The 113,371-nt window shown below is 38.7% G+C and overlaps 4 protein-coding genes and 1 long non-coding RNA gene across 7 annotated transcripts; 2 read left to right on the top strand and 3 right to left on the bottom strand.

Annotated features, from left to right (window-relative positions):
* Positions 1–6,913: 6,913 nt before the first annotated feature.
* LOC136750605 (uncharacterized) lies at positions 6,914–20,164 on the bottom strand. 2 transcript variants are annotated; one of them, XR_010816911.1, is made up of 3 exons: positions 19,857–20,164; positions 11,940–12,081; positions 6,914–7,295 (listed from the first exon to the last, which is right to left on the bottom strand). It is a non-coding gene; the product is annotated as an uncharacterized LOC136750605 (long non-coding RNA). The 2 variants fall into 2 exon arrangements; XR_010816910.1 differs by lacking the exon at positions 6,914–7,295 and adding an exon at positions 7,331–10,970.
* A 28,684-nt stretch (positions 20,165–48,848) lies between these two features.
* tnnt2c (troponin T2c, cardiac) lies at positions 48,849–50,602 on the top strand. The gene has a single exon (XM_066705407.1). The coding sequence runs from the start codon at positions 49,048–49,050 to the stop codon at positions 49,942–49,944; it is 897 nt and encodes a 298-aa protein (XP_066561504.1). The 5' UTR covers positions 48,849–49,047; the 3' UTR covers positions 49,945–50,602.
* A 6,900-nt stretch (positions 50,603–57,502) lies between these two features.
* tmem263 (transmembrane protein 263) lies at positions 57,503–74,285 on the bottom strand. Its single transcript, XM_066705408.1, has 3 exons — positions 74,029–74,285; positions 69,218–69,288; positions 57,503–60,269 (listed from the first exon to the last, which is right to left on the bottom strand). Exons 2-3 carry the CDS (start codon positions 69,279–69,281, stop codon positions 59,974–59,976), a joined length of 360 nt encoding a protein of 119 aa, XP_066561505.1. The 5' UTR covers positions 69,282–69,288; positions 74,029–74,285; the 3' UTR covers positions 57,503–59,973.
* Positions 74,286–76,765: 2,480 nt separating this feature from the next.
* LOC136750380 (NAD-dependent protein deacetylase sirtuin-3) lies at positions 76,766–89,079 on the top strand. Its single transcript, XM_066705412.1, has 8 exons — positions 76,766–76,935; positions 83,161–83,428; positions 84,674–84,865; positions 85,651–85,883; positions 87,156–87,256; positions 87,691–87,852; positions 88,077–88,289; positions 88,605–89,079. Exons 1-8 carry the CDS (start codon positions 76,911–76,913, stop codon positions 88,848–88,850), a joined length of 1,440 nt encoding a protein of 479 aa, XP_066561509.1. The 5' UTR covers positions 76,766–76,910; the 3' UTR covers positions 88,851–89,079.
* A 1,666-nt stretch (positions 89,080–90,745) lies between these two features.
* Positions 90,746–111,654, bottom strand: ric8b (RIC8 guanine nucleotide exchange factor B). 2 transcript variants are annotated; one of them, XM_066705411.1, is made up of 10 exons: positions 111,454–111,654; positions 108,809–108,856; positions 107,748–108,350; positions 106,059–106,153; positions 103,304–103,454; positions 101,195–101,290; positions 100,825–100,969; positions 96,593–96,737; positions 96,361–96,480; positions 90,746–93,551 (listed from the first exon to the last, which is right to left on the bottom strand). In XM_066705411.1, the coding sequence occupies exons 1-10, from the start codon at positions 111,535–111,537 to the stop codon at positions 93,443–93,445; spliced, it is 1,596 nt and encodes a 531-aa protein (XP_066561508.1). In that variant the 5' UTR covers positions 111,538–111,654; the 3' UTR covers positions 90,746–93,442. The 2 variants fall into 2 exon arrangements, with proteins under 2 accessions (XP_066561508.1, XP_066561507.1); XM_066705410.1 differs by having other exon boundaries at positions 96,361–96,495.
* Positions 111,655–113,371: the final 1,717 nt, after the last annotated feature.

Consider the following 113,371-nt stretch of genomic DNA (forward strand, 5'->3'; position numbering starts at 1 on the left):
GGGCATTCTGGATAGGCTGTCTGCGTCCACATTTTCTTTGCCTGGCCCGTATTTGATGTTAAAATGAAAATCCGCAAGTTCTGCCACCCATCTACATCCCGTTGCATTTAGCTTTGCACTAGTCAAGACATAGGTGAGCGGATTATTATCACTATACACAGTGAACGTGGGGGCATAGTACAGATAATCCTTGAATTTTTCAGTGACACCCCACTTTAGGGCCAGGAACTCCAGTTTGCCTGAATGGAGGTGGTACTTCTGTTCCGCAGCTGTCAATGGTCAGGACCCATAAGCGATGACCCTAAGCTTTCCGCCTTGTCTTTGGTATAAAACAGCTCCAAGTCCCTGATCACAGCAGCTGTATCGGCTGGGTCCATCTTACTCCCTTCCACAGACACAATCCTCCCAAGGTACCGCAACTCACGCTGGAATAGTTCACATTTACTAGGCTTTAGCTTTATTCCATACTGCCTCAATCTTTGCAAGACTTTTCTCACATCCTCCACGTGATTTTCAAAGGTTTTGCTGAAAACTAATGTGTCATCGAAATAGGGAACACAGATATTGTCTCTTAGTTCGTCCAGACACTCCTCCATGCAGCGTTGAAAAGCTGAAGGAGCATTCATCAGGCCGAAGGGTATTCTGATCCACTCGTATAAGCCCCACAGTGTCACAAAGGCTGTTAATGGTCTGCTCTCCTTGGCCATGAAGCCCTGATGATATGCTTTTCCTTGGTCAAGAAGTGAAAACCAGGAGTTCCCTCCCAAACTATCCATTATTTCTTCTACACGGGGGATGGGCTGTCGATCAGGATGAGTTTTACGATTCAATTCCCTGTAATTGATACACAGACGTAAGCTCCCATCTTTTTTCCGAACGCATCCCATCCTTGCGCAATGAGATCATTCAGGTAGTTTTTCATTTCTTGGTAGAGGGGTTTAGGCACTGACCAGTAAGTGCGTGCAACAGGAGTAGCGTCTTTCAATTAAATGGCTAGTTGTAGTTTCTCTATGCAACATATGTCACTTTCAGATTCAGAAAATGAAGCTGCTTCCTCTTTTAACATCTGCTGGGCCATTTGCTTTTCAGACTCGCTGAGATGGCTCAAGTCGACTGGCGGAACCCATGCGATGTCGGAGGTATGGCTGGTTTCACTTTTTATTTGATTGATCCTTATAGAGATAGAGCTAGGTTCCTCAAAAGCAGCAGTTGGGTACACGGCCTGTAATGGTTGCACTATTCCTATGACCATCTTGCCCGCTAACATCAGGTCATGATCTGTAAGGTTCTGTACACTGACAATTATGTGTGGAGAAGTATGTTTCCGCAAGGTCACAATTGTCTCACAGAACTCCAACCCCTCTGTCCACTGTGGATTAACGTCAGGCTCAAAGATAAGCACCATCTCTTCCTTTGGTTGGTGCGACTGCACTCTGCATTCGATTTGTACTGATGTGTGTTTGGGCACAGTAACATTTTCCTTTGTTGTTTTGACTGTATATTCACATGGTGCCTCAGCATGGATTTGTTTGATGAAAGCTTGAACTGTTCCTGTTGCTGCACTAGGACAGGCTGTTCTTAGGAATCCACTTGTGATTGGCTGCGTTATTCCCTTGTTGTTCACCATTTGCTCGATAACATTATATCCAGTGATAGGATAACGAAGCTGGCTACCCCTCATCACCAACACAGGAATGACAAGTTCATCGGTTTCCACTTCATTTGATGCCAAACCAAAAGTCACTTCCAACCACCCTGTATAAGGTATATCCTGTCCGTTTGCTGCCACTAGATGGAGTCCATCAGGCGCATCAATTACCTCTGCAACATCTGTCAGTCTGATATTCGGTAAGTGCTCATTTTTCCACAGTTCATCTACTATACACACACTTGAGATCCTGTATCCCATAATGCATCAACAAGCTGGCCTTGGATGTAACACTGTACAAGACACTGTTTTCCTACAAAGGCGGCACGTGTAGACTTGTCGGTTTCCCATTTCTTTCTGTGCATTGCAGAATTTGTGTGTACTCTTGGTGTCTGGTTACATTGTTTCATATGGACTGTCCAGTGATTAGCTTGACATGCTTTGGAACAATACAATATTTGTTTACAGGCAGCGCATTGTCGCAGTCTAAGGTCAGAACCTGTGATACCACACTGTGCGCAGCTTTGTGGGGACATCGTTGCATAACTGGTCACTCCTTGACCCGCAGTCGTGACCCTGTCCCGTTTAACGACTGGTCTCTGTACATCGTTGGCCCTTGTGCTCTACAACCAGCCAGAAAATGATCACTACTGCCACACCTATAGCAGTGAGTACAGTACACATCCAACCCACTCTGCTGACATGCCAGACATTTCCTCACACAAGTTGAGGGAAGATGGTAGCATTGTGCAGGGAACCATTGTTGCCGTTGGAACAATTCCCCTCTCCTGCCATACGGCTGTACATAACCTTGAGGTGGGTATGCAGACTGGGGCGGTGGCCTGACAGTTTGATCTCTCACAAGGGTAGAGCACTGTGTGGGCATGACCTGTGGTTGTTGAATAGACTCTTTAATTTGAGAAACCTCTGTCCTTTAGCAACGCCATCTCTGATCGCATTTCCTTTAACTCACTAAAAATATCAGGCTCACGTTTCTCTGTACTTTTCTGACATGGCATCTTTTTCTTTTCGACAGCAACTTCACTGACCTGTACTGAATGCAGCTTGGGGTGCTGCTGTTGAGCTTGAAGCTTCTTTTTGCTTTGACGCTATTTCATTGGCACAAGCAATATTGAGATTATCAAAGAGAGTTTCATCACTCACATCAATTGTAGTCAAGTAGGGTTGCAGGTCACTTCTGATACTGTCATTTTGCAGGCCAGTAAGGACAGTGTGAAGAAACATGCTCTGAACTAAATTCAGGTCATATTTCAAACTGGATTCCACTTCCTGAGGTACAGGATCTTTTGTCTCAAATCAAGACACTGAACGAGGAAACTTTGTGGGGTCTCTTTATTACTTTGCGCTTCGGAGGTAAGCAGTTTGTACAATTCAGTCGCACCTCTTTCTTGAAAATGCGCTCTCAGAATACGTCTCAGCACAGGTAGGGTCAAATTTAGTTTTCCTTCCAGGTAACTGCACAGCTGCATGCCTGGTGCGATTGCTCTTATCACTGCATCCACTATTTCAAGCTCTGAAACTCCCCTGCTCAATCCATGTTCGATTTGATGGGCCAAACTTGAAAAGGTGAACTTATCTTTTTGTCCAGGTTCAACTATCTGTCCTGATATCTTGAATTCTTTGTTCCAGGTAGGCATGGCTTGTCGGGCTAACACTGGGTGCAGGTATGTGCTTGTGTATTGCTGCATGTTTGAACTTTGTGATGTGTAAGGGCTTTGTGGTATGTTTGTTTTGTTGTGTGCTAGTGTTTTGGTGCGTGTGATTTGCTGCACCTCCATTAACCTCTGCAGAGCTAATTGTAATGTGTTGATTTCTTTTTGCAGTTTTTCCTCCTCTGTGGTGTCTGCTACTGGATTTACATTCACTCTCTTAGTCGTCTGTGCTGTGTATTCTTCTGAATCGCTATTTCCATTAACCTACTGAATTTCACAGATTTTGTCTTTCAGACACAAAAGCTCTGCCATACCAACATCTTCTAGCTCCTCTAATACCTCTCTCTCAATGTGTCTTACAATCACAGAAACAAGAAATGACCGGCTTTTGCTACTGGCCTGTTCACACTCAATCCCTAGGAATTCACACAGTTCAATCAACTTTTCTTGTGAGAGAGCATGTACTGCTCCTATCATCTCAAGCTTCAGATCCCTGATGTGATCAATAAGTTACTCAGTGTTTAGATGTGTGTAAAGTGATAGAACAAATGTCCTTACCTGACTGGAATCCTGCAGCGCTCCTGGTATTGAAGATTAACCTCAGATTGCTTGCACTCTCCTTCCTGGCTTGACACGGACACCAAACGCCTTCACTCCACTGGTCACCTGGGCTGAGTAGTAGACTGAATGGCACTGGAAGCGGGCTCTCATCACTGGAAGCCAACTCGTACTGCATTCAGATCTTGCTGGGGCCTCCAAAATGTAGTACGCCTGATGAGGGGGAAATAATTATATTAAATAATCACAGGACACGAGAATGCTGCTGCTTCAGCAGAAAATAAAGGAAAAGCAATCGAGTTATCAGCTGCTCCAATAAACTAGGCCAGAAACATCGATCATCACACATTAACAAGTGTAATGTCTACTATAAAGTACATTCAAATACACTCAATTTTAGTCACATAAAGTTAATACTCTCTGGTCTGTTCACGCTTATTTCATATTAATTTAATATACTTTATTCACTCTTCTGTACCTACCACACTATCAGGTCCTGTCCTCCTGCTTGCTGTTCCTGCTCTCCTCAGTCCCCCTTCACAATGCAGACTGGCTACCTTTAAGCCAAGTTCATAGTCTGGAGCAGGGAGGTGATTGGTTGGAGAGTGTTCGGCTGGTTGCTCAGGAGGGGATCGTCCAATGAGGAGAGATGATGTTGGAATGTGTGCATGCCACAGCATGGAATGTGCATAGTGAATGCAAAACTTGCTTATTGAAAGTAAAATAATTTAAAATACAATAAATAAAGATACAATCCAGTGAAAACAAGTAATAAGTGAAAGAAAAACAAAATAATAATAAACCAAACCAATAAATTAAATTATCAATATAAAAGAAAACCTCCTGGACAACAGAGCCGTCTTATATAAAGTCAACACCCCTCCCACTAGATCTTCACAGTGAAAACCCTCATAAACACTATTACAGATAACAGGATCTTGTACAGGTACCTGTCAGTCTATTCCAAATTAAGTAATGGCAAGGAGTGAAAGGATATATATTTCACGTTTATTTTTTACGTTTCACTTATTACCGACTCCCCCTTTCAATACACATTGCTTCTCTTTCCGATGTAAATTACCATACTGTGCGCAAATGCACTCTTTTAAACAATACCTTTTATGACAGGAGTTAGCCAACAGTAATAGGATCAACACTCTGAAAGAGTTGTATACTATCACACAACTACTACATGTCTTTTCATCTGCATATAACAATACATCATATTTTCTTAAATGACGGTATGTGGTTACTGTGAAAAGTTTGTGTATAGTGCAATAGTCATTTAGTGTATCAGTTTTTGGTTGTTTAATGTGAAGGAGGGGTGCCGTTCAATGGCAAGACAAAACACTGCCGTCAGGCGATTTCAGCTCCTTCACAAGGATTTTATTATTATTTTTATTTCTTGACAACATAAGTGCAAACAAAGTGCTGTCAAGATGTAGGGTTACAGTCAAGGGCTACGGGAAAGGGAGCAAGGAGGAAAACAATCAAGAACGCAAGAAGCATAAAAACTGTGAAGTGCTATCTAGCAGGGATAAAAGGACTAATATTACAAGTGCTGTCGGAAGAGATGCGTCTTGAGTAAGCGCCGGAATGAGGTCAAGGACTCTGCTGTTTTGACTTCGGTGGGCAGGTCGTTCCACCATTTAGGGGCCATGGATGAGAAGGAGCGGCTCTGGAGGAAGAAGAGTGGAGAGGAGGCAGAGTTAGTCTTCTGGCACTGGAGGAGCGCAGTGGTCTGGAGGGGATGTACGGAGAGAAGAGTGTCTGAAGGTAGCTTGGTGCAGTGTGGTCGAGACAGCGGTAGGTGTCTCCCAATCATAGGAATCTAGACTTCTGGGGAAAAATTAAGTGAGATGTTAGATTCCACCAGACTTTAGAAGGAATAGATCTGACACCCTGGAATAGTTTAATTATCCAGTGCGTCTTCTGACGAGACAGCACACTTAGGTACATTAATTACAGTCCTCTGTGTTTTATAAAAGGCAGGGTTTAAAGCAAGCCATAAGAAAGCACAAATAGGCCTAACTAAAGTTCAATATCTCAGACACAACAGGACAAAAATCTATGACGCATAATGGCAAGAAGCCATTCTAAATATGCCAAAACCACATAGCATTAGGGCTATGCGGAAAGTTATGGGGCTCCTTAATTATTGTCACAATTTCATCCCTAATTTCACACAAGCCACTGTTCCAATACAGGTGCTAATCAAAGGGAACTCGGCTCCCTTGGACCCCATAAACTGGGGACATGAACAGAAATGGCCTACTGTGTAATAAAACAGGCTCTCAGCAATGCCCCTACCCTTGGGTTACCAGATCATTCTAAACCATTTCACCTCTACTGTTCCCAAGAAGGGATCTATTATACAGCAGCAGTTCTAACACAGGAACATGGGGATACATCCCGATGCCTATTACTCCACAAAGCAACCTGCAGTAGCAGCAGGAATGCATTGTTGTATGGGAGCAGTAGACTGCGCCTCCTGGGCAATACAGGCATGCGAGCCGATTGTAATGAACACAGTTGATTCTGCACACAGGACACACATTAGTGGAGTTATTACACATAGGCAAATTGCTCTCAGTCTTTATAGTAGATGAGCTAGATGGGAAGCTGAAGCTCCCCAGAGATAAATCCATACACATAAAAGACACATGAGTAAACCCAGCAGATGGGATGTTAGGGGAGGGAGAAGAGCATACAGTACATTGCAAAAGTTTTAGGCCGGTGTGAAAAATGCTGTAAAGTAAGAATGCTTTCAAAAATAGACATGTTAATAGATTATATTTATCAATTAATGAAATGCAAAGTGAGTGAACAGAAGAAAAATCTACATCAAATCCATATTTGGTGTGACCACCCTTTGCCTTCAAAACAGCATCAATTCTTCTAGGTACACTTGCACAAAGTCAGGGAGTTTGTAGGCATATAGTCAGGTGTATGATTAAACAATTATACCAAACAGGTGCTAATGATCATCAGTTCAATATGTAGGTTGAAACACAATCATTAAATGAAACAGAAACATCATGCTTACTTTCCTTCACAATCAGAAGATGTCCAGCAGTGCCATCAGCTCAGAATTGGAAGAAAACAGCAGGACCCTGGTTCTCCCATCTATTGTCCGGAGAAGTCTGGTCAGAAGTGGCCTTCATGGAAGACTTGCGGCCAAAAAGCCATACCTCTGATGTGGCAACAAGGCCAATCATCTCAACGATGCACGAAAACACAGGAACTGGGGTGCAGAAAAATGGCAGCAGGTGCTCTGGACTGATGAGTCAATTTGAAATTTGGCTGTAGCAGAAGGCAGTTTGTTCGCTGAAGGGCTGGAGAGCGGTACACGAATAAGTGTCTGCAGGCAACATTGAAGCATGGTGGAGGTTCCTTGCACGTTTGGGGCTGCATTTCTGCAAAATGGAATTGGGGATTTGGTCAGAATTAATGGTCTCCTCAATGTGTGATGATGCGGGTAGTGCACTCCTCACAAATGTGGTTTTAATTGTCTCCATTTACATAATAATAATCCGAGGAAGATTTATAGTGGCATAGCGAGGGGGAAAAAGGAAAAGTTTGATTTATCGGTTTACATCTGTAACAGTTTTCTATACATACACATTAAATTCCTACCTGTTGTCACTGGTCCACAGAGATGCTCCGCTCAGTCTTGAAGTTGAACGGAGAGGGAGAGTTGGGATCGCAGTTCGAGGGGGAGTGTAAACGTGTGGTGAAATGTTATTTAAGGTTCAGTGATTCCTTCGTTTGATTACAATGTTAATATTGTTGTGTATTTATCCAGTGCTAACTGGTGTAAAGTAAGTACATACATTTGCATATTGAAGTAAGTGTTATGCAGTGTCTTTGTGTGTGTGTCGGTGCCTGTGATGGCAGCTGTGTGATGACACCCTTTAGGACAGACGGCGGCACACTAAACACACTTATGAAGGTAATGGAAGGAACCATCACCTACACCTGATATGAGACTAAGGTTTTCTTTCCTGTGTATAAAGTATTAATAGAGATGTGGTGATTTCGTATGAATGTGTCATTCTGGAAAATAAATTTTGATAACTTTATTTAAAGTGTTTGTTTGTACGTTTATTTCTGGCCAGAAAATGTCTTTGTTTATTTTGAATCCCCCTGTTTTTGGGCTGAGTGAACCTAAAGTGGGGGGACCTGATTGCACCAACTTTATAAAGCTTGGTCTGTACTAAATGAGGGTAGTCTAGCTGGATGTGAGAGATTGAGATGGGGGCTGCTTTGAGCTTAACCTGAAGTGTTCTATTGCTGCTGAAATCTCTTTAAAAAGGTTTTAACCTGGGGATCAGGATGTGGAGGCTGATCTTCTTAAATCTCTCTAAATCAGAGGAACTGCATTTTTTTATGATTAGACTATTTATTATTTTGTTGTTTTCTACCACTTTCATCTTTGGGTGTGGAGTGCTACACTGTTTGTAATACAAAGACTCTATTTGCACATTGACAAAGATTTATTGGTCTGCTTTTATTCCAACCACCTTACCTTCAGATCTCTCTACCCTTTTCTCACACAATGCTGAGGAGTACAGGCAGATACTTATCCATCATACAATACCATAAAGGAGGCATCTGACTGGCCCCAAATTTATTCCCTGCGCACAGAAACCCAGGTAAACCGATCAAAGTCACTAAATTCCACCAGCCCCGGCCTATAGGCCTGTGAGAAAACATTCAAATTGACCTTACAGGACCCCTGACAAAATGCCATGGGAAGTCCTATTGCCTGGTAATTTCACAAAATGGGTCGAGGCTTTGCCCTGCAGGGACAGCTCTGCCACCACTGCCGCACAAGTCCTAGCGACTGAGGTTATTCCCCGCTGGGGTGTGCCCCATCAAATAGACACAGATCAAGGTACTCATGTCACTGGTAAGGTAATGGGAAAACTAAGGAAGAATGTTTTCTGCTAGGGGTAAAACAATTATTTCATATACCTTATCACCCTCAGAGTTCGGGCTTAGAGGAGCACACTAGCTGGACACTGAAGGAAAGTTTGGCAAAATCCCTGTTAACTACAGGCAAGGGCTGGACAGTAGCACTCCCCACTGTGCTGTATAAACTCAGAGCATCGCCTAATTGGAGTACTCAACTTTCTCCATGAGTTAATGACATGAGCTATGCAACTCCCTGTTGGCATCTGGTTTCCCACTGATCCCAGTGCTCCATTCAAAGACTCTTAAACAGAATGTGACACAAGCACGTGATCTCCAGTCCCTCAGGGACTTGGACCTTAAAGAGGAAATGTCAACAACACTCCCTGAGGTTGGTTTACAAGTTACGTGTAAAATAATCCAGAGCAGACCAGGGCTCAGGCCCACATGGACAGGACCACATAATGTCCTTCTTTCTACAGACACTGTCTATATTGATGGACAGAAGGGGGTTACTAGATGGAAACATTGGTCATAAATTAAAAATTATAATCCAGGAGAACTTTGTACTAAACCTCTATCTTTTCTCATTCATAGGAAAGCAACAGCCGCAGATTTCCTGTCTTTTGAGCAACATTCCCCTAACTGGTAAAGGTTTTGTTTCTCTACAGGTACTAAGAGAGAATCCAGCATGAAGACTACTGTGTGCACCACAGTTTTTGGCCTGATCTACCTGTCCAAATGACACACACCTATGCAAATGCCCTTAACAAGACATAATGTTGGGTTTGGTCCCACATTCTGCACGACACTAAGAAAGGGGTTCCAATGATCCCCATTCCCATATCTTCTAATTATTCACAACCCTGGGTAGCCTCTAATGTATGGTATGCATATGGTCAGGCCTTAGGCATCACAGAAGGGTGGTACCTTATACCAAAGATGGATCAGAGTAAAAGGGATTTTAAAATGCCATACATCGAATTGGCTCACAGTAACATAGGATCTGTGTACATCTCATTCTATATCCAAACCATGCAGTCTCAATCTGTAGGTATAAATGGTTTCAAATTTATGTATCAGACTTGTCGATTCTATGTGCCCTGGAATGGGACCTATTGGATATCTGGCACACAGAACTCCCTTGTAAGTTCACTGGTTCGTGTTACATTGAATTTGTGGTGCCAGCTATGCGCCACACTAAAGAAAAATACCTTCCAGATCAAGAACAATTTACTCACCTTAAACGTGAGATAGGGAAAGGAGACAGGTTTGCCTCTAGTCATGATTTCGTTATGCCTGTATGTTTCTTTTTTAGGTCTTAAATGCACTGTTCAAAGAGCATCTCAAGAATTATATAAACCACACAATGCGTCTCCTCCTGTGGTTACACCTGCACTCAAAACACACTCGTTGGGAGACTCAATTTCTACTAAACAACACCGTCTTTCACTCAGGAGGAGCATGACACACACCCATTGACGCACATCGAATCCTATCCCCTTGGTCCTGGAGGCTCCATGTGACTGAGGACAAACTGATTTAGTATCAAAGGTGATAAACTTTGACTCAATGAAAGCTGAGAATACATTGGAAAGATACTACTAGAAAGGTCACTCTCCTCTATATGATGCCCTCAGAACATTCTTCACATTTAGGGGCACACACCTAATCGCTCTCCCCGACAGAAGGGACATGCTTACACTCGCCATACACACCCCACGGGGAAGGGTTGGGATGAAGGAGCTGAACACACAGCGTCAAAGATTTCTAACCCCTAAGGGGATTTGCTTGTAATGGACAAGTTTTTGGCTTCTTTGCGCTTTGCTCTATTGCCAGCAGCATAGACTGAAGACCGTGTATTGGAAAGTTGAAGAAAGTGTTTTGTAATAACTATATAATGTTTTATATTAATACTAACATTAGAAATAGCATGTATACAGACTGAGCAAATTAGATCAAGCTATCAAGCTAGCAAAGTCAACAAGGTACATTTGTTAGAAATTCCTCATTATGATAAAAGGACCACACAGTCGAGAGACTTAACAGACTTAATAGTTTTCCCAGACAGGCAGGAGCTATGCATGATGATTGATTGACAGTTGCTAATGACCACGGGACCAGACTTCTCGGAGTACAAAGGAAGCCAATCTGGTTTGCAGATCCCACACCTCTCCCTGGGAAGACAGATTGCAAGCAGGCTCAGACTTGCACCTTTTGATTGGATGAACAGTCACAACATTCTACGTCATTCTATGTCAAGAGAGATTCAACAAACAGCTACAATAAGCTTGTTTTGCTTATTTCAGTAATTGGCTCAGCGCAGCCACTACTTTACACAGGTATCACAGATTAGAACAGAACTGAACCACAAGTTAGAGGTAAGGCCTATTTTATCCCCTTCCTGCAGCTCCTACCAAGATTGGGCCGGTCCGCTTTCCCAAAGTTTATAGATAAGGCTAAATAATGTTCTATACCCGTGCTTCATATGCATAAGCTTTTAGTAAAACAAAAACATTTCTACCAAACATGAAAACTAAACCAAAAAGAAGACTATTGTCATACACCTCAATATTAGTCGGTGCATTATGGACAAATAGTCTTTACACTCGGTGCCCCCTGCTTCTGCATGAAGGGCCCAGGTCACTGTCTGAAGGCAACCACTGGGTGTCACGCCCAGGCCTAGGAGCGAACACAGGAAAGCTCAAACCATTAAGCATAAGCTCAACTGCAGTCCTGTAGCATTACCTTTTCTAAACAGATAAGAAAAACAAAAAAAGGCATTGCAAAAAGACAGGGAGTAAAATACTTTCACAAAGTGCAAAGCACACATAAGCATATACAAAATAAGCCTTTTACCAAGATCAGTTGTCTGGTTTGTATTCCCACATGGCTTTACACGGAAGCTCTGCAGGTGCTGTTAGCACAAGGTAAGGGTCTTAATTTGTATATATTAAAGTTAATTGCAATTCTGCTGCCATGTCTTTAGCACTGAATGACAGTGTTGGTTTAATGCAACACAATCAGTGCATGCTTGTTGAATTTGAACACTAATGTTCGTGATGAGGTCAGGACAATCACATCACAGTCACCTCTTCTGTTTCCCTACAGCCTTCCATCTCCAAGGCCCACACTTCCTTTCGTACCTGGTTAAAGGTCAATCCTGGCTCCCCAAAAACTTGTCGTAAGAGCTCCTGTTTTAGAGGACCAGCGATCAATCCTGCAATGTATTGATCCCTCAGTGTTTCTTCTTCCTGGGCCGACCCACATGGGTCCTCTTGGCGCCACCTGGAAAACAATTCATGCACTCATAAAGTGAAAGCCTCCCAGAGTCTCCCCTTTATTCTGCCTGGTCTGAAAGAACTGGGCCCGTAAACTAGCCTTTGACCCGTGTGCATAATAGAGGTGGTCTAATGCCCCAAACATCTGCTGACTAGTGGCTCTTCGCCCTGCTTCCAATAAAGAAATGTCCCTTTTTGCAAGTCCTTCTAGTGCCCCATACAAAAAGTCTGCCTTTTGTTGTTAGCTCAATTCCTGAGCTCTCAACATTGCCTGAACCTGCTCCTTACAATCATTGTACTCCCCCCCCTACCTCTTCCCCTATAAACTTTGGGATCCACGGGACCCCCATAAACCATGGCATCATAATGGTGCCTACTACTGGGGGAACTACAGGGAGAACCAATACTGGAGCTTGGGGAACCTGCCCGTCCATGTGGAGTGTCTAGGATCCTGCCGACGCTATGCCAAAAGAGTGTCACCACCTAGTGGGTAAATAGGGGCGACACTACAAGACCACACCACCTCCTTTGATTTACGAGAGAGGAACTCATACTACCCACTCTCTCGCTCCCCGGGCAGGCTCAACAGGACCCCAAGACAATCTCCACATACACAGGTAAAAGTAATAACAGTTTATTCAATAATTCCAGTCAGTGCACTGTCCTGGATATCACAAGTTGTACAGAAGCAAATGTAAAAATTAATTATAAATAAAACCTAGCTAAAACCACCTTTAATCCCTGAGCACTTAAAACATTAAAAACCCTACCCAAAAATATAACAGAAAATAAGAAAAGGAAGATAGTAAAATATTATAAAACTACTGTTTCCATACAACTATAACACAAACACAATAATAACTCTTACCCTTTCTTTCACAGGTGTGATCTGTGCTAGACCCGCACAGGTAAGTGAGGTGGATCTCCCATGCCTTCTCTTCGCAGGAGCAGTGTTAATTTTGGCAGCTATTTTAGATTTAGTTTTAGTATTCCTCTTTTGACTAAAATGGTAGTTTTCTCTGAAATACTTCCTGTACCACAAGCATGGCCAGGGAGATTAGAAAGTTTAACACGTGGTTGAAAACTTGGTGTAGGGAAGAGGGTTTTAGGTTTATGGAGCATTGGTCTTTCTTCTGGGATAGGTGGGACATGTACAAACCGGGTGGTCTACATCTAAACAGAAGGGGGGCTAATGCATTGGGAGAGTGTATGTGCAGAGTAATTGAGAATCTTTAAAACTAAGGACCAAAATGGTTTAATAGAGGTATGCAAAAAAAATCAAGAGAAAGAAAATGTTGTATAGCGCATACAAAAAGGATAGAGACTAAACAAAATACAAAGAATAAGCTGAAATGCAAAAGAGGTCTTAAGAAAGGGATCAGGAAAGCAAAGAGGGGAATAGAAAGAAACATAGCTCTTGGAGCTAAAACTCCAAATGCAAAGAGCTTTTATCAATACTACAACAGCAAGAGGTCAACAAAGGAGGAAGTGAAACCAATAAAGGACAAAAATTGAAGTATCCTGGAAAACGGACAAGATATGGCAAATGTTCTAAATGAGTATTTCACATGGGTTTTTACAAAATAAAAAACGGATAACATGCCACAGGTTAACAACCAGTCCAGTCAAATTCTAAGAGAGATCAGGATAAATTAGGACTGCAACCCCACTGCATACACAATCAACAAAAACCTATAGACTTAGCAGCTTAAAGCCCATGCCATCAATGCTCTGCTGCCAAGTCCTTTGCATATGTGGTCACCGTCTCAGGGATCAGGATCTCCACTTGCACTATTTATAGTCAGTCAGTCAGTCAGTCAGTCTTCTTCAGCCCTGGCTTTCCCTTTCCTTGGTCATCCATACCACTTGTGAAGTAGTGGTGTCTCTTGATCACTCTGTGCCCTGAATGACTCTGTCTCTCCGCTTAAAAACTGAAACAAAGAGCCAGGGGTGCAGCTGAAGGTAATTTGGAGAGAACGTGCAGGTGAGTCCAGGTTAGAATGTGGGCTGGGGGCTTGCGCTTGGCAAGAAAAACAATCTAAACCCAATAAACCAATTATACAAAAAGAAGGTGATACAACAAAATAAGGGAGCAAAAAACATACTTCATAAGTAAAAAGACAACCGTTATCATAGAAAGAATAAGTGCACACATCTAAATTAATAAGTGAAAGAATAATATAATAATTAATCAAGTGATATATTGCCCGTCACACCCCACCCATGACATATATATTATTTTATATATTATATATTATATTTTATAATTCAGCTTTCATGGGTGAAAAGGGTATTTCACAAATAGCACCGTACATGGTTCCATTTTTAACCATTTGGTTCTATTCTGTGGAACCTCTAGGGTTCCTGCCAAAGAGCTTCAGAAAATGGATCTCTATGGAACCTTTTTGCGGGCCATATATGAAGCGAGCCCCGGATCCCTTTTTGGTTCTACACTCACCTAAAGGATTATTAGGAACACCATACTAATACTGTGTTTGACCCCCTTTTGCCTTCAGAACTGCCTTCATTCTACGTGGCATTGATTCAACAAGGTGCTGAAAGCATTCTTTAGAAATGTTGGCACATATTGATAGGATAGCATCTTGCAGTTGATGGAGATTTGTGGGATGCACATCCAGGGCACGAAGCTCCCGTTCCACCACATCCCAAAGATGCTCTATTGGGTTGAGATCTGGTGACTGTGGGGGCCAGTTTAGTACAGTGAACTCATTGTCATGTTCAAGAAACCAATTTGAAATGATTCGACCTTTGTGACATGGTGCATTATCCTGCTGGAAGTAGCCATCAGAGGATGGGTACATGGTGGTCATAAAGGGATGGACATGGTCAGAAACAATGCTCAGGTAGGCCGTGGCATTTAAACGATGCCCAATTGGCACTAAGGGGCCTAAAGTGTGCCAAGAAAACATCCCCCACACCATTACACCACCACCACCAGCCTGCACAGTGGTAACAAGGCATGATGGATCCATGTTCTCATTCTGTTTATGCCAAATTCTGACTCTACCATCTGAATGTCTCAACAGAAATCGAGACTCATCCAGTCTTCAATTGTCCAATTTTGGTGAGCTTGTGCAAATTGTAGCCTCTTTTTCCTATTTGTAGTGGAGATGAGTGGTACCCGGTGGGGTCTTCTGCTGTTGTAGCCCATCCGCCTCAAGGTTGTACGTGTTGTGGCTTCACAAATGCTTTGCTGCATACCTCGGTTGTAACGAGTGGTTATTTCAGTCAAAGTTGCTCTTCTATCAGCTTGAATCAGTCGGCCCATTCCCCTCTGAATTCTAGCATCAACAAGTCATTTTCGCCCACAGGACTGCCGCATACTGGATGTTTTTCCCTTTTCACACCATTCTTTGTAAACCCTATAAAATGGTTGTGCGTGAAAATCCCAGTAACTGAGCAGATTGTGAAATACTCAGACCGGCCCGTCTGGCACCAACAACCATGCCACGCTCAAAATTGCTTAAATCACCTTTCTTTCCCATTCAGACATTCAGTTTGGAGTTCAGGAGATTGTCTTGACCAGGACCACACCCCTAAATGCATTGAAGCAACTGCCATGTGATTGGTTGGTTAGATAATTGCAATAATGAGAAATTGAACAGGTGTTCCTAATAATCCTTTAGGTGAGTGTATATTGCTCAATTGTTTGTAAGAGTGTAAGCAATTGAGTATGCAGCTCCGTACTAACTCTGCAAGTTCATTGCAATTGACCCTTGGTGTTCATTTTAATTTAATTAATATGATTTCTTCTTATTGTTGTTGTGCTAAATTAATAATATTGTTATTATTATTATTATTATTATTATTATTATTATTATTAATAATAATAATAATAATAGTAATCATTTGAGTTAGACTTTATAATTCCTCTATTCCACCTGAACCCAAACAGCACAGCTCCGAGCTTCTGCTTCAACACTCCCCTGGTGGTGCTCTGCATCTGGCTACTCTTCAGTCTGACCAAAGTGGCACCTAGAAGAGTATTGGCTCAAATCTCAGCTCTGACAACAGGAAGGTTTTAGTAAAATATTATTATAACAATATCGTTGTTGTGTTATTAAATATAACAATATATAGGAGGTGCCAGTTACATATATAAATGTTATTTTAACAATAAAATGACATCTCATGCAGTCCTCACCTCTGTTGACCTATTATTTCTCTTTCCTGACTCATCTCTCACACCAGCCATCTACTTCCCTAGTGATAAAAGGCAACAGTTTGTACAATTCATTGTTCAGATTTTAGAGAACCCAGTTTTGAAAACCCAGTTGAAGCCCAGTTTTTGGGGAACTCCCCGAAAACGGCAATCCCCCAAAATCAGCTGACATGATAGAGAATGACTGCCACTGAAACTTCGCCTGGGACTCGATCTGGATTCTCATGGAGAGGCCAGGGGCCATAGTAACTAGGGACTCTAACTGCAAGTCCTTCGGGTTGGAAGCTAAGGTCAGCCCGCTGAGCCACCACGCCAGCAGAGAGAGCCGCGCCCATTTCCCCATGTCAAGCTCACCTCTAAATTGGCGCCCCGTCGGACAGCAGCACAGGCAGCTTTGAAGTAACGATTGGCTGAGCATTCATTGACACCCTTTCTGAAGATTCTGTGCAGAATTATGAGAGTCTGCCGCAATCCTTGTAAAGATGCCCACAGAGTGATGCATTCTGGGTATGGTCGTTTTCTGTAGGAAGTCTGCTTACAGACACTTAGCCAGAGTTTTAGATTAAAATTGGTGAAATTAAAGAGTCAAAAAACAGACTACTGCCTATGCTGTTTTGGAATCGTTTTAAGAAGTATTCGATCTCAAACCAATGAGACAGTAAGTGACCAGGTTTTATTTATGTAGCTACTGTATTGAATATGTATGTAATTTATGTAATTTGTAAGTGAATATGTACTTTATATGTTATTAATATATCTATCAGGGTTTTATTTGTGTAATTTGTTAGTGAATAGTGAATAATAGAATAGTGAATAATTTATGATTTATTTCAGCACAGATTATGATATATTGTCCCATTAATTGGGAAAAACTTGAAAACTTGAAAACTTTGTTTTGGTTATTGTCCATGATGAATTGTCACTGGTGATGAACTGTCGTAGACCCATTATATATGTTTTATATAATGACATTTCAGTCTTCTGCAATAGAGGAAATCTATGGTTTGAATAATTATTTTACATTTCAAGGGGCCTTCTGAAACCCAGTCTTAAAGAAAATGGTTGAGGTGGGGGGATCAAGCTCATATTTTTACTTTGCCCCACAAGGTTGGTGGCGCTGGACAAGCCTGAAGATTAGAAGTTTAAACCCCCTTTATACCTGGCTTAATCTGTTGATCAATTTATCTCATCCGCCTGTTTAATAACATTCTGCCACGGCATGGACTGATTTTTTTACAAAAAGCTTTTTTTTAATGGCTGAAGTGTCAGGCTACTCAAAATTGTTTTATTTATTTGAGAGTACATAGATATGCATTAAGTCGTTAAATGGGATAATTCCTAGTTCATTTTCCATAGGTTTGACCACCCCACCATGATATTTTATACAGACACACCAGTGAAACTTTTCCAGAGCCATCCCTGCTCATGATTAATCTATCTGGTTTGTCACTTGGAATGTGCTGTCAACAGCACTGCATTGCTTCTCGGTACAGAGTAGCTTCATACTGTGTGTGCGTGTGCGTGTGCGTTTTTGCTCTAAGGTAGCCAAGGTGTGGCAAAAAGTGTCAGTTTCCCCAGTCGCCCAATCATTATGCCCCATTGTATGAGGCAATCCCTGCACCCATCTGCCCATCTCGTCACTTCATCAGCACTACCATCCTTTTCCTGATCCCATTCGGCATTTCCTACATCATCAACCCAACCACCCCCTCTTAATTTTGTAATTTTGCTGCAGTGGCTTAAAATCTCTGGCTACACCAGTGCTTAAAGGAAAATTGCACAAGAAAAACAAAACAAAAACAGAATCGCATGTGTTTTGTTTGTTTATTTGTTTGTTTCTTGCATTGTACCTTTAGGGCTTTGGTACATAGAATGTTTCAGACTACACATTTTAACTGAAAATTTGAAAAATAAAATATTGCAGGACTTTTTCTTTAGTCTAAACTACTCTGAATATTAAGAAGAGCTCTATTTAGCAGAAGTAGTATGCCATAAACCTTAATAATTATCATAAAATGCAGTACAAGCATCCTTACATTCTCACTTTAACAAGGGTTAACCTTTTTCACTTTGAATGAAAAGCAATATAGTAAGCCATTACTTTTAATTACTTTAATTCCTCATTGTGACTGGAACTGAAGTGTCAGGCTACTCAATATTGTTTTATTTATTTGAGAGTACATAGATATGCATTAAGTCGCTATATGGGATCATTCCTAGTTCATTTTCCATAATAATATACCTCAGTAATTATCATACAAAGCAATACAAGCATCCTTACATTCTCACTTTAGCAAGGGTTAACCTTTCTCACTTTGAATGAAAAGCAATATAGTATGCCATTACTTGTAATTACTTTAATTCCCCCTTATGGCTGGAACTCTTCATGTTCATTATTGGGTGGCATGGTGGTTAGCGCTGCTGCCTCACAGCTCCTGAGTCCTGGGTTTGAGTCCCAGCTTGGGGGGCCTGTCTGTGTGGAGTTTGCATGTTCTCCCTGTGTCAGTGTGGGATTTCTCTGGGCACTCTGTTTTCCTCCCACTGTCCAAAGACATGTGGGGTAGGTTGATTGGTCTCTCTCAGTTGCCCAGCAATGGACTGGTGTCCTGTCCTGGGTGTATTCCTGCCTTGTGCCCTATGCCTGCTGGGATCAGCTCTGTCAACCCTTGCTAGGATAAGTGGTTTTGAAAATGGATGGATGTTCAGTATTGCTGAATCTCTGAAGGATTCTGATTCCTATTTCAACTGGTTCTTTCAAGATAATACATCTAATTATCTCCACTGACCGTAACAATATAGAAAAATCATGGCACTAAATTCCAAGTGTCTGTATAATGTGACTGAACGAGGAGAAATTCTAACCTTTACAGAAATATACATCTAAATGTACTGAAATGACCCTATACCTTGTCTATTTATATTTAGTGACTTGGCAGTATCTTCAGACAATGTTCAGGTGGAAACCAAAGTATTATATATACATATTTTTTTGGATAATCCTCTTTTTTGTTTTCTTCCAACTGCATTCAGGAACTTTGGCAAGACATCAGGAGATAAAACCACAACTGAGCATGCAGAATGAAGAAAAAGCCTAAGAACTAATTAAGGATTTCATTAACAAGCTGTGATTTGAAAATATAATTAATAATAATTAGTGATTCAGCACATTCTTTTACCCAAATTAACTTACAGAGACTGGAGAGTGGACTATGCATCAGCGACTGCTACTACTAATTCACTTACACTGTGACCTCTATTACATTCTCATCTCATACATTTGTTTTGTTATTAATATTGTTTGCACTGAATGTGTATTTGTTCTTTTTCATTTTGTGTTGGATCGAGACATAAAGGAATGTATTTCTCGTCATACTAACAGAGCATTGAGTACCAGGAAGAGTGCTCCCCTTCTCTCCTGATTGTGTGCAATCTAAATTATGAGAAAGGAAACAGACACATTATATTGATTATACAAGTTTATTGCATGGATATTTGTTGTCTGAGAAACCTGAATTGGGTGTAGAAAGTGGCTCCCGACTGAGGCACTTGAAAGAGAGAGAGTTAAGTAGACAAGGGCAATAAAACTAGATTATCCTTACCTGCAGCTCCTGAGGGGCTATCTTCCTGGCGGCGACAAGCCGAGACATGGACTCTTGATAACTCAGTGGTGGAAAGAAGATGCGTTATCCGGTCCTGTGTTGTAGCTGTGAGGATCTCTCCTCTCTCTTCTCCTTTGCGATCAAGGACTGACTTCAGGTTTTAAACACTATTGAGGACTATTGAGACTTCTTGCCCTGCAGCTTTCTTTATCTGGTGGCATTGTGTTCTAACAGACTAATAAATATCTTTGAATTGACCCATGCTGGGTATGCCAAGATCCAGAACCTGCATCATAAGGGTGTGTGAGGTTCCCTATCTTCAAACAAATTTGGGGTTGGCATATTCTGGTGATCTAGGAGGGAGGGACAAATATATCGGTCTCCTTTGAAGAATGGAACACAAGGTTCATTGACTTGCTCAGGGTTGCACAAAGGGAGTTAGTGTTATAGATTCAAGGCCTTTTCCATTACCAATGGACAAAATGACAGTTATTGTATACTGTTTTCTTCAAATACAGCAAGCTAAATCTGTGTTTTGGAGATTGTTAATGTTGGTATTATAATAGCATGTAAAATATTACCTTAACCTGCTTTTATTTTACAATAATACATCCTTGTCATGAGTGGATGACAAACTCCTTAAGGTAAAACTGTTTGCTTTTAAGTGGTTTAGTTCTCAGTGCTAAAGGTTGCCTTAGGAATCCTTGTGTACAATTTTTGGGGCTGCAATCAATAGATTCTTACAAACACAGTGATTGTGGGCCTGAAATGCTCCAATCTGTGCCCTTTGACAACACTCATTATTTCACAATTTAAAAAGCCGACAGCAGCATAATATCAGACTATGTGGACTCCAGCTCCCGTGAACCAAAAGTGTGGGAAGGCAATTAGGAGCTACCCACCATGAAATAAAGATAGCTTATTCCCCTTTGATCAAACTGATGAGAACTATAGATCTACAACAATTGCCAGAGTGAACATGGATGAAGACCTCTCTTTGATGATTCTGAACTGCAGCTATTGAACAACAGATAACAAATAACCGCAAACACCTCCTGTCCTGCTGTGACATCTTCTGCTTTGGAGACCATGTGTCTGCATAGTGCCTGTGCCTCGTGGCAAATTAACACTGTACATCTTTCTGCTCAAACCAAAACCACGGCTCTCTTTACCTCTACTGTCATTCATTATTTAAGGTGGTTATGGCTGCTGCCAGTTTTCATATGGTTTGGTTTGTTTACATATATAAAACACAACACCACAAAACAGAAATCTCCCATTGTTTAAATTGTACTATGCAAAACACTTGTATCCAGCTGTACCACAATAAAAGAAGTCATGACATGACCTCTACTGTCAAGACTGTTTACCAGCATGTAAACACAGCCCATGTCACTCAAATCATTTGAATGAACACAAAACTGCAACATCAGTGACAGTGACTCACTGTTACTTTTTAAGAACCACATGTACAATTCCAGGAAGTTGTGCATTGAAAGCACATCTTAGTGGCATTTTAAAAATAGAAATAATGCAAATGTCCAGTGCAACAGCACCATTCCTAAATGTATGGCTGCATTGAACTGCAGAAAATACATATTAACTATAATCTCAAAAAATCCGGGGCCTATTAAATCCTGAGGTATATACAGACAATTCTTTCGCTGGCAAAAGATTCCTGAAAATGGGAACTGAAAAACAACTAAATGTGCCATACAGCTAGGGAACTGTGCCACTCTTTCGTTTACTCGGTTTACTCGCTGTGAAATGAAAGGGACAGATCATTGATTTACTCAGGAAGTGAATCCAAAGGTCATGGCTGCAATACCTTGCAACATGGCTGTTCATTAAGGAGAAGATAAAACCATTACTAATGTGCAAATTGGGGTTACAGTGTCAGAGTTCGGACTACAGACAACACAGGGAACAAAATGTTATTACATTACACCGTGGCAAGGCTTAGATAATTGAACAACTGAAACCACTCAGCTCCGGCAGCTCAAAATAAATACTCCAGCTTTCTCCGTAAATCAGAATACTTCATATGTTTTTTTCCCACCTTTTAAAAAAAAAAAAAATCTTGTACCATATTGGAAAGGATAATAAAGGGGAATAGTAAACCTCTTTGAAAACTTCAGAGTAAAAAGTCTTGGTATTAGTGTCCATGAAAATGAAATCTTCAACCTGTGTACTCCATGTGATGCTAAATAGTCTATCTATTCCCTCCATTGCGTACATTGGACATGGAGGTATTTGGGTATTTGTGCGTTTATGAATCCCTGCAGAATGTTATGTTATTATTAATTTGAATGTTTTTAATGATACTTTATCGTAGGTTTGTTCTGCACACAATCAACTAGCATAGGGAAGCTCTCAGAGCAGAATTCAATGATATTTAGAATCTTTTGCACCAATCCTTTTTAAAGCACATTCTATATTTGTGTGCAGACCTGCTTGCTTTGAGGCTATGTTCTTAGAGCTGTATAGGTGCCTCTTAAAAGTCACACTGTGGTCTTAAATCATTGGGAAAAAGCATGGAAAGACACTGTGTTCCTTCACTATCTATATTAATGCCAATTTAATGGAAGGCAGTCAAACCTTCTGACTGGACAGCCTGTGCAGTCGACAAATTAGGTGCTGACCTTTTTGTTTTCAAGGTTCATCCCAAGTCTAACACTTTGGTTATTTTTTCTGTTCTCTTTTATCCTAGCTGAGGTCTAGCATGCTTTTTACAATCTATTGCAATTACATGCTCTGTGCGAATACATAAAGCCGGGCAAGGGGAGTCATAACATGGTTTTGAAAATGACAAAAAGGGAATTTGGTACTACAGTAATAGTTATTCCATCCTGATAAAATGTAATTAAAAAGAGGAGAACTCATTAAAACCTATTCATTTAAAGGGGAGAAAAATATTTAAAAAGAGGTTCCATTCCCAAAGCAGTAATGTGCATTTAATCATGTGATTCTTTTAGTTATTGTAATGTACAGCCGCACAGAGTGACATGAGGTTTTTCCTATTTAAAATGGTATGCCCATAATGTGTCAAGAGGTACCCAGCAGAGAACTAAAGATAATGAGTGCCATCATGCTTTTACTGCATTGTATGATATTTAGTCTTGCATGTTGACTCCTAGGGAATATATTGTTCACTGACAGATTGGAAAATGATGAGAAGTGAGAGAGAATTAGCATAACAATTGATATCACTTCACATATTATTTATTGTGGAGTGTCCTGTGCTAGATTACAATACACACCCTCCCAAGCAAATGTGAAAACTTACCAAGGTTTTGACATCTACACAATGGTGGTTTGATTTGCATGTACAACACTGATTTACTGACAGAAGGTATGTTCTGATGTATATCAAATTCTAGGAGATGTTTATATTGATATATTGGTTGTATGTGTGCAGCCGAGCTGTAATCTGTCAAAAATGAACACTATACAATAGGATGGCTCCACTCATAGACAAGTAGCCTTTGAACAAGTCCACAACAATTATAAAGATGGATGTGGAATTCATCGAGGGGTTTCCTCATTTCCAAGATTGCACTCTCTTCTCTCAAGAACAGTATACAAACAAGGAAGTATCAGAACCAGTTAAGATTTATTTTTCCAAGAGGTGCTATGTTTCTTTGGATAATCGTAAATGTCTACGTCTATTTTGATGTCTGAATTGTAGGAGTTCATTTAATTCCAACCAAGCAAATCAATACGTTCTACTAAGTACTTGAGTGCATGTCATTTGTAATTGTGATGCATCATAGTTTGAATTAGTTAAGAGCTTTATGATGCTAATTAAAGATTTGATTAAACATTCACAGTAATTAGTATTAAATATACACACAACCCATATATAAGGTACATCTTTTCCAGACATATGTTTTCCATATTTCATTTTTCAATAAACACGGAGAAGACAACATAGTCACCCCCTACCCTAAGAATAAAAAGATGATCACAAGTATCATTAGATACCCTAACACAGTGATTCTCAATCCTGGTCCTGGAGTACCACCTACACTGCTGTTTTTCTTTCCAACTGAGCTCTCAATTACTTAATTGAACACTTAATTTAACTATTAATTTCCTAAATCAGAGCCTTTTAATTATTTTTATCAGTTGGGGTTTTAAGTTAAGTATACAATTGTATAAGGAAATGATTTTTTTAAGGAACCAACTTTTTTTAAAGAGTCAAATGTAATCAAATTACTTAAATTAAGTGTTCAATTAAGTAACTGAGTGCTCCTGCCTGAGAACCACTGCCCTAACACAATTAAGTTTCAAAAACAAACTTTAACTGTCATTATCACTGTGGTGCTGAATGGTTAATACACATCAGTTACCATTAAAGTCGACTCAAATTAGCCAGGATTTAGAAGATAAGAAGACTGGTGTTCAAGCTCTCCCGGTGCCAACATATATACAGAGATGCATGTGGAAATATAATCAGCAGGTGTTAGTAAATGTGCTCACTTTGTATTTCCACTCATTACATTAATGCAGTGTGCCTTACACCAAGGGAAGCTATTGACATTTATAGGGTTAAAGGGCACCCAGCAACAAGCCTTCAGAGTTTTAGCTCTCACTTCAAACCAATATCGCAGCTAATCATAGAGACATTATGTAGTTTTACAACTAAGTGCATGTGAAGTGTCAGTATCTAGTGCCTGCAGTTTACCTGTTTGTGGTGGTGATATTAATATACAGATGTGTGTGTGTATTTCAGTGTTGAATGACACATTAGATAGCTTTCTGCACTTAACTAATGCCCATACATTTATATAAATTCATATACATCTATAAATGTGATAAGTGTATAAAGCTCTACTGCAGTGTACAATTAAAGGTGATGGCAATTTAGAGCAAAGAAACAAACAGACAAAAAAGGTTGAGTTCTAAATGATGCCTATATTTCCTGTGAACACCCGGCTTATCCCAATTATTAATGGCACCTGGGAGTCTGTCTCCCTATCCAACCTTCCAAGGAGAGTAGCAATTCATGACACTTTCACCTTCATGGATGAGAAAAAACAAACACTCATGACCTCCCAAGGGATTATGGGAAGGCTTGGGCCACTAAGCATGAAGTGCAACCCACAAACAGATTGAATGCAGCCTCTTTAATAAAAAAAAAAAAGAAAAAAATACCAGGCAAGTCTAGGAAATGCCTTTAGTGACCTTGGCCAAAATTGACTGTGTCTGTATTGCACTCAAAAAATCTAAGTAGTACTATAGCAATAGGTAAAGCATTTAAAATGCTCTTTGCTGTGATGCTTCTAATTGTCATGATTTGCTTATCTGTGAGGGCCTTTAATTTACTGTGAACAGCACAACGGAAGACCCAGAGTCCTTTCAAAGACAACTATCTTAACATTTTTCAAATTATTAAGTGACAAAACATTTTAGTTACAAGACAAAATAGCAATAACAATTCATGCAAGCTGTACTGGAAAAAAAAACAAAGTAGTGTATTGCAGGTGGATACAAATAAATATATTGGTATGCCAGATTTTTTTAATTATTATTAGTATTTTGGTAATAGCCTTTATAGACTGATGCATGATACATCACCCCCCATTTGACCTTTAATCCTTTAGGTTCACTTGAAAATAAATCAGAACCATCATAATTTAATTGAGGCATTTGTTGGCAATTTGATACAGTCAATTGCTAGTGATGTGGCATGGGGAATATATGGAGCCTGTATTGTATTGTTGCTGAAGCATTCCCCCTGATGTTTGCAGATGCAATCCATAAAGGACTGGCATCAATTTCTCCTGCTTTGTCACAGAGTTCTTTTGGAGCACGATTCATGGAGGGGGGGAATTTAACTTCGCTGTATTTTGTCATGCCGTTTTTCATGAGATTGCTGCTCTTTTGCGAGGAACTTCAGTTGCCAGTATTTTGTCTTGACACCTTTTGAAAGAAATGGAAATGTTTTTCAATGTCGCTGGCAGGGCAGGTTTTGAAAAGGCAACTAGTGCGTCACTCTCAGATGACAAGGTGCATTCATATTAAAGCACAAACACGTTGCAGTGCAGTGCTCTGCATATAGCAAGGCATCGTAACGCTTTCCCCTACATCTGTCTGTGTAACCTACAGAATAGAGGATTTCTGCAGTGTTAGTTTACTGGGCCACCATATAAAATAAACATCTGTCATCTGTCAAGTATCTTGTGATTTTAAAGGGGTTCTATTCAAATTTTATGATTTCGTTTTATTTTTAAAACTCATTCTGAGACAAAATGCGTATATTGTGTCGGTTTTAGATCTTAGCTTGCTGATATTTTCCTGCATCTATGTTGGCTAAAAAATTGAGAAAGAGGACCAGGTGTGAGCTTCAAAGAGGGAATTACAAAAATGAACTTGGCAGACCACATGGGCATTTTAATGAGCCCAGTTTCTCCTGAGCTACAGAAGTTCTCTCAGAGGACTTTAAAATGTAAATGTTTCAACAACTCTCCTTATGCCAGTGAGTACTCAATGTTCACGAAACGTTTGTCAGTGAATTGTATCCTTGTGTAGCTCCTTTCAGTTGTCTCCATTTTTAATCACTCCATATAATAATAATAATCCAGTGGCAGAAGGTCAGATGCAGCACACTCAACACTCATCTCATATATAAATTGTATTTATTTTTTGGGTTGATTTTCTTGTGGAAGGAGTAGGGGGGTTCTGTGTTTGTCAACTGTAATGTTTTGCTAATTTCTATACTGTTTTTTTAAAGGTTGCTTGTCAAAATCGTTAAGAAAAATATTTATTCATGTGCCATAAAACTGCACTGTGCTGCAGAAACTGGATGTTCGCGCTTTTGCGACAGGGCAGCAATTATCATGATCTAAACTCAAACATGAAAGCCCATTCTGTGTTCTTCACCAGGTGGTATGACTGAGTATTGATGTTTACTCTGAAGCGTACCATGAAGAAGAAGGAAAAAAAGCTTTAAAACTTTTAGCCAAGAGTGGTTTCTAATTTCGGTTCATTGTATTAGAGAAATCTGTGTGTGTTCAACAGCCCTGAAGCACACTCACATCTCACCCCTACTGTGAAACAGCACATTTCCCCCCCCAAGAAATCGGTCTTGTTTGTTTGGATCCAGCTGGGTAAATCGTGAGGAAATTGACATTGTGTAGCTTTCTGGAAACTTTCGATTTTTTCCCCGGAATTTGATTGTACTGTATGTAGCTTGTTGTTTATCATACAGTAATGGGCTACAATGCCGGCGAACAGGCAGCTCCCGCTGATTTTGTTTTTACTGGTATTTATTTATTTTTGTATTATTATACATATGAATATCTGATTTTAACCCATTCCAAGATGTAAAATAAAAAAATCATAATAATAAATAAAAGCCCAATGCATATGTACCACTAGCACCATCATCTGGGCAAGAAAGTGAGAGTTACAGAGATTGTGAAGGAATAAGATGGTCAACTGATATTTAGCCAACAAGAGACTTGATTACTTAGCTCTGTGGGTGGTGGCTGCCATGGCCTTGTTCTTTGCCACTACTTGAGAAACTTTTTTGCATTTGAGATGCGTCTCAGTCACACTGGTGGCCGAATGCTGCTGGAATCGTGAATAAACTTCAGAAATACGGGAGGAATCCGAAACAGCATCACAGTACGAGGTGACTACAGATAGCTTTCAAAAATCTGTATCACCCACTGAATTGCCTGCAAGGAAGAAAGGCCAGCATTTTCTCCTCCCCAAAAAAGTGTAATGCATATCATTCTAACTACTTTAGAGAAAGATAGTGTTTATTTATTTGTTTTTCCTCTTGTCAACACCCACGCTTCTAGATAAATATATATTTAATGCTGTCTTTCTTCTTTACATACATAAAAAAGTACTGTTTTTGGCATGAATGGAAATGTTAATTGCATTAGATCGTGTGACTTGCTGCTAGCAAACTTTGATTTAATTAGTTGATTTGCATATTGTTCGCAGAAATTTAATATTTATAAACTGGGTGAAAAAAATACATACATCACTGCTGAGCTATCATTAACTTCAGTACTAAAAGCTTTTGAATGGTTTTAAATGAATAAACAGAAAAGTATTTTTTGTAATGTATACCGTGGGGCGAATACTTGTACTGTTCCTTAAAATGCCCTTTATATAATGATCTGAGTCACTCAGATCAAAACCTCGCTCTTCCTTTGATTGTTTCCTGTTACATAAGTTAAGTATCAAAAACTGCATTAATCACAATGAAAATATACATTCTTCCAGGCAAAGATCAGTTAAAGATGGTTAACATGCCAGCTCAATTATACACTCCACATGATCTCAACATCCAGGTCAGTTATTATATACTTCTCATTAAAAATTCCTCCATGATGACTTTGTGATTTAGTTATGATTCAAGATGCCATTAGCTTACAATTTTTCGGTTTTAAGGTGTTTTATCTGTTTTAATTAGGTATTTTTCACAGCTGCTTATAAAGTATTCAGTGAAGAACAGAATTTCATAATATACTGCAATTATAAAGAACAGAGACGTTCTTGGCTTTTAATAATGGTGTGAGTATAATTACATTCTTAGCTGCCTGCACCCCCTCTCATTCCACATTTCTTATCTAACGTTAGAATAGGTCCTTCACTGGTAATCAATACTCCATGTTATGTTCTCACAGAATTAGATTTTAGCTTCATGATTTAGGAATTAATTTAATGCAATCAATAGTCTAAAATCTCAAGAAGGTCATTTATGCAGAAAGACTAAGAAAAACTGCACTGTAGGGACTTCCCGCCTTACCTTTCCTTGTGTGAAAATTACACAGGTCTTGCGGGCCAACATCCTTCTGGGAAACAAATCGACCTCATTCTGATGTCAGCGGCCTGATTCCTCATTGGTCAAAGAACAAAGAAAAAAAGCTAAAAAAAAATGATGAGAGGAAATGAGTAGTGCAGTATTGGTATCTTCTAGAGAAACTCTGCTGATCTGCTAGAAACCAATCCACTCTGTGTAAGCAATGCTTTCCATTCCAAACTGCTGTCCTACAAATGCACACGTTTCTGATGTATATTAACTCCTCAGATATTAAGCAATGCTGGACCTGGTTAGGAAAGGGATGGGAGACCCATTAAGATAAGTCAAGCTGTAGCTAGAAAGTAGTGTAGGTGGACCACAAGTGGCAGTCTCCTCTCTGAAGCAGACAATTCCAACCTGATGCCTCAGTGTGGTGATAGGGTGCAGTGTGCAGTAGGAAGTTGAGACTTTAAACCAAGGTCTCCATTAAGGAAATTAAAGATGTCAAGTACTGTAGTTTTTCCACAAAAATGACAAAAAAACACGTATATGTAATATTTGGCTAAAGCCTTAGTCGCCTCCACCCAAGAGCCTAACCTGAATTATTTGGAAGACTTTGTACCTTTGTTGATTTTCTAAGATAAGTCATTTTAGGACTATTTCGAGTCATTCTGCAGCTGCAAAAAGTGTGACACTGGAATATTTCTGAGTGAAAATATTGCTGCTGGGTATTTTTGTTACGGCACTAGTGACAGATTTTCCTGTGTTCTCTCTCCTGGAAATCAAAGGGCAGCGATATGTGTCAGTAACTAGTTCCTCGTTTTTTAACACCCCACGGCCTTAACACGGCAGATGCAACGACAAATTGCCATTCGTGTGCAGCTAATTCATGGTCTTTTGCATTGGATTCTACTCATCTGCAAAACTTAGTTATGCACTGTCTAAGCAGCACAGATGTATGTCCCTGCCATGAAGGACGTTGACTGAAAAAAATAACTGTTCATTCAAAAGCACTTTTTTTTTCAAGTGGTAAAAAAATATTGTTATCGCATTCACTTTTGAAATACATTATGCAGATACACCTTTCAGTTCTGACTTCCACAGAAAGCATAAAATAATGCATTAAAACATAATTTGCATTTCTCAAACACATAAAAACTACTAACTGTCACACACAATTTGGCACGTACTGTCTTGACTTAGTACGTAGAATCTGTTTAAATGCCTGAGATATGACTAAAGAATGTATATATTCAGTATTGTTCACCATGTGGGGGAAATCTTGTTAGAAAAAGGTAATTTTTGTCATACTATAATAATACATTTATTTTTAAATTATGATCTCTCTAAGTACTGCTGCGGTTGTGGAAAATAGTTCTGGAGTTGAACATTGATGTTTTTCATAAGTGTGTGTACTTGAATTTACCCTAAATTAATCTAAAGTATATTAGGCTGGGAAATCTGAACATAGCTCTTTAATCTACAAGAAAAACATTAGTATTGAACCCACTTGGCTGTAAGAAGCCATAGATGCATGTGTCTTTGCTATCTTCAGTCCTGTTTAGTTTCCAAACAGGAAACATTCCCTCTAGGCTCTCTTGGTGATCACATGGTATCTTGACAAATATCCTTTGGCATCTGACCTGATGTGTAACTACAGATTATAATACTCAAAGAGAAAAGTTCCTTTAAAAAACTTAAAAACAATGGTGAGTCAGGAAAGCTTCCACTGCAGAGCACACGGACGAAATTGTGCAGATTATCTGACTTCCATGGCCCGTCATTGTTGAGCGTTGACAGTGGGCTAGGCCTAGTAAATTAGTCGAGGTTAACCCTTCTCCTTTGCATTGAACTAGTATAGATTTTTGTATTCACTGTCTAAACAGTCTCCATGGCCTTCTCCCTGCATCCTTGTACCTCAATGGTGAATAAAAAATAATAAAAAACATGCAAAACCAGAACGCAAAGTTAATTGTTAATGGAACAGCGACATGAGGAAACTGGAATGGTGTGACAAAACACGAGAATGGATTTTAGAAATGAGTGGCGGGCGTTTAATACAATTAGCAGGTAGTTGCTTTAAGAGATCTCCCCAAATGGTGATGGAAACACAATTTGCAGCTATCAATTGGGCAATTGAAAAACACCTACCAAATGACAATGCCTAAATAATTTCCCCTGAAAAGCACTTGATTTTTTCCTCAAGAGTGAAAATCTAGTGACCTGAGATGCAGAGGTGTAAGAGGAATTGATTAGAAAAAGGCCTACTGCAAGCCAGGCACTAATTGTTACAGACTCCATTGTGTCAATATTAATTAAATGACAAAATAACAACATATGTGAGGTCACTGGGTGGAAGCGTGTAAAAGAATTTGATGTCCTTTCTGCTGCTCCCCCTGAGGGTTATTGTCATTCATGGCTGGACTCTGCCTATTTGTGCTTATTTACGGGGACAGCTGAAAACATGCTGTAGCAGTTACTGGGGTAATTGGAAGTAATGAAGTCACATACAAACTGTACTTAATGGAAGTCTTGTCCTATTACACCAGCATTAATAGGATATAGATTCATTTTAGAAAGATATCTGATGATTATACTCATATGTCAAATGGGCCATTGTGAGGAAGTTAGGAATTAGAGATACAGAAGAAAGAGAAGTGGGAAATTATCCTGGTAATTTTCTATCATTATTACTATTGATTTATTCATGTTTTTCTATATTCAGGCCATGGTTTTCTGTTATTCTTGCATGCATAAAACTGAACACACTTTGACCAAAAATGATGCTTTGGTTTCACTGCCAACCATTTAATAGTGGTTTCAAACAGTGTTTCCCAACCGGGGTGCCCTCAGGCATGAACAGGTGTTCCAAGTAAATATTTTAAAAAATCACAGTTGAGCAAAATAAATCAAAAATACATATACAAGAATAAACATCTGATTTATTTAGATGGAATTATTTATTTAGATTAAAAGTTCTTGACAGATTAAATAAAGATTGTTGTACTGCAAAATATTTTAAGTTAATTAGGTTTGCCGCATTGAATTGCATTGACGGCTATACTATGTACCGTAAACATAGACATCCTCACAGGATTATAAAATTATCAAAATAATATTCAGAATCTTTATGATACTGCTTTGCAGAATTGAATGGAGAGAAATGCACTATATACCCTTTCTTTTCATCAATAGTTTACGTGCCCCTAATTAAAACTTATCATTCTCAAATTGACTTATTTCAGGTGTGCCACAGAGTAATTTCTACTAGAATTACTTAACTCCATACAGCAGACGAAAATCAGGTTTCTCAATGATTGTATGTTTTAAAGCAGTCACAGCTGGGACTTGGGAAATGCTGGTTTAAATAAAGAAATTGTCATGTAATGAAAAAATATGATGAGTTCACATTAAAACATGTTTAACATATGGTCACTTGTATCAGCCTTAATGCAATTGAAAACATTATGGCCCTATACATTTACTAATTGTATAATCAAATCACTGTTCTCAATGTTTTCATCAGTGGGGAGGATTTTTGTTTATTTTTCTGTAATACGTACCTAACATTTCACTTAACAACCTGAGCTGTCTACTGCATCTCTCTCCTGGCTGGCCTCTCTGTGTGAGTGACCACAGTAATATAAATGTTATTGGCCTTAAAGTTTATCACACTGCGAGAAGTAAAAGTCCTCTGCTTTCAAGCAAAAGTGCAAGAGATGATCATAGCTGAGGGTCAGGGCTGACTGCTGCAGCAGAACCTGATCATAAAGCAGCAAAATGTTTTAATGTTTTATGGGTTTTTTTTTTTTTTTTTTACTGAAAATAACACTGTATTGTATTTATGCCTTGGCAAGAGGCCATCTGAGTTACAAGGCAGACAAATGCACCAGAACACAATGTTCTGAGTCACAAGATCAATGTTTATCAGCAAATATAAAACCACATTGGTTGATGTAAAAGAGGTTGTTCTGTTCAACATGTTTATTTTCTCCCAGTAGATCTTTTAAGCCTCAATGATATATCTCAATTTCAGACACTCTGGGTAGAAGTTTGTATCTGGTTTAAACTTATAGAGTTCACTTCCAAGGCATTGATATAGAATTCTGGTGACATTTTGCTGCCACTGTTCTACTGTAAAGTTAGAACACACCAGTATTTTACATCAGGGCCATCACTTACCTGAATAACGGCTTTGTAACAAGTATGATACTGAATAAATTATGGTCTGCTGTGATAGTTATTTTTATTATTATTTCGCAGAATTAAAATCTGTTAGCATCACTGATGGTTGTTACATTTAATGAAGCCAGGTTTCAAACCTCATTAACTATCAGCAGTGTAAGGCAGCTCCTGTAAACTGGCAATTATCTGACAGGACCATATCACAATATAATTAGGCATCGACTTGCAAAGTGCTTTCGTAGCAAACATAACTTGAGAAGAAAACATCTGAATGTCCTACATATATTATGGGAGAGTACAAACTGCGCAAATGCATGCAAGGGAATGACTCAATAAATGGAGATAATTTTCTTTCTAATTGGCACTAAAGCCTCCTCCATCTTGCTTTGCTGAGCTTCAGGGGGAAGGTGAATTATTTTATGACAGTGGTGTACTGCATATTAATGAACACCAATCACATATACCCATTGGAGTCTGTGCTTTACCTTATAATACCTTAGCTGCACCTGCCAATTCTTTCGAGATGGTCATGCTGATGTAAGCAGAGGTCCTTTCCCTCCACACCCTGACTCTCCTGAGGCCTTCAAATCTCCTTCTCACCTCCACCTGGGCTCTTAATTAGCCAACTGAAGTAATAATTTGCTTAATGGATCCAATTTAGCCTGTGTCCCCAGTGTGAAGCAGGTGATTCTGTAAAAAGGTTTATAAAAGCTGCCTGCCAATATGAGGCCCTTGAGGAATGAATATGAGGAGTCAGGTCTTGCTTAAAAGGATATATTAGCTGTTTAAGAATACATACATACATAAATAATGGCATCCGTTTGAATAAGTTGTATGTGGTGAAAGTAATTACCCTTTGCCATTTCTGAACAGCTTTCTAATTACCATGTTACAGGTTACTAATTAACAACTATTCCAATCAGATATGAGGTAGTGAGGAGAGGAGGTGAGGAACTATGACCCTACTGATCAGGTCTGGGTTAGTGTTAGGGATAGGGTTACAGTGGTTTGAGGTTAGGGATAATACATGTGATCAACATCAGAACTCAGTGGAAGTGCATGAGGCATTAATAGGTTATTCTGGTGGGATCCACACATTAATTAATTAAGAATTGGTGCCCATTATTATAAAGTTGTACCCATATGTTTTCCTTTTATCAAATGAATTAACCCTACATTTCACTGACAGGTCAATAGTTTGTGTTTGTCGGTTAGATCAAAGATATATTCAGTCCACAATCACTGTTTCCATCACATTGGCCCAGACTAGAGTTGAAATAGACCCTCTCTTCATTTTTTATTTTTGGATAAAGTAACTAAGTTGTATTAATTACTTCCTTTATTACTTGTTTTTAATTTGTATTCAGCCTGTCTTAAATAGTGTATTTCAATTTATGTTTGCAAATGAATACATAAGGGCCTGAAATCAAAGAAGGCAAAAAATACAACATTGTTATACCCATACTTACACCTATTTTATTTCCTGAATTCACTGAGAGTGAATACCATTTTTAGAGTGGAATAGTGAACAAGACAGCTTCACGTTAAAAGGGAGTGAAAGGGGTTAATGCTTTCTAACCATCTGAATGTGAGAAGAAGAAGAAAAAAGTTTGCTTAATTTATTCATAGTTTCTCAAACTCCTGACGATATCTGCATTTGGGATGTCATTGAAATGGACTTAATGAGTCCCAAGGTACTGATAAGGATCTACGAAGCTCTTTATTTGCATACCTAATCAGAAAATGTTCGCGCACGAATATCATCTGAAAATGATGGTGGTGTGCTTTTTGTTATTTCTTCAATAATGAAAAAAAAAGTCTGCAATGACATCATTTTCTCTCTCTGCCTCTCTCTCTTGCACAGTCGCTACAGTAAACAACTACAGAGATGTAATTTTTTTTTAAATTAAGCCGAAGATATATATTTTGAACACACTAAACAGAAATAGTTGATTTGTGCTGCCTTTTGAAGAACCGCGGAAATAGGATCCTATTGAGTTGCATTTGCGTCTTCAGGAGTTCATTTTGTACTTTGCAAAATCCTTCCCGGCAGGAAATCTTTTTATATTCATATCTCATTTTCCACCTAAGTGGGTTTGATTGTATGCCCCTGGTCAATAAATAAAACAGTCCCATATGCTTTCTTTTATTTTCTGTTTCTTTTTAGTTATCGAGTGCAGGCATGCCTTCATATGCGTTTTTTCCTTATCCCTCAAAGGAATCCTCAATCTTTCAATTATTTATAATTTTTTACTTTTTGCCGTAAGACATTTGTGACAAACAACCTACTGTACAGAATACTCCCCTCTTCAATTTATCTTTATTAAAAATTAAAAGCACAAACAGCTATCAGTGAGATTCCATGTGCAGTTTAATTTTTCATTTGTAAGTGGTGTAATTTCACCTTGAGGCTATGTTGATTTTATCTTAAAATTTCAAGCTATATTTTGCACATTAAGGACTCACTAACATAATCTCATACTTAAATTCATTGTCCACAAATATTTATGAAATTATTTGATTGTTCTTATCATGCATTTATGCTATGCTTAGCTTTCATCTATACTTAGTTACTAAATATCATGGTTTTCAAAAGTTAAATGCATTAGCTAACCAAGACTTGTTAGGAAGGGAAGAATTACTTATACAGGAAGACTTGTGTTGACTCTGACTCAGTTGCTTCTTCTGATTTAAACCTCACACCAATATTACAGTGAAAATTTTCCTTCAAGGGTAAATAAATTACCAATGGAAATGGAAAGTGAATGGGAGCAGGCTTACTTGGAAAGGTCTGGTTTTAAGGTATGTTGCATAATCATTTTGTTCTGCATTGAAGCTTTCTACAGCTTTCCCATGATTCAAAAAGAATGTCATCTCAAGCACAGGATGTTTTTTTAGTTTTTTTAAGCACGTGCTAAAGCAAAAGATCATAAAACAATCTGAATAAAGAAAAAAAGGCAGAAAGTGGTTTCTAGTTGCATTCTAGTCTAATTGTTGGACTGTTTTAGAGGGTACTGTGTGAGAGAACAGTCAAACTCTGCTGCTTGGCAACCTGAGCCAAAGTTTCCTCAGATATCAGAGGAGGGCCACCCGTACAAATAGGAAAACTGCTAAAAAAGCGAACAGGTATGTTTACAAAATGTGCTCACTGCTTGTTTATATCGACTCTTTGTAAGTCAAAGTATTCTTGTGTTTCTGCTAACAGATACAGGACGATGGCTGTTACCCATAATGAATGTCAAATAACAGTGAAAGAAACATCCATTACAGGTAGGAATAGGTGCCCTTTTCCTCCAGATCGATTTAGCCTTTTTCATTTTTCTGATGGAGCTCATGCTGAGCACATCGCTGTAAACCTGTTGTGGCAGTGCCCTGAGACAGATTCAATACCCTGCTGACTTGCAGATATAGCCATTAAAAAATGATTGTTGTCACCAGGGTGACTGAAATATATTGTCTTATGCTTTAAAATGTATTCAATGTATCTAAAGGTTTTAGCACTATAGCAGCAGAGATTAAAGTATCTGACACTCCTGTTGATCTTTAGTGATGCATGCATTTGGCTTGCCACTCCTGATACATCACTTGTAATTAATTCAAGTGAAAAAAAAATCTATTTGGTGAAATCTTGATCGGGAATTATTTCTGTCAGCAATCCCCTGTGGACCTCAGGTGTTACAGAACGAAAATCATTTCATACTCGCCACCTAATCCAATACACAGTTATATCGATTTTTCCTGTATTTTGAAATCATATAGCATGTTCAAAAAGATAAAAAAGTGTTAATTTACAATGCAGCTGAAACCATGTTAAGTTAGACAGGCTTCTACCTTGCTTACAGAGCAACTTTTTTTTCTTTGTTTTCTTTACAATTAATATTCTATTTTCACACAAAAAACACCTGACCCGAGCACATAAGGAACCTTAACAGAATGCACATTCGTGCACAGTAAGCAAATCTGTCTATATACACATAATATACTGTTTTGCTGTCAGGAGGTCCATTTGTATTGTTGTCTTTTAATATTAGATGGTGCTGGTTTAGCACAAAAAGGTGGATTTGTCAGCTCATGGCTACGTCACTTCCACAAATGCTCAAATCCCCTTCAGTCTGTTCAGTCCAGCTCATAATTGTATGTTCTTGTGTCTTTCCAGTTCTTGTTTTTTTTTTGTGTGTGTGTGTCCCATTCAGTTCTCTTAATTTTTTTTTAAAGATTAAATCTGCTCCAGACTTCCAAGCAAGGCTCCCAAGACAACTCATTTTGTCAAATTGAGGTTAAGCTTTTGATATTCATCTCCCTTCTTTTGAGAAGGAAACCTGTGCTGATCCATAAATAGCAAGCAAAGGATCAGTGATCATATGCCATATAATATAATGTGAGGTGCCACTGCCAAGTGTGAACCACCCAATGCAAAAATCACCCACCAAACTGTGTCATCACTTCTGAAGTTCTACAAAACAACATTTCACACGTTGAACCATATGGAAAAGTCAGAAGATTTTAAAGATAGACAGATATATATATATATATATATATATATATATATATATATATATATATAACCCTGACAATGTATATATATTGTGATACAGTGCTGGGCAGTTCAGGAAATAGCCTGCCTGACTGAAGCTACATTTCCCATTTGACAAAGCTTCTCTAATTGGCCTGGCTCACCTACTGCATATAAACAGGAAGTAAGTACTCTTTCTTTCTTGGGAAGACAGGAGGAGAGCCTGGGAATTAACAAGCAATAGACACAAACACAGAGAGTGAGAAGGATTGCTAAAATGCTTACTGTATATAATTAGGCCTACCATGCCCTTCCTTCACTAAATTCCCTTCTGTCATGTGCCTCTGCCTATAGAACCCTGACACTGTGCCCAGCCCCACGTGGTGCCACTATATACATATACTATATACTCAGCCATAACATTATGACCACCTGCCTAATATTGTGTAGGTCCCCCTTTTGCCGCCAAAACAGCCCTGACCCGTCGTGGCATGGACTCCACTATACCTCTGAAGGTGTGCTCCTTTAGCAGATCCTTTAAGTCCTGTAAGTTGCGAGGTGGGGCCTCCATGGATCGGACTTGTTTGTCCAGCACATCCCACAGATGCTCGATTGGATTGAGATCTGGGGAATTTGGAGGCCAAGTCAACACCTTGAACTCGTGATTCATCAGACCAGGCCACCTTCTTCCATTGCTCCATGGTTCAGTTCTGATGCTCATGTGCCCATTGTAGGCACTTTCGGTAGTGGACAGGGGTCAGCATGGGCACCCTGACTGGTCTGTGGCTACGCAGCCCCATACGCAACACACTGCGATGCACTGTGTGTTCTAACACCTTTCTATCAGAACCAGCATTCACTTTTTCAGCAATTTGAGCTACAGTAGCTCATCTGTTGGATCGGACCACACGGGCCAGCCTTCTCTCCCCACGTGCATCAATGAGCCTTGGCTGCCCATGACCCTGTTCACCGTTTTTCCTTCCTTGGACCACTTTTGATAGGTACTGACCACTGCAGACCGGGAACACCCCACAAGAGCTGCAGTTTTGGAGATGCTCTGACCCAGTCGTCTAGCCATCACAATTTGGCCCTTGTCAAAGTCGCTCAGATCCTTATGCTTGCCCATTTTTCAACTCAAATCAACTCTGAGGACAAAATGTTCACTGGCTGCCTAATATATCCCACCCACTGACAGGTGCCATGATAATGAGATTATCTGTGTTATTCATTTCACCTGTCAGTGGTCATAATGTTATGGCTGATCGGTGTATATATACAGTGAAGTTTTAGGCAGTAAAGTAAGAATGCTTTCAAAAATAGACATGTTAATAGATTTTATTTATCAATTAACTAAATGCAAAGTTAGTGAACAGAAGAAAAATCCACATCAAATCCATATTTGGTGTGACCACCCTTTGCATTCAAAACAGCAAGAATTCTTCTAGGTATTTATCACTTTGCATTTTGTTAATTGATAAATATAATCTATTAACATGTCTATTTTTAAAAACATTCTTACATATATGTTTTAATACAAAAAAAAAATCACACCTGCCTAAAACATTTGCACAGTACTGTATATACAGACAGGTGACAAATTAATGGAAAAACCAACATAAAGTGTGGGGCCAACACGAGCCACCAGAACTGGAGGAATAGAACACTGTTTATCCAAAATATATTCCCTCATTTGGGGTTTTGATGATGGTGGTGGAGAGCGCTGTATAACACGGCGGTGCAAAATCTCCCATAGGTGTTCAATTGGTTTGAGAACCGGTGACTGCGAAAGCCATAGCATATGATTCACATCATTTTCATACTCATCAAACCATTCAGTGACCCCTCGGGGCATTGCCATCCTGGAAGAGACTACACCCATCAGGATAGAAATGTTTCACCATAGCATAAAGGTGATCACTCAGAATAAGTTTGCAGTGACCCTCCCCTCTGAGGGGACAAATGGACCCAAACCATGCCAGGAAAATGCCCCCTACAGCATAACAGAGACTCCAGACCACCTCACTGTAGGGGTCAAGCAGTCAGCCTGTACCGTTCTCTTGGTGTCGCCACACATGCACTCGCCCACTTGTTTAGAATATGGTGAAGGATGACTCACCTGACCATATCACTTTTTTCCACATCTCTGTAGACCAGTGCCTATGGTTTTTGCACCACTGAACTCTCAAATGTGCATTTGTCTTTGTAAATTTGGTTTATGCACAGCCATCATGATCGAAAATCAAGGTCAACTGGGCCTACTCAGCATTTTTATACAGTGCATCCGGAAAGTATTCACAGCGCTTCACTTTTTCCACATTTTGTTATGTTACAGCCTTATTCCAAAATGGATTCAATTAATTATTTTCCTCAAAATTCTACAAACAATACCCCATAATGACAACGTGAAAGAAGTTTGTTTGAAAACTTTACAAATTTATTAAAAATAAAAAACAAAAAAAGCACATGTACATAAGTATTCACAGCCTTTGCCATGACACTCAAAATTGAGCTCAGGTGCATCCTGTTTCCACTAATCATCCTTGAGATGTTTCTACAACTTGATTGGAGTCCACCTGTGGTAAATTCAGTTGATTGGACATGATTTGGAAAGGCACACACCTGTCTATATAAGGTCCCACAGTTAACAGTGCATGTCAGAGCACAAACCAAGCCATGAAGTCCAAGGAATTGTCTGGACAGGATTGTATTGAGGCACAGATCTGGGGAAGGGTACAGAAAAATTTCTGCAGCATTGAAGGTCAAGGTAAATGGAAGAAGTCTGGAACCACCAGGACTCATTCTAGAGTTGGCCGCCCGGCCAAACTGAGAGATCGGGGAGAAGGGCCTTGAAGGGAGGTGACCAAGAACCCGATGGTCGCTCTGACAGAGCTTCAGTGTGTCTCTGTGGAGAGAGGAGAACCTTCCAGAAGAACAACCATCTCTGCAGCACTCCACCAATCAGGCCTGTATGGTAGAGTGGCCAGACGGAAGCCACTCCTCCATAAAAGGCACATGACAGCCTGCCTGGAGTTTGCCAAAAGGCACCTGAAGGACTCTTAGACCATGATAAACAAAATTCTCTGGTCTGATGAAACAAAGATTGAACTAATGTCTGGAGGAAACCAGGCACCGCTCATCATCTGGCCAATACCATTCCTACAGTGAAGCATGGTGGTGGCAGCATCATGCTGTGGGGATGTTTTTCAGCGGCAGGAACCGGGAGACTAGTCAGGATCGAGGGAAAGATGAATGCAGCAATGTACAGAGACATCCTTGATGAAAACCTGCTCCAGAGCACTCTGGACCTCAGACTGGGGCAAAGGTTCATCTTCCAACAGGACAACGACCCTAAGCACACAGCCAAGATAACAAAGGGGTGGCTACAGGACAACCCTGTGAATGTCCTTGAGTGGCCCATCAAGAGCCCGATTGAACATCTCTGGAGAGATCTGAAATGGCTGTGCACCGAAGCTCCCCATCCAACCTGATGGAGCTTGAAAGGTCCTGCAAAGAAGAATGGGAGAAACTGCCCAAAAATAGGTGTGCCAAGCTTGTAGTATCATACTCAAACAGACTTGAGGCTGTAATTGGTGCCAAAGGTGCTTCAACGAAGTATTGAGCGAAGGCTGTGAATACTTATGTACATGTGCATTTTTGTTTTTTATTTTTAATACATTTGTAAAAATTTCTAACTTCTTTCACGTTGTCATTATGGGGTACTGTTTGTAGAATTTTGAGGAAAATAATTAATTTTATTAATTTTGGAATAAGGCTGTAACATAACAAAATGTGGAAAAAGTGAAGCACTGTGAATACTTTCCGGATGCACTGTACATGGCACAGAGCATGATAGGATGTTAATTGCTTAATTGTATCATGCAGTACACCTGTTTGGAGGCATCTGCATTCGTTATGTTCCTCCACTCACTTATTCAGGTTATTCCTTTAATTTGTCACTCGTCTGTACATATATACAGTGAGGGAAAAAAGTATTTGATCCCCTGCTGATTTTGTACGTTTGCCCACTGACAAAGAAATTATCAGTCTATAATTTTAATGGTAGGTGTATTTTAACAGTGAGAGACAGAATAGCAACAAAAAAATCCAGAAAAACGCATTTCAAAAAAGTTATAAATTGATTTGCATGTTAATGAGGGAAATAAGTATTTGACCCCTTCGACTTAGTACTTGGTGGCAAAACCCTTGTTGGCAATCACAGAGGTCAGACGTTTCTTGTAGTTGGCCACCAGGTTTGCACACATCTCAGGAGGGATTTTGTCCCACTCCTCTTTGCAGATCATCTCCAAGTCATTAAGGTTTTGTGACTGACGTTTGGCAACTCGAACCTTCAGCTCCTTCCACAGATTTTCTATGGGATTAAGGTCTGGAGACTGGCTAGGCCACTCCAGGACCTTAATGTGCTTCTTCTTGAGCCACTCCTTTGTTGCCTTGGCTGTGTGTTTTGGGTCATTGTCATGCTGGAATACCCATCCACGACCCATTTTCAATGCCCTGGCTGAGGGAAGGAGGTTCTCACCCAAGATTTGACGGTACATGGCCCCGTCCATCGTCCCTTTGATGCGGTGCAGTTGTCCTGTCCCCTTAGCAGAAAAACACCCCCAAAGCATAATGTTTCCACCTCCATGTTTGACGGTGGGGATGGTGTTCTTGGGGTCATTCCTCCTCCTCCAAACATGGCGACTTGAGTTGATGCCAAAGAGCTCGATTTTGGTCTCATCTGACCACAACACTTTCACCCAGTTCTCTGAATCATTCAGATGTTCATTGGCAAACTTCAGACGGGCCTGTACATTTCAGTCCTTCACGGCATAGTGTGTTACCAATTGTTTCCTCACCCTCTCATGATCATTGAAACTCCACGAGGTGAGATCTTGCATGGAGCCCCAGACCGAGGGAGACTGACAGTTATTTTGTGTTTCTTCCATTTGCGAATAATCGCACCAACTGTTGTCACCTTCTCACCAAGCTGCTTGGCGATGGTCTTGTAGCCCATTCCAGCCTTGTGTAGGTCTACAATCTTGTCCCTGACATCCTTGGACAGCTCTTTGGTCTTGGCCATGGTGGAGAGTTTGGAATCTGATTGATTGATTGCTTCTGTGGACAGGTGTCTTTTATACAGGTAACGAGCTGAGATTAGGAGCACTCTCTTTATGCTCCTAATCTCAGCTCGTTACCTGTATAAAAGACATCTGGGAGCCAGAAATCTTGCTGATTGATAGGGGATCAAATACTTATTTCCCTCAATAACATGCAAATCAATGTATAACTTTTTTGAAATGCGTTTTTCTGGATTTTTTGTTGTTATTCTGTCTCTCACTGTTAAAATACACCTACCATTAAAATTATAGACTGATAATTTTTTTGTCAGTGGGCAAACGTACAAAATCAGCAGGGGATCAAATACTTTTTTCCCTATATCCAACTGAACATTTGTGGCATGACTCACAAAAGAACATCAGAGAACATTTTTGTAGAGAAGAATTGTCAAATATTGTCAAATCTAGGTGTGCAAAGTTGGTACAGACCTAACCCAACAGACTGACATCTGTAATTGTGGTGCTACCACCAAGTATTATCTCTGGGAGGTGGAGACTTATCCAATTATGATATTTCAGTTTGGTATTTTTAATATATATATATATATATATATATATATATAATTTCACAATACAAACTTTTTCCCCTTAAGAGTGTGAAGTATGGTGTACTTCTGATAAGTGGAAAAAATGTAAATGCATGAAACTCTGAGACAGTGACATCACAAAATGTGAAAAAAGTTCAGGGGAGTGTAGACTTTCTATAGGCATTGTATGATCTATTCTGAGTCCTGTTATTTAGGATTTACATAAAACATAACACAATCACCAGTGAGATTCATATTGGGTGTTCCTCACATTGTCCACTATTTTAATAAGATAATTTGTTTGTCATGCAAATTATATTGGAAGGGATGTAAGTACCAGCTCCTTGTTATGTGCTATGGCTCACCAGGATCACATAGCGACATAGACTTACAAGCTAATTTGAATTTTGTATTATTCTGTAATGCTACAGGCCAGCCTCTGCTCCTTGAACTCTGTGAATAGCAGAGACACTAATATCATAAAAATGTTCAGCTCATCAGACAGAAAATATTTTGCAAGAATCCACTAAGCTCTAGGGTTCCAGAAATCATTTCTAATACTATCTCCTGAAAGTTTTTTATATCTGTAAACATTTTCAGTGCAAACACAGAACTGGTGTCACCTTTCATGACCCACAAGTCTGTGGGAGTGACATCCTGTTAAACTATTGTGACAGGTGGCCATCTTGTCCCAAAGGAACAATCTTTTAATAGACATATTACATTTACTGAGCCCAATCCAACTAAAAGGAGAACATTTACAATCAAAGCTTAACAATTTGCAGAATTCTTTTTTTTAGGCTGTAGCTACAAGTTTGAAATATTGAAATATTAGTTTTTGTTTTATAGCAAAGAGCAGGATTGCTAAAGGCCTTAATTTTGTATTCAGAACTGAAAGTCAAGTGTTAATCCAGAAGCAACAATACTTTGGCTGGACACCAAATGTAGGCTCCTGGACATTTGACTCAACAGCATCCAGTACACACACATTAGACACCATACTGTAAAATGTATTGAGGCAAACAAAGTAACAAAAGACAGTCTTTGACAAAGTAATTTCAATTCTAGGAGGTCTATCCTTGGACTTCATGACTGCTGCTCCTGTTTTGAAAGTTTGCTAGAGGAAGACTGTGCATTTTTTCAAGTGCGGTGAGGGCCGTTTCTCCGAGCACCTTGCTCCAGTTCATCCCAGAGGTGTTCTAGGGGTGAGAATCTCTCTATTTGATTTCAATTTCGATTCTTGGATTCATGATTCAATTTTAAAACAATTCTCAGTAGCAGTAGCACCTGCCAATTTTGACCACAAAATTAGTCTTGTATGTCACAGCTGTTGTACTTTTGACATAGCACCATCTGTAGGTTTTAGTTAACAAGTTGAAAGTTGAATGGATTTTCATTGTATTGACAGTTATCGTATACATATAAAATATGAAAGTAATTACTGAGTTTCTCCTCCATTTTAATTATTTCAATATCTCCACTGAGCCTCCTACTCCTCTCTGATTGGTTGATGGCTGTTTACGTCACGGCTCGGCAAAAGATGAAAATATTGTCTCTCTTGCGTGCCGCTATGCTTTGCCACTTCTTAACTCTGTCCCTCTGTCCAATGTGAAAGCTCTTTTAGCTCAATGGGATCTGCCACTCCTCATTCGGGGTGAAAGCCCCTTTAGGTCTAGGCTACTGTCAGTGGAAAATTGAAACCACATGAAACCTGTAAACTTCTTGAAAATCGATTTTTGGAATTTGTACATCGATTCATTATCTTAGAAGACAGAATCACGATTCTTACATGGATCAATGTTTCCCCCCACCCTTATGTTCTATAGGGCTAAAGCCAGGAATCTAAGCAGGCCATGAAATACTTTCAGTGCTCTTCTCCTTTGAAACACTGTGCTGCACTGTTAACCTTCTGTTAGGGTGTTATCATACTGATAAATGTGCAAAATATCTTAATCCATACTGCCAGTCACTGAATCCTTAAAAAGACCAACCTCTATGCATCACATGACCTCTGGTACAATACATTAGCATAGGAACAAGGTTTTGTCCAATTACTTTTGATAATATTGCCTTGTCCATTAGAATATATAGTGAGAGACCAAGAGAAAGACAAGATCTTCTGCCATAAAGCTCTATAAGACTCGATACAGGAAAAAAAAAAGTTCCATCTCTAAATGATTGTAAGTTCTAATGCCTGCTGTGCCTTCTAAATATTTAAAGACAGTGATTTAGAGCCTTTGCTTGTCTAATTGCCATTGATTTACATTCTGTTTTGCTCTGAATGCTAAATAAGCCTATACACCAGTGATAGGTAATAATGGTGTGCAGGAGTTAATTAGAAGATAATTCCTTTTTGAATGACAAAGCATGCCTTACAGAAGGCAATAAAACACACAGCTAATGGCTGCAGCCAGTTCACTCTCCTGATCTTAATACCTTCCAAACACAATTCAGACAAATTATTGACTGCCTTAAGCCATGGCTTCATTAAACCCGATTCCTTTTTCAGCTGTATCTGGTATCATTTCCTGCTGCGCCATCGACACTGCACCAGAGCGCCTGAGGAATTCCAGAGTTTAATTAAATCAGGAAGCAGTGATCATGGAGAATGTTGGGAGGGCTAATTATGCTGAAGGGAATTTGTCAAAATATATGCAAACCCTAACACTTCTGTATGAAAAAAAATACTTTTTTTTCTGTTACTGTAACTGTTCGTGGTTGCAGCAGAAAAGAGAGTAAATCGCTTTTGTCAGCTGAATCCATGTTTATGTTTGCTCTTTCTAATAAAACTAAAACCACAGTGAAGCTGAACACCACCCACATATTCACACAAGCCATATATTCTATTCTTACCGCCCCCTTTGGAAAATGGCTGTGCCAAATCCCCTTTGCCATTAGTCCCCCTCAAAGATTAATGGACATTCCAGTGACTCAGGGTGGCTGGTAGAGATCTTTCCCACCTGTTTGTCAGCATCACTTATCCCTTAAAGCCTGCTGGTGGGTCCTTTTTGGTATGACATTCCCAGGCTAAATATAGACTTTGTTTTCCCTCATTATCAGTACTACAGTATGCAATCAAATGCAGTATAGAATGTGTGCGAGACAACCTCAGTGGACGTTTCGGTTACTTAACTCCCATGAGTTGACCACAACACTTTCAAGTGACTCACAAGTCTTTATTTAGATTTTTCGAAAGTATAGATCATGCTCTCTGAAACTCTGTTGGCCAAATCTGACATGGCCTTTCCATACAAATCACTCTAGTTCAGTCTTGTATGTTTTTCGGTGCACCAAACATCTAATATAACTTGCAAAGGCCTGTGAATTTCGATAAGGCTCAAAGCAGGAGGGTAAGGAAGGCATTGAATAAGACTGCAATGATCGTCCACTGCTAGGTTGACAATAAGTGGCCCACGTTTTTGGTAATTAACAATCTTGCTCTATCTAGTTCACTGGTTTGCTAAGATTTCTATTACCTTGTTGGGTGTCTTTGTTACTGGCCTGGTTGCCACCTAGACATAACAATTGTTTTGTTTTAAGAAGGGAGTTGTCTGAAGAGAGAGAGTTCTGTGAATGTTTTTTGATTTTTTTTCTGCCTGGAATAAACCTTAACGTTTTTGGTTTGACCAAGTTCTTATTATTGTTGTGCATGATTAAAAGTCAATTCACCAAATTTGTTTTGTTCTTTGGATGAAACATATTTTATCCACTATCTATCCACATAGACAGTCACAGTGCGCAGAAGTTGCACCTGATTTTCTGAAAAAAAGTGTCAGAATCTAGAGATGCATATCTAGCAAGAGAATCTGGGTATAGAAAATAGAAGTAAAAGTAATATATATATTTTTTTTTACTTTGACTTTTGTTTTTGTGTTTTAGCTAGGCTTTATTATGAAGGAGAAAAAGTACATCATATTTTGCACTGGATCAATAGCTTTCAATGTGCAGTTTTCATCTATCATGTTTCTGAACTGTCATATTTACAAATACAGCACATTTTCAGCGTTGTAAATTGTAAATATTAATGAAAAGTCTGGGCTCCTTATTTAAAACAGCTGTACAAGCCAACATCAACAGCAATTTTATGTATTTTAATGTATCATTATTTTGTAATCAGTATTTCATAATATAATGCAGGTCATATATAGCAAGGATGTAGTATAATAGCATATCCACACACGGCTGACTGTTTGGACCCGAGACTGTTGCAGGTCTACAAATAAAATGATCAGTATCTTACATTTTCTTAACCACACAAGAGAAAATGATGTTACCATGCTACACACATTACAGTTGTAGTGTAGAGAGAGCTTTAAAAAAAAATATATATATATATATATTATTATTATTATTATTATTATTATTAATAAATACATATGGTCATAATAGCTATTATTACTTTGCAAGTCAATCATATTATTATGATTTTTCTTTCCTGGGTTGGGGAATAGCATTAATAATTTAATCAACAAGATAACAAAAGGTGAATCTTGGTTTGAATACAATATCTATTGTGGCTGTCATCGTGTCCATGTTTGACTTTCGTTTCACTGGAGCAGACAGAGTCACGTGACATATGCCAGTGCATTGATTGGATATGGAATAAGTGTTTGAGTTGTAAGGATGTTGAGAGCAAATGTTACATGGGGCAATCCTTGCGGGATTTGGTTGAAAGCGATATGTTGGTAGCATTGTGTGGTGGAGATACCGTTAAAGCTGATTATTTTTAAATAGTTACAGATTTATTCTTATTCCCTGATGATACTAGTAAAATTCAAGACTTTCATAATGGAGACATGGTTTTTAAAGCATTTTCAAGCCCTGGAAATCAGTTGGGAATTTTTCAATACTTCTTCCAGACTTCCATACTAGCATATGAAACCTGGTTAAAAGAACAAAGCCTCACGTAAAACCAGGTCCTTCCTGGTCAAAAGATCCTCACAATACATAAAAGCTTCAGTTTGCCCTAACCTTCTCTGCCTGATTCTGTGGTGTCCAACCTGCTTCTAATGTAAGTCGGTCACAAAATATATGGGCATGTCCAGGGAACTAAGTTACCACTGTATTGTTTAACCTACTGTATATTTTTTGTACTCCTATTTTTGATCCTGTATGCTTCAAAGAATGGATTATATGTACATTTAATTCACAAACATTGTCTGAAATTATGCTTTCTGGGATTAAAGCTGGCCTGCCATATATATACTGAACAATGTAACGTGGGGTCTAAATCTTGGTGAGAACACGGAGGCCACATTTACAATCTTACTGAAATACCTCCCAGCATGGAAGAATCAGCCTAAATAGATTAACAGTTCTAAACCTTCTGCCATTTTGCATTCCTTTTATATTACATTCCTTTCTGCGCTTTTCTACTGACTTTGTTACAGTTTTAAATGTATGAAAGAGTGTGGCGATATATATACAGTGTCATGCAAAGGTATTGATTTTCTCATATGCAAGCAACATATTTCAGTTAAATTTTTCTTACAAATATTTCCCAACATAAAACCAATGCCACCTTGGAAACAAATTGGAAACTATTTGGGAAGGCAGTGGATTGATATAGGCTGATGGTGATTATATATATGGAACAGAGTCAGGCATAACCACAGAAATACTTTCATTGTTAAACTACACTTATAAAGGAAGTTTGAATCTCCTTAAGTTGCCCCCCAACCCCAGCCTCCCTCCACCCTCCCCCCTTTCTTGAAGCTGACATTCCTGTGTCTTTATCATGGACTGAAGGCACAAGTGCTCAGGCATCTGTTCAGCCCTATTCTAAAATAGCCACCCTTGTCAGGCCTTACAAAGGAATGGTTTTTCATGGAAGCAGTCACTGGGGTGGGGTCTAGAGGGAAAGACAGACGCTTTGGTTAAAATATAGAAACACTTGTGTCTTTCAGGCTCCCCACCAATTTCTGATTCAGACAATTGTCACATGTTCAGTAGGCTCCCTTTAAATTCTCAAGTTTAGAGTAAGGTCACGCACACTATACTGGCAGCCTGACACCAGCTGAAACCTCCTGTGCAGTTCTCTCTCTCCGTGTCTTTCTCTGTAGCTGCTCAAGGTACACAACTGACCATGTCTGACACTGAAGACACTGTCAATGATTATGAGGAGGAGGAAGGAGGATATGAGGAAGAAGACGAAGAGGAGACACTGCTGGGAGAAGCAGAGGCAGAGGAGGAGGAGGAAGAGAAGCTGCCTGAGGAACTAATTTCTGAGGAGGAAGCAGAGGACGAAGAAGCAGACGAGGATACTGCGCAGACTGTGGAGGAGCAAAATGAAGAAGAAGAAGCGAAGCCTAAGCCAAAACCTTACATGCCCAATATTGCGCCCCCCAAACTCCCTGATGGCGAGAAAGTGGACTTTGATGATTTCCACAGGAAGAGGCTGGAGAAAGACTTCACTGAGCTCCAGACCCTCATAGAGGTTCACTTTGAGAGCCGGCAGAAGGAGGAGGAAGAGCTGATTGCCCTGAAGAGCAGAATTGAGAACCGGCGCTCTGAAAGAGCCGAGCAGCTGCGCATTCGGACTGAGAGAGAGAGGGAACGGCAGACCAGGGTGACTGAGGAAAGACTGAGGAAGGAGGAGGAGGAAGCCAAGAGAAAAGCCGAAGAAGATGCAAAGAAAAAGAAAGTCTTCTCTAACATGTCCTTTGGAGGCTACTTGCAGAAGGTGGATAAGAAGACGGGAAAGAAGCTGACAGAGAGAGAGAAGAAGATGAAAATCCTTATGGAGAGGCGTAAAGCTTTAAACATCGACCACCTGAACCAGGACAAACTGTCCGACAAGGCAAAGGAACTGTGGCAATGGATGTACCAGCTGCAAACGGAGAAGTTTGACCTGATGGAAAAGCTAAAGAGGCAGAAATATGAGATTTCACTTTTGAGGAATCGGGTCAGCGATCACCAGAAAGTGAAACCAACCAAGGGAGCCCGCGGGGGGAAAAGCAAAGTAGGCGGCCAGTGGAAGTGAATGCCTGCATCTGTCCCTGCCACTAAGAAACAAAGGGTAATGGACCAGTTGCGTCCCCAATGTGCTGAACGTAAGTGTTAGGTGTATGTCATGAAAAGGAATTAGTGATTAGGTGTAGGCTGATCTCACACTGTGAGTCATGATTGATGAGCCGAAAAGCTGGGGACATTTCATAATCCATCTGCAATGTCAGTAATTCTTTCAGCATTAGTCAAGATATGCAACATCAATGTAATTAAGATCTAACTTGAAATTAGCATGCCTTAAGTCCAAAATGGCTTTCATGTAGAAAACATATTCAAGGTTAGGAATATTTTTTGTGCTGTGCCTGATTTTTATTTTTATCTCTTTCCTTTTATAACCTAGAAAAAACTTTAACTTCTGAAGAAATATATTTGCTGCCGTTTGATTTTCTTCTCTGAATGGGAAATATTACACTCGATTCAAGCAAAAGCTTAAATGATAGTTCCTTCAAGTGACATACAGTGACATTTTAAAGATTTTCTAATGGTCCCCTTGGCTGTCAGTGTTTGCCGTGTTTGCTGCAATTCCTCTTTGGTTTGTTCATTTCTCCAAGCAATATATTTTTGTGTTATTTTCTGCATCTATGAAACATTCATAGATATTAAAAAGTGAACCACTCTTGTTGACACATCAATCATTTATTTTCCTTTTTGTGTGTGTGTACATTTTTTATACAACTTGTTTTCATTGTTATTATTATTATTGATTCATATTGTTGACACCTTTACCCAAGGGGTCTTACAAGAGTTATGTTTGGAATAAAATGCTTTATGTTCATAAGTAAAACTCTGTAAAGTTGCAGAAATAATCAAGTGTAGTACTTGAAGTCTCACCCAAGATAAACTAAGCAAACTTGAATAGTAGCCTAATTAAAAGCTCAGTTCTCTGCTCTCTGCCACAGTGATTTAATGTTCCGTTATTATTTGTGTGCATGTGCGTTTCTAAGCACTACGGTATAAAATTATTTGACAGAATACAATGCAAAAACTATCTAATTTGAATGGTGACAGACAATAACATTGATTTTGTAGCTGGTTCAATTAACTGACTGGCGCATTCACTCAGTTTTGGAGATGTTACAATTGGACCAAATAGTGACAGTCACAAGTTTTTTTGCATTTGTGAATGAGACTTCAGCATAAGGTGAGGACAAAGACTGATAAAGTATATGCGTGAATTTAAAGACATGAAAAACATTTACAGCAGAAATAATTTAGTCTGCATTCAGCATTTATTAGCTTAATAAATCTACAACACTAAAGAATGTCAGTGTTCTCCCGTATTATTTTTTTTAAACTAGCCTAGTTATCACAAGCATTTAAGAGACTATCATTATATAAGGGGAATGGGATAACTGTATCCAATTGTTGCCTTTTTGAAAATTAAATCCTTTCAATTCTATATTCCAACAAGTCTAACAGACTCACTAGTATACAGATAACATTTTCATACCCAAAATAAGGTTTATTAAGATCATTAAAGTTGATCACATCGCATTGGCTATTGAACCTGCAAGGGTTTACTGAATGAATAACCATTATCATTAAGCGAAGTCGCAGTTTAAGACGCAATCAGCAATGCTTCGAGAAGGGCCAAGATAAGAAGCTCATCACAAAGTGCCTTTTAAAGCCAGATAAGGGCGTCTGCTAAGAAATAATAATAAATACAATAAATACAGCCTCATTTAGTAACAGAATCCCTTGCAGAATGTAGATGTATAATTTTATTTTATATGAACCCTTTAAAATAAGTAACACCAAGAAAGCAATTACTTTACAAACATATTTTGAAAATAATATTACAAAAATGCAATGCAATAAATAAATAAATGTGCATGTGTTATTTTCAATTTGGAAATTATATTATTATATTTGAAATTCTGTAATGTCCTTTCTAAAATTAACAACACTGGTACTGTTGCATGAATCTTTATGATTGTACATTGAATCACCACTTTAACATGAACACATGTTGCTGTTTTTCCCCGATTACAATAGCTATTGGTGCCTAACACAATTCAATTATATGAAAACCCAAGATTGCCACATAAAATTTAGAAATATACACACCTGCAGCCACACATAGTTAATAAATTATGCTAAAAGGTAGCTGCCATGTGCTCGTTGTTTTAGATCCAGGTGGCTAATAGGACTCCAGAGTGGCAGTAAACTGTCAGCATCTCACCCAGAGGAGAGTGAGATGACAGAAATCAACCAAACAGCATTACACTGAGAATACTAACTCTGCTCTGTGGCAGGTGAGCTAGATAGAGTTAACGTCATCTCTGGGGACACAGGAAAGAAGAGGCAGTATACACCCCGCATTCCTAGGCACCTAAAGTGTATTCATGCCTATCGCTTAATTTGTTCTTTTTCCAAGTAGTTTTGCGAGTTGACTGATGAAATACCCCACAAAGGGACAGTGTGTGCAGCATTTATGCTGCGAAACCACCTGAACCACCAGAATAACGCCTCCTTTTGAACAATTGTGCTTGCTGCATACGTGGACATATGAAATGAAAAAACAGAAAAGGCTGACATACTTGAAATGAAACTATTCTACTATTGCAAGTGAAGGGGTCAAATCTTAAAAAAAAAAAAAAAAAAAAAAGTGGTAAATAAAAGATAGTTAAATCCTCTTTGCAAATAAATGCATGAAAAACAAGAATGCAATTTGGGTCCAGACATTTTCAGCACAGTTCAATAATCTAAATCCAGAGATATGACATAAATATCAACAAAAGCATAAGTGAGTAAGACTAGACTACATGCGTGAGAAGAATAAAGGTTATAAGTCTATACTATTTTAAATAATGACAGTGTTTATCTTATAAAATCAGATTGGAGAAATCATATGTATTGTTACATCTCATCTGAATATAGTATTACCAAAGAAAGAAGGTGAAATGTTACTATTTATTTTGGCCCATTTACGTTGTTTTGCCATCTATAGATCATGCGATAGAAGTTATGGATGAATCGGTGTCAACCAGAATGCTTTATGCTAAATTTATCGTCAGTGCTTTTGCATCGGAAATGCAATCATCATTTATTAAATGGAGCAGTATATGTACCAACAAACATCTGCCCGGAAATTTAGTCGGGCATTTGCAAAGATAAAATCACTCTCCTGTAATCTAGTTTCTAATCCCCCATTTGCTGTCTGGGCTGGAATACTGTATAAATGCCATAAGAGACTAATTATAGTTAGAAGGAATGAAGACCGTGTAGTTATTGTTTTTATATACAATTTTTAAAAATACAACAGGTTGTAAGGAAGCTTTTTGTTATGGGTAAAGAAACTTTGCATTCTCTGCTCCGTGGATTTTTACTAATACATATATTTGTATGTGTATTTGAATGGCATGTAGCATTTCTTTTAAGACAGTGATATTAGCAAAATAAGTAAGTTCCCTTATGATGTTTCTTTAAATATCCAATGATATCAGCAAGCAGAAAAGCAAGGAAGCTGACACAGACATCCTCAAGGTTAACAGCCAGGCGTGTAAGAACATTTTTATCTCTAACCTGTTGACCACATCCCAGGGCACTGATAAACAGAGGCTGGTTAACTTGAACAACACCAAGCAGGACTCCACACACTGGGAACGGGCCTGACAATAAGGGCTTCAAAGACTACAGCCGACAATCAAGGAATAGGGCACAGAAATCAATAACTGCTCTGGAGGATTTGGAATGCTTGTTACACATTTTACAATGGCATTTGGAAAAGGTAGAATCACAATACACGTTTTTCATTTTCTTCCCTTTTTACAGCAGTCAGTAATACTAAGCCTCTCATGAAACCCACTCTGAGTAATTAAAAACTAATCAGCAAATAACAGCCTGTACCTCAAGAATTAATACATCAATTAAAATGTAAATAAGCTAATGATAAAACATGTTATGCAATAGTAACAATCCAATAGTTTCTTGGTTTCATAACGTAGTCAGTTAAACAGGTAAAATGTATGCAAGCATAGACATTTCAATTTCAAGACAGTGTGGTACGTCTTCATAACTTATGATTCGCAGGTGGGTCAAATTTTTTATTTGGTTTTGCAATTAAGTCAGTGAATGGAGCCCTTTCTGTGATTTAAACATGGCAGGAAACCTTTAGGGCCAGATTGGTATTTCTCCTGCTAAACATATTGTATGAATATATCATTGTGTATAAGCAATGCACCTGAAAGTTTGAAATTGCAATAATGTGAAGAACGTGCCTCCCTAACTGAGGGTCAGGCAGGTGGTAAGTGCTCTGAACCTGTAGTCTGTTGGTGCAAATGTCAGAACTGTACTAATAACCACTTAACGTGATATTGACTTCAGCTTTTAATGATTCTGACACCTGACACATTTAGAATTTAGACAAGTGTATACGAGATATACAGTAAACAAATATATAAGGTTTTACATCCTAGATTGGAAAAACAGTGCAGACAAGACGTTAAGTTAAATTTAAGAGCTAAGGGAAAGGGAGCATGGGGAAAGCAAAATAAACAATACAAGTGCTAGTAATGCAAAGGCAAGAGTATGACAAAACATTGTATAAAGTACAATCTAACAGGAGAATGAATGACTAAATTACAAATAGAGTCTGAAAAGATGTGTCTTGAGTAATCGCCAGAGGAAGATAAAGGGACTTGACTGTTTTGACTTCGGTGGGCAGGTCGTTTCACCAAATAGGGGCCAGGGATGAGAAGGAGCGGGCTCTGGAGGAAGTGGAGTGGAGAGGAGGCAGGGTTAGTCTTCTGGCCCTGGAAGACCACAACGGTCTGGAGGGGATGTATGGGGAGACAAGGGTACCAAATCCTTTCAACATATGCCTGCTTGTGTGTTGCTCCTTCGTAGACACTGCCTATATATTGAGCCCTGGAACTCCACAGGGTGACACACTACAGTATTACTGATATTGAATCAGTACATAACAACACATCCAACTAAAATAACCTATCCATGGGGAAAATGTTTTTTTTTTTTTCTGGGGACAAACAAATACATCAAGGCAGTAAAGGAGTGACTTTGTAAGTCAAACATGTCTATTGTGGGCTACATTCCCAGCATTCAGTGTGCAAAATCTATACCTGTCTAAATGGTAAAAGCATCTCCTATTACTGTTCAATCAGCAGTTCTGTTTCAGCTTTTGTTTTAAGAAAGGCAGTTTAACAAGGGGCTGCTATTATAGGAATTCAGGCCACATTCACTTGGGCAAATGTTTCTGTAAGCTATTGATTGTACATATTTTACCGTGAGCAAGCTCAATTAGCCCACTGAAGAAAATCACTACAGCCTTCAAACCTCTGCTCATCACAAAGCACCAAGTTTGCTGGTTTCACACAATTGAAAGACCTGTCATGTCTCACCTAGCCTTTAATCCCCAACTGCTACCTAATAAAGCGGCCTGTTAAACACATTTTAAGAAGAACATAACATTTCTGAAATTAGTTCTGGGCAAAATAAAGGTGTAATATAAAAGGTCCAATAAATATTGTCAAGTCCAATAAACCAAACATCTGGCCAAAATACCATCAAGCCCAAAATACTAACAGATTAGGCAACCACTGGCAGTTATAACAGCAATTAAGAACAGACACAGATCGTACTTCGAAAACAGCTGTTCAATGTGCTCCAAAGAATAATTTTTTCTATGAATGTTTTTCAGAGTTGCGATTTGTATCAAGAAAGGTCAGCACATACAAGAGCTTTAAAAATCCCAGACAATATTCCTTTCAAAAAAATGAAATGTACAGGTTAACTAAACTCCACTCCAAATCAAGCATTTACTACTAGATGGTGTAATCGCCATGCTTCACCATCACCCAACCATCACAGCACCTTATAAAAAAAAAAAATCTAATTCAAATATCTAGAGAGCACAGACAAAATCAAAACCTAGTATTGACACTAGTTCAGTATAGTCAAGAACTTTATTACAAAATGCACATTTTCAATTGCACAGTAGGTCTTTCACTTAAAAATATTATTTAACTCTTCTATGAAAGATATTAAACAGCAGGTGAATGTGATTTTGTAAATATAACACCAATGCTGCAGTATTCAATAAACCTTGTTTTACCAAAAGATCACTGACAAATTCCACAAACCAGCTGTTGGTAACATATTCAGTCGAGTGTAGGACCGCTCTCGGCCTTAATAGCTGCTGCAACAATATAGACAGTAATGATGACCGATGGCTGTAGGAATAACGTAGCATACCGCCGACAAATTGTCATGCAGCTACAAAAGTCGATCTCTGCATTTTCCTTGTTAGCCGTTCCAGTTAATCCCACAGGTGCTCCTTGGATGCAGGTAGAGATGATGAGCAGGCTACAAAACGTTTTCAGCTATAATCATTTTGAATCACTGTGAAGCTCTCATCGGATATTGTGCCACAGCAAATTAAACCATTGCACAATCGCATTAATGCTTTCTTGGACTCCTAAGATACAACACACACCACATTCTTTTGGAGAAATTTTGTCTCCAACTAGATTCTGTCCAAGGTATCAGCTAATTGGAATTAATTGACTAATGGTGCCAAGTCTGCCAACTACTAGTAACAGTCCTAAGAATTAATTTGCTCCAACAAATAAGAGCTCTTTTAATAGTACCCCTCTCCACCCCACACACACACACACTAATTTAAAATATGCAACACATGGACGTTTTAGTGAATTTAAAGATGTACAGATCTCACATAATTGTCACATGTACAGAATCTACATAACAGATGCTTTAATCTTGCCCAATAACCATACCACCAGACTTGGAGAAGTAGCCTTGAACCAAAATCATGTTGAGATGTTTGTAAATCCACAAATTTATAAAAATAAAATAAAAGTAACTGGGATGAATATTATCTGGATTTTGATCATATACCTTATGGGCATCGGCTGTTATTGTTCAATTACCCATCATAATAGCGTGAAAGAGAATCTAGGGACTTTTCCAGTAAAACACTTAAATAAAATCTGGTATGCTTCTTATCCCTATGGGGTATAAATTGATCAAATCTAAAGCTCTATTTTCCATTATATCAGAAAGCAGAAAATACATTTGGAAAAAAAAAAACTCAGACACGCATACAAAAAAATATTATAGAAAAGCTCAACATTGGCTCATTTTCCACATCTTAAGCTTTGAAAGAAAACTTTGTTACTTACATGGATTTCCTATGCAGAAACACAGTCTGTAACTCCGTTACCTGAAGCAGTGTTGTTCTGTAGTAGTAGTTAAAATCTGACACCACCCTTCCATTTTCATTCCCATAATGCTGAACTTTATTATTTTGCTTGATTTTAGAATGTCACCAAGAACATTAGATATAGTAAAACATGTTTGTTAGGTCAGGCATACCATAAAAACCTTGATAAAAATCAAAATTGTCCAGGACACCTGAACTACTCATTTAACTGTATATTAAAAGTATAGTGAAAGGGGGGGGAAATATAATAATTTAGATTTACAGACAAACGTTCATAACATACTATTAGAAAACTATATACAACAAAGCAAAGACATGAAATAGAATAGGGTTAGTTCCAGCTTTCACAGTTTATTACACTAAATTCATACATAAAAGTTTATATTCAAATGTTGTATGACATTGCGGTCCGCTTGATAAGTACACATTAAACGGGATGCATGAATCACTTTGGTGCTTTTTCATCCACCGTATGTCTCTCAGTCAGTTTGCACCATATTCAAAAAAGTTGGTTTTATGCATTACTATGAAAATATAGCCTACATATTTCAATGTGAAAAGGAAGGGGATGAATTTACAAGAATGCAACATTTACAAAATTACACACCATGAAACATTGCCTTGAACATAAAAGAAAACAAAAAACTCATTGACACCAAGATTGCAGAAGCCCCATCTTATGTAACTTCTAATATTATATTAACCACATTGAGTGTGTGAGAGAATAAACAATGAGCCAGAGGCAAAAGTATTGGCACCCTTCATTTGAAACAATTGTATCCCACATTTGATTTAGTTAAATGGTTTGAGCTATACCTATAAAATCAGTTAAGAGTGATGCTCGTCACACCCTTTGACTGAGCTCAGATCACTTACCTGGAATCAATGTCAGATACACTTTGGAAATACTACTGATAATGGATAATAACCAGTACTTATTCAATTCAAATTAAATGAGCAAATAACCATTTTAAATGAAGGGTGCACATTATTTTATCTGTAACTATAAGCACACACCTATAAAATATATATTTTACCATAACTAGTGAGATAATAGGTAACAAGTTTTTAGGTCATAAGAATTGTTTTTTTAACCAAAAGTAACTCAGAGCCACAATACAAACAAACAATGACAGTGTTCAGTTATAGAATTGTCTTAAATGTTTTTCAAGGGGTTTATTTTTCTCAGAAAAATAACATACTTCTGTCTCCTCATACAGTAGATGAGTTAAAATATATACTGCTTTCATGAAGGTTTTCGGTCTTCTAAATGCAGCATAAAAGGGCCCCTATACATCTACATTTCAAATGCTACTGCAGGTCAGAGAGAGCTGATAAAAGTTACGGCAGTTTAGGAAAATGATCACTTAAGGAATAAAACATTTATGACCCTTGCACCACAATTCAATTAAGCCTGTCATTATGCTTTTTTAAAGCATCACTAAAAGATAAACCTTCGCTTGTTTACCCAAAGCATTATGCATGGAGCAAACTCTTACAGTGGAAGCCTAACAATAAGTAATAGACAACACACATTTATGGCAGTTGAGAGCTTTATATACATCACAAAAAAAAAGAAAAGATAATTGATGTTCATTGCTTTGGAAAGAGATGTAGGATTATCAATTCATTTATTTTAAACAGTCACAGTTATCTTGTTTGGTACTTTGCAGAAGACACTTTGGTGAACCATTGTGTGTCCAGCATTCACATTGTATTCGAAAGCTTTGCATGGATAGAGAAGTTCAACAATGAAAAACATTAAAAAAAATAAAAATATGCTTGTGCTACAGCACAGTCATTCCACATCAATGAAGAAAATAATGTAGGAATGACTGGGATTTTTTTTTTTTTTTTTGTGGCACATACACCTTAGCGATTGAAGAGTTAAATTTTGGCTTCTGCATGATTGGAAGTGAAGTGTAATATTGTCGAAACAGAAGGTACACCAAAACACATTTGTACGCTGTAGACAATGTACCACTGAGTTGAAACTCCCAGGAACAAAATAAATCAAGAGTGCACTGATATTGGCTGATTTGAGGAGCGTTTTTTTTTTCCCTGGGTATTTCATGTAAGCTGTCAGAAAGGTTTCTTGTTAAATGGTACAGGTTAGTTCATCATCTAACAGGAAAATGCGTATTGGTTCACAGAGGAATTCAACGGCAGCTGGATTTTGAAATCAAGTTGTCCTAGATTCTTGTCTTTTAGTTCAGAGCACACTGCTTCATTTTACTTATCGGATTAAAAATTACTTACATGTCAACCATTGCATAGATTCTCAGTGACTGAAAATGGCAATAAATATATATCAGTCACTAACACTGAAATGCCATTTGTTCATCTGCTAGCATAAACCCATAGGAATGCCCAAAACATGAACACCTACACACACACTTACAGATGATGGCACAATTTTTTTTTCTTTTCCCTGCCTGATGCAGTCTTAAGACAAATATTCCAACAAATGTGATAGTTCCATTGTACAATAAAGAATTGTATGCTTCATAAAAGAAAGCTTCTGCACTTTAAAAACATAACATTATCTCAGTCACAAACACATATAAAGCAGGCCAAGATAGGCTGTGTGAGATAATAGTCAAAATGGCTCATTTAGTTGAGCACAGCCATTCTGTATGTTTAAAGTGTCTTGGAGCATATGGCTTAATTTTCTTACATTTCTCCTGCCATTCTAATACCATTGCTGTAGTCTTCTTTATATATATATAAAGCCTCATCTCCCAAAAGGCTTGAAACAACAGGAAAAAGAAAATGTGCACGTTTCTTACTGCAGTCCAGTCTTTAATCCGACTTGTCTTTCTTCTTCCCAGTGAGTGGTACTTTACTGACAACAGCTGAGCCCACAGCTGACACTCCACCAGCCACCGCAGACACCCCTCCTTTCACAAGGCCCACCCCCATAGCTGGCACCGCGCTGACCGAGGTCACCGCAGTCTTGGTAACCTCCAGGCCCTTGCCTCCAATCCAGGCCACCCCACCGATCGTGGCACCGACTGCTCCCTTCGTCACACTGAAGATCCCCCCCGTGACCCGCGACAGCATGCCAGGCTGTGGCTGAGGATGATCTTTACTGGAATCTGCAGGAGAACAAAAATCACAGTTCCAGAACATTTCACAGAAGCCCAGGAAAGAGCGGTACCAGAGTTCAAGCATGGACAAGCATCCGTCACAGAGTAATATCACCAGGGAGATAAATAAACAGGGTTTAAGTGAAGAGCCAAATTACAAAACGCCGACCTAATCCCCAAGAGTTACATTAATAAATCTCTTAAAAGGCACATTTTGGTTCACTTTGTATGTAGATGCAAAACATCTTTCAAGGAAGACAAGCATCAGTTCCACAAACCCATGTCAAATTAAATTAGACTAATGGCTCGGTCAATGTGGAGTGTTTTGTTACAAACTTTCTTCAAATCAGCACAAATGCAAAACACAATTCAAAAATCCATGCTAAAGAATAAATGAAGCAATCTAAGCAACAGTCTATTAACTTCAGCAATCAGACAACAGAGCCATTGAATACCACACACACACACAAAGTGACCACTGAATTTCTCCACTAATACCAACACCAATATTGGCTGTGAACATTGGAAACGGGCAAAATTCTGCTCTTATAAAGTGTACATAGTGGCTGAAAACTACCACCCGATCCTCGAGATTCTACATGCATCGAAGCACCTAGTAGAATAAAATTGTATTGCAAATTGAGGCGAGTGGGGGGCACCCCCGTAGCTCCCGGAGACAAAGGCATATACATTGAGCCTTCACGATACAGCCCCCCATTGTAATGCCACAGGTTAAAACACTGCTTTATCCTATGCTTTCCTGGCCCCCCCAGAGGCTGGCATTCACTTGCTTTAGCCTTACAGCTTCCAGGTGCCGCACACGGCATGCTTTAGCCCACGGGCTCCGTACTTCCAGAAGCCGCTATTCACTTACTTTAGGCTTATTCTCTCAGCTCCGTATACAGCGCAGCATTTGTTGCCTTTCATTTGATCCCATGGAGAGGCAAATGGATAGGCTACCTTTTTAACATGTGATGTCTTGAAGGAGCCTTTATTTACAATGAGGGAAAAAAGTATTTGATCCCCTGCTAATTTTGTACGTTTGCCCACTGACAAAGAAATGATCAGTCTATAATTTTAATGGTAGGTGTATTTTAACAGTGAGAGACAGAATAACAACAAAAAAATCCAGAAAAACGCATTTCAAAAAAAGTTATAAATCGATTTGCATGTTAATGAGGGAAATAAGTATTTGACCCCTTCTACTTAGTACTTGGTGGCAAAACCCTTGCTGGCAATCACAGAGGTCAGACGTTTCTTGTAGTTGGCCACCAGGTTTGCACACATCTCAGGAGGGATTTTGTCCCACTCCTCTTTGCAGATCCTCTCCAAGTCATTAAGGTTTCGAGGTTGACATTTGACAACTGGAACCTTCAGCTCCCTCCACAGATTTTCTATGAGATTAAGGTCTGGAGACTGGCTAGGACACTCCAAGACCTTAACATGCTTCTTCTTGAGCCACTCCTTTGTTGCCTTGGCTGTGTGTTTTGGGTCATTGTCATGCTGGAATACCTATCCACAACCCATTTTCAATGCCCTGGCTGAGGGAAGGAGGTTCTCACCCAAGATTTGACGGTACATGGCCCCGTCCATCGTCCCTTGATGCAGTGCAGTTGTCCTGTCCCCTTAGCAGAAAAACACCCCCAAAGCATAATGTTTCCACCTCCATGTTTTACAGTGGGGATGGTGTTCTTGGGGTCATAGACAGCATTCCTCCTCCTCCAAACACAGCGAGTTGAGTTGATGCCAAAGAGCTCGATTTTGGTCTCATCTGACCACAACACTTTCACCCAGTTCTCCTCTGAATCATTCAGATGTTCATTGGCAAACTTCAGACGGGCCTGTACATGTGCTTTCTTGAGCAGGGGGACCTTGCGGGCGCTGCAGGATTTCAGTCCTTCACGGTGTATTGTGTTACCAATTGTTTTCTTGGTGACTATGGTCCCAGCTGCCTTGAGATAATTAACAAGATCCTCCCGTGTAGTTCTGGGCTGATTCCTCACTGTTCTCATGATCATTGAAACTCCACGAGGTGAGATCTTGCATGGAGCCCCAGACCGAGGGAGACTGACAGTTATTTTGCGTTTCTTCCATTTGCGAATAATCGCACCAACTGTTGTCACCTTCTCACCAAGCTGCTTGGGGTTTAGACAACAGTGCGGGGCTGTGGATTAATTGTCGGGCGAATCAGCAGTGACTAGTAAAGTGTGTGCGTGTATAAAACCAACATTATTGTGAATGTTCTGCAAAAACCAAGACAGCCATTGAAATACTAAAATCATACAATATTACCTGCAATTGGATTTGCCTATAAAATAAACTCACTAATAGAGTGGTGCAACAACATACATTCAGTCATACAGACAGGGTCAATGTGTGGATGAAGCAGCAGCAGCTTTACAACGGACCCTGGAAGGGGCACAAATCGCAAAGAGGGCATATACACTCACCTAAAGGATTATTAGGAACACCTGTTCAATTTCTCATTAATGCAATTATCTAACCAACCAATCACATGGCAGTTGCTTCAATGCATTTAGGGGTGTGGTCCTGGTCAAGACAATCTCCTGAACTCCAAACTGAATGTCTGAATGGGAAAGAAAGGTGATTTAAGCAATTTTGAGTGTGGCATGGTTGTTGGTGCCAGACGGGCCGGTCTGAGTATTTCACAATCTGCTCAGTTACTGGGATTTTCACGCACAACCATTTCTAGGGTTTACAAAGAATGGTGTGAAAAGGGAAAAACATCCAGTATGCGGCAGTCCTGTGGGCGAAAATGCCTTGTTGATGCTAGAGGTCAGAGGAGAATGGGCCGACTGATTCAAGCTGATAGAAGAGCAACTTTGACTAAAATAACCACTCGTTACAACCGAGGTATGCAGCAAAGCATTTGTGAAGCCACAACACGTACAACCTTGAGGCGGATGGGCTACAACAGCAGAAGACCCCACCGGGTACCACTCATCTCCACTACAAATAGGAAAAAGAGGCTACAATTTGCACAAGCTCACCAAAATTGGACAGTTGAAGACTGGAAAAATGTTGCCTGGTCTGATGAGTCTCGATTTCTGTTGAGACATTCAGATGGTAGAGTCAGAATTTGGCGTGAACAGAATGAGAACATGGATCCATCATGCCTTGTTACCACTGTGCAGGCTGGTGGTGGTGGTGTAATGGTGTGGGGGATGTTTTCTTGGCACACTTTAGGCCCCTCAGTGCCAATTGGGCATCGTTTAAATGCCACGGCCTACCTGAGCATTGTTTCTGACCATGTGCATCCCTTTATGACCACCATGTACCCATCCTCTGATGGCTACTTCCAGCAGGATAATGCACCATGTCACAAAGGTCGAATCATTTCAAATTGGTTTCTTGAACATGACAATGAGTTCACTGTACTAAACTGGCCCCCACAGTCACCAGATCTCAACCCAATAGAGCATCTTTGGGATGTGGTGGAACGGGAGCTTCGTGCCCTGGATGTGCATCCCACAAATCTCCATCAACTGCAAGATGCTATCCTATCAATATGTGCCAACATTTCTAAAGAATGCTTTCAGCACCTTGTTGAATCAATGCCACGTAGAATTAAGGCAGTTCTGAAGGCGAAAGGGGGTCAAACACCGTATTAGTATGGTGTTCCTAATAATCCTTTAGGTGAGTGTATATATTATATATAGGCTATGTAGTAATTTAAACGGTAGCCCATATTTTGGACCGTTTCACAAAGATAGAACACCTCAAAAGTTATTTTTAAAATACCAATAATTACACAAATGCATAATTAAAACATTAAAATCAGGCAATAATTACATTCGTCAATAACTTTAAGTAGTGCTCCCCCACTATTTAACCCTTTACACAGTAGTAGAGGTTCTCTCTCTCTCTCTCTATGTCTCGATGTAACAAAACATGTCTATATATCTATATGTGAATCTATTTCACCTTACCCAATTTTATTATGTATGTATTAATGTTATTGATAAAGGCCATCAATGGTAGAATCTGGATGGAAAACAGGAACTTGCAGGGAAGAGGGGGGGGAGGGCAGGGGCCATTACTAGCCACAAGTGTATAAATAAAGGCTCCTTCAAGGCAACACATTTAAAATGTAGCTTATCCATTTGCGTCTCCATGGGATCAAATGTAAGGCGACAAATGCAGCGCTGTATACGGAACTGAGAGAATAAGGCTAAAGCCAGTGAATAGCCTAAAGCATGTCGATATGCCCTTGTTTAATCCTACGACCTGCGGTAGTTTTTCAATAGACTACAATGGGGGCTATATCGTGAAAACTCAATGCATATGCCTTTGTCTCCAGGAGCTACAGGGGCGGCCCCCACTCGCCTCGATTGCATAACATTTTCTTCTATTAGGTGCTTCGATGCATGTAGAATCTCGAGGATCGGGTGAAACTACTTAAAACTTTTATAGGAACTATATGGAAGTATTTAATTAAAAGCCCCTGATATTGAAAGCAATTTTCTGGTGATTCAACCTGCAACTGCATTTTTTTTTTTTTTTTTTTTTTGCCAACTTAATTTTAGAATACATCAATAACAACAACTACTTTCTCCAAGACCTGGTTAGGGTCTAGATTGAGGTGAGGGTGAGAATATCCCACATTTTAATTGTAACCCAGTGTGTAGTAAATGAACAGAGAAAGAAGTAATTGGGAAAATAATGTAGAAAACCTTGTATTCTTCAAGGTCTGGTTGGAGATTTAACACCACCAGTGTAAGCACAAGTGAAGGCACCATTCGGTTGGCGTTATATTTTTTTCCCCTGAGAAAAATATAGCAATCAATAGAAAGTTCTACCCTCTGGCCTTAACAGGGTTTTGTTTTTCTATAAAAAATAAATAAGGAAAAGTTTGCAGAGAACCTCACAAAAATCCTATGCCCTGTCTGATTAAATTAGATTGATTCGATTTAGCACGTGTGTATTTGGGATTTCGAGCAGCTTTAATGTCTCATTAAGACTCTGCTTTGGGAAGACTAATTTATTAGATATCCTTAGCATACAGTGCAATATTAACTCAGAAGTTGTGAGAAGCAACTCTTTGAAGAAAAGCCCATGCCATATTGACACAACAGATTAGAACAAAACCAGCATCAAGCCTGGTGTAATTTATACTGAGCTCTTGTAGGCCACCACATCAATACAGGTCCTAAGTTGCTTAGGACTCTCCAGAGGTATCACTGAAGGCCTTTACACATGGATTTCTGAATCCATCTAGAAACCATTATACAGCTGCCATTTTACACACACACACACACACACACACACACACACACACACACACACACACACACACACACACACACACACACACACACACACACACACACACACACACACACACACACACACACACACACACACACACACACACACACACACACACATTCCCTCTCTCCGTTGTCTATTCTGCTCTCCCTGGTTGAGGGTAAAGCAGTTATTTTCCATACATCAAATGTAACAGCCAAGAGTATAGGAGAGATGCTCCCTTCCCAAAGGACGTGAGAAAGGAAAAGTCTAAATAATTAAATCTATTCTAGTTTAAGCAAGATACACATTTTATTATGCTTTAGTACCTACAAGCAAGGGCCAGGATGTTGTTAATTCTAAGCCAAATGGACACAAACCTACATATATATTCCAAGTTAGCCTTTCAACACATATGTACAATAACCTACATAACAAAACCAGGCTGTGCGATATGACTATATATATCGTTTGTTTGCATTTTAATACACTGGAAAGCAATACAAATAATTGTTCTATATAAAATCCCTGGGATAAGGCACCTCGCATTTAAGATTTATTAAAACTATTATATATGTGTGTATATATACATATACATGTGTGTATGTGTATATATATATCTATATCCCATAACAACATAACACACGTAATAGTAATCACACAACACTTGCCCTGTAATGTGTTGCATTCTGATTATATTTACCATGACAGCCTGCATGTAGTATTTGTTAGTTTTGCTTATTGAAGGATTAACGAAATACTTGTAGTTTGAATGTCTTTGGTCTTATTTTGTGGCTTGATTGGATAAAAACAAGAAATAGAGATATACATCGTGTATCGCCCAAACTTCTAAAAATAGAGATATTATTTTTAAGTCATATCGTACAGCCCTACCAGGTAGCATATATTATAAAGGGGAAAATAATATGGCGCAAAACACGAGACACATGGATTGACCAGGCCTTTCATTGGAACTTGTAACAAAAGTGGAAAGCTAGGTCTCAAAAACCAGTCACGCAGTTATCCTGTACACTTAACCGACAGGCTGGAGAAATAAATAATCCATTTAATCCAATAAATCCTAATCTTATTAATGAGAGAGAAATGCCCATTGCCGTTTAGTACCACTATCATTCATGCCCTTGATACAAAAATTAATAAAGACCATACTTGCACTAAACCTCAGTTTCAACGACTAGATTTGACTTCACTATGAATTGTATTTAACCCTATTCTTCAATAAACTCAGCAAGTCGGGAGTTAAACAAAACTAGACAAAACAATCAAAATAGAATCATCAAAAACAGGAACAAAAACATCTCAAACAATCTTACACTGTCCCCTGGGGCATATTGCAGGGCTTTAGACCCACAAAGGCAGAAGAACCTAAACACTGAGTTTCTTATTTTCCAGAGGGCAAATAACCCACTCCATCCTAAAGGAATTAGATGGGCACTTTGCCATTGTGGAAGACGAGACTGTAAGAGTTATTTAACAGTGCCCTCTTGTGGCAACACTTTTTAAATTGCAAAAGCATTACACAACATATGTAAATGTAAACAGATGTGCTACTAAAGATGACTAAAAGGTGTTCCCAGATGTACAGAAGCTGGAATCTACTGGTGAAAGCAGACATTCCATTTGAAAATAACACTACCGTCAGCAAGTCTGAAAACAAATGGAAAAATACTCCTAGTTGCATTTAAACCCGTCCCGAGAACAGATACATAAAGCAAGCATCTCTGCTTGAACAACATCATGTTGGGGGTTCCACATAAAAATAAAAATAAAAGCATAGAAGAAAATGTTAATGTTATCACAAGCCAAACTGAAATGGCACCAATGTTGTCTGTAGCCAGTGGATTTTGGTGTGGCTGCAATAGAGACCACTTGCTTTCAAGTTCTGGTATTAGGGAATGCCAGTCATGTATCATTTGGTTCTCTTTTGAACTCCATCAGCACACATTAAACAAAAAAATATATATACAGGATATGGGCCACAACTGCTAGATATTTATCACTTGCGGTGTTGTCTTGTTGTGAAGCAAACTCATCACCTCGCATACCTTTTTCTGTGCCTTATAAATTTAACGTAGTAGTTGTATAGCAATCAACAGCAAGTGAGACACTTTTACATTGATGGTCTCTGCTTCCTCATCATTTACACTGAGGTATAAAATAATAATTAAAAAAAAAAACTACAAACATTTATCCCAGGTCAGCCCCCGCATTCTCCCCCGAAATGAATCTTGTAGAGATCTGATTTAAATGGTGCAGAGAGCATAAAAACAAGTTTGTATTGATTTCAGTTGGCATATTTAAGCAAGCATCTCAATAAAGTTAGAAACACAACCTTGTGAATCATTTCCTGGCCACTCAATCCAATATCTACACAATTAGTTAACCTAGAACCCTTTAATCACTAGATGTAGAGATCAGAATTGACCAGCTTGGCACAATTTGTTTTCTCCAGATTACATAGTTCCAGGAATGTACGTTCGGGACTTTTCCTTGTAAAATGCATTTTGAGGTTTTTCTGTTACGACATTTATAATAATCCATATACACGTATTATACATATGCATGTTTTTTACTGTAGTAAATGTGATTAGAATGACTACACTATGATTTGCTCAGCCTGTTGTAACTATTTAGCCTGCATTTGTGTTTACATCTTGTGCCTGTATGAGATCAGACATCTCCCAAAGAAGTGTGTTTCCGTGTTTTGATCTGTGGTTATTCACTCGGCAGCACTCAAGAGCGTTAATCAGAGCTGTATATTCTAAGAAGATCAGCCTACTGCAAGAGAGTCTCTTAAGTTTGCATCTCCAACCTTGATACTGAACACAAGTGCAATCACTTGATCCTTATTCCATTCTCTCGGGTCACTATAAATGCAATTCCCGAAAATTGACTACTGTAAACAACGTAATCTGTCACTGAAAACATTTTAGAAGAGAGAAGCGTCTAAAATTGCTGTACAACACGTACGAAAAGGTATTTGGAGATGAAACCCAAGTGATGGATGCCCGCTGCGAAGAAGTGTGGAATCACCCCAAAGAAAAATAGTGAGGAAGAGTGACATTACAGAAACATGTAGGCAGAAAACAGCAGCTGCAGCTGAACAAAGCACATCAGGCGTTGAGTTTTACAATTGTACTGTTTGATATTTAAAATTTACAGACATACATTTTTCATTTATAAAAATCTGCTTTTACATCTGTATTGTAAAACATGTTTAAAATGGTTAGGTTTCAATTTGCGTTAAATACATTTTCAATAATATACTGTATATTGCAATAAAACGTAAGCAATATCACATGCTTGCGACTTGTTTAGCTTGGCATTTGTTTTAATTGTATTTTAAATCTCAGTGATACGCTAAAGAGTCAGCTGAAACTATGAATTCAACACCGTTTGTTAGCAAACGCTTTGTTTAGGGAAATCCTACTGCATAAATGCAATTAAAAATTTGAAGAAAAAGTATATTAGTTGCAACAAGCACCTAATGAGAGATTCAACCAAATTAAGATTAAGTGAAATCCTGTCAAAATTCTAAAATATACATTTTCTAGATTGTAATGGTCACTCAAGTGAAGTATGCATAGTTGTGACTTTGTATTTCTATAAACCTATGTGATTAGTGAAAATGGTAACTAGTAAGAACAAACCTGACTAAAGCACATTACCTTCTGTTGGTTCATCTCTGAGATATGGGGGGACTTCATCTTGGTCCTTGTCCTTTTGACTCATTTTGTTTCTGAAATAGAGAAGTATTACCAAGTTGTAGGAATAGTAATTAAAAATACTTTCGAAAGACATGCTGCCATGTGGAATACATCTTTGATGAACAAGTCATTTTCATATCGCTTAGATCTTCAAGGTCAAACACTTTTACTTCGCCTGTATATTGATGTTTGAAGAATTAAGTTTCTAACCTTGTGCACTTTCTATCATTCTGAAGCCCAGTTTCGGATGATTTATAATTATGTTAACGCAAGTCTCTGAAACATAACACTTTCTTAAACTAAACTTCCTCTTCCTGGTCCTACAGTAATACAAGTCACAATTGCTGGATGTCATAAGGATAATCAGGGGCAAAGGACTCCAATACAACAAAGATAAAAGTGAAGGCAGAAGTGTACAGGGCCTATAGAAAATCTACACCACCTTTCAAAATGTTCACTGTTTGCTGCCTTATAACCTGGAATTGATCAGCTAGGGTGCAGACCTTCTATAGACAATCATACTGTGGGATGGATATAGCCTCTGACTCTTGCTCACCTCCAGCTCTCACAGCAGAGTATACAGGCTATTATCCCATGCTATTATGTTCTGAGGCTGTGTTGGAGATCGCCTCAGATCAGTCGTTAAGTGTGTGACCCCCTGTACTTAAGCGATCGTGTAGTGTGCAATCCTTCATGGCGCAAGACAAATTTGGTGAAAAACAGTTGTCAAGTGTGAACTACCCACCGTTCTCAAAATTGGATAGTGTGGCCCTAGCATTACTCGACAAACAGTGATAAACATCTCTTTTCACATTTTATTCTATAGTTGAACAGAATTATGGTATATATATTAAAAAAAAAAAAAGTCTACTTTATTACTACTATTGATGGTAAAGGAATTTGGTTCATGACATATCCTTCATCCACAACTAAAAAAAAAACACTCAAAGTTATACTGTGCTATATACAATGTATATTATGTAGTTGCCAAAAACAGCCACAGCAATGCATGAACAGCTTGACAGAATTAAGTGGATTGGAAAAAAAAGATTACCCCAAAAAGTGAAGCTTCCAGTGCACTTAGTAATCATAGATGCAGTACTTTGTTATGTATTAATGCATTTATGGACTTGTTTATTTAAACCTGAAAAAATATGGAAAGAGGGTGGAAGCATGCTTATTTAAATCAGTCTTAATCCCATTTAAACTATTTTGTACATATTTATATAGGCTAGATCAACAGAGAGAAAGACTTTACGTTGAAGGTCTGTTCACAATATTCCAGTTACCCAGGAGGCAGAACACTCTGAAAGAACTCAATATGCTCTCTTACACAGATGGTAAACAGATTGTACTCCTTTAATTGTAATACTGACATTCTTAAAAGCTTCACAAAATAATCTGTGAAAGTCCATGACTCAAAATACACAATTTAGCCTTGTATGCATTTTTATCATATAGAATAAACCTTTCAATAATAGTATTTTTGCACTTTGTATTGCTCTTATGTTTTGTAAGTCGCCCTGGATAAGGGCATCTGCCAAGAAATCAATAAATAATAAAATTGCCTTTGCTAAGGTGAGTGAAAATATGATTTCTACATTCAGTTAAAATAACTACTGTTAATTATTCATTAATAATCATCTGCCGAAGAAAGTAAAAAACAGTTGTATCAATCTGCAACATGTAATAAAATAAAGATCCAGGCCTAAAAATCCATGAGGAACACTGCAAAAAAAATCCAATTTCTACAAAGTATGCCTATTCCACAGGAGACTAGCCTATTTCTTTGGTGAGTACACAACTAATCCATCACTCCTTGAGCATGTGGTCCTTTTGCCAGTTGTTTTGGCTTTAAAATAATTTCCCCTCAGGTATTTAACTGATTCTGCTGGGAGACAAAGAGTTCCCTGGACTCTCTGCATCTTCCGAATCACTGGTCCTCTGATACCTTGGTAGCACAAGGTGCTGATATTTTTTCAGTATAGTTTCTAAATGTAAATCTACTAGTATCTAAAAGCAGCAAATTGCAGATAATAGAGTGGATTTTAAAAGGGAATGATCTCCATCAACCCGCCAGCAGTCTCTCGTCCCAGCAACAGGTGAATTCCCACTTCAGTAGGGAATCTAATCACTGGTCCAGTCCCCAGTGTTTTTAAATTAACTATTCACATGAGGGAAACCAATGTGTCACAGTAATTTGTAACAGACAAGTCATGTAACGTGCCCATTTGCCTAGCTTTTAAACTACATGGGTAGCGACTACATGCCTGCTGTCTCTTTTCACAGCAGGCAGTGTGAAATATACGAGAGCTTAAAAAAAAAAAAAAAAAAGATAATTGAATTTACTGCAGAGTTAAAGACTGGGAGCAGCACAAAGATCAATTTATGTTTTCGTCTCACAAGGTGTTGATAACAAGCTTGTGATGGGGTGAATGCTATTTTCTCTCAAGTCAGAGCACGTCATCCCTAACATTAAACAAAAAAAATAATGCAAACTAAAATAACATGACACTTAAATGAGGGGAATAAAATTGACAAATAAAAAAGCATATTACTAGGCTATTTTTAATTAGAACTTGAAAACCATTGTATTAAAATCAAAACATGCATTACTCTTGCAGAAGCTGAGGATGCACCAAACCAGCACAAATTTGCAACCCTTTATTTTGTGGTTCAGATCTAGATGTAATGCACCAGGAATGCAAACCAAGCAGCTAACAGCAGAAATTGCTCCAACAACATCATAAAAATACCTTATGGTCCTTGTTTTCCCTCTAGGCAAATTGCCCACTCTGTATTAACTTACTTAAATGGGCCGTGTGCCCAAAGGTTGCCCACAACAATAAGAAAACAAGGCCCAAAAAAACTTTCCTCAGACAATCACTGTTCTGAAAACTACAAAACACAATTAGTAAATATTTCAAAGACTTCCATCAAATGTATTCATGTTGTAAGCTATACATAAATAAACAGATAAAAACAAACCTGCCAGTGTTTCAATTACAAAGCACAGGGAAGAATTTTTTGTAGTTTTAATACAGACCTCAGTATAACAACAATCCATAATGTGAATCCTTGTAGCCAGTCATCCTTCATCAGTTTCTAATTATATGCTGCCCTCAATCCACTGTGAAATGAACAGCTCTCCCTCCAAAAACCAGTGCTGCTGCATTTTTGGTTTTGCCAAAGATGTTTTTAATAAACCTCAATATACATACACACCCTAAAGAACTAGGCCTCACTTTTTAGGGCCTTGTCACATCCCAAACCTAAACAATTACAGCACTTCTGCAATAGTTTGTTATTAATGTTATTCCATATTAATTGTGCAAAACAGTGAAGTGGATTTATTTTTACATTTTCCTTTCTTGCATCCTTCAATTCTTAAGACTTGATTAATGTCCAGATTAATTTTGCAAACAATATTTTACAAACCTAAGTTTAAAAAAAAGGGATCACCTCAATTATACAAGACATTTAAATAATATGCTGAGCTATAATTAATTAGTAATTATATACTACAGACGTTTGTCAATTTAAAATTAGGATTTCTAAACCCCTCTTATTTTACACATAAAATATTGAACATAGGCAGTGACGCAAAAACCAACAGATCAAAACAGCACATGACCCAAAGGAGGCCATTCAGTCCCTCTTATTATAGCATGTATGATGCCATAACTATAAAGTGATCATTGTGTAAAACAAAAGAGGGGGGTACATGATTTTCACAAGGGAGGCAAACATGTTGCTTGTTTTTAAGGCTTGCCTGAACACTAATCTCCAAGGGATGGAAATAAAAGAAACATTGCTTAGCAGTTTGAGCCATTTCAGGTTTTACAGGCTGGAGCCTTTGATAAACAAGCTGGTGCACCAGACTCGAGCAAACAGGCTTTAAATGTGTTTGTGCTCCACACCTCTGATTGCAGACAGGGAACTGGCTAAGATATAGTGACTGGTTAATGTTCAATAGTGAGAGAAAAAGATGGAGACATAAGTTGGGAAAACAAGTTTGACTGACGCATAAAAAAGCAGCATCAAGATTATAGAATCAAAAACCTCGTGAACATGACATTGCAAGTGAATTGACTTAAGTAAAATAAATGACACTGATGGTAGGTGCATTGACGTGGCAGGATTTAGTTTAACCAGTACTGTACTTCATAACTCAGTTCAGGTCTTCTGCTAAAACGGTCTCCACACACAATAGATATGCTACTAAACAAGTTACAGCATGTTCAAGTGTTGGCCTAAATGTAGGTTTTTCACTCTCCCGCAACTTTTAATAGTTTAAAACGGTTTTCAACCCATGCATAAAGAGGTTGAGCAGCTAAACCAGATCAATTAATCAAAAGCAATCATCAAATAAAAGGATCTCGATGAAACTCAAAAAAGATCAAACAACTTGAACGCGAACAAAGAGGTCCTGCAGAGTTCCGCCTGGATGATTGTCACTGCCGGAGCAAAGTTAGTTCAAACTGGGGAGACTAATTATTTTTCGATAAACAAACAGACTATGTCACGATAGGTTATCAAGGTTTACGGATTGAACGTCTTGTAAACATACCGTTTTCATACATTAATAAATAACCAAGTGCCATCTAGATTGAGAAGTGAAAATGGTCATCGCGATATAACGAATTCTCAAACAGAGGTGACCAATTTCTTACCAATCTCTGTCAACTTATTTTTTTGGAAGAAAACAAATTGAAAATTGTTTTCTCACAAAAAAAGAGATCAAACACGTTGACTTAAAAACACATACTTACCAGGTTTGCAAAACGAACTGTGATGTAATTGTTACGTGCAACAAACTTGCAGCTGTTTCCACAACCCCGATATGCTTTTTAAGTCAAAACCACCTGGAAAACACATCAAAATGAAATAACAGATGCCTCATAATCTGTGTTCTCCAAATTACGCCTGAGAACCGGGCTTTTTTCCGCTTTTTCTTGCTTTACTTTGCTCTGCTGCATACGTGGCGCCCCACACAGCGCCTTCTTTCACGGCGGTGTCAACGCATACAAGGGAAGTGACGTCAGGTATGTCTCTTCACCCATGTGTTATAAACAGAACTGTGTGTAGCTTTGTTTATTTATTGCTGCAGAATTTAAATTAATATCAATCATGTTTATTTTTATTATTTACCATTTTGATCACAAAATAATCCTGGATTGTGCTTAGCTGTCGTTATATTGTTTTTTGTGTGGACGAAAACATCCCTTTTAATTAAGAAGAAGTACAGTTAAGTACACTGCATATCCATGTACTAACTCAATTATAATTATGGTGCATTTAATTGGACTTATTTTTCGTAAGGAATTAAGTACTCGAAATACGAATAATAATTAAAAAAAAAACAGACAGGATTTCCTATTTTGAGTTTAAAAAGTTAAATAAAATAGTTTTTTTGGTTTGTTTTTGTAAATAGCTTACCATTTCTTTTAACTGCCAAGTATGAGCCTATGAAATCAAAACCTTATAAATTGAATATCTGGACTATATTTTTCACAGATTAATTTTAAAGGACGTATTTTTTCACCCATCAGATTATTATAAAAAAAAATAATTTTAAGGTATGAATTAATGTATTTGTCTACCAACAAGGTCATAACAATTAACATCCATAATCCTTAGTAAGACTGGACCATATCTATTTCAGTTCATGTTGTTAAGGGATATACAGTATCACTCCTCTTTGCCCACAAGATACAAGTAACTCTGAAACTGAAGAGGAGACAAAATAGTACCACCTTGTTATAAAAGAAACCTGTGGAAAGTACACTTGTTTTAGTAGAGAAAAAAAAATCTACAAGCCATTTAAAAAGACTAATAATGGTTAAAGTCCAATATGTCTTTTTATCATGTACATTATATACAGTTCAATTTGTTACCTATGGTATAAGGCTTTTGCAACTTCCAGAATCACTTACACTCAGCAATAGACATTAATTGATTTAAATTATTTATTTTGTTTATTCATTAATGTATTCACTCAAGCCTTCATTCATTCATTCACCCACTTGTATGAGTGTATGAGACTGCACTGTCATAATGCATTATTCAAAAATCAAAACACAGTCCTAAGAGCAATCGCTGTAAGACAGGAAAAACCACCATGACAAGTTTCTGCAACAAACCCTCTGTAACCTTTCCGTTTGCCGAAACTGGTCCATCCATTTATTACCTCTCACATTGATTACTGCAATGGACTTCTAGCAGGGGTCTCTGGTCAGCTCCTGCAGAGACTCCAGGTGGTCCAGAACGCAGCAGCCAGGGTTTGAACTAGAACCCCACTCTCTGCTCACATCACTTTCCTGTAAGGCATAGATCTGATTTTAAAAGTATTTTCCCTAGGTACCAAGCCCTGAATGATATATTGTTATCTTGCTGCTACATTGTTATTTTGTTGAATGCATTTATTTTCTGTGAAATGCCTTTTGATTTCCGAAAGGCACTATATATAATCAATACATTATTATTATTAATCAGGGTCTGTGTTGTTCAGTGTCATATCCTGCAACCCTGCTGTTCCCCTGCTGCTCTGACAATTTAGTTGCATTTCATACAGTTTGTCTGGAGACAAACCACCCTAGACTGAAACTAGTAATAATCATTATTTATAGATGCAGGAATTAAGTTTAACAGTGATGGTTAAAGTAATATTCATAATATGGATTTTGAATGACTTTCTTGTATAATGTTTGCATGCACTTTACTTAAAAATATACATATATTACTGCATATGAATGAAATATAAGATAAATAGTTTTTGTTGTTGCTGGTTTTGAAAAATTGAAACAATAATATTATATATGTGACAAAAGCAGACATACATCTGAGGAGGAAACACCTGCACCAACAGTTTTTCAACTAACAAATTTCAAAGAGAAGTTAAAAATAGAAAATGTCTGTGTGAAAACTCCTAGCTTTGCAATAAGAAGTGAACTGGATCTAAAAATTAAATGAAATAAAAAATTAAATAAAAAAACTTCACAGCTATATATATATATTCAGAGACTTTAAATAAGCACCAGTCCAGAGCTGCATATATTTTTGCATTCTTGGTTCTACATGTAAAATAAGCGATATTTTGTTATGAACAGGAGCTTTTCGTTGTAACATGGAAATAAAATGATTGTAGATTGTAGGCATTTTAGACTGGGTAAATTATTACATTCGTTTTTAAGCACAATCTTTCTATATGGAGCTGCATTACTACGTTGTTGCAATCAATCTGGGAACTTCATTTTTACGTTGTGACAATGCTGCAGTGCCCACTATATTGGCAAGAAGAAAAAGGCTATATGTGTGACAACATGGCTAGACTAGAAGAGAAATTGAAAAGACTACAGTTTCATTTTATCATTATCTATGACTATATACTCTATATTGAAATACAAATTTTGCACATTTAAGGTTACCCGCTAATCCGGGATTCAGAGGCGGAGTGACGAGTTTCCTTTTCCCGGACGCTATATTTCGTTGCTATGGAGAACACAATCAATCAATCAATCAATAAGAAACAGCTGCTGACAAGGGGTGAGTTAGCGGAGTGGTATTGTTTTCTTGCTGCCGTTAAAATCCTTTAAACTTTATTCTCTGTGTAGGTCAACCGATCTCAGTCAATCTAGAAACTCCACCCGCAACTATGATGTTGGCAAGAGAAAGACCAGGTATGCTAATTGTGTATACATTTATACTTTTATTATGTATGCAAAAAGTTAACGCAACCATATAGCTGTAAGAGGTACTTTAATGACAAAAGCGCTGTACAAACTCTGAATTTGAACAATAGCTTTAAAGTCGCAGGTGTTTAGTTAGTGCTTAAATTAATTAGTATTATAATAGCTGGTGGGAAAGTTGGAGAATCCTACCTGATGTGTAATATTGCATTATAAATTATGCATGCTGCGGCTCAGTGTGTTTAGTTTAGAGTCTCATTTTACAAATCCACATTGAGATAATATTGTTTGGTACTTAGTGAGAAATTCATAGTTTACTTCTGCAGTGCAAGTCAATTGATTGCAAATTGACTGCATGCCTTGATGTCTAAAGTTTTTTGCAGTGTGCATATAAAACCACAAACAATGCAGTTCTTTATTAAAAATCTATTTATTATTGTTATACTTCCTTGCTTATCTAATACAGTCTCTATTCATCATACCACATTCTAATGCCTTCAAGTAATTTTAGCCTAAGGTTTACTACTTTTCGCCTGGAAAAAACACTAACAATAACAATATGCTATTTGTAAGTCACAAAACAACTTATGCTGACGGGTAGTCATTAAATTACTATGATGTTCCTCAGACTAATGCATGACAATCAAAATGGAGCCTTTAATTTGGTTGATTAGAGAGCACCAAAATAGCCAACTGGCCACAACCGTTGTAATTTTAGCATTAACTGCGACTGTTCAAGCTACCACCTATTGAATTTTCTTGTACTACTGTTTTCTACCGCTAGATGGCATCGCCGAATTAATGACAGCCTGTGTTCTGAAGCTAACTGAGGTTTCATTGTGTATCATTCCTGAAAATTCAAAAATAAATGTGATTTACATGAGAATATTGCCGAATAATAAAAAAGACTATAAAACGTCTGGAATCAACTGCCTCTACTTTACTAAGTGGCAAAAACAAATGCCTGTGTAATATCCGTTTTAACTGCCAGCAGTTTGGTTATAATTAAGTTTATTGCAGATCTAGCCAGGTATAGTATATTCTATATTGGTCATTATTGCCTAACTTTCACATTGAGTTCAATTAGACCATTTAAAGAAAGGAAGGTGTTGAACCGCTAGAAGCACCTTTGTCTTAAGTTGTAATAAGAACAAGTAGGCCTAGAAGTCAGCACTAGCTTCGTTAGCTTGACGTGCTGTTATTTGAAATTGGATCATTACCTTTCACCGAAAAAAAAAAAAAAAAGGCAAACGTACTGTATAGTCTCATGGACAAGGTTGTAATAGTAATACCATGGAAATACAGCAAGTGGCAGCAAATCCTATCCTTATCTTTTTAAATAAGAACAGGAAAAATGACTTGTTAGGGTAGTGTCATGTAAATTATATATAGTGTATTACTTTAAGTCCTATGGAAATCTAAATATTCTTTTGTTACTGTTTTTTTAAATCACAGCATTGCTTCAATGTTTTAGGCTGTCGCTTCCTTATGTGGAGTTGCATCACTGAAGTAAAATTTCAAATGAATTGCTGATCTGGTTGGTCCACAGGTCTCAGATCTAGATAATTGTTTTCTTTCTGGAGGCTAAATTGGTGCAGTAATTTCATAGAATGATTGTGACAAAAACCTCTGAGTTTGAGATTGGTTTTAAGATAATCGGTGTTTAGGTTAAAATAAACTTTACATTTTTCAATTGATGGAACAGGATATATTCTAAAATTAACTAGACATGAGTGTTTTAAAATATGAGTTTGTGCACATGGGCATGCATTTAATTAATTATTTACTGTACACACATTGTAATAAATTGGTGTGTAGTTTTGCCTTTAAATCATGTTTGGCCCGTTCAATGCAAGTACAATATTTAAGTATGTAGAAGATTAAACTTTGCCCATCAATATGAATAAATACCGTATTTCAGATGGTGGAAAAGAAAAGTATGGGATTCCATAGAGCCTAGTAATTTATTAGGAGCCACTGTACTGCAATTTAACAAATGATTTTCAGTCATTAGTTTTGCCTATAAAATTGTGATTGTAAGGCAATCTACCGTACTGCCAGTTTAGACAATGGAGAACAGTATTTCTCCTCTCATTATGAGCTCTGTACCCAACGTTACTGTGAATAAATGACTTGGTTATGTTCTTTATATTAATGTGACAGGCAGCGGAACAATGCAGCACTAAGTAATATGTCATTTTGCAAAGGACAACACTCAAATTTGCTTTCATGAAGCGCTGGTCTCATCTCCGTGGAAACCTGTCTTGACTGTTGGAAACATTTGGGCGAGAGACTTTTCAAGGGCGGGGTGCCAGCAGTTCCTCAAAATAGAAATTTGGAGAAAACCCATTATGCTTGGCAGCATTCAGAGGGTTAAAGAGATGTTTTTGTTTTTAAGCCTTTTTTTGGTGTGTTTTTTCCATGGTTATTTTTGGGTTGCTTTTGATTATTTTGTTGCTTATTTTACTTGTAGAGTGTTTCAATTGGCATCTTCAAACGCACATTAAATGAGAGGATACTCGCATTGCACTGATTGCTGGTTAATGCAAAAGGATATTTTAGGATGGTCTTAATCTCTAGTTTTGCTATTTGATAAAATGCATTCATGTGTTTAGGAGAAGAAAATTTAAAACTTGTTTTTGAATTTTCATCTGAATGAAGTTGTCCCATCTTCTGCAATTAGTTTTCAGAAGAAAAAGTGAAAATCAGAAATTTTTCATTTTAAGCACTTGAGTTTAAAAGGATTAAAGTCAACTTTCAAGGAACAAGGCTAAGGGTTTCACCAACCTCTGAGCACTGAAGCGGCCTGTGCATTGAAGGCCAGCTATAATTAGATTACTGTAACTAAAATGAGAAGCTCACTCTTGGTGGTCTCAGGGTGTGACAAGCCGCAAGGATTTGTATTGGTTGGATTTAGAGGGGAGGGGAGGGAGGGAGGTGGGGGTAGAGGGAGAGAGAGCAGTTTGACTGAATGGAGGGGGGGAAGGGAAGGGGGGGAATCTCAAAATCCTTTTAATCTTTTCTCAATTCTTCAGGGATTTATTTGTCATTAAATAACAATCAAGGGATTAGAGAAGCATCAAACAGCATAATTACATACAAGTTTTCTTTTTTCCCCTCTTATCATAACCCCCTCCCTCCATCAAAAACGCTCTGTCGGCCTCTTTGGCATGATTCTATAACCATACGATAACTTTGTCGCTTTTTATTTGGGTGGGGGATTTAAGTTAAGGCAATATTTTGGCTTGAATGCGCTTCATTCTTTTGTGGTCTCCCAAGTTTTTACTGTCTCCTAAAAAAGTCATGTGCTCCCAACTTGTTGCTATGCATCAGGGCAGTGGAGATTTAAACTTTGTATGGCCCATGCTAAACTAATTTGATTCAATTTGTCTACATCATTTCAACAATCATTCAGTGCATCTTGAGCCACATATACAACGTTCTATGATAAAAGCCAAGAGAGCAGCTGCCGGCTGTTCATTCCAGCGCGGCCTCACGGTTGCTAGTTCTTCACCATGGTTTCTTCATATCCTAGTGACAGTGTTAGTTTTTCTACTCCCGAGTTAAGCCTGTGCCTGGCTAGTTAAGTCTTTCTTTAGAGGGGACAGCTCCTTTACAACTCTGCTGTAAGTCTGACCTTTTAAAAATGGTGTGGGTGGATATTAGCATACATGGTTTTCCCCCTCTAATCTTTTCCTTTTCTTATCCCCTTAAGGCTTAAAAAAAGTTGGGCACAAATGTTAAGCAGTGTTTTAAGGATGCGCCGTTTAAAATGCAGATCGGGGAAGGTCTTTATGTTGGGCCGAGGTAGTTAGATACACACCTACTTGAACCGACTGTGTGTGGTAAGCACAGTTAAAAAGTAATGGTACTGTTTATTTTTAATTTTTTTGTTAAACCCATATAAAGATGTGATGCCACAAAAAAATATTTGTGTATAATACACTTATTAAAATAAGTTCTCATGATTTTACTCGTTTAGATCTGACTCTCACTCAATAGGTGACTCAATTCAATGATGCATTATTGATTTGGAGTTACTAGACCTTCAGTACTGTTTGACCATTTTCATAGATTTTTGCCTACTTTTTTTTTTTTAATATAACAAAGATATACTGATCATTTATTTCACATCTGATAGAGCACTGTTCTAACTGTAAAATGTGACATTTTAATCAACTTAGTTTTTACATGATATATGCTGATCTTTTACATACTGTGCTCTTTATTTTTGTGTCCATTCTTTGCCCTAAGAGGAGGATGATTTGCGTGTACAGGATTTGTATTCTGTTCCTTGGTTTATTGCTCTCTTGTAAGCTCTTTGTTATTCAGAGTCCAGTGCAGGCAGGATGAGACATTTATTCTCTTCTAATTGGATGGGATTGCTTTTCACTTTCATTGTTTGGTTCAGTGAAAGCTAAAGGGGGTGGTGGGGCAGAAAGCAGGACTGGACAGATTTAACCTCTTCAAGCACAACTTTTTTTTTTTTTTTTTTTTTCTCCTGTTTCTAAAAAGTTTGAGACCTCAAGGTTTGATGCACCTCCCAGGAACATATCTAAGATAAGGTTAACAAGGCTACTTCAAAGACCTCAGCCCCAGTAGACGTATCATGTGCTAATACCTCAAAGAAAAGTCTGATTGCAACTGGAAGTTATATATAATATATGTGACTGTAAAATGAATAAATAAAAAATAAATAAAAATGATTCTAAAACTTAATGTCAAGTTTATTTTTCTTTTTGAAGTGTTTTGACATCCATTCCATTTTCAAGTCACATTCTTTCACAAACTTGGCTATATACTATTGTGTACAAATATGAATTTGTATACTTATGAATGTAAATCTGTTAAACTGCATTTTTTTTTTAAAGAACAATGATCAAAAATGTTTCATTAACATCTGCATTTGTGTTAACGGGTACAATAATGTATGCAGTTGTATACAAAAGTTCAGAATTGAAACCAATGTTAGGAATTTGCTATTTAATTTGTTTTAATCTTGCTGACGTCAAGGGAAACCGATTAAACTAGGGATCAAGTTAACTATAAACTATCAGGTTTGTGATGGATGTTCGCTGATGCCAGGCAGCATTCATTAGCGTACATTGTGGAATCTGTTATTTTTAACCTCCGTTGGCCTTTGTTTTCTCATGGTTCTGATGAGGTTTTCGAAATCTTGCGTTATCAGTTTAATTTCTGGGTGACGCTGACCTTGTTTTACAGGATGTACATCTTTGTCCTCTTTTACGACTGCCCACTTTTTTTTTTTTTTTTTTTTTTATCCCCTTGCCATTTTACTCATTTCTCCCTGGAAGCTGTCTGAAGGCACAGAAAAGATCCCTGGTGTAAGCAATGCCCTCCCTCTTTTACTTAGGCTGCCTTTATTGAATTCCGCCTCCACATCATTTATCTTTTGGAGTAACCCCCCCTTCTTCTTCTTCTTCTTCTTCTTCTTTAGCTTACGGAGGCCTTTGAGGGGCTGTTCCTTTCTTTCCCAGCTGCATTTGTTGACACACAGTCAATCTAGGGGTCTTTTCCACCCTCTTTTCATTCAACATGCACCCCTCCACCCCCTCTCCCTGACCATAAAGTATCTACAGCTGTGGTTTGTATTAGCATAGCCGCTATGAAAAGCCACTAAAGGGGAGACTAAATATATTACAGCCATTACCTTTTGTGCGAAGGTGACAGTTTTAAAACATTTCGGTTTTTCACGGGCTACAGGGAGGGAGACAAAGCGCAGAGCTATAATTTTATTGTAACTGCTTTTTAAATATGGGTCAGATCTCTATTGAAGGGAGGTGGGAAGGGAGAAGAGTGGAAAAGTTCAATGCCTGAAAGTCTGGGTGAATCTGAAAGGGTTTAAAGCACCAGAGCACAGACAAATTTGCTCTGCAGAATGGTTTGTGTGTGTGTGTAGTAATGTGTAGTAGGTTATGTCTCTAGCTTGTGCTTGGATTACCGTTTTTTGTTGGCCCTAAAAAGTAATGCAGGCTATGATTTTCCTCAGAGCAGAATAATGTATAGCCTTTTGGAGCTCTGAAAGGCCTTTTTCAAACTGTACAATTAATGAAACCACACATAATTTACCTGTAGTAATGGATTTAGTTTAATATAGAAATTGATACCTCGGGTAACTAATTAAACCACAAAACCAAATACCTGTAATCAGATTGAGGACACTTTATATTACCTAAGGGTTGTGCCTTTTTACAGGTGCGGGTAGGACCATCCCCAAGCAGATCTCAGGAAAAGGTGCAGGGTCACAGCAGAGCCATAGTAGGGCCACAGGGCAGTGTTCTTCACAAGCAAGACAGGCTGAGAAAATACCTCGGAAGGAGGCTACCGCTCTGAAGACCTGTGCAGATGAACGAGGGAGTAGTAGGAGCAACAGAGTCCCTGGACACCGGAAGGAGTCCAGCACCGCCTTGGCCCAGAACCTTAGCAGACTGGCTGTCAGTGACCAACGGTCCATTGCTTCCAGGTAAACTATACTACTAGAACTATACTAATATTATACTGTATTACAATTACTATTCTATACTACTATTACAACACTATGGGGTACTATAATATAGTAACAATAGTATGCTACTATTAATCTCCATTCTGAATTCACTCTTTCTTAGAATGCAATATATTGTATTTTGCAATATAACAATGTCCCCATGGGTAAATTTCTGCTAAGAAATGACACTACTGTAAAGTACTATACTATATTAAACTTAATCTTCTAGTTTTAGGTCTTAAGTCTTGCTCATAAAGTGTATTTTAAACCAATTTCATGCACATCACATTTTGGGTGGATTTATTGTATCAGGAAATAATTGAAGCAGCAAGACTTCAACAAAGATCAATGTTCTACAAGTCGCTATCAATACCCTAAAAAAGTTTTTTGTTTTTGTTTTTTTTTTGGCCATGTTTTAAAGTTGGTTTGGTGGACTTTAATGAGCCCCATTTCATTGCTGATTCCAGTACAGACCCATAAAAGGCAGACTGGCTGGATAAACTCCCTCCTTTGACTGCTCTGTAAATACAGCCTCCCTCGCCCCAAGGGGGATCTCATTGGGGCAGTCCTCCCAGGCCAGTCTGTTAAACACGTTTTTTTTTTTTTTTAATTCTCTCTCTTAGCTGGCAGTACTACAGCTCAGGAATGGTGGCTCTGCTTGTCCACCTGTCTGCACGTCTCTTTAGTTATACAGTTAGATTATATGTATTATTTACCAGCGTTATACCAGAGGCTTGTCCCTTTTTTTGCCTCTGTATATATCCAATCTATATAATGGAGACTAGGCCAGAGATTGCATTACCTACAGATAAAGGAATGACGTATACTTGACAGTTCAGCTATGTTGGCATGAGAGAAAATAAATGTAGTTTACACTGAGTATTCCTACAGTATGCTTTTGCAACAGGTTGCTTTTGTCCCTTGTGAAAAGTGTAGATGTCTTATTAACTCTCATCTCTCTGCATCCCAGTGAATTACTATTACCCTTGATCCTTTGCATCAAAGGATAGGTATTTTACCTATTTTCTCTATGCCGGTGGATCACTTGGCACCCCCCCCCACCCCCACCCCCACCCCCACCCCCTTTGTGGAAATTCACAGCCCGAACAGCGGAGCAGGTCCGTCTGGGATGGGGAACGGGGGACAGCTCTCAGTCCACAGCACAATGATCTGATGATCTGCACCACCCACTAGGGGACTTATCTGATTCTGCTCTTTCAGGAGATCAAGAGCAGTAAAGGCCAGTGGCATTACCCCACCTCGGGCCTCACCAACTGCACCACCCTCCAGAGCCCCCAGCAAAATTGCCCACCTGCAGGATGTGGCCAGGCTGATGCTGCACAGACCCTGCAAAAACATCATTGTGGTGGCTGGGGCTGGGATCAGCACTGCCAGTGGAATCCCAGATTTCAGGTCAGTATGTTGTTCTTTTTTTTGTACACGCCTGTAACTGAATGTTTTCTGGTGCTCAACCATCTGAGCATCTTTAACGTGAAATGTCAGCTTACTTGTTCCACACACACCCTCTTTACCCTTTTTACTATGTTAAATCCCCATTTTGAATGTGTAGTCCTTTTTCAAAGCCCTTGAGGTGAAGACTTCATTTTGCATGCCACCTGCTTGTAGCAACTGGTAATTGTATTTTTATTCTTGAATAAACTGTTTGAGGGAAACCACAACTGCCAGTTTGCTTTGTAAACACATGGCCTTACTTACATTTACTCTACGACAGTGGTCTCAAACTCCCTGGAGGGCCGTGTGTATGCTGGTTTTCATTCCAACAGAATTCTCAGTGACTTAATTGGTCCAATTGTTTAATTAGTTAGATGCATTTAAACACCTATCCAGGCCCCAGGATATGTTATAAGCAACTATATCTTGAATCAAATGCACTTTTAGACCATCAACTGTAAAATACCTAGCAATATATTTTTAAATGTCAAATTGAAAAATTAATTGGACATATTAAGTAATTGAGGACTCGGTTGGAACGAAAACCAGCATACACGCGGCCCTCCAGGAATTGAGTTTGAGACCACTGCTCTATGACATGGGAGAAACAAGAAAAAATAATTACACCTGCTTCTTTAAATGAAACCATTATGCTTTCACAATTGGGACCTGACCTTTTGAAGCAGTGCAGCCTGAGAGATTAGGAGCAGAAGACTGTGAATCCCATTCCATTTCCTCTCTACCAGGACACCAGGGACTGGGCTTTATGCAAACATGAAGAAGTACAACATCCCCTACCCAGAAGCCATCTTTGACATCGACTTCTTCACCTGTGACCCGCAGCCTTTCTACTCGCTCGCCAAAGACCTGTATCCTGGATCTTACCAGCCCAACTACATTCATTACTTTGTGAGGATGCTGCACGAGAAAGGGATGCTTCTGAGAATGTATACCCAGAATATTGATGGCTTGGAGAGGAGTGAGTATCTTTCTATTTTTTATGTATAGTTTACATACAATATACAGATATATACACCGATCAGCCATAACATTATGACCACTGACAGGTGAAGTGAATAACACTGATTATCTCGTTATCATGGCACCTGTCAGTGGGTGGGATATATTAGGCAGCAAGTGAACATTTTGTCCTCAAACTTGATGTGTTAGAAGCAGGAAAAATGGGCATGCGTAAGGATCTGAGTGACTTTGACAAGGGCCAAATTGTGATGGCTAGACGACTGGGTCAGAGCATCTCCAAAACTGCAGCTCTTGTGGGGTGTTTCTGGTCAAGGCTCATTGATGCACATGAGGAGCAAAGGCTGGCCCGGGTGGTCTGATCCAACAGATGAGCTACTGTAGCTCAAATTGCTGAAAAAGTGAATGCTGGTTCTGATAGAAAGATGTTAGAACACACAGTGCATCGCAGTTTGTTGCGTATGGGGCTGCGTAGCCACAGACCAGTCACAGTGCCCATGTTTACCCGTCCACTGCTGAAAGCACCTACAATGGGCACGTGAGCATCAGAACTGGACCACGGAGCAATGGAAGAAGGTGGCCTGGTCTGATGAATCACGAGTTCAAGGTGTTGACTTGGCCTCCAAATTCCCCAGATCTCAATCCAATCGAGCATCTGTGGGATGTGCTGGACAAACAAGTCCGATCCATGTAGGCCCCACCTCGCAACTTACAGGATTTAAAGGATCTGCTGCTAACATCTTGGTGCCAGATACCACAGCACACCGTCAGAGGTCTATTGGAGTCCATGCCTCGACGGGTCAGGGCTGTTTTGGGACCTACACAATATTAGGCAGGTGGTCATAATGTTATGGCTGATCGGTGTATATTTGTGTGTAAAATTATAAATTTTTATAGTAAAGTTCTCTGGTCACATGGACTGTAATAAAGGCACTTTTTGATAAAGGCAATTACTGAATTTTAAATCTACCTTAAAAGCTCTTCTTGTTCCTTCTGCATCGTAGCCTGAGGTGGCTAATGGCATTACATGATTTGAGAGAAACCTGGTTTACTAATGTCTATTGGGAGTCTCAAGTACTGATAACTGATAACCTACTCTTGAATTATTTAATTATGGGTTGCTGTTTGCCATCAGCACTTTAAACATTTCTGGGCCCCGTCTATCATGTGCTGTGGGCCATTATTAAACCAGGGAAGTATTATGGTCACTGAAGACTTCAAACTGATTTACATGGGCAATTTACATCACGCTTTCCGTTGCCGTTTCCATCAGTGTGTGGCATTCCAGAAGACAAACTAGTGGAGGCTCATGGGACGTTCTCCTCTGCATCATGCCATTTGTGCTACGCAAAGTTTCCAGCCAAGGAAGCCAAGGTAAAAAAATAAAATTAAAGTGCCAGTTTTAAAAACATCGACAGAAAGGCCTTTTGGTAATATGGTAGCTTAGAAGAGAGTAACAGTTTCAACGGGATACAGTTAAAATCTTCAAATTTCTATGGTTGTCCTAGTGATTGGAGCAGCAAGAACCTATTATTCTCCTCCTGCATGGAACTGGGGTTAAACAAATAATCTCATCAAATCAAAACTTTGACCCACCTGCAAATCCTAAATTACAAATCTGTGCTCTATTGCATTCTGATTTTATAAATAGTATAAAGTGGCTTCTCAAAAGAAATTAAACCACAAAAGGGTACGGTTTGTACATGACAACATTTTTTGATTTGGTCTAGCCCTAAGATTGAGAAGTCCATTTGTCCTTGATGTCTTGTACTGTTACTCCTTTGCTCCTGCATCTTTTCTATTTTTAGAAATCTATATTGAGCAACAAGATCCCTAAATGCAAAATCTGCCAAGGAACTGTAAAACCCGACGTAGTGTTTTTTGGAGAAGATCTCCCCCAGAAATTCTGTTTGTACTCCAAAGATTTTCCGAAGGCAGATCTCCTCATTGTGATGGGAACATCCCTGCAGGTGAGACGTCCAATAAACGGAAACGTCTACTGCAGAGGACGTTCCATTATGAAGCATCAGAATAGGCAAAAGGAATTGATTTTCTTCTGCAGGGTTGTCTTAACATCTTGCTTACATTACACTGCTGTGGTATAATGTCCAATTCCTTGGTATAAAAAGTGTCATTTACATTTTTCAGGGTCAATCATTGCTTCTGCAGGTTAATACTGTATTTTGTTTCATAGATTGAACCTTTTTCCAGCATTATCGATACTGTCCGGCCTAGCGTACCTCGCCTTCTGCTGAATAGAGCTCCTGTAGGGCCCTTTCAGAAGGTCCCACCAAAGAGCACAGATGTCATGGAGCTAGGGGACCTGGTGGAAAGTGTGAAGAAGCTTGCCAGGATTCTGGGCTGGGACGGTGAGATTGCTGATCTGATCAAACACCAGGAACCTGGGGTGAGGACATTCAGATCTGTTTATTTTAATATTTGTATTTGTTTACTGACATTCAAACACTTGACATTTTTTGTGCATTGTAGAGATTTTTTTTGGATCAGACAAAAACCAAAACAATCCTGAGCACTATGATATAACCCCACCCCAAAACAAATAGGGAGGCATTGGAAAAAATACAAAAGTTCTGCTAAAGTTGTATGGATTGCGATTTCTAGACGGTAAAAAAAACGTCACTGGTCCGTTTTGTTTTTGACATCTGTTCATCTTTTGAATGAGGAATGATTTAAAACATTTTTCTTTTGCATTGATATGTAGCTGAGCCCGAATGACCATTCATCAGTGGGCAGTAAGGAGTCTGTCAAGGTGCCACCTCCACCTGTAGCCAGAGCAAAGGTCAACCAGAAAAGCAATGGGGAGAACACAAACGGGAGGAGGGTCCTCAGGTCGTCTTCTGTCCCCGCTTGTCGAGATGGGGGGCAGGGACGGCGAGACAGCAGCAGCAATGATAGCAGCTCCTCCTCTGGCTCAGACACAGAGCACAATCTCTTCCACCCCCAGTAATTAAGCTAAACGCTGAGACGTTTCTAATGACCTATGGAACCGATGAAGCCTTTCACTGTGGAGAATATTTCAATAGTGTATTAAAATGTTACTGAATTTCCTATTTTTATACTGTTCTGTATGTGTCATGTAATTTGCTGTGTCAATTTCTGTATGTATATGCTACTAGATTTTTAAAATAAGTTTTATTGAAAACCTGCCATTTTTTTTCCATTAAAGGCTGAACTTATCCTTTTGTCATTTTAATTTAGTGTAACGTGTTGCCAAATCCTGTGGACATAAGGAGTATACAAGTCAACACTATATCGGTCTTGACCACATTAGAATCCTCATGTCATTCAAATACAAACAAATATTGTAAGCGAAGACTGACATCGGTAGAGAGCTCATCAATCATCCTATTCAATACTTTTATTACTAGAGGCAGCCAGATTTTGAAGTTATACTGACAAGTTTGTATGACTGGGACTGTCAAAGGGAAACATTGCAGTGAAAAGCATAATCATCCTTCAATCCAAAAAGAAAAAAAGAAAAGGAAAACACAGGCTGGAATGTGAATGAAACTGTAAGGGATCCAGAACAGACTCCACTCTGAATGGGCCGCCGTAAATTTGCATGGAAGGCGTGACCTCCCAAGTGTGCAGTTCCTGCTGTGTGTATTTTCACAGGGCCTCCATGCACAGAGGGTGGCTTTTCGTGGAACTGTAATAAATGTTTCTATTACAGCACAAAGAATCAAATATCCTGCTGCTGATAGCAAACTGCAGGAGAAATAATTAGGTTTGCATTTAGAGACGTTTAGATTATATGCTACATGAAGTTTATTGAAGCTGATTTGTATAATTTATGTTTTTACCTTTCCTGCCTGCAGAACATCAGGAAGTTAAATTGTACACCCAAAAATAGTAATCCCCTTTAATAACCCAGATCTTAATTATTTATATATATATATATATATATATATATATATATATAAATAAAAAAAAATAGGACGGGTTTAAATCTTATTGTAAATGAGGCAGGGAAAATGTAATTCAATGTATTTGTTGAGCATTATCAAGAACTCTCTCCTAACTACCAACAAAAGTGAATATGTTCAAGTGCTTTCAAGCTAAATGCCCATTAATCACATCTATTTTCTTGTGCACACTTTAAAAAGCTAATTGTATGATTAACATAGGGGGTGATACATTTTAAAGTACAGTACAGTTTAATTTAGAAAAGCAGGAAGCCGTAGATAAGTGAACTTAAGTGTCCCATTTGGCTAAAGTCCAAGAAAAGACAATCCTCCAGTATCGGACAAAGAATCCTTATGCACATTTCAATGTTTCTTACTGGGTTTTCAAATATTCTGACCATGACTATTCAGGAAAAGTGTTCACAATGCAGTGTCTTTCTGCAAGTGGAAAATTTATTCTGGAAGTATATCCTCCATTTCCACATACAGACGTGTTTGGATCCAGTCCAGAGACCGAAGCAGTGGTTGAAAGACAAGGAGGTTTCACTGGTGGTTTACACTAAATAAGATGAGATAGTGACAAACCAGGCCTTTTCTTTGGGGTGGTTATATTTCTGAAACTCTATTTAGACCTTTCAGACGGGGCGAAAGGTCTAAATAAATCTAGCAGGCTACAAAAACAAAACCATCACCAGACTATTTTTCCACAATCAGCTTCGACTTGGATTTGACAGTGGGAAATATTCAAGTGAATATCTCCCTTCCAATTAATTGGCAAAAGGAATTAGAAAAAGGAAAAATCAGCTGTCTAGCTCTGAATTAACTGCCGACGTTTGAACTTTTCCAAAGAGTGACACTTCGTCTTACCTAGACAGACTGCGGCTTTTAAAATGGGAGTAGACGTCAATTCAAAATCAAGGCCTTTACAGAGAAAATGAATAGGTAATACATTTAATGATAAAAAGACATTCAATTTCAGATCAGATAAACAATAAAACGATTAAAACAAAAAAAAGACATCATGCAGGATTATTTTGTACTGTGAATCTTTTCTTTCCCCACTCAAAACACCAGAGTGCATACTGTAGATCAGAGACACTATACAGATATTTATTGCCAAGTTGTGGATATAAGTTTTTTTAAACATTCGTACCAAGTACATGCTGTAAGTAATCCAAGTTAGAATGTTTAATTATAAGCCAATTAGAACATTGTCTGAGAAAGCACTAATTCCCTTTATGTGCAATCCAATTATAGGTTTATCAAAACTTTCCATTAAACATCATTAAATGTTAACACCAAAATCCTTTATTTTGTAAGTAAATCTCGAATCATCTTTGCAGCAGTGTTGTAAAAGGGTAACTGAAGATACTGAAAGACAAAGGGCAGACTGGTTCAATTGAAAAACAATGTAATTTTAACATGCAATATTCCAGCAAAGGTTTTGGAAAATGATATTCTAAATCTAAAAAGTTTGACGTGACTAACCAGGGGAGGGCTAGTTATGCGATTTTGTTATGGGAAATGTCTGATCTACACTTTGTAGAACACAATTTTACACAAGTTTTACTGTGATTTGTGTGAGGGAAGTAAAATAATCTCAATTCATGACCTACCAGGAAGCGATAATTAAAGACACCTACCCAAGATTAATTACTGTACCATTTAGAACACTTTAGGATATTTTTTTATCAGGGTGTGGAGAGATTTAAAAGGATGTCTCTTCCCACAATCTTTAAAAACAAACAAAAACCTCACATTTAATCAATTACCATATACTTAGCGGGAACTACTGAACATTCAATCAATGGATTCTGTACCCGCTATCCCCCTGCCCCTTCCTTAAACATGTTTTCTGCTTAGTAGTGAACATTTTGTGACTGACTTCCCATTCTGATCAACATCTTAATTCTTGAAGAAAATTGAAGCCTCTCAGTGCACATAAAGTTCATAAGAGCAGCAGTTTTCTAATAAGCAGTGCAGTTTTCTGCATTTCCAGAGAATACAAATTATTCCCATGATTCAAGATGCCCCAAAGAGCAAGGTACTGGCTTCTGCAAAACAGAGCCATATACCTCCCAGTGTGTTGCTAAGTAGTTTTACAGTAGCTGTAGTCTCTCTCACAATTTTTTAAAGATGTATTCTATTGAAAATAAATGTTAATAAAAATAAATAAATAAATAAATACAAATAATTGTGGTCTTTCGGTTTCCCATGACATAATGGGTTATCACTGTATCGGGGCAGTTTAGGGATTTGGGCTTCATAAACAGAACAAGCTTCCATTTTTAATTGTTCTTGTTGAAAGGGTAAAAGACAAATCATAAATACACTGTAGACAGTAGACTAAATTGGTACACATCTGGAAAAAAGACTGGGTTCCAAAATATTTAAACAAAAATAGCAGTTAACCCTAGTATATGTTGACCCAGCATGTCTCATTTGGGGCTGTGCTTGTGTTTTACTTGAATACACTTTCCTTTAATGCTTCTTCTTACAGGATATAAACACATCTAGAGATCTATCAATCAGCCATATTCACTATTTTACTTGAATTCATAATTAGCACAGGCATTTTATAACAAATCATCAAAACAGGAAGAACAAACACCTCAATACTTGGCATACAAAATTAACAATTTAGGAGAAAACTGGAAACAAGGAAGTGAACTTGAAGTTCTGATCAGTAAAATAAAAAGACCTATATATTAAGTAATATTGCAGCAAATATTAGAAAAAGATTTTTCCCCCCCATATAAAACATCCATTAATTGAAGCAATAGACAAACATTTTATAGAATCGGTGTACAAAATAGAAAAAAAAGAAGAAGAGCTCAGAATTGTATTAACATTCTTTCATATGCCATGCACAACAGACAAGGTTTTTCTATGTCAAATCTTTAAGAGACAATATTCTTCGGTTATATGAAGTGGAGACACGTTTTAAGTGGTTTACATTTTTTAAATAACAAAATCAAATGAACAACAGTTTTGAATGGCAAATGAGACGCCTTAAGTCATCTCAAGTGAATGCAAAGAGGATACAGTAAAATCTGAGATAGCAGATTGTAATATAAGAACCGAGTCAAGTAAAATCACAAAAGAACAAAAAACCTTGAAATACATTCAAGATCTGAAAATACATAAATACAAAGCATTAAACAATTAACATTTTTGCCTCAGAGTATAAATTTGGGTAATGCATTTTATTATGAGGGGGTGTCAAAAGAAATCATTACTTGAGTATTTTGGAGTGGGTTTTATTCCCAGGAGTGAATCGCATCCTTCATTTTTGATCACATATACAGTAGTGCATGTTGTGTCTGTAAAAGGCAAAGTAACAAAAACAAAAAAACAAACACCTTCCCCCGAAAAATTACACCACTACCCTTTTACCCAGTTTTAAATTATCTACAACCTGGAATCACCTGTATTAGGTCTTCTAGTCCTTCCTTCTTATTTCTGTTGAAGCTACATGCTGTTTACACAATTAGCCCACTGCCTGGCGAGCAATTAGAGGAAAGGTTGCTCCCACACCCACAGGCTGAACAGCTCCAAGAGTCAGAAGATGCACGGAAGAGACTACAGGGCTGCCTGCGTATCAGCCAGGGCCACCATCCTCACAGGTGGCGCTTCAATCCGAATCCGAGCTACAACTCTCCACGGTGCACTGATGTATAGCTTCCTCCAATGGGGCTAGGGTGCCATCCCGCTTTACTCCCATTGGTCTAATAATCTGTTGTCTGGAGATGGAAAAGCAGATGAAAAGAAATGCATTGAATCATCAAATAATAGCCAACATAACCTGTTAGCGTTTTTTTCCCTTTCTTCTTTTTAATCAAGAGACTGAATAGAAAACAGCCACATTGTAAACAAATGAACAGGTTAATTGGGGGGGGGGGGGAATAAAATAAAAATAAAAAGCTCAGATGAACAAAGACTGAAGGATGAGTGAAGCCAATTAACAGCCCGTTAAAGAAAGTCAAACCTTATTGAATCCTGGACCTATTGCTTTTCATAATGGTGTTTTTTATTGGCGTGTGTTTTTTGTTTCTTTTCTACTCACTTTCACCACCAATTTGCTGCCATGGCTCTACCTGCCCTCCTAAACAAGATATTCCACCCTGCTTAATATATTCAGATTTTTTGTCCTCTAAAGAAACCAATTATTCTGTGAAACACCCCCCCCATCCCACATCCGCTTCAGCAGTGCTTAAGGACTGGCAGATTTGTTTCCAGCCTGCTGTCCCTTCTCCTTACTGTTACCATTGTTCACAGCAGTTTAATTACAGGATCATTGGTCATTCTAATCTCTTCAAAGCTCTTGCTGCCCTTCAATGGATAATCCAATTATATCTGCACTGTGAGTCACTGGCTCATCTATAAATGATTAATCAGTGAATTATCCAATCAAAGGATTTTAAACGACACCTACATTAATTAGGAGACATCGCATAAAATGTATTTGGCATATACTATTTTGGAAAACGTGATTGAATGAATACATACATACACACACAAATATGCATTAATTAAAAACTTCCAAATAATATGCGAAAAAATATAAGAAGCGTGGAAAATGTCACAGCATTGGATATATTAGAGATATAGATTATATACAAATGTAGAATGGATTAAAAATACTTACAAATAAACATAAGTCAACATAAAATGAACAAAATACATGCAACACATACAATTCCTACAAAATAAATGTGTATGCTGTTTTTCTAGAACCAAAACAGATTTTTCACCTATAATTTAAGCCCTTGTATAGTCACAGATTAATGTATTCCTGTATTTTGCTCTACTTACTGGCAGCCTGGGAAGCTCAACTAAAGACTTTTGTATTACGTGGTCTTGACAACCTTATTTTTTTTTTTTCCATTCAAGCGACACCGTGCTGAAGACGCAATTTAAACAAGCTATGTGCGCCACACGCCATCTTGCAGTGCTGTAAACATGGCGCTAATTACTGGCAGCGATGCCTGTGCGAATCAGGTAACACAGGGGCAGGGAACTGATCAGTGGAGGTCAACGAGTGGGCTACACCGAGTTTCCTGCACCCCAAAAGGATCCTGACTGTAGATGTTTGTGTTTGTTTTGCACACTGACACCCAGCACAACATCCTTCGCCAATTTGTATTAGAAATTATCCCATTACAAACAAGGCATTCTCCTGAAGGACCCTCAGCAGGGAAGGAGTCACAATTAAGCAGTTCCTAAAGTGCATTCCTGTCTGCACTTGCAGATCTCCCAAGAGTCCCCAGAGAACACACTATACAAGCCCATCTACAGTCTGCCATTTAGCTTGATGACTACTCCAAATAAAAAGGGGGGAAGGAAAAAGAAAAGAAAAAGAACCTTCTCTTATTATTAAAGGAATCTGCTTTCTCCTTCACGGCAGACACCGGGCCCTATATTGACACGTGTGGTTCATTATAGCAGTTGTACTGAATAATGGCCAGAGGAAGAGATTCACTGATTCTTGGCGGCCTGTTCTGCTCAGCCCCATTCACCTCGCTCTAATTGAGTAGCTTTAATAAGTTCTCCTCCTTTCATGTGCTATGGTTTTGTTTCTCGGTTCAAGAAAAGAAAAAGGGGGAGGTAGAGATATATACCAAGACAGAAGAGAGAGAGGGAAAGAGAAAAAAAAACAGAAAGAAAGCACCCACTGTGTGTACCAATTATCCGATAATTAATTCTGTATTTTTAATGAGAGTCGCTAGTGTACTGGTGGGTTATTTTACTTACTCGTTTCATTGACTTTCGTTCAATGTGTTATAATACTCAGGCAGCAATAATTGGAGCAGGTCAACAGACATACAGATTTTTGGTTTAATGAACAGGTTGGCAAGGAATACGCTCATCTCGCCTTCAATTCAACCTTTCCCTAATCAGCTGGACATGCATTCGAATGCATTTGGCCTCGTATCTTCTGTAACATTAGCAAAGTACTTGGGTAAAATATATATAAATATATAGTGAAAAATAAATAAGACAATTTAAGTAAGGATTTTGAGTCCTTTGAGTCAAGAAAATCTCATCTTAACACCAGAATGAAGGCCCGTTGTTGTAGTCAACTATGTGCCAATTGTTATATAAAACCCAACACATAATTTATATAGTAATTATTTTCCACTTCTATGGTTCATCATATGAGGTCTTGAGTGTACATAAACAATAAAATGTTAGTACATTAATAAGTATTTATAATAAACTGCAGACTTTCCATGAAAAAAAAGGTGCTTTTCCACAAATTAAAACTGTTAAAATTAAGAATTCCTAACCAGAATATACATGAACACAATGTATAGTTATATAAATATGAAACGTTATTTATGTTATTCAAAAGTTAATTTTAAATCAAAGTCGGAGTCCTTAGAGCACCATCAGCCTATTTTTTTTTTTTTTTTTTTTTTTTTTAAAGCAACATTTTAATATTTTACTCAGGAAATTCAGTGTTTTCCCACAGCCAATGGATTTCTAGGAACCTTTGTGAGAAGGTATTAAAAACACATATTGTGCAGGTGTAAATAAACTGTACTGTACCTGGACAGCTTGTCAAACATGGTCACCAGCTTTTGCGCTTCGTATTCCTTCTGTTCCTCGGTCATTTCTTCAATGGGATTTGGCATTGGCTCTTCAACATGGCCAGTGATAGGATTGATACTGGAAGACAGAGAACTGTTACTCCAAAAATAAAAACATTGCGAAGTTAAAATTGTAACCAATTTAAATTACAAAAATAAAGGATAGGATTATCTGAGCAACAGCTACTCACAAAGGCTTTGCAGATTTGTACTCCTCTGTATCCGAATCTTCATCGTCAGAGTACTGCCCATCTCCTCTGCCTCCTGTCAGCAGCCCCCGGGCAGCCAGGAGCCCTGCTGCATTGCCATAGCCAGTGTACTTCAACAAGTTGTCCACTGAAACACAAAACAAGACCTAATATTCACGTCCATGTTCATAAAAAAAAAAAAACAGAAGGGTGCCTTACATTGTATTGGTACTCAGTTCTTGCTTGATTTCCTCCTAAACTGCCCTCATCATGCACTGTTTTTCACAAATGTTCTTAGTTAATTTTACACTTACTAGGACTGACATTGTGTATTGTATTATCCTGCTCTTTACTGTAAGATTTCCTGAAATATGAATTTTGTCAAAGTCGCCATGTGCTAACACAGTGGTTCCCGAACTGTGGGGCACAAGACCCTTTATGGGGGGGGCGCGGGGAAAGAGCTGAATGTGTAAAAAGTCAAGACGAGACACCAGAAATCCACGAGGGTATCTGACAACTGTTGATTGCCGCCCCGCTGAAATCGCATTGGATGAACTGATATCTTTTGCATCGACCTCTCTCTGTGAAACGACTTTTTCTACACTTACACACATTAAAAACAAACTGTACTGTCACGACTCACAAGGTGTGGACATTGGGTCTCGGTTATTGGATTCTTCCATATCCAGTCCTGGCCAATCAGAATAGAGGATTGTCAGGCAGCAGTGTCTGTGAAAGCTGCTAATTGGTAGTTTCAGATCAAAATACACAGCAGTTTATATGAGGTGATAATTACGGTAAAATAAATACATAAGAATAACTTGCAGCTCCAAAATGTCATTGAGTTGGAAATGAGCTCACCGGGACTCTCTGCTGCAATATCTTGGAAACGCATTAACAAAAAATACATTAAATGCTAAATAATGCAATGTGACCATTTTTGCAATTGCAAGAAGTTCTGAACTTTATTTTAAAATACTCATCTAACACAACAACTTTATTAAATAAATTCAGAAACATACCTGTGCGTTCAAGTTCCAGTGAAAACAAAATATATAGCAATAGTAGGCTGTTTGCGTTTTAATAATATTAGTTTGTTTGTTGCACCTCTTTCCTTTTCTGTCATTGCTAGTTTCGCAGAAGGGTGGATTTGTGGTATATTAATTGCATTGCACATATTATACACTTAACAGTGTTTTCATTTACTTTGTCAAAGTATTTCCATGCAGAAATTCTCTGAGAGGAAGCCATTGTCGCGTTTGAAGCACCGCAGATCTGCAGAATTCCACCGATCCCATTGGCGGAGTCGTGCAGATCTGTCATTGTCAGCCAATCACAGACAAGAAATAACAAATCCCACCCTCCCGTCAATCTTCATTACAGCTACACAGAGCCAATCAACTGTACAAGCTTTAAAATAAAATCAATATTATTATTATTTTAACTATCTAATGTTAGATTCACTTGTCGAGAATAGTGGCCATCTTTTCGACTATTTGGTCTCTCTCTCTCTCTCTCTCTCTCTCTCTCTCTTTCTCTCTCTATATATATATATATATATATATATATATTAAATCATATATCTATCTTCTACAATTATGTTGATTCAGGCTCATCCATACTAGATGCTGTTAAGAATAGGTTAATGCATAGAGAGATTCCAATGTAAATGGCCAAATAAAATTGTGAAAAGTGAAATGCAAACAAGTTTATTCATCCTTGGTAAACGTTAGGGCTTTCAAAAAAAAAAAAAAAAAAAAAGGTAATATAAATATGAACATGTGGGACATGGGGGGGGGAGCGCAAGCTGTGACCCAAATGTTTTTTGGGGGGTGCCACACAGAAAGTTTGGGAACCACTGTGCTAACAAATACATAAATTAATCATTAATAAAAGTTCTCATTGCATTAAAAGACTGCAAAAGCTGAAGGACCTCTAGTTGTTTTTATATGAAAACTGAATTGTGTGCTCTTGGCACACTAGCACTGCCCTCTGTTACACCAAAGGGCTGCTGGCATAACAGGCAAAAAAATGAATTCTATTCTAAACAGGTGTTTTATAGGGCTGTCGAACAATTACTTTTTAAAATCACGATTAATCTAACATTTTCACTAATAAATCAAAATGACATAAAACATTTACAATATACATGAGTTAGATTATCAGATTTAATCATATTTAACTGAACTGAAAAAGTGAATACAATTTCAAAGAAAATCTCACCACATCTTACAGACTTAATATAGGCATACAGTGCCTTCTGAAAGTATTCACCCACCTTGGCATTTTTCCTATTTTGTTGCATTACAACCTGTAATATAAATGGATTTTTATTTGGATTTCATATAATGGACATACACAAAAAAGTCCAAACTGGTGAAGTGAAATGAAAAAAATAACTAATTTAAAAAAATTCTAAAAAATAAAAAACGGTGGTGTGTGTGTGTGCATATGTATTCACCCCCTTTGCTATGAAGCCCCTAAATAAGATCTGGTGCAACCAATTACCTTCAGAAGTCACATAATTAAAGTCCACCTGTGTGCAATCTAAGTGTCACATAATCCGTCACAAGATCTCAGTATATATACACATGTTCTGAAAGGCCCCAGAGTCTGCAACACCACTGAGCACGGGGCACCACCAAGCATGCGGCACCATGAAGACCAAGGAGCTCTCCAAACAGGTCAGGGACAAAGTTGAGGAGAAGTACAGATTAAGCCGTACACTCCAAAGAGCTGGGCTTTACGAAAGAGTGGTAAAATTGAGCTTTTTGGCCATCAAGGAAAACGCTATGTCTGGCGCAAACCCAACACCTCTCATCACCCCGAGAACACCATCCCCACAGTGAAGCATGGTGGTAGCAGCATCATGCTGTGGGGATGTTTTTCATCGGCAGGGACTGGGAAACTGGTCAGAATTGAATGCATGATGGATGGCGCTACATACAGGGAAATTCTTGAGGGAAACCTGTTTCAGTCTTCCAGAGATTTGAGACTGGGACGGAGGTTCACCTTCCAGCAGGACAATGACCCTAAGCATACTGCTAAACAACACTCGAGTGGTTAAAGGGGAAACATTTAAATGTCTTGGAATGGCCTAGTCAAAGCCCAGACATCAATCCAATTGAGAATCTGTGGTATGACTTAAAGATTGCTGTACACCAGTGGAACCCATCCAATTTGAAGGAGCAATTTTGCCTTGAAGAATGGGCAACAATCCCAGTGGCTAGGTGTGCCAAGCTTATAGAGAAGGACCCCAAGAGACATGCAGCTGTAATTGCTGCAAAAGGTGGCTCTACAAAGTATGGACTTTGGAGGGGTGAATAGTTAAGCTCACTCAAGTTTTCAGTTTTATTGTCTTATTTCTTGTTTGTTTCACAATAAAAAAAATTGCAGTGGTAGGCATGTTGTGTAAATCAAATGATACAAACCCCCCAAAAATCTATTTTAATTCCAGGTTGTAAGGCAACAAAATAGGAAAAATGCAAAGGGGGGTGGATACTTTCACAAGGCACTGTAGGCTTAATATAAGAACTAAACCCATAGTACTGCAGTTCACCTATTTCTTCACATTGAGCCAGCTGCTCAACCGAACTAGTCTGTTGACATTTTTAAAAAATAATGCTGCTCTCTTCTATATTATTATTAGTGATGCTGCACACCACCTTGACCAGCACTTTCAACATGTTTGGCTTTTAGGCTCAAACATAATGTGCTTCTACAATATTGAAATTCACCTTCACAGAGATTACATATAACTTTGGTTTTGTCCATTGAACCATCCAAAAGTGTTTTAAAACAGAAACAGCCATTCATTTATCTACCATTCTTCTCCATCACGATCGCATCTGTGTTTCAACTACAGGTACACAGAATGTTCAAAATAGAGAAATGCGATGAATTGCATTTAAAATGAATAACGCGTTAATATTTTTTAATTAATCGCATGCGTTAACGCTGACAGCATTTTTATTTTTTAACTTCAGTCTGAGCATGTGCCTTCACATGTTCTCAAGTTTCTATTAAGTGTAAAACAAAATAATTTCAACAAAAGAAAAAGAAAAAGCTGCAGGCATGGGAATGCAACGTACGAATACAAATCGAGGAAAGGAGAAAGCAGCGAACTTAAAATAAGAATCAAATCCCAGGCAGGAGAATATTTTGCTAATCAGGGTGGAGAAATGAAGATCCTCTACAAGACAACTCTGGAATGCCACGTTGAACACTTTACTCACCACTCTCTTTGCACAGGACAAAGAGGAATTCTGCAGCACTCTGCTTCACCCCAGTGTCCACGTGTGTCATGAGACGCACTAGTTTGTTCCGGACTGTTGTCCCCACTTCAGGGCGGATCTTGACATCTTTCAGGGGGGGTAGTACCTGGTAAAGAAAAGTAAGAGATGTATAAATAAATAAATAAATAAATAAATAAATAAAATCTATATAAAAGCTGTATGTATTTGTAAATTATAGAAACATACTTCACTAACTAAATAAATAGCTACTTAACAGACAAATCATATAATCAATCTGATTTCATCTAACCACATGTACCCATATTGGAGGATTCTATGAAGGGGTCAGATAGGAGGAAAAGTGGCTTACCTGGGCTTTAATGTATTTTCTGATCTCTCTGTGGTATCTGGAGCTCTCAGTCAGGAGACTCAGCACTGGGGTGAGCCCTTCTTTATAGTTTGATGCCTGGTTGGGGAATCATTCATCAATACATCCATATACAAAACTATACAGGTGTACAATGCAACCAGGCTGGAGAGTCTATTTAATAACACTGTGGTGCAGCCTATACAGTGAGGGGAAAAAAGTATTTGATCCCCTGCTAATTTTGTACGTTTGCCCACTGACAAAGAAATGATCAGTCTATAATTTTAATGGTAGGTGTATTTTAACAGTGAGAGACAGAATAACAACAAAAAAATACAGAAAAACACATTTCAAAAAAGTTATAAATTGATGTGCATGTTAATGAGGGAAATAAGTATTTGACCCCTTCGACTTAGTACTTGGTGGCAAAACCCTTGTTGGCAATCACAGAGGTCAGACATTTCTTGTAGTTGGCCACCAGGTTTGCACACATCTCAGGAGGGATTATGTCCCACTCCTCTTTGCAGATCCTCTCCAAGTCATTAAGGTTTTGAGGCTGACGTTTGGCAACTCGAACCTTCAGCTCCCTCCACAGATTTTCTATGGGATTAAGGTCTGGAGACTGGCTAGGCCACTCCAGGACCTTAATGTGCTTCTACTTGAGCCACTCCATTGTTGCCTTGGCTGTGTGTTTTGGGTCATTGTCATGCTGGAATACCCATCCACGACCCATTTTCAATGCCCTGGCTGAGGGAAGGAGGTTCTCACCCAAGATTTGACGGTACATGGCCCCGTCCATCGTCCCTTTGATGCGGTGCAGTTGTCCTGTCCCCTTAGCAGAAAAACACCCCCAAAGCATAATGTTTCCACCTCCATGTTTTACGGTGGGGATGGTGTTCTTGGGGTCATAGGCAGCATTCCTCCTCCTCCAAACACAGCCAGTTGAGTTGATGCCAAAGAGCTCGATTTTGGTCTCATCTGACCACAACACTTTCACCCAGTTCTCCTCTGAATCATTCAGATGTTCACTGGCAAACTTCAGACGGGCCTGTACATTTCAGTCCTTCACGCCATAGTGTGTTACCAATTGTTTTCTATGGTCCCAGCTGCCTTGAGATCATTAACAAAATCCTCCCGTGTAGTTCTGGGCTGATTCCTCACCGTTCTCATGATCATTGAAACTCCACGGGGTGAGATCTTGCATGGAGCCCCAGACCGAGGGAGACTGACAGTTATTTTGTGTTTCTTCCATTTGCGAATAATCGCACCAACTGTTGTCACCTTCTCACCAAGCTGCTTGGCGATGGTCTTATAGCCCATTCCAGCCTTGTGTAGGTCTACAATCTTGTCCCTGACATCCTTGGACAGCTCTTTGGTCTTGGCCATGGTGGAGAGTTTGGAATCTGATTGATTGATTGCTTCTGTGGACAGATGTCTTTTATACAGGTAACGAGCTGAGATTAGGAGCACTCTCTTAAAGGGAGTGCTCCTAATGTCAGCTCGTTACCTGTATAAAAGACACCTGGGAGCCAGAAATCTTGCTGATTGACAGGGAATCAAATACTTATTTCCCTCATTAACATGCAAATCAATTTATAACTTTTTTGAAATGCGTCTTTCTGGATTTGTTGTTATTCTGTCTCTCACTGTTAAAATACACCTACCATTAAAATTATAGACTGATCATTTCTTTGTCAGTGGGCAAACGTACAAAATCAGCAGGGGATCAAATACTTTTTTCCCTCACTGTACACAACCTCTGTGGCTAAACATAGGTTTTAATCCAGGGGAAGAGAACAGGCTATGAACTTGTATAAAGCACGAGTGACCATTGCCATGTAGATTTGGGATCCATCCAAAACTCAAAGTGACTTTTAAGTGTAAGCAATGAGATAACTTGTAACACAAAGCCAGTGCAGTTAGATATCAGTCCAGTTATAGATCTTGTATTGCCATTACTGAATGCAGAAAAGGTACAAACCATGGTAAACCCAGTTACACATAGTTGTCTGAGCCTTCTGCTCACTTTAACATGGAGCAAAGATGGCTGATTCTAAATATAAGGTCTCCTAATGGGGGGGAGGATACTCTAAGCTAGTGTTGTGAACTTACCTTGTCTATCCTCTTCTCCATGAAGTCTAGGAGGACCTCAATTGCATCCATGTTCTTCCCGTTGAACTCCTCCAGTCCTCCCTGGCTCTGGACACAGATCAGCACATCCAGGCAGGACACTGGAATGTTGCTCAGCAGATTAATGGCATGACTAAAATGACAAGAGGAAAAAAAGAAAAAGGGCACCAAGCTCAGACTAATGACAGGCTACATTCCAGACAACAGGAGTTAATGTCAGTTTATATCTAAAGATCTTTATCCCCAGTGATGCACTGGCAACGAGGTGTCGATATTACAAGTTTCTAACCAAGGATAATTAGAGGTCCAATATAGTAGCACAACTTTAAGAATTCCATCTGGAAGAGTTCCCAATAATGATAAACACATACCACCTCGCTTTGAAAAAACATATAATACTTATGATAGACAAGGATGTTGTTTGAGTTTGATAAACATCACAAAGGGAAAATAAAATGATAAGGCGCCACCACCACCTAAATATCCACAACACATATTTCAAACACAAAAATGTACTTTGGTTAATAGTTATCGGGAATATGGAGATCCTAACACAAAGAGCATCCAGTCTTGAGTACAGCCATGCAACTGAGACGATCAAACTTTCAGCATTGTCAGCAGCCCATCACAACATATTTGTTTGTGACAGACATTAACAAAGGCAGACCAGATTAAAGAATTGTATGGTAAGCACACAGAAAACATAAAATTAAACAATCCAAAGTTATAATTTTGTTTTTTTACACCTGACATTTGGATTATAAAGGCTAAAAGTTCTGGAGAAAAAAAGCAAAAAAAGCAAAATGAATTTTCTGGATCAGTGTGTTTGAGTTATTCCTTTCAGGACCAAAGGTTTGGCCTACTGATCTGTGTCTCCTTGTTGACAGTTCTATTTGTGCCAAAAGAGGAGGACATTTTCCAGCTACCAAAGGCCCTGAGACTATAGCCAGGTTTGCACAATGGAATTAGGCTGCATTCCACAGGGGGTGAGAATACAGAATATAGCAGGGCCCATTTATCCTCCTCTGAGGATATCATTAATCATCCGTAGATGACACCCACCCTCTTGGCTCCCAGACCCCTCTCGATATGCTGAATCAGGGAAAACTTAAAAGCCTTAAAAACAAAAACAAAAAACTTAAAAGGTAAAGGCCAAAACATTTACCAAAACATTTAGGCTAGTTCCCTCAGTGCTCAACATTTTAAACAGCTTGACTTGCACAGAAACAAAACTAGAAACTAGAAGAAAACAAATTAATTAGGTAGACTTATCCTACGTTTATAAAACAGCCACAGGATATATACACATGTAGTCTAATGTTTACAGTTCTATAATATGCCTCCACCTCCTCCAGTTCATTTTGACTTGGGAATGCCTCAAAACAAAAACATTTGCCCTGTATTTTGTGGTTACTGAAACATTTACATTTTTTGTTTCACTGAAATACACTTTGTAAGAAGATGAGCAAGGAAGTCTCTGCATTAGGAAGAAAACATTGTTCATGTCACTTGGTTTAACTCAGAGAGCAGATAAAGAACTTTGTTGGATTGCCCCTTTGGGATCTTGTTACTTTGTACTAGTACTACACAAAATATTCTCTGTTCAAATGTATAGAAGCAATCATAGACTGAAATATGAATTTCACACCTGTAGTCTTTTTTAATGGAGGAATGCAATCTGGACATTTTGTAAGCACCCATTGAGGGTAACATATTTATCAGTTAGGTTAATACACAGATTTTAGTTTTGCTTTCTGCAAGACAGCAACATGCTTACACAGTCTGGAGGAGTCTGGACCCCTAGACTGTGGGATTGCAATGTATTCCTGGCACTCAAACTGACAACCATTAGCTTTTGCTGGGCAAAGGCCTTCTTGAAAAATAATGTGTGTTTAAAGCAGATGTTACACTTAAGTTAAAGAAACAAAACTCTTCCATGAACTGGAAGGTCAACACAAATTAAACCTATTAAGCATGTTAGGCAAAACAAATCTCAGGAAAAATGTTGTATTGGTTCCATTTGCCATCTCCACAACTGGATAAATAAAATATACTAAATCATCCATGATTAGGTTTGTTGTTGCCAGTTTTTATAGATTATAAATAACTAAAACCAAAAAAATACACCCCGATAAAATTAATCTATGCAGTGAAGAAAAAGGGGAAATGGAAAAGCTGTCTGTACAAAAAAGTACTAGGGACATTCTCATTGGGATTCATTTAGATCAATATTTTGATAATGTCATGTTCATTAAAACAAATTGCATATAACTATTGTATTGATACCTTTGGGAAATTTTAACTTCACTTGCAGTATTGCAGTATTCCTCATTACTGTGAAAACATTCAAACAAATGAGAATTGTTCTGGAAAGTACAATGTGATTTTATTTTTTAATCATCCTCTTGCAGAGATTGCTATATTAGAAATAACTATTTCAATCAAAGAGAAGCTTAAAACCAATAGAATTATTCCTAAAGGCTACATTAGCTGAACGTAATAGCATGGAAGAAATGTGGGGAAAAAAACATCAACATGGCTAGCAACTTAAAAGACATTAAAGGACTTCTTATATTCACTTTGAACCTCTCATGTCTTGCTCAACTACAGTGTGCTTTACCTAATAAACAGGAGAAATGTTCACCTCATACTAGTGACAGACACTTACTGGACTCTACTGTCAGACACATGCATACACAGTCCTTTTAAGTTGTATTGCATTGAAAAGTATTCCAACCTGTGTGCTTCCTCTGTTTTGTCCTCTGTCTGAGTCTTTATCATCAAAAGATGGCGCATGATGGCGGTGATGAGGCGAAGCTGGTGGGCCCCGTCCTATCAAATGAAGGATGTACAACAACATGATCCTCAACTTTACTGTGGCAGCAGGCACAAAGTGGAGTGATGCTGGGCAGTGGGTGGGCTGGGATGTCACAGGAGTGAACAAGTGGAAATCTGGGGTCAGCTTATACATGTATATCATTATACAACACCTCCACCAATGCAGGCTACAGAAACTGCCCTACAATGAGGACCTAATGAATTCACATTTGGAGCACGAGTTGACAGCAACACAAAACCTGTAGATGCGCCTTACATTTTCAACACTAAAATACTTTGACAAATGGTATGCCATGGAGGAATGCCTTTGCACAAGTCTACATCCTTAAAGCAACTTAATGGAAACATACAGCCTGGATTATGTAACTGGCAGCAGCCGTAGCACAGGGCCTCCAAAATAATATTGATTACTACCAATGCGCAATCACTGATTACTCTGCCTTTTCAATAAACGTATCAGCTACCAAGTATGAAAGACTTTTCTAAGAGTTGCAGAAGCGTAACTGAGTAACAGCATACTGTCCTGTGCAGTATTTACAGCAGCCACCCTTACTACTGTTGTGCATTTTTTCATGATTGTGTTTAACGCTAATTCCAACATTTGGCACATTCTCTTGTGACTGGTCATAAGTGGTCTACGATATCAGGAAATGTTTCTGAAAGTTTTGGGGATTTTTTGCCTCCTCAATTACTCAGCACAATTTTGTGGACTTTGTACACTTCCGTCTTCTAAGATGGCCCTAATACAGGTCAGGGAAGTCTTCTTAGAGGCTTATCAGTGAAAACCAGATTTACCCAGGCACAGTTCTGTTTGAATGGGAGATGCAGTAAAACTGGAGTCACCAGGGGGACGAAGTATGGTGTAAGGTTTCCCACTTCAGCCTGAATATTAAATTCAATCAAAACAGATTTACATATTAATTATTCCTTGCAGGTCTGCCGAGAACAGGCATGTGCAACATCACCTAGGAGACAACTATAGTTTGTGTTTGTGTACAGAATCAATAAAACCCTCAATTTAATTCTGTAATACGTCATAGCATTGCCCAGCATATCAAAATAATCATGTGGTAGGAAGACAAAACAAAGAGAAAGCTCTCACAGAAACAGGAAACAAACAATTCTATTCTATACAAGATAAAGACAGGATTATAATAACCATATTATTATTATTTATACCAAGTGCACAGTCTGCAGCCATTTTATCTTTAGGCCGAAATTTTTAAGCAGTTTCCAGAAGTCATCTTGTACTTCAACCTCATGCTTCAATAAACTGAGTGTGGAAGAAAAACAAAGCAAAATGAAAAAGAAGAAAAGGAGAGGAGTATTATGTGAGGGAAGCAGAGTGTTTTCACCCTACAGTCTCGGGAAACCACATCAAGCGAGCAATTAGGCGTTCAGATTCACCCTGTTGCGTAGAAACACTCAGAAATGTGTGGTGCTGCACATATTCTCCAATTTTAGGTGTCTCCATTTATTCAATATTGTGATGAAAGAAAGAAAAAGAACCAAGACAAAGAAAACAGAAGTGAATGCAACTGCGGTTAATGCAGACTTAAAAATTAAAATGAGCATCACGAAAGCTTACCTCTTCACTGGTGTCAGACAAGGTGAGGTTGAACAGGGCTTTCAGGGCTTCCATGACACGTTCATTCTCTTCCAGTGGTAAAGGCAGAGATTTGGGGTCGCTCTCGGCTTCAAACTCCGCCACCCACTTTATGCCGAGAGTGTGCTCCAGGACACTGATAAGCAAGTCCACGGCCTTCAGCTCCTGCCTCAAGCAGGCCCGCACATCTGTCCTGAGTGCCGAGAGCAGGAAGAGCAGGCGCAGGGAGAAGAGTGCCACGTCGTGACTCAGGCCCTGGGTGGTGTAGGTCCTCAGACGGGCACACAGCCCTGCCGCCAACCTGATCTCCGCACTCTTCTGCTGGGCCGCCACACTGTTGAAGACCACGTTGCACAGGCACTTCAAGGCCTCCACCACCACCTGCTCATCTACAATCTCCACCGCCCGGTCTCCCTCCTCCTGCAGCCCAGCCAGCTCAGCCAGGATCAGCATGCCTTCCCGCGTGGCCACCGGTCCCAGAACCCTCTTGTCCCGGGAGAGGATGCGGAGTGTCTCCAGGCAGGCCGTCCGACAGCAAGCCCGTCCATCCCGCTCCAACACTCTGACCAGCCCCTCACAAAGTTTCTGCAAGAAAAGAACATTGTCCAGCACAAGGAAAGGGCATTCGCATTATTTTTGTATGTTGGAGGTGGGTATTACATTAAACTAGAGAGCAATGTAAGGTGTCAAACAGCATTAGGTTACTGGAGTACACTCAGCGTGAACGATTCTATATGCTCACCAGCAAATTCAGAATATCTAAATTATTAATAAATGAAAGCACTGAAGAACAACTATGCAAGTTATTTTATATTAAAACAAATATTATAATCTCAGATAAACTGGAAGCCTATATAATTACAATCAAAATACCTCCAAGATCACTCTTTGGACTCGCACTAATGACTTAATGGTAGTTTATGGTAAATTGTTGATGTAAATTGTTGTAAATGATGTTCTAACTGGGCAATAAACATATCTCTAGACTTCTGCAGTTCTGTAGCAACACATCCAGCAAACATCAGAACATTTTAACAACTTGCCTTCCTCTTGTCTTCCTCTCTTTGGTCAAAGATAAATGTCCGGCTGTTCTGGAAATGAAGGAAACACATAGATGAATAAAAACAGAAAAAGAAAAGGTCTCATATTTTATTCCTGAAAATATCTATTCCTGGTAGAGCACTCAGCTTTTCAGATAAATGTTTAGGCCTACTCTTGCCTACAGTATGGATATGAATTGTTCAACACTAAGATAATGCCAGTATGTGTTTTTAAATGTATGGCTGCATTCAAAAGCTTCCCACAGTAAACAAGGACATCCTTGAAAGAATGTGTAATTGAATCACATAATTATCTTGTTTCTAAAAATGCCAATGGCCTTTTAATATTCCTTTCTATGCATCTTCCCATCTATGTGTATATACACCAATCAGCCATAACATTATGACCACTGACAGGTGAAGTGAATAACACTGATAATCTCGTTATCATGGCACCTGTCAGTGGGTGGGATATATTAGGCAGCAAGTGAACATTTTGTCCTCAAAGTTGATGTATTAGAAGCAGGAAAAATGGGCAAGTGTAAGTATCTGAGCAACTTTGACAAGGGCCAAATTGTGATGGCTAGATGACTGGGTCAGAGCATCTCCAAAACTGCAGCTCTTGTGGGGTGTTCCCGGTCTGCAGTGGTCAGTACCTATCAAAAGTGGTCCAAGGAAGGAAAAGCGGTGAACCAGCGACAGGGTCACAGACGGCCAAGGCTCATTGATGCACGTGGGGAGCGAAGGCTGGCCCGATCCAACAGATGAGCTACTGTAGCTCAATTTGCTGAAAAAGTTAATGCTGGTTCTGATAGAAAGGTGTCAGAACACACAGTGCATCGCAGTTTGTTGTGTATGGGGCTGCGTAGCCACAGACCAGTCAGGGTACCCATGCTGACCCCTGTCCACTGCCGAAAGCGCCTACAATGGGCAGGTGAGCATCAGAACTGGACCACGGAGCAATGGAAGAAGGTGGCCTGGTCTGATGAATCACAAGTTCAAGGTGTTGACTTGGCCTCCAAATTCCCCAAGATCTCAATCCAATCGAGCATCTGTGGGATGTGCTGGACAAACAAGTCCGATCCATGGAGGCCCCACCTCGCAACTTACAGGACTTAAAGGATCTGCTGCTAACATCTTGGTGCCAGATACCACAGCACACCTTCAGAGGTCTAGTGGAGTCCATGCCTCGATGGGTCAGGGATATTTTGGCGGCAAAAGGGGACCTACACAATATTAGGCAGGTGGTCATAATGTTATGGCTGATCGGTGTATTTATACTTAATGGAAGCAGATCAAATCAAGGATTTGTTTTAGATAAAAGTTAAACTGATAACAAAAAGAACAAACTTAAACTAAATTAAACTAAGTTAAACAGATTGCAAACAACAGCAGTGCACAGTGTTGTACACAGTGACCTTCACAGAGCTGAACAGCCAGTCAAGGAAAGAGTAATGTTACCTATTACATAATGTTTGACATTTAAACAAAAACTGAGGTAAATTCAACGCCTATCTAACGAATGCCTACGTCACACAATAAGTCATCCACACCTACCTAGTTTCCCGTCTGACACATTTGCATCAGATGTTCTTTGTCCTAACCACTAGTTACTTGCTATTTTTTAACGCATTTTATTTAATAGAGAATATTCACAAATATGCCTCAGAGTCACAATAAATTGGCACTTATAAGTAAATACGACATTTAACATATTATACTAAGGCTTCAAATCAAGTGTGATGGGCTGTACAGTAGCCTACATGTTGCATAATTGATGTGTACAACCCATCATCACATTAATGCTGAAGATAGTGTAACTCTTCACTCACACATCAGGCAAGTGGCTAAATTAAAATCGGAGAGGTCTAAGATTTAAAATAAAATAAAATAAAATAATTTTAAGCACAAAATGCTATTATGAACGTCCTTTGTATAGAGATATAGAGACTTAAGTGGTTATAGCAGAGAAGACAACTTCTGGATGTGCATGCGTCTTCAATTGCGAATCTAGTATCAGGCCTACATGCTGTATTTTGCATTCATAGTAGAGAGCTCCCAAGTCATTTTGTAGCTCAGATTTACTGCTTTTCCGCTGAATAATGGCTCACATTATACATTTTAAAAAGCAAACTTTTTATTATAGGCCTACACAAACGTATCATTTTAAAATGTACTTTTAGAAACATGTTTCTTACACTAACGAATGAAACGCTTGATATATTCGGCAATTTGATTTATTATTAAAAAACCACAGCCCACTGGCCAAAGGAAAAGCATCTGATATTGATATTTGTAACATTAATATCGCCCTTTGCATGGAGTCAGAATTGATCATTTATTACAATAATGATAGGCATTTGCACAATGACTGGTACCTCAAGTTTCGACAAGGACCTGCATGAACAGGTCTGTGCCCTAAATGATGTTACACAAGAATGTATAACAGCAGACGCTGTACGTACACGACAGTGAGATCATTATAAATACGAAATGTATTATGTTTATAAATTATTTTTGCTGAAGATTCACATGGACATGTATCTGCGTTGATGCTGAAAGAGACAGAGCCCATCTGTGTTGTGTGCAAAACACTAGCGCTGTCAAACTGACGTAGGCAAAGCGCAGGCAATGGCTGCATCTCCTACCTCTCGGTTGTATTCTCGCAAAAGACTCTCGATGTCTTCTTCGTTACCGCTTTCCAGCTTCGACAAAACGCTATTCAGCTCCATCCTTTCCCAAACAAAATCCGTTCCAACCCAAAGTTGCAGCGAGGTGACGAGAAATTCTGCAGTACCGTTTCATACACAACCACAACATACGCCCTCCTCGACCTTTCAACTCTCACCTGTGACCCGGTGACGTCCGAGTCTCCTTGACAACCAAAGCGCAGGACTTCTTCCACGTGACTCTCCGCGCAGACTCAGTGCGCGGGAGGCCAGGCAGACGTACGGTAGCATGCTTTAGATGCCACTTTCCATGTGCTTAGAAAAAAACTATATTTCCTTCGGTTTCATTATAGATTAAAACTGAATATGATTTACAACAATAACAATTACAGAGATATAGCTCATGTTAACTTGATAGTTATGCATAATCTTACTGTGCAGACTTCCAGGCCACACAAATTTGTCAACTTAAACGTCAGTCTTTTGAATTTTAAATGCAAAGAACCTGTTTCTGTAGAGTTCACACACAAAAACCAAACTGTAAAAACAGAAGTAATAATGTTTCTGATGTAGGTAATGCTACTTTTGCAGCAGCCTGCAGTTAACAAATCTCTGGTCAAACATACTTTGTACTTGGCATGTTTAATTTTAATACAAAAAAGGTTTATACCTCAGTGTTCTCTGAGTTATATCACCTTTTGATTTTATTGGCAAGAAACTGCATTCAGCTTTATCTTTCAATCTGCCCCGTTCTTTTGCCTGTTCAGTTTATTAATGTGCTAATCAGGACTGCTTTTATGGTCGCACTAGCCATTCAGAACTCCTTCCTTTTCATTTCTTTATTTGCATAAGAAGCGAGAAATGCTTAATCCATTTTGTCAGTTAACTTCCTCTTCATGAAAACTTTTTGATTGTCGTACATGAATGTCACAGGCTATCCCTTTCCTCTGTTCTTTTGAATATGTCTCTTGTATTTGAAAACTGAATTTCGAAATTAGTGCCTCTTAAAATACCACAGGCTTAGTTTAACAGTATTTACATTTTTAGTATACAATTGTACTTGTTTTTTCTTACACTTACAAATTGTGAATACAACAAGTTGTTGAACTGGATAAGATGCTTGTAAATGAGTAGAAGTCTGTGAATGTTGAACATGTTCCAAGCCTTTGATCAGCTTCCTGAAACAGGCCTTGGTTTTAAACTTTTACCAGGTCTGTGGTTTTGGATTGCTGGGCAAAGGATCAACTTCTACAAAAACTATAGGGTTATATGTCAAAGGTCATTGTGCTAAAGGTTATTGACCCTAACAGCAGGAAAGATTTTCCCTAGAAATGTAATTCTTTCCACAGTGTGCTCCTCTAAATACATCCACCCCCACTGAGGATCTTTAAAACTGAGCTAATAAAAAAACTCCCTCGGCTGAATCCAAATTTGCTAAGTTCACCTTCTGAGGCAAAAAGCTTAATCTTTTCTTCTAAAAAATATCTCAGTAACCTCAAAATTCATTAAAAAAAACATAGACATGTTTAGATTTTGTATTTTATTCCAAAAGCAGAGAGAATGCTAATTAATTATGATAACCTAAATAATCTGTCACAAATTGTTTGTGTAAAATAGGAAAATACACAGTTTTGTTATTAATTATGATCCTAGCTCATTATAACTTAGGCCATTTCTATGTTTTCAAGCACTTTTGGACTAAGTGGATTAACTTTGATTACACGAGCAAAAACATATATTAATAATGAATGAACGAAAAATTAATTTACTTACTCACTTCCTTGTTTTGATAATATGGTCATATCAAGGGACCACAAAGAAACTTTGACATAGTAGTATATACCTTTTACAAATTCTTTATTCGCTCAGCCTTCTTGTCATTTCTGTAGCAATGGTC

The sequence above is a fragment of the Amia ocellicauda genome, chromosome 5, assembly GCF_036373705.1.
Source record: "Amia ocellicauda isolate fAmiCal2 chromosome 5, fAmiCal2.hap1, whole genome shotgun sequence".
In the NCBI taxonomy this organism is placed as follows: Eukaryota; Metazoa; Chordata; class Actinopteri; order Amiiformes; family Amiidae; genus Amia; species Amia ocellicauda.

Bases quoted from the DNA above. Each gene is read 5' to 3' on its own strand.
- tmem263 (XM_066705408.1), bottom strand. From the start codon at position 69,281: ATGAGTCAAAAGGACAAGGACCAAGATGAAGTCCCCCCATATCTCAGA. The intron at 60,270-69,217 runs GTAATGTGCTTT...GTTCTCCTGCAG, and splicing joins CAGAGATGAACCAACAGAAG to ATTCCAGTAAAGATCATCCT.
- LOC136750380 (XM_066705412.1), top strand. From the start codon at position 76,911: ATGATGTTGGCAAGAGAAAGACCAG. The intron at 83,429-84,673 runs GTAAACTATACT...CTGCTCTTTCAG, and splicing joins CAACGGTCCATTGCTTCCAG to GAGATCAAGAGCAGTAAAGG. The intron at 84,866-85,650 runs GTCAGTATGTTG...CCTCTCTACCAG, and splicing joins AGTGGAATCCCAGATTTCAG to GACACCAGGGACTGGGCTTT.
- ric8b (XM_066705410.1), bottom strand. From the start codon at position 111,537: ATGGAGCTGAATAGCGTTTTGTCGAAGCTGGAAAGCGGTAACGAAGAA. The intron at 108,351-108,808 runs GCAAGTTGTTAA...CTTTTCTTGCAG, and splicing joins GAGAGGAAGACAAGAGGAAG to AAACTTTGTGAGGGGCTGGT. The intron at 106,154-107,747 runs GTAAGCTTTCGT...TTCATTTGATAG, and splicing joins TGTCTGACACCAGTGAAGAG to GACGGGGCCCACCAGCTTCG.
- tnnt2c (XM_066705407.1), top strand. From the start codon at position 49,048: ATGTCTGACACTGAAGACACTGTCAATGATTATGAGGAGGAGGAAGGA.